Source organism: Gopherus flavomarginatus, chromosome 1, assembly GCF_025201925.1.
Source record: "Gopherus flavomarginatus isolate rGopFla2 chromosome 1, rGopFla2.mat.asm, whole genome shotgun sequence".
NCBI lineage: Eukaryota > Metazoa > Chordata > Testudines > Testudinidae > Gopherus > Gopherus flavomarginatus.
This window is the reverse complement of record NC_066617.1, coordinates 100,760,681-100,903,365: the sequence shown is the minus strand read 5'-3', so window position 1 is coordinate 100,903,365 and position 142,685 is coordinate 100,760,681. Positions and strand designations below refer to the sequence as shown.

Here is a 142,685-nt window from a genome sequence, read left to right as displayed (position 1 = left end):
GAGGACAATGGCACAGATTCAGAGTCTCATTCCACTCACTACTAGTTGCATTTTTGGATGATATGGCACTTGCCTGCTCATGTGCACTTGTGTGTCTGATCCATCTGTCATTTGGGTTAAACTCTTCAGTTGCCATCTTTCCAGTATCTAGCCCAAAGCTACAAGCCGCTCCTCTTTTACACAGACCACTGGGACTCTTGTCTGCAACTGACCTATATTAGTCTTAAGCTCCATTTGCTCTGGCCTGCACTCCCCTCTCTTCCCCCACCCAGCACCCCTCCCCCTCAAACACCTTTATACATCCAAGGACATTGCTAAAATAAAATGATCACAACCTGGCCCTCCGGGAACTTCAGTTTTACAGTTTGCCCTGCTCTGATGCTGACAGAATTCACAACCCAGTTCAAGAGAGACAGCCAGAGAGTGAGAGAAAGGAGGCAGACAGCCAGAGACAGAAAAGGATAGAGGAGCTAAGAAGAGAAAACGAGACTTGAAACAATCTGGGAGAGAGACAGAGTCTGGAACACAGAGGAGATGAAGGGACAGGGAAGATGAGAGACTCAGCGAAATCTACAAAGTAAGAAAGTCGCAGAGAAAGAAAGAGACTGAAAAAAGAACAGAAAAGAGGTGATGTAGCCAAAAGAACAAAGGGATAGTTAGAATCAGATGGAGAAAGACAGGAAGTATGGTGGCTAAAAGACAGGGAATAAAAAGGAAGGAGCACTAAGATGGTGGCCACGGGCTCAGACTTGGTTGAGAGAAGAGAGGGTGGATGTCCCGCCTGAGAACCCACACTGGAAGAACAGGGTGAGAAAAAACCAACACAACCAAACCTGTTCTGTCAGTTTAAACTCATTCAAACGACCCACCAGAAACAACTGGTCAACAGGTTGCAGTGTAATGCTCAAGGGAACCCTGAACCCTAACAAAGAGAAAGGGTTCTGTGCTGGTGCCCAGGGAATGTTTACTTTCTCTGCATTCTCAGGCCTGGGAACACCTTTCTCTGTGCTTTCACCATAACCTAGCGTGAGTGCTGTTTGCTAGTACCAGGGAGACATTGCCAGTCTTCGAACTCTGCCCTGCAGTCTCCTCTCCCAGTGTGTGGTAAGGGAACCTCAAACCCCCACGCATGGAAGGGCTCACACATCCCCCCACCCCCACTTTCTTCCACACAGCCTGTTGAAGATACCATCTGCCATTCAGATGAAGTTCTCCTTCTCTCTTGCCACCTCTCTCTCCTCGCTCACTTGTTCCTTCACACAGCCCCTCTCCCTTCCACTCACACAATCTCTCTGTCACACTGTGTATCCATCTCCATCCATCCAGTCATCTGTGGCCTTTCTAACGCACCCATTACTGTAGTCTCTGTCCCCACATTCTCTCCTTCACGTGGTCCATCTCTCTCCCTGCTCACAACTGCCAAATTTGCCTCTCTCTCCCTCCTTCACAGCTCTCTCTCTCTCTTCCTCCTCCAGCCAGTCCTTCTCTTTCTCACACGCAGTGCATCTGTCTGTCTCTCCCTCCATCAGTTAATTTCTCTTCCTCACTCCCACACACTGCCCATCTATCTGTCCCTCCTTCACATGGTTCATCTCTCTCACCCTCACACACACACCGGCCCATCTCTATCTCTCTCTTCCACCTCCGCACAGTCCATCTCTCTGTGTCTCCTACACACCCAGGCCCACGCTCTCTCTCTCCCCTACTGAGAGGAGGCAGCAGCAAAGAATTTGCTGCTGACCGCTGCATTGCTAGGAGGCAAACACATGGCTGGCCTTGTGCAGGCCAGTTTCCGCCTGAGTGCCCCAAGTCACATATCCCCAGCATCATCTCCAGCACTGAGAAAACAGATGGTATAATAAACGAGTTCAGTCTGATGCGGGGGGAGGGAGGGCAAAGGGGTGCCTGCCTGGGACACCCCCCTCCCACAGACAGATACACACCAAGCTCAGGCACTGTCCTGATACCAGCCCAATCTCCTGCCAGACTACAGAGCCAACCAATGCTTGTGCTCTGTGTGGGGCCCCTGGTGGACAGCGGCAGGCGTGAATGCCAAGGGATAGGATGTGAAGTGTTTCTTCCAGGCTGTGGCTTTAGCCTCCAGAAAGGTGGGTGTTAGGTAGGGCCCAGGCAGCTCCAAAGAGATAGGTAGGTGCAGGAGGTGCAGGGCACAGGCAGCACACTAAAGGTATGTAGGGACAGCTTCAGCAGCACAAAGGTGAGTGAGAGTTATGGGTAATGCTATAGAAGATGTTTGGAAGGCAGCTAGAGATTGAGGCATATATAACTGCCTGATGTCCAGCAGATTCCTCTTCAGCCACGTGCTCTGCCCCGTCTCTTCTCCAAGCTCGTCACTTCTGTTTAGCAGCGTCTCCTACCTCGGTGAATAATAAAAGCCACACCACTAGGCAGACTCAGGTGACAGGGTCGTCAGCAGTAGCAGTGACTCAATCCTTGCCCAAGAGAAACATCCTGAGGCTTTCAGTGGGTGGGCAGGCCACAGTGGATGAAAAGGGTTTATTTATTCCTCTAAGTTTAGGGGCTTTCCGGTGAGTCATAGCACCACTCTTTCATCCCCAGCCTTCTACCCCACTCAGCTCCATGCTCATTGCCAGACACAGTTCTCCCCGACTCCACACAGATCTGAGTCCAACCATTATGCTGGCCACAGTCCCCTGAATTCCACAGGTACCCAGCCCCAAGATCCCCACACCAACCCATGGCCAACCTTGTTTCAGCTCACACTCCTTCTGTCCCTACCACCCACACATTTTCCCCAAGCCCAGCAGAGTCACACTGACCCCAGCCTGAGTATCTTTGTGCGAACATCAGCTGCGAAACCCACCATTTCAACACCTCAAGGCTATCTCCTCCAGATCCCATGTTCTGACAGCTCCATCAGCTGGCTTTGAGCCTAATGCCTTCCAAACGGCCCTTGAGCCCCGTTACTCCCAGCTACAAAATGCTCAGGTTGAAACTCCATCTCCACAAAAACAAACCCTAGCAACTCTGCATCAAGTCCACATGAAACTGAGGAAATACAAAAAGAGCAGTCAGTGATGCTTCGCTTAGACTTAAAAGACCAAACAACTGAAGCACGCACAATAAAATAGGCCTTTCACATGAAGAGCTAGGTGAATTATTTATGGCAAGTAATTTGCTCATTTAACTTAGCCATTTTTTCTGTTCACAGAATGTCCATGTGTAGATTGCAATTGTCTTGAATTTGTCAATATTTGTTGTTGAGTTCCTTTGCTGTATGACTTGATCGTGAACAGTCTTTGCTGTGAGTATGCAACACAAAATTCAGGATGTCTTGGGTTAGTTGTGATTGATGACGAGTCATGTGGTTTTGTTTCTGCCCTCTGAATGGGTGAACGTAACTTCTATATTCAGGTTGCTGGGGCAAATAATTCACACATCAATTTACAATTTGTTTCATGCAAGTGTTTGCATGACTGGATAGCTGAAATCTTTGGGGAAAGCAAAATACAATAGGGCTGCAGATATGGCCAGAGATAACTGATGTTTTAATTCACACAAATATTTGTGGAAAATATTTGTAGATATTGGCCCAGCTCTATTCAGGGGCCTTACATACTGTGACAATGATTTCAATCCACCTCTCCAACACAGCTACACTGACTCTCACCACAGAGTCCTCAGCCCCTACCGGTGTACACTTTCCAGCTCCAGGTTCCCAGGCCCCAGCATCCTATCTTCTATGCTTTGCTCCCTGATCCTGGTACCACTGCCTGTAGCTCCAACTTCCCCATGTTGACCCTACTCTTGTTATTGGAGACCCACATTATTGGCCTTGATATGACTCAGGCCCACACCCTTGAGACTACATCCATCACCTCAGCCTCACATCACCACCACAGTCCCAACACCTCCACACTGACCCTTGCATGGCCACCCCTTGCTCTGACTCTCGCACTGACCATCTTGAGCCCAACCTGTCACTACCATATCCTTTGCAGCTATGACATCCCCACATAGACCCTGTTCCAGACATACCAATCTTGAGCGTACCCTTGTTGAGCCTGACTCCAACATCAAAACCCCAAACTGGAGCATTGGTCCCTTGTCCTGTTTCCTGAAGCTCTCCCTCTTGCCAGGACAGAGGTTGGTCATTCCTTCTTCCATTCTATTCTCCACAGTAAACTTCATGAACTGGGCCAAATATCAGTTTTTCCCCATGTATCTCCTTCCACTCAATTCCTCCGGTGCCCTCAGTGAGGTGGGAAAGAGATTCACTCCTTCCTGCATATTCTCTTTCCCCTTTGCTCTTGCAATTCCCCTGGTTGCCTGAGACATAGAAGTTGATCTCTCCTCTGCCTACTATCCCTTGCTCCTTCAATGTCTCTTACTGGTTGGGACAGGCATTGGGTATTTTTCCAGTACTCATGCAGAGTGATTACAGGCTCCACATTTCTCCAGTTGATGCATGTCTGGCTGGAGGGAACCTCATCAAACTGACCCTATCCCCGACCCCAGCCTGACATGCAAGGTCTGTCACATTTCCCCTATAAACATTGCCAGATTTGGATTTGATCTCAGAGACCAGGGAAAAGAGCAAATCCAGGCTTCACTGACAAACTGCTCCAGGGGAGGAGTTATGTGAGGCTGTGACAGAAGAATGAGAGAAACTCTCCCAAGGAGGAAAAAAAAACAACTCCAAGTCAGAATGAGAAGAGCCAGTGTCTGTGAATGTTACATTGCAGCAACCCCAGCAGAGCCAGGACTAAGCTGCCAGTGCTTAGCCAGGGGCCATACTGCAAGGGGAATACACCTTGGATGGAGCTACACCCTTGGACTTTCAGAGCAGCCTGGCTGGGAATCGGGACTCGATAACCCGCTCAAGAGCATTTCTTGGAAAGGACTGGGAAACCTTAACTGCGAGTGAGCAGCTTCCCTCCCACCCCCCTTGTTGTTCTGGGTCAAGTATCATGAGCCTGTGGCCAAGAGGACAGGATTCGCAAGGCAAGATGACAACAGTAGGAGGAAACAACGTTCGAACTGTGGAGGAAAGATGGGCCCTTAGGGTAAAGGGGAGGATGGGCTGTGAACACAGCCCTCTAACAGCTCCTCCTCAGCACTCCACCTCAGTTCTGAAAGTTCTGGCACTCCCTAAATACAAAACAGCACAGCCCCAGGACCCTGTACCTGATGAGCCTGGAGCACAGTCCACCAGATGGAAAAAACTACTTGATAAGAACAGGCATAGTTGACAGCTGTCCATTAAGGCAAGGAACTAGATATCTGCTCAGGTTGTGGGAGAGGTGACTGACAATGCAGGGGGAGCCAGGTCCTCAGGAATGACAGTGGGAAGAATGGAAATGTCTCTCTGCTGCCAGCAGGGGACTCATCACAGTGGAGTTCCAAGCACAGAGGGACAGGAAGGCAGGATAGCAACTGGAAGCAGTTCCCACCTGAATGTTTTAGGTGTGGTGCTGAAAGCAGAGTCCTCAGCCTTGAGCAAAGACAAAGTTAAAACTGCACAGAGACTAGAAATGAAAGTGTTTTCCCCTGTTGTCAGCACCTGCATCAGGCTTGGGGTTTCTTCTGAGAGGCAGTTCCTAATTGGGATAGATTACACATTTCTTGCTGGAGCCTGTCCAGCACCCAGTTTGATATTTTACAGCTTAACCCCTTTTGTATTCCCCAAACACAGTACCTTCTCCCTTTCCCTATTCCGTTCAACTTCAACAACATTGTGCCTTCTGCCATTCTTGTCTATAGGGTCAATCCTGCCCAAGATATGAATTGTACAAAGGAACCTTAGCCAAAGGAGTCAATGGACATAACAGACCAAATCCATCCCTTGATGTCAGTGAAATTATACTAGGACGAATTTGGCCAAATAGTATATTAATCTATCATCATTTATCTAAAAGATGTCTTCTCTGAATGTTTGAGACCCTCAGATTAATTAATGTCTTGAAGAATCTGCTCTGACCTCCCTGTCTCAGGGTGTTCAACCATTTATTACAGAGCAGCAGGGACGGTTCCATTGTTGAACTTGAAGGCAAACTTCTCATAGTAAGCTCAGTTTTTAAATTCCTACTAGCTTCTGCAAGAGAAGCTGATATTTCTGACATTTTACATGCTGCAGCTTATTCCAGGGTAGAATGTTTCTGGGAAGTGTGGTGAAAATCAGGAGTTTCAACATTTTTAAATTTTACTGGAAGCTCCCTTTTGAAAACGTCTGCAACCATTTTCAGCTCATCTCTCCGAAATGATTTGATCTAAAAACTCCAGATTTGTTTTTTTCTTTCATTAAGCTTGCTGAGAAGAAATGGCACTTGGTTTTCTGAGACAGTTAGTGGGGCAATGACAAAGACAGATAACATAAACAACCTGCGATATTTCATAATAAAGTGAGCAGCGAAAGAGCTTAACGAGGTGCTCAGTGAAACAGGGTTATGAAAATGAGCCACTGGAAAGCTGAGAGGGGAGCTTGGAGAAGAAAAAGAAGCACTTGCTCAGCCATGCAAGCAAATAGGAAAAAGGAGATTGAAGGATTATGTACTGTTGAAACGAACTTGGTATGTTCAGGACTATTTGATTTTTATCCTGAAGAATTTCTAGCTGTCCTGGTTTGGCTGGGACTGTCCTGGGTTTTAAAAATCCACTCTGGGAACTGAGAGTCCTGCACAGTTGGAGGAAGCGGTAGAGTTGCAGGGAGACAGCAAGGTTTCTTGCTCAGCAGGCAGCCCCTCTGCTGCCCTGCTCACTGCTCTCCCCTCTGAATGCAAGCCACAGAACTGCGACAGGAGTAGAGAACAAAACCCATGGGGAAGAGGTGATGGCAGATCAATCCTTCAAAGGGAGGAATGTAAGTTTGACTGTGATCACAGAAGGCACAGGGAACCCAATATGGGCCCCAGACTCTTCCCTCACACATCCCATGCCCCCAGCTGCTCCAGGCTCCCGCCCAGCCCACCTAGCTACCTCAAGCTCCCTCATGCACAGACATGCTGAGCATCCACAGCCTCCCTGCCACAACAAACCCTTAAGCCACCTAACTCTCAGGCACCCCTTCTCCATGCCACTACCAACCTCCCCAGCTGGGTCACGTTTACACTAGGAAAACAAGCTGACATGTTTTAAAATACTAAAGCAGATAGATAGAATGTCTCTGAAATGCATTAGCTGAATATAATCAAACCAAAGTTCCTCCAGCTAACAAACATTAAATCATGTCTACATTAGTGCTCAAAATGTGTGTTGAAACAGGTTAGCCATCATGTTTTAAACACAACCTGTTTTCTTACTCTAGGCCTGGCCTGTGGGAAGAGGAAAAAGGGCAGTAGATGAATCCCTATAGCTAGCTAGTTAGATTACACATTTCTACTCTCAGGCAATACATCTTTCCCTGAATGGGATGCATTTTTCTTCACTAACCCATAGGAAGCAGTTACCTTATAAATCACCAATCAGCACTGTAAGCATTCTTCTAATTAGATTCTCCAGCTTTCATTCAGTGACAAACAGTCACCCATCTCCATTTTATAGCCTGTTTATTAAGAACTACTTGCGGTGTTGTTGTAGCCGCATTGGTACCAGGATATTAGCGAGACAAGGTGGGTGAGGTAATATCTTTTATTGGACCAACTTGTGTTGGTGAGAGGGAGAAACTTTTGAGCTAACACAGAGCTCTTCTTCAGTCATTAAGAGCTATGGCAGGCTTTTCCTGGTGCAGACAGAAAGGCGTTCCCAGATAAAAATCACATGGGTTTCCCCTTATCTCCCATCCCCAAGGTATTAATCCTCCATAGATCATGCCACAGGTGGCAAAGACCCACTTGGAAAAATATTTCAAATATGAAAAGATCCATCATGTAACAGAAGCACATTACTAGTAAAACTGTAGGAGTAGCCATCGAATCACAGTGAGAGCCTTTAGTTCTAAAGTTCTTTAACTAACTCAACACAGTACTAAAAATAATTATATCTTATTCACAGCAGCTGGAGGTGGCTGGCTCCTGCCTCCACATCTCCTACTTAGATGTATTACATCCAACCCACTAAAAGCAGAGATTCCTGGAAAGCTTGTCTCAGAGAAATGACTCAGTGCACACCCCAGAAAAATCAGCACCCCTTAGCCAAGAGAAGATGTTGGGATCTTGGAAGCAGACAAGAATCTCTGCAATTGGCCCTCTTCTGGAATAAAAGAGCTACATCCTATCTTGAATTGCACAGATGTTTTGCCTAACTGCAGTGCATCTCCTTGCACCGGAGATCTGAAACGGTTCTCACACATGCTACATCAGTATTATGTTAGAGACAAGAATTCTACCTAGAGATGTTGCCCCTCCCCACACCAAACCTCAACAAGTCCCTCTGCTGACTCAATAGTTTAGAGCCAGGTGGCCTCTTTCTCCTTCTGAGTCCTGTATGCACTAGTGATACCAGAACCAAGTGATCAGCTAGGAAATGTGAGAATGGATGGTGAAAACTGAACAACTAAACAAGGTTCTCATTTGACCAAGAGACTGGAAAACTGGACCTAGCAAGGAGTTGTCACTACTGAATTTACTCAGCAACACCCCCCACATCCCAAATACACAAAACAAAGGCAAGCTGGGGGGGAGGGGAAGAGCAAGGGGAGAGAAAGCAGGAGAAATTACTTATTTGAAATCTTGAGGACCCCTCCTTGGAATAAAGGGCCGTCCATAGGGGAGGGGCAGGGTCCAGGGCAGAAGTGATGGATTTGTCTCTTCCGGGACCAACTGTGCTGGCCAATTGCACCTCCTATGGGGCCCCCTGAAGTGCGGGGCCTGGAGTGGTCGCCCCAATTCACCCTATCCAAAGGATGGCTCTGATCTGGGAGGTAGCGAAGGAAGATAGGAGCACAATTCTTGCTCACTACAACACAGTGGCATCTTCTTGAGCATGTTTGTGACCTGGGACCAGCAGAGGGCACTGCATTACCAAGTTATGAGAGGTACAGAGGAAAAGCTCCTGGCAGCCTGACAGCTTCTAACAGAGAGAGAAAATGAGCCAAGTCAGAGTAAGAACTGGACTCTGAGAAGTCAGAAACATAGATTAGGGTCGCAAACTATGTCAGTAGTGCAGAGGGCTCTAAGCTGATGAACCTGGGAACATCACGTAAGCCAAGCCCCAATCTGTAGGCACCTCTCAGAACCATTCCTGAGTCAAGAAGAATCCCTGCAGATGCCACAATTGCTGGGCACATTATCTCAACAGGCTCTGGGCCTAAAGTCTATTCCAGCCCTGATAGCCCTTTCTACATGTAAGGCCCTCCGCAGTCCTACCTCCTTCAGATATATGTCAGTGCTGGGCTGTCCAACATGAGAAATGTCCCATTAGCCTCCCTACGCCATACCCATCTCAAAAACTCCACCAAATCATCTGACCCTTGTTTCTAGCAGGAAAGCCATTCTGACGAAAGATGGGGCAATCTCAAAGCAGAAGGCTGGCAATTTACATTCTGTAGCCCCCAACTATCCAACAGATTTTCATGGAGAAGAAAACCAAGCCAGGAGACACGAAAGAAACACCAGGTCTCAACCTCAGAAAGGCTGCCTTTACCCATATTTATTTCCAGTTTAATCTGAATGGTCAGGAAATGGTCACAAGGGGGACAAAAAAAAAATCTCATCTCTCACTTTATCTCCATCTTCCAGTCTGCGGGATTCTAGGCATCAGGGTGTTTCCGAACTAAAAGAAACCCCACAGGGGATAAGCAAGTTGCCATACCCAAGGCCCTCACACTAATGAATGAAAGGTTTCCACCTTCTCTCTGTACAGTCGGTGGAAAGAGTTTGCCAGTATGTGGAAAGGGGCTTCGATGTTCTCCATCTCCTTCTGTAAAGAGAGAAGAGAGGATGTGAAAAACGGATGGAGGAAGCATTCACCTATTTCTACTCTTAACTGCTCGATAAAAAAACCCCACATTTATACTGGGAGTAGATTAAATGATAAAGGATTGTAACAGAGCCCCCAAAAGAGAATTCGCCCACTTCCACAGATGGAGAAGAGAGAAGACACTCACCACTGACGTCTCACAGTATTGCAGGCCATGGATGTCAGCCCACTCCTTTGCCCATTTCTGCTCCACAACTCGTCGACCAATCAAGTCTGTTTTATTCCCCACTAAAACACCTACAAAAATGTGAAACAAGGGAAAAGAAAAAAGAAATGCTGAATTGTTAGCAATAACTACTGGAAAACCTGGTGGGTGAGTTAGAAAACAGGGGAGGAAAAAAATTGGATTGCTAGACTATGGCTGCTTAAAGAAGGTGCCAGAAAGAACAGCAAGGAAATCACCTGGAATATGCAAAGGATATGCACTTCCCTGGTCTGTCTTACTAACAGACTGGGTGAGTTGGAGGAAGTCATGCCTGGCTTGGATTCAAGATAATTCTCTATGCCACAGCTCAATGGGAAGAGAGGCTGCCACAAAACATGAGAATGGGTGCGAAGAATCTCACCATCTCCTACCTGGAAGGTGTATTCCAAGTGTTTGTGCCCTCAGCTTCTCCAGCCACTTGGCACAGTTGTTGAAAGACTGTTCATTGGTGACATCATACACAATACACAGGACATTGGGCTGCTCCCACTGTACATCAAGAGGGAGATATTGTCAGCTCTAATTAAACTGATGTGGCCAATTGTCAACACATCCCCAGAGAAGAAGAGTCAGTACGGAAATACATTCCAGGACAAAAATAAAAGGAGTCTGATATAATGGGACCTCATGCTCAATTAGCTGACCCTATGCATAAAAATTAGATGACATAATGGAAAGGTCTCTAATGTAGGGGGACAGGGACACACTTGCTGGAGTATGAAAAGTCAAGGGCAGTTCTATGTTCCATCAGAAGGCAGAGTCTCCGTGGAACAGAAAGATCAGGCTGAAGGCAAAAATCTGTTCCATTTTGCCAATTCTAGTGTAAGTTCCTCTAAAAAAGCCCATAAAAAACCAAACACATCCACACAGTTATCTCAGTTTAGTATTCCCATTTCTTTTTAAGAGCCAAAGGAGCTTCCTCTGGGATCCCACCTCCCTTCTTTTGGAACAGATTCCCTACAGTATTGTTCCAAGTTTCAGAAAGTAAAGGAACAGGGGTCATAGGTAACCGAGAGGCGTTTCTCCCACTTCCACTCAGGCCAAGGCTTGCTACATCTGCCAGACTGGGTACTTCAGATCCTTTTCACAGCAAAAGCACCTCTTTAGGAACAAGAAGACTATTACATGATACTTGCCAGTTTCTCCATCATCTCAGAAAATAGTTCTTTGCCTGCTGAGTCAAAAAGGAAGAGTTCCTGAAAGCAGAAAGAAGGTTTTTACATGGAAGACCATGAAAAGGATCTGGGGGTTATAGTGGATCACAAACAGAACATGAGTCAGCAGTGTGATGCAGTTGAAAAAAAAAGGCTAATATCACTCAGGGGTGTATTAACAGGAATGCTGTTTGTAAGACATAGGAAGTAGCTGTCCCACTCTACTCGGTACAGTGAGGCCTCAGCTGGAGTATTGTGTCCAGAGAAGAGCAACAAAGATAACAACCGATTTAGAAAACCTGACTATGAAGAAAGGTTAAAGAAACTGGACATGTTTAGTCTTGAGAAAAGAAGACTGAGGGGGGACCTGATAACAGTCTTCCAATATATTAAGGGCTGTTATAAAGCAGATGGTGATCAATTGTTCACCATGTCCACTGAAGGTAGGACAAGAAGCAATGGGCTTAATCTGCAGCAAGGAAGATTTAGGTTAAATATTAAGAAAAACTTGCTTACCTACCCTTGTAATTAGAAGCAGAACAAGCTTCCAAGGGAGGCTGTAGAATCCTCATCATTGGAGGTTTTTAAGAACAGATTGGACCAACGCCTGTCAGGGATGGTCTAGACTCTAAATTAATGTGGTCCTGCCACAGCACAGAGAATTAACTTGACCTCTTGAGGTTCCTTCCAGTCCTACATTTCTATGATTCTATGTGGGGAAAGGTTTGGGAGGTATACACTAGAAGCTGTCACACTAGAAGCTGTCACACTTGCTTCTTGTACAACCACAGCAACATAGCCTCATGCCTCAGTGGCTAAGCTCACAGCCTCCACAGTGCGCCTAGCCCAGAGGGCAAGTGAAAAGCAGTAGCTGGATTTCCTGCATAAACAGTGAAAAGGTCTACTCCACAGTGCACCAGGCCTGGTCTCCACTCCGAGCACCAACTAGATCTGTGGAACAAGAGACTCGGATGCTAACCTGAGTATACCTATATCTTAATGGTAGTGCAGAGCATTAACACAGTCTGGATGGGGCCCAGTCTCCACTGTTCTATGGAATTGGAATTATACCTGAGTATCCTACATGGCAGTGCAGGGCCCTAACTGGATTGGTGAGAGCTTCAGTTTAAAAAGTCATGTTGTAGTTCAATATGTAAACATGTATGTTTTAAAAATAAGTTATCACTGGAAAAGTCAGCTATTGTGCATAATTATTTTAATTCCTTATGTAAGCACATGATCAGTGTATCAGGTTTCCAACTTAATATCCAAGTAAACCTCTGGTGAGTCCATCCAAGGGAATGAGACATATCAGACATCTACGTAATAGATGGAGTTTGTGCTCTGAAGAGCTCCTTCTGTTACTATTTGTGACACAGTAGGGCTCACCACACTATCACTTGTCTCGGGAACAGATATAGTCTTCACCAACAGTTCCACGCCCGTTGTCTGTCAAGCAGAACCAGGAAAACATTGATCAGCAGGGATTGTAGAGGCCTGTCCACTTACACAGTATGTTCTAGGGTGCAGCAATCACCTTAGATCACCAGAATACCATCAAACTGAGACTGTGGAGAACCAACTTCACAATAACACTTCCTAAAGTCCTAATACCAAACTTTCTTACATGTTGTATGCAGTATTTTTGTAGTTGTGTTGGTCCCAGGATATTAGACAGACAGGGTGGGTGAGGTAATATCTTCTATTGCACCAACTTCTGGTGGTGAGACAAACAAGCTCTTGAGCTTATACAGAGCTCTTCTTCAGGACCTTGTCTCTCTAAACTTTCTTACAATCAAAGATACTGTTAACCCCTAGAGACTTGCTCACATGAGGAAAGGCGATGGAAAAGAACTAGCCTCTGGAGATTTGCTCACATATCAGGATATTAGCTGACAACTTCAGCTCTAGAGCTGGATCAATACTCACTGATTTCTCTCTGCTTGGCTGTACCAAAACATCCCCCTGAATCCTCTGCACTGACCATGTGATCCTTCACAAGTGCTTTGCTGCAGCTGGCATATAGGATTCTGGGGCCTCTTTTTATGCCTCTTCCACTTTCTCTCTCCCTCCCCAAGACACTTTCCATTTTTGTCTCTATTTCTATTCTCCAGTTTTCCTTTTGGTCTTTATTTCAATGTATAACACAGATGACAGCACTTATTTTCCATCCTGCTTCTGTACACCTATCACCATTAATATTTTTTATATGGAAGGGCTGCAAATCGCACCCTCTTCCTCTTGGAATGGTTTCTTTAGATTTCAATAGCTTGGGGCTATGGAGCATATTTTTGTGTTTGTACAGTGAAGAGCATACATTCCACACTCAGATATTCTGCTCGGAGTAAGACGCTTCCTCCTGCAGCAAACCATTTTCCCTTGGAGCTCCCTGAAAATAGGAAATTGTCTAAGACCCCACTAGCTTGTGAAAATTCTAATACAGAAGGAAACTATTGTAATTAGTTTACTCTGTGTTAAACTTTGAAGCCAACACCACAGGTATATGGAAATCTACTATGATGCTAGTCAGCTTCTCTTTACAGCCTGATGTCTAAGTATTTTGAAAGAAAACCCTATTAGACACCCCCTTTAATGCATCAGTGTAAAGGTCTGTCAATAGCTAAAACCAGCCCTCAATAATTCATCCTGCTTGGAGTTTCCTATTCCTCATTCATGGAGTTTTAGAGAAGTCACTCGATGGCAGACTAAGCCTGGTGTCCTCCCTCAATCCCTGTCCTGGATGTTTCATCCCACAAAGCTTACCAGTGTGTAGTTTTTCTGGAAATGAGCTCCATCATTGCAGAACATCTGGGCCAGGGCACTCTTCCCTACTGCTGAGTCACCTGCATGACCAAAGCGCTTTGTTTAGTTTTGGATGGACAATCTCATTTCCCCTCCCCTCAATCCTGTTTCCACCAAATCCCCAAAAGAGCTTTTTGTTACCTTCATTTGCCATTTTACTCATACCAAGGCAAGAAAGCCAGAAAAATCAATAGGATAATTGTCTAAGGTCTGATCTACACTGGGGGTGGGGGGGTGAGACTCGATCTAAAATATGCAACTTCAGCTACGAGAATAGCGTAGCTGACGTTGATGTATCTTAGATCGACTTGGAATCACGTACTTCGCGTCCTTGCGGCACGGGATCGACGGCTGCCACTCCCCCGTCGACTCCGCTTTCGCCTCTCGCTCTGATGGAGTTCCAGAGTCAACAGGGAGCCCGTTCGCAGATCAATTTATTGCGTCTAGATGAGACGCGATACATCAATCCCCAATAGATCGATCACTACCCACCAGATCGGTGGGTAATGTAGACATACCCTAAGTGGTGAAATGACTGTTGCTATTACATGTACAGAACTGGCTTTAGACGTCTACAATATCCATGGCTGAGAGGTCCCTAAACATCAGGGCAGACTTGCCATTTGTTCTAAAATTCACAGGTCAGCCCTGTATCCTTTCTAGCATGGACAATTAAAGATTCCCAAACCTACTCAGGCATACCTCAATGTGAAGACAAAACACTGTGGAATAGGAGGGGAGAAGGGGCTGTGATAGGAGACCTTTCTCTCTCAAGATTACATATCTTCCAAAATCCAAATGTGTTTGTGGGATGATCAGGTCATTCATGCTACTGGAATAGCAAGAGGGTGGCAGTGTTCTCCTATGAACCCTCCCACATTTAGCAGGTGTTGCCCCTGCTGGGAGATGCTAAGCAACTCCTGCTGCAGGTGGCTTCTTAGCTCAATCCTGGACATAAGGGAAGTGAGTGTCAATCTCTAGAGCAAAAAGGCCTGCTTATTCATACCCATAAAAGCCAGATGCAGGGACAATAAGGGAGACGGCTTTTGCTGCTCCTATTTTGGGGATGCCACGTGCTGATTTGACCCCCAAGAGTAGGCTACTCCCCAGGGTTGCCCTAATTTAGGCTTCTGCTGCAATAGTCCCTATGCGCCATAGCAGTGGCACAGAATTGCTGGATCTTAAGAATGCACAGGCTACTCCCTGGAATACTCTCTACAACAGGACCTCCTGTGAAGCTGGCATAGAGCTGTCCTGATGTTTCCACAGGATATACTCATAATGCTTCTTCACACCCTGTCTCAAACTGCAGAAAGTTCTTTTGTTTCCACCTCTCAGTGCAAATTTTTGTCTAATTTGGTGTCTTATTTCAGACTGATTGCCCCATTAGTGAGACAAGGTAGGTGAGATAATAGCTTTTATTGTACCAGCTTCTGATGGTGAGAGACAAGCTTTCCAGCTTACATAGAAGTCTTCTTCAGGACCTGAAGAAGAGCTCTGTATATGCACCAAAGCTTGTCTCTTTCACCCTGGGCTCAGCTGACACAAGTCTTAGGAAAAATTAAGCCTGAATTTAATGCAACTGGAAAAGTAAACTATGTACATTGATTTGTTGCTCTGTCCTTTGAGTACTAATTCTATTTCATGTATTGAAGCAGGATTACAGGATCGTTTAGCAGCAGTGTTGGGAAAATAAATTGTTTTGTGAGGGTACAAAAGGAACAGAAGCTGGTCCAATAAGATATTACCTCACCCATCTTGTCTTGCTAATATCCTGAGACCAACAACAACACTGCATGCCCGCCAAAGGCTGGTTCTGGCAGAAGTCACCAAAGTCGGAGATCTCCTGGACTGCAACAGGGGAGATTGGCTGGATCCCCTGATGCTCGCTCAGCACATGAGGCCCTCCAGGCCTCGTACTCCCCAGCGTGTATTTCAGGAGGTGACGGCTGCTTTGCGCCAGCTACTCAGGCCTTCCTCGATTGGGTCCTATGAGGCGGCACGCCCCGCCCACCTTCCACCCCAGCCCCTGCCCCTGCCCCTTTACCGTGAGCCAGCTGCATGACTTGCAACCGGTTCGTTTCCAGACCACGCCAAGGAAACATTTATACGTACTCATGCTCCACACCCTTCACTTCCTCACCCTCATGTCCCGCTTCAACACAAAGTGGCGGGACCTCCTGCCACCTTTCGAGGGTGAGGCACCCCGGTGGGCCAGCCTATACTCTACCCTGGTCCCAAGGCCTGCCAGGGATATCAGTTGGCGACTCCTTCACGGGGCCGTGAGCACGGGCGTGTATTTGGCACAGTTTATCCCTGTCCCGGACATCTCCCCCTTCTGCGGTGTGAGGAAGACCCTGGCGCATGTTTACTTGGAGTGTGCCAGCTTGCAGCCCTTATTCCAACTCCTCAGAAATATTTTGTTACATTTCTGGCTGCACTTTTCCCCTCACCTCCCCATCCATGCACTCCCCATCTGTGGCCCCATAAAGCCATGGGACCTACTGGTCGACCTCCTCCTGACCTTGGCTGAAAAGGCCATATATAAAACCAGGGAGAGAAGGTTGGTTGATGGAGACTCCTGTAACTGCGGGGCCTATTTCCAATCCTCTGTCCATTCACGCTTCTGGTCAGAGTTCCTCTGGGTGGCGTCTGCTGGCTCCCTTGATGCCTCTGAGGAGCGGTGGGCACTGTCCGGGGTTCTCTGCTCAGTGTCCCTGTCAGGTTGCCTTCGTTTGACTCTTTGACTGCACTCCTGTCCCTGTTATTTCATTAGTTGTCCCCCGGAATCACTTGGTTTCCAGGTTCTGTGGATCCTCCCCTTAGGCTGCGGGGAGGTCCTTTAGCAGTGGGTGGGCTCTGCCTGCCCACTTCCTGGATCCCAATAGGATTAGTGACATTCTTCTCTTCCTCTGCTCCATTCTTTCCCCTCACTCCAATTCATATTTTTTATTACAGTAATTTAACATTCTCTGCCTTTTTCCATTAGTTTGGTCCTGATTTCCCGCCATTGCTCCCTATGCTATTCCTAATGTTACTAATTCCATTGCCCTCCAGTACTTTCCCTATTGCTCTAAAAAAAATAAAAAAAAATAAATCAAATACTGTTTACCACCTTCTTTAAATACACTCCCTTGTCTAACTACTGCCCTATCCTTAACCTTCCCCTTTTCTCAGAAATTAGCTCACAACAATATTCTTGACTGTAAATCTTCCCGGGAAATAACAAAGGAATCATTGTACATCGTATAGTTAATCTCCTTTCTGCTAATGAACACTCTTTCTCTTCTTGTTCTCCTTGACCTCTGTGCAACTCTCAGCAATGTGAGCCACTCTCTCCTTCGGATGAGTAGGTACATGTGAGTTTTTTGTTCCCTCCTCTGATGTTTATGCTCCCACCTAATTGTGTTCTTTCTCCTCCTTTAATTTGTTGTGGCTCCTCTTCTGTGTTAAGATTCTTCCTCTTTGGAGGTTCCTGAAGCCAGCAGGGAAGTGAGACTCTTTCATTTTACCTAGCCCCTTTCATAATGGGTATAAATTGAGGGATCATGGGGGGTGTTTCCCCTCCCCTCAAAAAAAAAATACAAAAAAACTGCAAGCCTCAGCAGGCATGGAATTTGCTCCCCATGCACAACCCTGTTGGCCTGGCTAGGGCTACCCTCCCTCCAAATAGAAGTGAAACTACACCTATGCCTTTCAGTCATCTTATCTCTACATTTGATGTCTTGCTTCTGTATGCTTGATAGCATTCAACTGTACATACATCTTAACATTCCACAGCCTGTCATGGCCAAACAAACTTGCAGCTTCACCTCAGCTTCTTTCAGGTTAACTTGTGCTTCTCTTGAGCAAGAGCAGCCTCCTCGGACACATCTGCCTTTCTTTTACTTTTAACCTGACTAACACCATACTTTTTTTCTTGTTTGAAATCATGGAATCATCCTTATTCCCAACTTAATTTTCATTTTCAGCACTAATGGGAATGCTCCTGCTTATTTCATGAAGCTAGTCTTGGCTCCCTGCTCCGCTTCTCTTGCCTTTCCTGTCACATCATCTTTCCATTGCTGTGAAGAGAGCTCTCTCTTTGATCCTGCATCTTCCCCCCCCTCCCCCACTGGCTCTCCATCATATTTCATCTGAAAACATCCTCTTCCTCATCTGTACCTCTTAGTTCGTTACCCGCTGCTTTTTATAGAATGTAGTTAAATACAGTTGTAACTGAAGTACAGTTGGTATGAAAGCTGCTGTACAAAATGAAGCAGTGTTGTTGAGGCACTCTGATCTAGTGGACAGGGCACTGGACAAGGAGTCAGGAAACCTGGGATCTGTTCATTGTTCTACTAGTGACCTGGCATGTGACCTTGGGCAAATCACTTCCCCTCTCTGCACCCCATTTCACCTTATGCCTTGTCTATTTAGACAGCAAGTTGTTTGGGCCAGGGACTGTCTCCATTTGCATGCACGGCACCTATGCAATGCAGCCCTGATCTCAGCTAATGGGCACTTGGGCTGCTACCATAATATAAATAACAGCTAACACTAACATGGCGAAAGATCAGTGTAGGCTTGTCAAGACGGTCAATTGACTGGTCAAATAACAGCAACTCACTGCTCAACTGATCTCCTAGCATTTGGCCACTGTCAACTACTGCAGCAGGAGGTGGTGGTCTATCTTTTTCATTTGAGTGCTGGGGCAATTTTTTCTTTGCATTGTTATTTTAACTCTGAACTCAGCTGAGTAACTTCATTTTTGTGAGTAGGTCTAAGTATGTAGGGCTCCTGGAGATAGCAAAGTCTTGCTGTCTTTCATTACCGTTCTCAAAAATCAGTGTTTTAAAACACTGGACCATTTTGGCCATTACTCAACCCCTCAGCTAACCCATTATTTTGGGTTAGGTAGAACAGCCAACCCCAGATGGACTTCAGCCATGCTTAATTTGTAATGAAAGAGGTGCTGTGGCTCAAGCAATTATTTTACATTTATGACTGATGTAGCAAACCGAGGGGTGCCAGGGCTCAATCCTGGCACAAATTAAGCACTGGACTACAGATGACAAGCTCACCTGTCAGGATGCACTTTGCAGCTAGTTTCACCATGCTCCGTGCTGCCACAAGGGGAACCGGGGACCGTTCCGGGGGGGGGGGTGTCACGGCGATGACGAGTGGAGCCCTGTGGGGGAAAAGAGCCTTAAACAATCACCAAAGGACTGAACATGGGCAAGTCAGCAGCTGAGACCTGGGTGAGGTCGGACTTGAAAGCCGCAGCTGGGGAGGGGGGCAGCGGGCCCTAAAGGGGCAGGGGGTGCAGAGAGGGGAAGGCAGGTCTCTGGGGGGTGCAGAGGTGGAGGGCAGGCGGGCTCCAAGGGGAGTGGAGTGTAGAGGGGGAGGGCAGGCTCTGAAAGGGAGGGGGTACAGAGGTGGAGGGGGGTGGGATGTAGAGGGGGAGGGCAGGCTCTGAAAGGGAGAGGGTGGGCTCCAAGGGGAGTGGGGCACATAGGAGGAGGCGGTCCCTGGCGGGGTGCGGGGGGGAGGGCAGGCTCTGAAGGGGAGGAGGCTGAAGGGGGGGCAGACTCCGAGGGAAGTGGGGTGCAGAGGGGGAGGCGGGGCGGTGCACAGGGGGGAGGGCAGTGGGATGAAGACGAGGAGTGCCGTGTGAGGGGGAGGGCGGGCATGCTCTGAGGGGAGTACGGTGCAGAGGGGGAGGCGGGGGGGTGCACAGGGGGGGAGGGCTGGCTCCGAGGGAAGTGGGGTGAAGAGGAGTGGGGTGTGGGGGAGAGGGCGGGCAGGCTCTGAGGGGAGTAGGGTGCAGAGGGGGAGGCGGTCCCTGGGGGGGTGCGGGGGGAGAGGGGACAGGGCCGGCAGGCTCTGAGGGGAGTACGGTGCAGAGGAGGAGGCGGAGGGGATGCAGGGGGGAAGGGCTGGCTCCGAGGGAAGTGGGGTGAAGAGGAGGAGTGGGGTGTGGGGGAGAGGGCGGGCGGGCTCTGAGGGGAGTAGGGTGCAGAGGAGGAGGCGGAGGGGAGGGCGGTGAAGAGGAGAAGTGGGGTGTGGGGGAGAGGGCGGGCGGGCTCTGAGGGGAGTAGGGTGCAGAGGAGGAGGCGGAGGGGAGGGCGGTGAAGAGGAGGAGTGGGGTGTGGGGGAGAGGGCGGGCAGGCTCTGAGGGGAGTAGGGTGCAGAGGGGGAGGCGGAGGGGAGGGCGGTGAAGAGGAGGAGTGGGGTGTGGGGGAGAGGGCGGGCAGGCTCCGAGGGGAGTGGGGTGCAGAGGGGGAGGCGGGTCCCTGGAGGGTGCGGGGGGGAGGGCAGGCTCTGATGGGGAGGAGGCTGAAGGAGGGGGGCAGGCTCCGAGGGGAGTGGGGTGCAGAGGGGGGCGCAGGCCCCACCGGCTATTCGAACTCGCGCAGCGTCGCAGGCTCCGCAGCCCTGTCCCACCACCGGCGCTTCCCTAGCAACGCTCCGTCTTCGCTCAGCCACCGCCCCCCTTCCCCTTCTGTGACACTCTATTGGCTGGTGGTGCTGTCCATCCACCGGCCTCTCGGGCTGCTATTGACTCCCTTCCTTTGGGCTGCACCTTTTGGGAACTCTGCGTCCTCGATACTCTGAGGCCATTGGTTCAGGAATATACTTGTCATTGGGTACGGGTCTGTCAATCAAAAGAAATGCCCCGCCCATTTCAAGGGAAAAGCGGCCTGAGGCAGGCGATGAAGTCATTCACGCTGCAGTTCTGGCTGTGTGCGCGTGCCCTCAAGCTGTTTTACCCAGCAACTAATTACATTTCTGGACCCTCTTTTTGATTGGGCAGACCACGGCGGCCCGTACTATCTAGGAGGAATTATTCTATAGGGAGGCTTAGGGAAAAGCGCGACACCCAGAAAGATACGGACTGGCAGTATTCGCCAAAATGAGGCGCAACTTCCTGGCAGCGTTCTGGGGGAAAGAACGGGGGAAAAAACTACTTTAACTGTCTACGCCCTTCGGTACATAATGGGCTCTTCCACGCAGCTCGTTCACTCACCTCCGGGTTAACTGAGTTAACCGCGCATGCGCACGATCCTCTTCCCTCTGACTTGGCCCTCTCCGGCCTTTGTTCCCCGCGCGAGGGGTTGCACGTGCTTTCCCCGGGTTCTTCAGGCTGCCTCGGCCTCGTGTGGGAGTGCAGCCCCGGGGGGCGGGGGAGGGGGCAGGCAGGGCTGTGCGAGCGGTACAGCCAGCCCCAGGGGGAAAGAGGAGAAGCGTGTGATTATATTGCTCTCCCTGGCTGGCTTCCTGCCCACCCCTGCACCCTCCAGTTCATGCCCTCCCATCGCTTTCACTGCCTGCCTAGCCAGTCTGTCTCTGTCTGTTGTCAGCTGCCCTGGCTTCCCTCTCTCCCTCACCTGTCTCCAGCTCCTCCCACCCGTGTGGTGTTGCCGCTCACTGGCTTTGTGATAGTAAACATTTAAAAACCAGATGATGATCATGTAGCCATACGATAGATCTCTTTCCATTCCACGGGTATTTCGTGAGGCTATTAAACACCAGCTATGAAAGTTACCTATTTTAAATCAGCAAGTCTGCATAACTTGCATCCAATGGTTTTAAAAACTGGCTGAGAAGCCTGCTTGACTGTTAATACTGATTTTCAATAGCTTTGGAAACACTGGGAAGTTCCAGAAGACTGGAAGGAAGCTAACGTTGTGCCAATATTTAAAAAAGATAAATTGTCCCAGATTATAGAGAACACCTTTAATGAAGCCAGGGAGGATCAGTAATGATGTCCATGAGATTTATTGATCATGTCTATAGTGCAGTAGAATCCACCCAGCGTTCATTGAAGTCTTGTATTGTCAATGGTAGTTTAAGACCTAGGTGGGCCCTATGATCCAAGCAGGTGCTCATGACTGTGCTTGCTGTTAGCTGTCCATAGTCTTCTCCTGAGTACAGCAGAGCACTAATAACTGCTTCCTACTCTGCAGTCTTCTAGCTCCCTCTTTCTCTTCCTGAACATGTGGAGGAGAAAGAGAAAAGGAACCCAAGGAAAAAAACAAGTGGGGGAAGACAGGATTCCTGCATCCTCCCATCAGCCAACAAGGAGGCTGGTTGGATTGAGTCCCCATACAGCAGCTGGGGAGAAGTAGAGCCCACCTTTGCCCCCATTTCCTCCTCATTTTCTTTCCGTCTTTTCTTCACCTATTAGGCAGGAACGGGGAGTGGCAGGCCCCCTCTTGAAAAATGAAAGAGGGAAAGAACACCCCACACAGCAGCTATAAGAGGCCCTGTTATCTGCAGTCATATAACTCCTCAACTCCTGTTTTGACATCAGGTAGGAAGGCGTGAGTAACTAAGGGAATTGGGACTGGCAATAGTCATGTCAACAGATAGCCTGTGCTCTGCCTGTGGAGCAGGAGGTAGGCCACACTTTGTCAGGCAGGGTGCAGAAAGCATGGATGACGGGACTGAAGGTGAGTAGGAGCAGTGGTAGTAAAGTAAGGTTTTTAATTCTGAAGACTGAGCCAAGGACATAGGTGGCCTAGTCTCAGAGATAAAGTGAAGTCTGTCTTGTGGACTGAAAGGAAGTTGGTATCATCCTAGGTATTCTTGTGAAGAAGGAGAGATCAAAGTGTGGTTGCAGGGAGTCTAATGGGGAGACAAGACTAAAGTAGGGTTCTGGGGACATTACTGAGTAGGAGGTGGAAGTCTTAAGTGACCTGATTCTGGAATGGATGGGAAAAATACAAGAACCTAGTGTTCCTGTGCAGAGGCCTTAACCAGGAAAGTGGGAGACTCTTGATTTAAAACAAAATTGTTTTATTACATTTATTCATATTACAGCAGCACCCAATGACCGTAATCAGATCAGGGCCCCAACATGCTGGGCACTGTACAAACATATAGTAAGAAGTGATCCTTGTCCCAAAGAGCTTAAGTTAAGCACGCACATAAATGTATGCATGTCCAAAATGACTTCAGCAATATCTGGATTACTTATACCTTTTTGACTCCAGTCAGTTTGGTCAGAGGCCTGGGTATAGTACAGAAGCTGCATTGGTGGTCTTGTTTAATGATCTCTTCTTGGTGATGGAGGAAGATCAAGTATCCCTGCTGTTTCTTTTAGATCTGTAGCTACCTTTGATGCCATTGACCATGAGAATTTACTGATTCACCTGTAGGCATTTGAAGTGGTGTACAGGGACTGGCATAGGTTTTATTGATGCAGCTACATGAATAAATGGGCTCACTTTAGCGTGGCACTTTCTCTTTCTTTTTATTTGATCTCAGAGGCTGTATTAGACAGCTGTTCATCTGCTCAGAGGGCTGTCTTGTGGACTTTTATGAGATTCCATTTTGTCACCCCTCTGGTGCAAACTATAGACAAGGCTGTTAGTAAGGAAGTACGAGTTACGATGCCTCAATATACTGATGATGCCTAGCTCCATATTTCTCTCTCTTCAAGTTTGAATCCTGCCTGAGCAGTAAGATTATTTACTCAGTATCTAATAGAGATTGAGGCATGGGTGAAAGCTAGCTGGCTGAGAACTAGTGGAAAGAGAGATGATTATAGGGTCGGGGAATCAGCCAGAGTATTAGTGGCAGTGATATCAGCACTTTTGATTGTCTTGACATATATGCCATGTGTTTCTATGATTTAAAAGTCGGATGGGTGGGTGGGATCCACAAAGGGAGTTAGGTGTCACCATGCTGTGTCTTGTGGCTCCTAATTCTGAGGCGCTTAGAAAATCCCAGGAGCAAAACTGCGATCCACAAAGCCTGAGTTAGACACTTGGGCTCCCTCTGCAATGAATGGGGAAAGGCAGGTGCCTAGAATGTGAGCCACAAAAGCCAGCACACTAGGCGGGGAGCAAGCCAATTGGAGATGCTGATGAGAAGGGTGTGTCCTAAACCCTGCCCCTCTCTCCAGGATAGATGCCTAAATCTGGGCTGCAAGGGGGTGACTGTCTCTGCTTAGTGATCCACGAACAAGAAGAACCTGCTGCCTGGCATCAGGTGGCTTTGGCACCCAAGCTGTTTCTTGCAGAAATGAATTAGGTGCCTACCTTGCTCCCTCCAAAGTGGTTGGAGGAGGAGCTGACCGTATAACTTTTAGCCCACTCAGTCACCTGGGATGTGAGAAATCCAGGTTCATTCCCTCTTCTCCTGCTAGAGGGAGAAAGCATTTGAACAGGGGTTTTCCAGGAGTGTGGTCTAAACGCTGAGCTATGGCATTGTCATGGGCGGTGGGTGAAGCTTCCAGCCGAGGCCATGCCCCTGCTCACTGCTCTCACCCACCCCTGTGGCGGGGGGGGGGGGCTGAGAGGTTGGTCGGGGGGAAGAGGGAGAGACCTGGGACTGCAGTGGAGCTCTTGGCCCTGACCAGGACTCCAAGCCTGGCGCCCCACCCCTTTATGTCCCCTTTGACCCATAGCCTTGCCCCTACTCCACCTCTTTCCTCCAGGCCCCACCCCCATTCACTCTTCCCCCCTCACCCACTGCCACCCCAAGACCAGAAAAGCTGCCATCAGAAGCTGTCTTCTCCACACTGTATCGGTTACTCAACAGGTGCCTGGACAATGGCGAATTGGCCTTCTACTACTTGGCTTTGTATCACTCACACGTTTATGAAATAGGCCCAGATTAGGAGATCTTTTTGATTGAGGCACACTCTGGGAAGCCTTTGAGAGCTTGTTGCCTAAGCCCATGGCTAAAGACACAAAGGAACTCCCTTCTCTCCCTCCTTTGGAGAAAAGTTGTTTAAAACCATTGGGGGGCTCACGACAGTTTAGTGCCTGTTGGAGGGCATTCTTAAAGTGCAGTTTTACTCTGAAAAGGTAATCTGTAAAAAAATTATATTGTCTCTGAATGATTGCCTTATCAATTGTGGATGGTTTACAAATAAAACAATGCATTCTCTAATTGCTGGCACTATAAACTTCACTGGGATCTGGGAGTTAAACTGGGTTCTTTTCTTTTTGCACGTTATCACCAGGTTCTGCATGTTGGCTTGTGTCCTTAGTGACCTTTCTGCAAGCTCATTGCCTTCAGCATTCAGTTACTTTCCCATGTCATCATCCTCATGGAGCAGAACCAGTAGCAAGCTGCACCCAGGACAGCAGAGGCAGATGGAGACATCACAGACTGCTACTGTTCTTGAGTCCAGTATCAGTTACAATCCTGGCCTAAGTGGAATCCTGTCAGGGCTTAGATTCCATCGTACAAAGGCCTTTATGAATACCTAAGATCGTTATAATCTACACATGGGGTAGGGAGAGGAGAGTAAAGCCTGCTCTCCCACCCTTTAAAGTGTCTTGTAGCCTGGGGGAAATCGGGAGAAGCACCCCCATCCCGGGCAAATTCCTTTCTGGCAGCATGTCAAACGAGCACAAATGGGTGGAGTCTTTCATAGTGTGGCTGAACATAATTTACATATCTTTAACCTCTTTAAGTCTAGGGACCAAAGCCTATTCTGATTATTCCCAGAGTGTCAATACCATGTCGTTTTGCAAACATGGCAAGCCACTGTCAAGGTGTATAATGGCTGTAGTGCTCATTTAAGGTTTATCCTCCAATATTATGACTTTCGTAGGCGTTTGATGATATCTTCTGCTTTACTATATATGGGGGAGAAGATTATAGAGGACTTAACATTCAGGACAGAGAGGGAGGTTTTATCTGCAAATCAGGACGCTCAGAGCAAATTTAACTCTGCTGCCTTGCATAGGCACATAATAGTTGTCAGGGATTTCAGTATGTGATCTTACACCACAGGGCTATGTAGATACTTTATGTAACAGGCATAGTATAATGTATATCCTGTATACTCTATTGCAGGCCTGCACAACTCGTAAAGCGTCGAGGGCCATATTACTCCAAAGAAAACAGCTGAGGGCTGAAACGCCCCCGGCCCCGCCAACCCCCCCCCAGCACTGCTGAAACACCCGCCCCAGCGCCGCTCAGCCCCCCGAAACACAACACCCGTCAGTGCCGCCGAGCCCCCCAAAACACACACCCCCAGCATTGCCCGCCCTGCAAAAACACCCCCCTCAGCACCACCCAGCCCCCCCGAAGCAATCCCCCCCAACTGCCACCTGCCCAGCAGAAACAAACTTTCCTTCCCCAGCACTGCCCCGCTGAAACAGCAGTATTGAACCTTGGTAATATGTTATAGCAAGCCCCTAAGGTAGTATAATTAAGGTAAAAGAAAAATGTCTTTTTGCTAGAAGTAGAATAAGATCTTCCCCCACTTTGTAATCAGTTGCCCTGTTGAATGAATGAGGTGTGACTGAGGAAGGCTGGAAGGCAGCACCTCCAGACAGCTGCAACCCTTGGAGAGGGGATGGGAGCCAGACCAGATCAGTAGAACAGGTCAGCCACTGACTTCTAGCTTATCTCCTCAGCTCCCCTCCCCTGCTGCCGGATCACCTGCCCCACCCGCCACTGCCCACCTGCTCGCCTCCTCAGCCCTCTTCCCCTGCCGCCAGCTCATCTGGCCCCCCGCCAATGCCCGCCCGCTCGCCTCCTCAAACTCCAATCAGCTGTTCGCGTGGGAAGCCTGGGAGGGCTGAGAAGCAAGTGGTGGCTTCGTGCTCAGGCCGGCGGAGGTGAGCTGGAGCAGGGAGCAGTTCCCCTGTGCACCCACGCTCCCACGGGTTACCTGCTGTGGCGCGGGCGGCCTCCCCGGCCCAGCCCTCTTCGCCCGCCGCCAGCTCACCTGCCCCTCCACTCCCCTCCTCAGACCCCAATCAGCTGTTCGCACGGGAAGCCTGAGAGGGCTAAGAAGCAAGTGGCGGCTTCGTGCTCAGGCCCGTGAAGGTGAGCTGAGGCGTGGTTACCTGCTGCGGCGCAGGTGGCCCCTCCGGCCCAGCTCACCTCGGCTCTGTCTCCGCCTCGCTGGGCCTAAGCATAAAGCTGCCGCACCGCTTCTCTGCCCTCCCAGGCTTGCCATGCGAACAGTTGATTCGCAGGAAGCGGGGGGGGGGGGAGGGGGAGAAATGGGGCAGCGGTGAGCTGGGGCCAGCCGCCGGCTCACCTGCCCCCTAGCCATTGCCCGCCCACTCGCTTCCTCAGCCCACCTCCCTCACCCGCTGCTTGCCTGCTCAGCCCCTTCCGGGGGCCGGAGCAGCCCGTGGGCCGCATGTTGTGCAGGCCTGCTCTAGTGCAACGCTGACCTAAAATCTGCCTGTGGTCTCCAGTCTACACAGTAAATTCTATGTCAGCATTAGGTACATTAAACAATTGAGGGTTTTATTGAATTAAATATGAAAATGGTTAATTCAGTCAGTACTGTATATCCCCTGTAACTTAATTTGAGATTCAGTTTATTTTGTTTACAGCATGTTTGTTACAAATGTTTGTTTACAGCATGCTGCAGACTTCTATATCAAAACTGTGTAACTGAATAATAGAAGTAGGCAAGAGGGTGCTGGGAGTTTCGTCACTTGACTAGCTAACAATTGGGGGTTTTGGCTCTCCCAAAAATGTGGATGCAGTTTGGGTTTATAGAGCAAGATCATTAGCTAAATGTTAAAAGATCAGCAGTGCAATAGTTAACAATACTTCGATAGTGACATTTGTAAACGATCACACTTTATTGTGTCAGGCTGTTCACACTCATGCAGATATTGATTTATACTTGATTCACATTTGGAACATTTTTCATCACAACCAGACAGGCTAGAAACTTTGCTTTAAATGAAACTTTGGATTTTAGAGCCCAAGTGAGCAACTAAAGGTTTATTCTGCAACAATTTTTTTAAAAAGTAATTTTCTAACCCTCATGGTTACAGAGAAAAGCTGGAAAATATGAATCCTAAAAGCTCAAAAACCAGAAGGCAAATATAAAGATTCCCAAATTCATTTTTACTTTTTAAAAATTGCATGGTTTTTAAGCTAATGGGATTTTTTGTGGGGGGTGGGAGGCAGTGCTGACCTGTGCTTTTTGAATGCTTGAGGTTGAAAATATTGCAGCTTTCCTGCTCTCTCTCAGTTCATGCAGTAGAGGCTCCTACCTGAAGCTCCAGAGGTGTCCCAGGTTTGATCCTGGCTAAGGATGACTAGGGTCTGTCTGTGTTAAACGCTTGCCTAGCACTCTCACACATGCCCCGTGACTACTCTCAGTGTAATTACATCTCATTGCCACTGGAGGTCAGCAGTTGCTGAGAAAAAGCCATTAAGTTAGCAAACACCATCTTGCTTTATTACTCCATTTTCATTTTCATTTACTTTAGACTACATGAAGATTAATGTGTTCTTCACACCCATCCATCATTAGCATTGTAATTCTGCAAAAGCAGAGGACTCCTTTTGTAGGAACACAGACTTCAGTAAGTATGCTTCCTTCTGAGTCAGCACTGAGCAGTGTCCTGGGGAATGGTGCTATGGAGCGCCGACTGGCTTCACAGAGCGGTGTTGATGCCTGAAGTACTAGAGAGTGGTGTTCTGTATGATATAATGGTGGTGACTCAGTACCTAGCAGTAGTAATATTTACATGATACTTTTCACAACAAGTAGGTGTTTTAACACTGGCATCGTGGCCAAATCTCAGCTCACGTATTTACTTTTTTCTCCTTTCTCTCCCATGGTTTCATCTGGTGAATCGTTTTTCATTTCCTGGCCTAAGTAGTTGTGTAGTGTTGCTAGTCAATACACACTGTGCTCCATCCCAGAAATGTCTGTGTTTCAGTAGTGTGAAATTATCCCCCTTCATGACTGATGCCAACCGATATTTCTGGAGAACCTTTCCTCCAAAGATCTCTAAGCACTGGACACACTTAACAAACAATATATTTGGGGAGCAGTGTCTTGATCACTGAAATGAATTAGGGAAAATATAGGTTAAACATTAGGAAATGCTTTATAGCTAGAAGAACAAACTGCCAAATGAAGTTGTGTAATTGCCATTGCTAGATATTTGTCAAGGCTTTACATACACAACCATCTATCAGAGATGGTTTAAGGATAGTGAAATCAGTCTTACCCCAATGCAGGGGTGTTGACCGAATGAGTCACTCTAGGTATATTTCACCCCCAAATAATTATTTTTATGCTTCCCACCTTACCCTAACCAGAGTTACAACAGCAGACATGGTTTCAGCACAAAATCGAAAGAAAATAGCCCCCTCCTCTCAAATATACCCCATACCTAAATGAAAAAAGAAACATGTGATTGAAAGTAAAGCCAAAATCGATGTGACCTTTATTATTTTAACAGCATCTTTCAGCACAATTACAGAGTTACAGGGTTGCAGAGAACAGAGTGGGAGTATAAAATAACAAAAATAAATAGAACAGGAGCCAAGGAGGACAGCAGGAATTGGCTGGAATCAGGTAGTGAAGGGCAGATGGAGGGTTCAGATTGGTCAAAGGCTTTATGCTTCAGCCACCAAAGTTATGAATTCTGTAGAAGAGCAAATTTGTTTAAAAATAGCAAGAAAAATGTAAATTAAGAAGCAGCATGTTACAGAGGTTCACAGCGTCACCAAGACAGCAGGGTCAACTTCATTAACAACCTTTCACAATTATTGAATGGCTCATAAACCTAAATGCATCAGAGGGTCAGATTGTGGGTCAGAAAACCTCACAGTGAAGCTAAAACATTTCTGAGAGGTCAAAGAGGGAATTCAGGATATGTCAATCCTCCACACAGACTGCCCGTTGCTGCCCGGTTGGCCAAGCTCTTTAGCTATGTAGCACTCCTTAGGCCACGTCTACACTACAGCATAAAATCGAAATTATTAAAACCGGTTTTATAAAACTGGTTTTATAAAATCGATTTTACGCGTCCACACTAGGGCACATTAATTCGGAGGTGTGCGTCCATGGTCCTAGGCTACCATCGATTTCTGGAGCGGTGCACTCTGGGTAGCTCAGTAAAAGAATGAGACCAATAACTTCGATTTCCGTCCACACTAACCCTAAATCGATATAGTAATATCGATTTTAGGGTTACTCTTCTCGTTGGGGAGGAGTACAGAAATCGATTTTAAGAGCCCTTAAAATCGATTTAAAGTGCCTTGTAGTGTGGACAGGTACAGCGTTAAATCGATTTAACGCTGTTTAAATCGATTTAATTCTGTAGTGTAGACCAGGCCTATGTCACAAAGTCAGTTTCCTTTGTGAACCCAACAGACATCAGTTAACAGGAAGAAAGCAAGCACTGGATATACATTTTGCAGTGAGGTGGATTCTGCTCTGTCAGTGGCTGGCAGTATGTCTGAAAGATTTTTCATAGCACTTGTGCCCCAGTATTACAAATATATTAACTATAATTCATAATAATGATTGGCAAACTGACAGAAGCCAGTACATTTTAAAAGTCTAAGGCTGAGATTCCATCTGCTTTAAAATCTAGGTGAAAACTTGTCTCCTTTGAAGTCAATGGCAGAACTCCCATTGACTCATAGGGCCAGGATTTCACCCTGTGGCTTTTATTACTGTGTATTTACAACTGTAACGGTTTTAAAAAAATGATATATTTTGCATTTAGTTTCCTTGTGTTTTGGTTAAACAATAAATCTTTCAGCAAAGATTATAAAGCACAGGAAAGGTATGTTTGCATCTCAGTAACTCCCCAGCACACTGAGCTTTGAATACTGTATTACCCAAGGAAGTCATAATCCCTCTTTCTATACAGACTTGGAATGGTGATGCGTGAGAAGACTAGGTAAAGTTTTGAGGACCTCAGTGTATTAAAAAAGATACTGATAAACTGAAGTGAATTTAAAGGAGGGCAACAAAGCTGATAAAGGGTGTAGGGGCATATTCTACAAAGGAGAGGCTTAGGGGATTTTAACATGTTCAACCTAGAGCAAATATGACAAATGGGGGATGTAACCAGCTGTAAATATGTGAGAAGAATTTACTGAAGGGCGAAATAAAGAGGGGCAATGCCTTGAAATATAGAAGTGTGGAAAATGGATCTTAGACATTAGGAAGCAATTACTAACAATGAGGTCAATAATGTAAGCGTAGAGAAATAGTAGAGGTGTTCCAGAATGGTTTTGATAAACCCTAATAGGTCGGCAGAGATGCCAATAGGAGTTATATTAAATCCACATGTATTAATTAATTATTCCGTAGGGTATAAATCCAAACTAGGATTAGTGATGCAGAGTATGTAACATAAACGAGGGGTAAAGCCCAGGGTGTGGGTATCTGAACTGGAACAGTTTGACTGATGAGTTAAATATTGCACAACCCAGCTTAAGAGGAAGCAAAAAACCACTTTGATAGGAACTCAGAGTATTCAGGGCAGAAAGAGAAAAACATGTGATTGCTCAAGACACCGCATGAAGAACATAAGAACGGCCATGCTGGGTCAGACCAAAGGTCCATCCAGCCCAGTATCCTGTCTACCGACAGTGCCCAATGCCAGGTGTCCCAGAGGAAGTGAACCTAACAGGTAGTGATCAAGTCATCTCTCTCCTGCCATCCATCTCCACTCTCTGACGAACAGAGGCTAGGGACACCCTTCCTTACCCATCCTGGCTAATAGCCACCATGAATTTATTGAGTTCTCTTTTAAATGCTGTTATAGTCCTAGGCTTCACAACCTCTTCAGGCAAGGAGTTCCATAGGTTGACTGTGCGCTGTGTGAAGAACTTCTTTTTATTTGTTTTAAACGTGCTGTCCATTAATTTCATTTGGTGGCCCCTAGTTCTTATATTATGAGAACAAGTCAATAACTTTTCCTTATTCACTTTCTCCACACCACTCATGATTTTATATACCTCTCTCATATCCTCCCTTAGACTCCTCTTTTCCAAGCTGAAAAGTCCTAGCCTCTTTAATCTCTCCTCATATGGGACCTGTTCCAAACCCCTAATCATTTTAGTTGCCCTTCTCTGAACCTTTTCTAATGCCAGTATATCTTTTTTCAGATGAGAAGACCACATCTGTACGCAGTATTCAAGATGTGGGCGTACCATGGATTTATATAAGGGCAATAAGATATTCTCCATCTTATTCTCTATCCCTTTTTGAATGATTCCTAACATCTTGTTGGCTTTTTTGATTGCCACTGCACACTGTGTGGACGTCTTCAGAGAACTATCCACAATGCCTCCAAGATCTCTTTCCTGATTAGTTGTAGCTAAATTAGCCCCTATCATTTTGTATGTAGAGTTGGGGGTATTTTTTCCAATGTGCATTACTTTACATTTATCCACATTAAATTTCATTTGCCATTTTGTTGCCCAATCACTTAGTTTTGTGAGATCTTTTTGAAATTCTCCAGTCTGCTTTGGTCTTAACTATCTTGAGCAATTTAGTATCGTACTGCAAACTTTGCCACCTCACTGTTTACCCCTTTCTCCAGATCATTTATGAATAAGTTGAATAGGACTGGTCCTAGGACTGACCCTTGGGGAACGCCACTAGTTACCCCTCTCCATTCTGAAAATTTACTATTTTTTCCTACCCTTTGTTCCCTGCCTTTTAAGCAGTTCTCAATCCATGAAAGGATCTTCCCTCTTATCCTATGACAACTTAATTTATGTAAGAGCCTTTGGTGAGGGACCTTATCAAAGGCTTTCTGGAAATCTAAGTACACTTGTTCACATGTTTGTTGACCCCCTTCAAAGAACTCTAATAGATCAGTAAGACACGATTTCCCTTTACAGAAACCATGTTGTCTTTTGCCCAACAATTTATGTTCTTCTATGCATCTGACAATTTTATTCTTTACTATTGTTTCAACTAATTTGCCCGGTACTGACGTTAGACTTACCAGTCTGTAATTGCTGGGATCACCTCTAGAGCCCTTTTTAAATATTGACGTTACATTAGCTATCTTCCAGTCATTGGGTACAGAAGCCGATTTAAAGGACAGGTTAAAAAACATAGTTAATAGTTCCGCAATTTCACATTTGAGTTCTTTCAGAACTCTTGGGTGAATGCCATCTGGTACTGGTGACTTGTTACTGTTAAGTTTATCAATTAGTTCCAAAATCACCTCTAGTGACACTTCAATCTGTGACAATTCCTCAGATTTGTCACCTCCAAAAGCGGCTCAGGTTTGGGAATCTCCCTAACATCCTCAGCTGTGAAGACTGAAGCAAAGAATTCATTTAGTTTCTCTGCAATGACTTTATCATCTTTAAGTGCTCCTTTTGTATCTTGATTATCCAGGGGCCCCACAGGTTGTTTAGCAGGCTTCCTGCTTCTGATGTATTTAAAAAACATTTTATTACCTTTCGAGTTTTTCGCTAGCTGTTCTTCAAACTCCTTTTTGGCTTTTCTTATTACATTTTTACATTTAATTTGGCAGTGTTTATGCTTCTTTCTATTTACCTCACTAGGATTTGACTTCCACTTTTTAAAAGATGCCTTTTTATCTCTCACTGCTTCTTTTACATGGTTGTTAGGCCACGGTGGCTCTTTTTTAGTTCTTTTACTTTGTTTTTTAATTTGGGATATACGTTTAAGTTGGGCCTCTATTATGATGTCTTTGAAAAGTGTCCATGCAGCTTGCAGGGATTTCACTCTAATTGCTGTACCTTTTAATTTCTGTTTAACTAGCCTCCTCATTTTTGCATAGTTCCCCTTTCTGAAATTAGATGCCACAGTGTTGGGCTGTTGAGATGTTCTTCCCACCACAGGAATGTTAAATGGTATTATGTCATGGTCACTATTTCCAAGCGGTCCTGTTATAGTTACCTATTGAACCAGATCCTGCACTCCAATCAGGACTAAATCAATAACTGCCTCTCCCCTTGTGGGTTCCTGTACCAGCTGCTCCAAGAATCAGTCATTTAAAGTATGGAGAAATTTTGTATCTGCATTTCATCCTGAGGTGACATGTACCCAGTTAATATGGAGATCATTGAAATCCCCCACTGTTATTGAGTTCTTTATTTTGATAGCCTTTCTAATCTCCCTTAGCATTTCATCATCACTATCACTGTCCCGGTCAGTTGATCGATAATAGTTCTCTACTGTTATATTCTTACCAGAGCATGGAATTACTGTCCATAGAGATTCTGTGGAACATGTGGATTCATTTCAGATTTTTACTTCATTTGATTCTACATTTTTTCACATATAGTACCACTTCCCCCCCCGACCCCGCATGACCTGTTCTGTCCTTCTGATATATTTTGTACCCCAGAATGATTGTGTCCCATTGATTGTCCCAACTCCATCAAGTTTCTGTGATGCCTAATATACCAATATCCTCCTTTAACACGAGGGCCTCAAGTTCATTCATCTTATTATTTAGACTTCTAGCATTTGTGTACAAGCACTTTAAAAACTTGTCAGTGTTTATTTGTCTGCCCTTTTTCTGATGTGTCATTCTTTTTTATGTGAATGTTTCTTGTCTGGTCTGGCCCATACTTTATCCTCTTCCATCCTCTCCTCCTGACTAAAACCTAGAGAATCTCTACCAATATGCTGTCCTCTAAGGCCTGGTCCATCCGATCCATGTGCTCCTCTGCAGCAATCAGCTTTCCCCCATCTCTTAGTTTAAAAACTCCTCTGCAACGTTTTTAATATTAGGAAGGAGCCCATGGTGGGAAATGCAGCCGTCATACGTACAGAACCTCTCATGTCTCCATAAGGGAATACAACCGGTGTTTAATGTATAAACATTCAGAATATTGGCAACATTAGAATTTAATCCTTTTTTTTAACATGTAGTATATATGGAATAAAATGCAAATAAATTAATCATGGTTATAGCCAGATATTTTCTAAAGCATATATTTATATTGTTACTGTTATTGTATATTGTCAACATAGTTCAAGTCTGTTTATTTAATAAAATACATTATGTATATGAATAACCTCTCTATATGTTACACAATGTCTATGAATGTTTCCTATATTTCCAATATATCATATTTAAGTATTATAAACAAATTCAAGATTTCTAATTATGTAAAACTTATTTTCACTTTATTCTGTAATGCTCTTTGGCCCATCAGCAGGATTTTCCTCAACATTGCAGAGGACCCGGCACAAACCCTGTGGTATTTCATTGAATTACCAGAGGTTATCTCTGTGAATTTATTATAGACTAATCACATCTCTCTCCAGACTGGTAATACATTATTTTGGAAGTGCAAAAGAGAGAAACTCATTAGAGCATTTTTTAACCTCCTTCTGATTTTTCTTCTTTTTTTTAAACGTGGGCCAACAAATAGTTGATTTGAATTCTGAACATCTTTCATGACAGAGTTCTGAGAAAATGACTGGTAGAATCAGAAGTATTCCCAGAACCTCAGCTGGAGTGGAGCTTGAATGCGTGTACGAGATAAAGGTTGTGATCTACAGATCTTTTCCCTGTAGCACATGGCTCCTGACATCACAGGCCTACCAGTGTCAGGCAGCTGGAGGAACCGAAGGGTATGATTTATATGTCCAATAGCTAACACACATAAAAGGTCAAAAAATGATCTCAAGTACAAACCTTCCTTTATTTTGTTTTCTCTTGCACCCTTGGAATCTGAGCATGAGATGATGATGTCTTCCAATAGAGGGACTGTGGAAGGCTAGACTCACCTCCCCTGAAACTGACTACGTTGCCTCAGTAGCATTCCCCCTTCAGTCTGGGAGCAGAGGTCTGGAAGATGGTTGCCTTCCTAGGTAACATGGACCTGGGCTTCCCAGACTGAAGGGGGAATGCTACTGAGTCCCTCAATTTTGACTGAATCCAATGAAAGATGAAGGGATTCAGTACCTCTCAAGAGACGGGTCAGCACCTTTCAGGAGTAGGCCCCATGTTTTCAACACTTCTAGATTGGCAGGCCAGCCCCAAAATACAAATCTTGATCCATTTAGCCAGAAGTATAGATACATTATTGGAATAATTCCTAAACTGTGTGTGGAAGCAGAGATGAGTTCTGAACAGCAGATCTGAGAGATCATTCCTAATCTGAGACGTGTTTCTGAAGGAGGCTCCATAGGACAGCTGAGATGGAAGTCTACAATGAAAGACCTGAGGAACTGGTGGACCTGGCATGCTCAAATCAATTTTCCGAAGGCACTGAATACCAATTCTTCATCTCTCAGAACTATTATGGGCTGCTGGGAACTACACTGAGGCGACTCAGGGGATATCCAATTAATTACCATCATCTGCAAAAGGCTGGATCACCATAGTCAGCTAGTAATTGATAAGTCTGGTGTTTGAAAACATGACCCAAGGGATGGACCCAGGGTGAAAGAGGACAATTCGTTTATTAGAAAAAAATCCAGTGTTTCTGTAGCAGAAAATATAGCATCAAAATTGAAAAATATCAAAGCTAAGAAATAGCTGTGGGAGTTCCAACTTGCCAAGGCTTTAAAATGGTTGGGGAATCAGGCATATTGTGAGACAGAGCAAAGTGTCTCAGACATGTTGCTTATCACCATTTCCCCTCACTCTTTTGCTCTGTCACCCACAACAAGTAACTTGCCACACACTCCATGCCTCACTGGTGCAGGAGTTTGCGAGTAGAGTAAGGCGTGGGAGGGAGAAGAGTTCTGGAATGTTGCTTGGTGATGGTGTGGCCAGAAATGTGCTAGGAAAAAGAATCAGGATCTTGATTCCCTTCACACTTACACTAGTGTAAATCCACAGTAACTCCACAGAATTCAGTAGACTTACACAGGTGTGAAACTGATGGGAGAGACTCAGGCTAAGGAGATACTCCAGATTGCTCTCATAGAATAGGTCTGCTCCCAGGCATCGCTTCACTTTTTTTTTTAAATGTTGGCCACATCATTAATTTAAGAGACGCCAACACCGTTCTCTTTCATATAAGCCAAGATGAGTCTGAAATATTTCATAAGTTGAGTTTTCTTTTAACTCAACTGAGATTGCTCCTGTTTCACAGCCATGGAGGTATCAAGTTGGTCAACCAACTATGAGCATCCTTACAAGGATCTTCAAATGACTTGATTACCGAAAATTGCACTCCTGTCCAGATCTCTGGGAATTGAGCCACTAATTTGAGTGGGACTAGAAAGGCTCTGTCAGTAATAAAGTGTGTGAAAGTATCTGAGATTTATGACATAGAACCCTGAGTTCAAGACTGCTGCTAGTAGTCAGCAACAGCTTGCTTTGCTCGCATGCCACCGTGACATAATCAGGGCCTGAGAACTTAAGAGGATTTAGCCAAGAAATAGGCTCATAGACATTCTTCTACTGGTGTGCCATGGTCAGGCACCTAAGCTTATCTTATTTGTCACCTCTCTCATTGGGTAATTTTGTATGCCATCCCTTCCGTTTCTATGCTATAAACTGTGAGATCATGTTGGGTAACCTCGCTTTGTCTTGTATTTTACACACCATTTGAAGACAACGCCTTTTTAAATCCAAGAGAATGGATAATACTAAGAGACAGGACTATCTGAAAGAAAAATTGTGATGTTTCTAGTTTTCACCCTATCAAAGGGACTGTCAGGATGATGGGAGGTTACAAAATGATTTTCTACTGCTGAGCTGACATAATGCTCTAGATAGAAACCCCCTCGTTCCACTTCCTCTCTTATAATGGAGGTTTCATTCGGACCTGGACATCTTCATATCTGTTCCAACGAGGCTCGACAATGTGGAGGAGAGAAAAGAAGAGGGAAAGGTAGAAATTCAATCTGTGGACTAGTTTGACAAGAAGTTGCCAGGAAAAGCAAAATATCAGTTTCCAAATTTCTTGTGCCCCTTTCTTGTAAGCCTGATGATATCATCTTGATAGTTAATGACATTAAATGACAGGTTTCCCCATCTTTCTTGTGAAGATTGTTGTTGTCACACATATTGTGGGAACTTGGATACACGGTGATAGCATGAAGGTTACACAATGGACCTACCCAACACTGAATGTTAATAATTTGCTTTGCTAAGCCATCAGAAGTCTTACATCACGTTCTCATTTAAATGAAACAGCATTTTTTTAATCAAGGAGAAATGCTGCTGTTCAGCTCCCTGCTCTCTTGCTCTCTCTCCCTTCCTCCAAATTCAGCTCCTGTAAACTCTAAGGGCCTGATCTTGAACCCATTGCAACCAATGGAAAGACCCCACTGACTTCAGTGAGGATTGGATGGGGCCCTTTAGCTCTCTGCCCTGTGAGTGCCTTTGCTGTCTCCCATCCTGTGCTAAATCTGGGTTTCTATGAACTCCTGCTCTCTCTAGCGTTGGGACTCAGCTTCTGCACCAAGGAAGGTACCACAAATTTAGCAAGCCCTGAAATGTAACTAAGTCCTAATCTGCCCTCCACAAGGTCACATCTGGCAACGAAGCCTCTGGTGCTTATACCTCTGTACTAGGAGCAGAATTTGATCCTCCCTGAAGCCACCTACCATCAATGCCGATTTTGCCATCTCCATCCTTATCTCCAGCGGCCAGGAGTGTCTTGGTTTCTTTATCAGATAGGTTTCTGCCATTAGGGGTGAAACCCTTCAGTATAAATCTGAAGAAAAGGCATGCAACAAAGAGGAGGCTGGGTCAGTAGAGTTTAACATTCCTGGTTTTTGAGATGACTAGCAGTGGTGTTGAGACATGCAATTGAATCCAAAGGCCTGGCCCCGGTTGGTGACTTTCTTCACCACACAGAAAGAATGAGAGCTCTCACTTGGAACTGTTTGAGATGGAGGAGTTGTAGTTAGACTACAGCTCACTCACATAAAAGGTATGGCTTGGCTACGCTCAAAACTTCAAAGTGCTGTTGCGGGAGCGCTTTGAAGTGTGAGTGGGGTCGCAGCGCCAGCGCTGGGAGAGAGCTCTCCCAGCGCTGCACATACTCCACCTCCCCAAGGGGATTAACTTGCAGCGCTGGGAGCCGCGCTCCCAGCACTGTGGCACTGCTTACCCTGGCACTTTACAGCGCTGTATCTTGCAGCGCTCAGGGGGGTGTTTTTTTCACACCCCTGAGCAAGAAAGTTGCAGCGCCGTAAAGCGCCAGTGTAGCCAAGGCCATAGATACCTTTCTCTTCACACACATTTGATCCTACTTTTAATTGTTTACTCCCCCTGCTGAACCATGCAAACAACTGGACACTGCCCAAGACAGGGCAGTCAGGACTCTGAATGGGACCGCGTGCTCGAGTGTGTTTTACTCAGATGAAAATATGAACACATCCTCTTAGTGTAAGGATATAGGGAGGACTCGTCCTGCTTACTTCAACTCGTTCTCCTCAATGAAGCCACTTTGATCTTTATCAAGAATGTGGAAAATCTTCTTTATATCTTCCTGGCTCTTCTTTTTCAGTCCCACCATTTCAAAGAACTTCTTGTGGCAGAAGGATTCAGCAGCTGCGGGAGAAGAAGAGTGAGGCTGGGTTAGTTGTAGGCTGGTTACTGATGCACATTGGTATATAGATGCTCCTGATTTTCTCCCTCTCTGCCACAAAGAGCCTTCCTTCTTAATCCTACCCGTGGTAAACCCAGGACAAACAGCTACAAAGGGGGGGGTAGTAATTAGTCCCAGGGGGTTAAAAGGCCTCTCCCAATCCACTGAGGAGAGAGAAGCACGGTGAAATAAGGTACAGCTGGAACAGGGGTTACTAGGGAACTAATTAAGTTCATCTGGCTCTAACTGCTTGTGACCTTTTTAAACCCTGCCCTGTGTGGGGGTGAGAGATGTAGGGAGCTGTCAGTAGGTTGGGTGCAGCAAGACCCTGAGCCCTCCTAGGAAGGAAGGCTGCACTCTCTCCCCAGGAGAGAAGGAAAACAAGCACAAGGAACAGACTGGGGAAAGGAATACCTGGACCCTGTGCTATCATTAAGGATTTGCCTTGCCCAAGCCTGTGTCTCCAAGGCTAAAAAGTACTGAGCCTGCTGAGGAGAGGAAGGTACTTTGCCACATGCCCCCTAGAGGCCACAAGGTCTGGGGTCCCATTGTGCTAGGCCTTGTACATATACAGAGCAATATGCAGTCACTGCCCCCAAAGAGCTTAAACTCTGAATAGACAAAGGGTGAGAGCCAGTGCCCCACTGTACAGAAGGGGAGAAGTGACTTACCCAAGGTCAGCCTGAGAGGCAGTGAAGAAGCTGGGAATTAAACCCAGGTCTCCTCCCTTCCCATCCAGTGCCTACAAGATCTCCTAAAGAGGAGTAAGAGCATTCACCTGAAACCTGAACTGAAGTCAGACTGTACCAAACATAGTTTTAAAACTTCCTCTTTTGGAAATCAGAGTTCTGCCTGGCTCAGCCGCGCAGGCTGACAGGGATAAGACCTCCCTCTAGTTTATGGTGACATCTCTCCTGTTTCCTCGTTTCCCCACAGGGCACTTCAGAACATCAAGTGGGGCATTCTAGGAGCCAAAGGGACATGCAGAAGTAGTTTGTATTCTGGGGCACAGTCCGATGGACTGCTGTGCTGCATGGCCCCTGCAAGACCGTGTCCTGCGCAAGTAGGGGGGGAAGCTGAGGTTATCTGGCCAACTTCGCCCTTCCCTCATCAGCACCTCCACCCATATGGAACCCTATAACAATGTGGGCTGGAGAGATGTTAGGAGAAATCAAAGTGCAGTGGGTTTCCCTGTTTGCACAGCATCCTTACCCCAGTAGCATCTCTGGGTTTACAGCAGCATAAGGGTCTCCTGGGAGCTGCTTGAGTCCTTAGCCGCAGCTAATTCCACCAGGGGCAAAGTGCCCTGGGATTTTGTGATGGTACTAGAACCGTGGAGGCAGCTGCCCCAGCGAAGAGAGCACGGCCCGATGTCCCTTCAGCTCCGGGCTACTGAGTTTCCTGGTTGTGCGCTCTGTGTCCGGGGTGGGGGGCAGGGAAGAGATCACCTCGCCAGTAAGAGGAAAGAGGGTTCTCTCTTTACAGGCTGGAAAGGGAGTTTTAATTGGGGGGGGATGAGGGGGGGAAGGCTTGGATCGCGTTCACCCGAGAACACGGTTCCTGACGCTTGCTTGGCAGAAGCCCGAGCTGGAGATGCAAGGGCATGTAGTTTATTTGGGGGGCACGAGTTGAACGCTGGCGGAGAGAAATGGGGAGAGTTTGAAACGGGAGGCATCGATCTGTGCCTGAAGTATGGAGCACTGCAGCCATCTATCCTGCGGGAAGCTTCTGCAACCCAGCAGGCTGATCTCTCTGTCACCTCATCTTCAGCCTGAAAAGCAAAACCCACATGGGGGTCCCCCTAACAGGACAGACCGCAGCAGTTGCGTCTGCCACTGAAACAAGAACCGAGAGCTTTGCAACGCTGGGGACTGGATTTGGGGAAGGCTGGGGGGAGCTGCGGGGTGTCCCCCAGGCTCTGTTCCCCACCCCAAGGCATGCCCTTCCCTAGTGTAGCTACAGCTTTGTTCCGTTTGTAAATATCTCGAGCCTAGGAACCGAGTCTGCTTTTGCTACCTACTTCTCCTTAGAATGAATGGAGCGTGGCACGTCTCCAGCGTCCAGGGGAAGTTCGCAGAGGACACATCCCTGGGTTTAGTAAGCCCGACGTGCTCAGGTTGCCCTTTTCTCCCCAGCCCCATCGGATGTTTTATCCAGCCGGCTCCTCTGACCTTCCCCGAGCGCAGCACAATTGCACCACAGCCCCGCGCTGGGAGAGAGGAAAAGCCACTCACCCGAAAAGGCTCCCACAGCCGCCTCGATCTCCTCCGCGCTGAGCAGGTCCCTCATCGCCATCCTGCCGCTGGGTGAAGGGAGAGGCGAGTGCGAAAAGATTAAAAAGTGCCCCTCTCATCATTCTTGCGCATATGACTCAAGCTGCAGTGCCGGCTGGGGACGCCACGCCGGGAAGGGCTGGACCCGTGCCAGCTAGCGCTGGGGGGTGCCGCTAGCCGTTTGCACCGCCCGAAGTGGGCCGCGGAAACAAGCAGGCTGGGGCACCGGGGTGGGTGGGAGGGGGGAGGCTAAGCCCCGCTGGAGCAGCGCCAGGGGCCGATCTAGGCTGGCAGAGGCGCTGTGTCAAGGGCAGGCTCCCGGGTGCAGTGGGAGCGAGCGAGTGGTGCAGCGCGGGCCCATCGGACGGGAGCTGTCCCAGTTCCACAGGGCGGCGAGGAGCGCGGCACTGCAGCGGATGCCCAGCGCCAACTGGGTCTGGGGACGGGGGGGTGGTGGAAAGTAGCTTTCCGGCACCTGCGTTAGCTGGAGACGCTTCTCGCTCCCCGCCCAGCGCCTTTCAGCCATCGGTTCTTTGGGAGCCCCCCCGTCTTAACCTGCCCCCGGGCCGAATTCTTCACCCCAGCCCTGAACGTGACACAGAGCCCGGGTTTGAGGCCCAGCGGGCCAGCCACGAGGATAGGGTGAAGCTAGAGGGGCTAGAGTAACTGTGCTGATGTGCGGTCCTGCGGGCGCAGCCTGCATGCTGCACTGCTCAGTCACCGCTGCGAGCACCCGCACAGCCGCCAGGGAAGTTTGTCTGGATTTCCTGGTAAGCGACCTGCCCACTGCTGTCACAGGGATGATCCACCGGACCTCCCTCCGCTGCAGGGAAGGGGGCCGGGGGCGCTGAAGGGCAGGGACAGCCCCTGTCAGAGCACTCTAGGGCAGATCCGCGCGGGACGGGCAGGGGGCGCAGAAGGGTGGGGACACCAGGGCAGATCCACGCGGGAGGTGCCGGGGGCACTGAAGGGTGGGGACACTAGGACAGATCCACGCGGGAGGTGCCGGTGGCACTGAAGAGTGGGGACACTAGGGCAGATCCACGCGGGAGGTGCCGGGGGCACTGAAGGGTGGGGACACCAGGGCAGATCCACGCGGGAGGTGCCGGCACCTTGGCTGCACATCGAGTAACTAAAACAAGGGCAGAGGCCTGCCAAGCATTCCAGCACAGGTGCTGGCCCGACCCCACCACTCCTTCCCATTGAAAGCAATGGGGTGGCTGCGCTGCGTAAGATTTTGAAGGGTCATCGGGCCCAGAGACAAAAGAGGCTTCGGGAGAAACTTTGTTCATTCTCTTAATGACTCCTCAGCTGCTTCGTAAGAGAACAAGCCCCTCCCCGCCCCAAGTCCAGGTGTAGGTCTCGTCCCGCATAAGGCCACTGAGCGCACGGAGGGGAGGTGTTAAGATATTGGGGTCCTTTTGTTTAACAACGGCGTCAGCTCACTGCAGGGCGGACCGTGGGTTGAATCTTTGGCACCGTCTTTCCCCCTTTGGCGTATTTGCTCGTGTCAGGAGCGAGTCACTCCTTTCTCTGCAGGTAAACCACAGCCCCGCACACAGAGGGCGCCTGGGGGTCTGGGTCAAGCCCCGAGCAGCTCTCCTCTAAGCAGCGGCTAAAGCGGACCCATAGAGAGCCGGGCTTGTGCCAAACCTAAAGTGCCGCCGCGCGAATCAGACTCAATGCAGTTTCCCTGTCCTGTGCTCCGACCCGAGCCAGTTGTCTCGCCTCCCCCATCGCCCCTTTGGGGAGCTGGGGCGCTACGAAGACATTTGCCAGGTCGATCCCAGCTTCATGTGGCCCTGACCAAAAATCAGGAGGGTGACAAAGCCCTCCCCGAAGCTGGCTTGCGGAGCTGGACCGTGCCCACCCCCATGGACCGCGCCAACTCTTAGCCCATGTCACGCGTCCCTCAGATTGCACCCCAGCCACCCCCAGCCATTTAGGAGAAACAGCAAAAAGCCCCTGACACGGAATCCAGCAGCTGCTCACGTCCTCTCCTCAGCATTTGCATACCAGAGAGAAGCTTCTGCTCGTGTCCCGTGGGAGAGGGCCCTAGTGGACGGACCCTGGAGGGTCTCTCTGCTGCGCTGCTCCCCACAAAGCAGCTGGGTGCTAAACAGCTGTTCCTCCTCCTGCCTTGCAACTGGAGCTTTCTCCCCCTCCGTGGCTGAGGCTCACTGGTTCCTGGAGTCACAGAGCCTTCTTTGGGGTCAGGGTGCACCCAGGGCTAGCGGCAGGCAGGCAGGCAACAGCCCACTATGTAAATATAAAGTAACAATAAAGCCAGCACCGCCAAGCAACGCAGACAGCCCCCTGGTAACAACAGCCAGCCCGCACCCTCGCTGCCCCAGGTACAGCAGCTGCTGGGCAGAAACGTGGGACTCCCGTGCCAGAAAGGATGGAGCACTCTGCAGAGCATCCAAACAGCTGCCTGAGAGGCAGAGGGAGCTGAGGTTTAAAGAGCCAATTTCCTTTCTGCAATAGGGGCTTTGATGTGTAAGGTTTGCTAGTGGGAGATGCTGTTGTTTGCATCACCCTTCCCTTTCCCACCTTGCTTTCCTTCCATTGCCCCCGACTATGTAGTCATTTCCCCCTCCACAAGGTCATGTCTCTCCTCTGGAGTCTTTCACTTGCAGGCACTTAGCTCGGAAGCGGGGCTCTCTGCTGTCTCCCATTGCTGTTATTTATGGGGGAGGGGTGGATTTCCCCTTGTTTTCCCTCTGGCTGAAGTCCTGCTCTCCCTCTCTGCCAGGGAGAATCAATCCTTGCTGTGGAAGTGGGTGAGTTGTTTGCTACTTACCTTCTGAATGCTCCTAAGTGCTGTGTTAGATTTGGAGGTGACCAAAGGAGGTGACAGCCAGCCCAGGCTGGGAACCCCACTTATATAGGCTCCTGGCCTTCTCTATTTTCGGCTGGTGATACCCCCTCCTCATCAGTGTCAGCTACCCAGGGACACACTCAGTATCACATTCACCTCCCCCCTAGCTAATCAAGGGGTGCTATTAATAATCCTTGGCACCCATCTTCCCTGAGCTCCCGAAACTCATTCCCTTGGCAGACTGGCAAGCAACACTTTTATTGCGGAGTTTGTAGCGCTAAAGGTTCAGTTTGACATCTGGGATGAATGGCTCCCTCAGTGATCTCTGAGAGCCCTGCTCAGAAGGGGAGACCCAGGTGAAAGGGGATCTGTGTAGCTGGGAAGAAAGGGGTGGGAAGATGCACCCTGCTCAAGGAGGCATCAGAGACTAAGGGGGAACAGGTTTAGGGATTGGGGATCCTGTCACTTCCTTGGCAAATGCCTTCTCCTTACAAGAGGCAATAAGGTCTTCCCCTCCCCAAAACCAGCCTACACTGAAAGTGTTACTGCTTGACCCTGATTTCCTTGCTAAGGTGGAATCCTGCTTATAGACAAGACTGAGCCACAGTGAATAATCTTTTTTAAAGAGACAAGGTGGGTGAAGTAATATCTTTTATTGGACCTACTTCTGTGGGGAGACAAGCTCATCTTCAGACCCCCTTTAACACAGAAGGGCCAGGAAATGGAGCTGTCTCATCTCGATCTGCTGCTATCTTCTGGCAGGTGCTCATTACTATGGATTTATTGATTGCTTTGTATAGTTGGTAAAATAAGAATAATAATTAAATGCCACTGAGCCCCATGTGCCCTTCAGTATTTTGGGGAGGGCACTTCGCTTTGCTATTTTCATTTCTCCTGGTGTTTTTACAGAGGCTCGCTAATCACACTGATCTATCTGCTGGATGTTTGTTGCTGAAAAAAAGGCCTCTCTTTTCTTTTCTTTTAGGGCTTGTTAGCCAACTGCTCTCAAGTGCAGAATCCACACAGGTTGCTGGGAAATGGTCAGACACATCAGTAACACATCTGGAGCTCTTCTCTTGGGAGTTATTTTCCTGGTGTGAGTGCTGGATTCCAGAGGAGAGAGAACATAACAGACGTATAGGCAAGGTAAATGGACCTAAATACTGCATCAAAGCCCTCTAGTTTCTGCATCACTCTGGTGCTGGATTTGGTGGCACACTGGAAGTTCTCCAGCAGCTTGTGGCAATTTCAAAAGCGGACATTATAAGGAGTCAGCTCTGAAGCTCAGTTGAGTGTCCCTTGGGTTATTTATCATGTTCACTTTCTTGTACATTCCCTTGAATTTCCAGTTCACCACAGAATTTAGTTCAGACAATGGTAGGATGGAGATGCTGTTACATTTTGGGGGTGATCCTGAACTCCTTGTTCCTCCTTCCAGCACCCAGCTGCCCCACTGCCCTGTCTCTGGGTGGAGGAGATGGTGTATCTAGTCATGTTATGATTTGGCTGATGTTTATGTTCTTGAATGTTTCCCTCAGGCCACTAAAGCAGCATGGACCCACAATGTGCCCTTTGCTGAAACCTGCAATGTGGAGTTTGTTGCTCATGTCACCAATTCCTACCTGACTGTGGTAACAAGAGAAAATGCTGATTTGGGGATGACACCATCTTCTTGGGTGTTTGCAGGAGGTTATATTCCCCCTCCTCTTGGCAGCTAGCAGGGCAGCCTTTCCCTCTTATTTTCGTCTTTTAACTGGTTTGAGGAGATGGGGACTATATGTCTTTCCTCCTGGCCTGTGGCTTACCTGCCTTTCTCCACCCTTCCAACTGGTCTAATGTGTCTTTGTCCACCAGTGGGGACCGAGAACCCAGCAGCTAATGCAGAGCAAGTGGAGTGCTAGTCAATGTGATTGCCTTGTTTAGTCCAGCAGTGTGAAAACCACATGAATTAGAGGAAGAGACTGAAATCCTTTCTTATCCATTGAGGTGGTTCCTACTGAAGCCTATTCACAAAAAGGGAAGATAATCCACACCCTGCTGTCAACAGACAGAAAGTGAGGACTCTGTCAGATGCTAATTTACCTGACAATAGTTCATTAGCTAATATTTTTTCCATTTGGTGAGATTGAGATACAGACCCAGACTCCTCTGGGTCACTGCTATGAATCCAGCCCAGGTCCAGAGTCACTGAATGTTGTGAGAACCTGACATTTGATCAATGAAAGTTTGCCTATATGAAATTTAGTTGGGTAGGGAGGGTGTCTCATCACACTAATCAATAGGCATGCAGCTGCCACCTCAGCCGGCGGTTTCAGGAGAGGTCAAGAACTGAGTAGGCCTTGGAAACTGAATTCGCTTTTCTCTTTTAGAGTATGTCTTCCTGTCATAAACAGATAGCTAAGGGTTAATATCTCTTTCACCTGAAGCACCTGACCAGAGGACCAATCAGGAAACTGGATTTTTTCAACTCTGGGTGGAGGGAAGTTTGTGTCTGAGTCTTTTGTCTGTCTGCCTGCTTTCTCTGAGCTTTGGAGAAGTAGTTTCTGCTTTCTAATCTTCTGTTTCCAAGTTGTGAGTACCAAAGAGTTTGTTTCTTTTGTATTTACATGAATATAGTGGCTGGAGTGCTTTGATTTGTATTCTTTTTGAATAAGGCTGTTTATTCATATTTCTTTTAAGCAATTGACCCTGTATTTGTCCCTTAATACAGAGAGACCATTTGTATGTATTTTTCTTTCTTTCTTATATAAAGCTTTCTTTTAAGACCTGTTGAAGTTTTCTTTACTGGGAAATTTCAGGGAAATTGAGTCTGTACTCACCAGGGAATTGGTGGGAGGAAGAAGTCAGAGGGAAGTGTTTTTTTTTGTTCCAGGACTGGAATTAGAGGGGGTGGAATCCCTCTGTTTAGATTCACGGAGGTTGCTTCTGTGTATCTCTCCAGGAGCACCTGGAGGGGGGAAGGGAAAAAGGATTATTTCCCTTTGTTGTAAGACTCAAGGGATTTGGGTCTTGGGGTCCCCAGGGAAGGTTTTTCAGGGGGACCAGAGTGCCCCAAAACACTCTAATCTTTTGGGTGGTGGCAGCAGTACCAAGTCCAAGCTGGTAACTAAGCTTGGAGGTTTTCATGCTAACCCCCATATTTTGGACGCTAAGGTCCAAATCTGGGACTAAAGTTATGACACTTCCTTGCAGAGTTAACTTGGGCTCTTACTTGGGTGTTTCCCCTGGGCTCCCTACCGTCCACACACACCAACCTCGGAGCTAGGTTTGGAGGTGCTTTAAACCGGAGTTAACTGACCCAGCTGAGAGAAACCCTCCAGGTCAGGCTTGGTGCACCTTGGTAGCTCATTAGAAAGGAAGCTTGCAGTGCTCCATGCTGTATCTGTTATGTAGATAAAAATAGACTTTAGTCTGCAGGGCTGCCAATCTGACACCTTTCACTAACACCAAATTCCGTGTGTTATCGTTTGTTGTGACTTACATGATCACTTTCTTTGGGAGAATATTCCCCAGTTTTATAGCTCTAACCGACAAGACGTTTCCTGCTGTTCAGCTTAAATTTTTGCTTTCTCATCTTTATCTCATTATTCCCACTTCTATCTCCTTGGACTATCCTGAACAATTCCTCTCTCTCCTGGACATATGTACCCTTCGGATATTTTTACAGGCAGTTATATTATCCCCCAGTCATCAGTTAGCCAAGCTCTGCATAATTAGTTCTTTTTAATCGTTCGTCATAAATCAATCCCTCTAGCCCCTTAATCATTTTTGTTTCTCATCTCTGAACTCCCTCTAGTTTTGTCGGCATCTTTCCAGCACTGAGGTGCCCAGAATAATGTAGGATTGCTTTGCTGTCTGAGCTCGTGGGCTATCACAAACCATCTGTGGCAGTTTCTATCCTGCTCCCAGGAAATAATCCAAGAATAATAACTCAGGTTGAAGCTGCTGGGGGTAAGGGCGTGCATAGGACGTAGTGACTGAGCACAGTGCCAATTCGATTAGAAAACAATCCCCGCAGGGATTGTAATACTTAAAAGAATATCTTGGATGTCTGTAACACATTTCAATTAAAAGGGTCTCAAAGCACTTTATAGGGCATATGCTGTCTATAGGGATCACTTCACCCATTATTGAAATGCAGCTTGGTGCTGATCTGACCTATTGTTAGAGGAAGGGCAAGAATCTCCTAGGTGGCACAATTTTCTTCTGTGTCCTCATTATGAGTCTTGAGCTGCATGTGTCCACTTCTCCCTGCTCATCGTGAGGCTGCAGACAAACTCACTCTTCTTTTGAGGCTCCAGCTGATTATGTTCCATCTTCTTCCTATTTAAAAAAGGGAAAAATATAGTGTTGCCACTCTTCCCAGCCTTAGTGAGCTGTGCCAAAAGGGTGCCCCAAGCAGCTACCCTGCCTGCATGTCCCTGGGACCAGCTCTGATGCAGCCACATCTGGGGTGCAATGTAACAGCTCTCTGAGCTAAGAAGTGAAAACATTATCTAAGAGTTGTATCTCTTCTGTGCCAGAAGTCCTCTACTAATACACTTTTTTGGGGAGAAGTGAAGAATAATTTTAACTAATTCAAGTGCAGTAAGAATTAAGTAGGTGGAAAGTATTTTCCCGAATTGGAATTTGGCCGGGGCTTTCGGGTAAACACCTTGCTCTTACAAAAAGTACTGTACCATGGAATCTTTAATGGGGTTTTGTATCTCATTCAAAATATACATTGCAGTACTAAAGGAGGCAATACCTACGAGATGTTAAGCTTTAGCCTAAAAAGAAGTAAGCAAAATGCCCCACGGATATTGGATGGAGTAGATGGGGAAAAGCCCACTCTGGTACGTGTGCATGAAATAGGGAAGGATCTGTTTGACAGACTGTGCATGAAATGTATCCCAATTAAAGGAAATCACCCATTTTTCAGAGCCTGCTGTTTGAAAGTACATACAGTGCAAAGCTCTTTTTCTCACCAGGAATAAACTCTCAAACTGGTTTCTGTATACCAATGTTCTTTGCTGATGTGTGATGATATATCTTCCCCTGTGTGTGGACACACACATATTTTTGCACCTCTGCTTTCTGACTGAAATATGTCAATCTTTTTGTGCATACCAATGATCTCTATGATTTGCTTGTATGCCTTGTTACCCGGTACTGGATGTCAGACCTGCTTAAGTATTTCTTAGTTTCTGTTACTTCTTGTCAGTCTGCGGAGCAGCTCCTTTATTTTACCTGCTAGAACTCTATAATCCTTGAATCAAAGTTAGTGAGTTCTAGTCTCTGAACTCGCTTCTGTGGAAATTGACTCAAAATCTAGCAACTGTAAATAGATACTTGATGCTGAAAGTAGGTCACCAGCAGGCTACTCCAGCGATGAGACTTGGGACCTTTGCTGCTCTTAACATACTGTAAATGATGTGGAAAAGAAAGTGAAAGGTCTTGAGAGGTATCAGCAGAAGGAGAGAATACAAACCCAAACCAGTGATAACAGTTTCTATATAAGCCACTGGTGAGAACGGGGCTCATCTCACTAAACAAGGAAAAAAAAATCAAGCTGAAGAAATAGATCTGTGTGTCATAAAACCTCCCAGCAACTCTCAAATGGATATCTACTAAAGGAAAAATAGCTGTTAGTCCCAGCGGGAAGCCCTGACCCCCAGGTTAGGAGAATGGAAGGAATGAGTTTTCTCTACAATAGATAGTTGTATCTATCAGGCAGTTGTTGTAATTGCCACTGTGGTGTTATTCACACTGGGGTGGATAAACCCATGTAATTATTTCCGCAGGGGTTTGTATACCGGTATAAACTAGCTCAGCGGAAAGGTGGCTACATTACTTATCCACACTTCTACTAGGCTGGGGAGATGGGAGAACTGAAAGGATTTAGATCAGGATAAATGGCCTTCAATGAGACTTGCCGTCAGTTTTAGCAGTCAGAGGTCTTGTGGTATCTGGATCCCCAGACAATGTCCCCCAAATTTGGATTGTTAGCATGCTTCCCAGTGGAAGGAATCTGGTTTTTGTAAAGATTTATCAGCTAATCAGATGGGTTATGTCTACTAACTCAAAGTGCAAAATGAAATGTCTTTTAATAGTCAGAAGTTTGTACAGGCCTCATGTAGCTCCAGCTGTCCTTGGGCCAGGCTGGGCCAGGGCAGAATGAGGGGAGGTAACATGGTGATGATCCCAGAACTTCATTCTGGAATTTTTCCTGCCAACATACCAGGGAAAAGTGCTGGCTAAGGAAGTCTGTAACTAGCTTCAGACAGGGAGTGAGATTCTGTCAGCTGCTAATTTACTTGACAATATTTCATTACCTAATGGTTTCCCCCCCCCCCCAAGGCATTGAGAATGGGATACAGACCCTGCTATCTTTAGGTCACTGGTTTGAATGCAGCCCAAAACGGTAGTAATAACTAAAAGTCATTACTCTGTGACATCTGTTCAGTTCAATGGGCTGTGTGAAATGAGCTGGATGGCCTCAGCCTGGTTACTTACGGACAAATGTCCACATCACAAAAACAGCCTCCTGATTTGACACGAATTGGGAATCTCAGTGGAGAGTTCATGAACAGGCCATTTACTGTGAACTTGCCTCACTTTTGTCTTTCCAGCTCAGATGGCCAAGGGCAACGAGCGAGGGAGGCTTGCACTGCTGCTGCCCATGCTGGACTGGTTGTAAATTACATCAAAGGACCTCACTCTCCACCCAAGGCTACCTGTCCAGCACCAATTTTCCCTTCTTCATCTGGGAATCCTCCAGGTGAATCTCAGGCTGGAGATTTGAAATCTTCAGCAGCATCCCTCTGAAATCTTCAGCAGCATCCCGTTCGTCTGAAGAGACGATTTGTCAAAGAGCGACTCCCTAGTTGTCTCAGTATATGCGCTCCTAGTCACCCAGTAACCACAATTCCCCCTTACAAAGCTTTGGTAAGCAACCCTCCCGATAATCCCCTCCCTACTCCACTCACACCTCAGTAGCTACATTTTTACCCCTCAAGACTCACAATATTATTTTCAAAAGATGACACAGCTTTCTCAGGTGAAGTTGCCCTACAGAGCTCTACACTGCCTTGCCTGGAGCCTGCACCTTGAAACCGCCCTGCCCTGTAGACCCACATTTGCCTCTGCCCAGTGGTGTCATCTCTCCTTTTTAAGGGAGTTTAGTCTCGAGTATTTCCCAACAGAAGTCAATGCATTGCCATGCCCACCAGAGACATCCCGCCTTTTAGTTCTCCTGCCAGAACCACCGTTTGTGAACCTGCCTGGTCTAGCTAAGGTACTTGTACAGCCACTCCTTTAGTAGGGCCTCAGTACCTTACAATCTTTAATGTATTTATCTTTCCAACACCACTATTATCCCCATTACAGAGAAAGACTGTGACTTGTGCAAGGTCACGCAGGGAGCTTTTAGCAGAGCAAGGAATTGACCTGGGCCTCCTGAGTCTCAGGCACCCTACCCAATGGATCATTCTTCCTTTCTCTTCTGGTGAGCTGAGTCATGGCTGTCACCATGTACAAAACTTAGAAAGATAGCACCTTTTATGGGGTTGCCCACACTGTTTTCACTCTGAGTGTGATGGAGGTCCTCTTCTGATTGGTTAACCACTTCAGTACCTGGTACATCACATGTGAAGTGTCCACCTTCTCTCTCTTGAGGTGGGCCTCTTTTGCCTTTCTCAGATGGAGTGGGATTTTATTCTCTCTAATTATTCATATTATTCATAAATCTGTATTTCATGGTAGCATCCGAAAGCCATAATGCTACACAGACACAGATACACACAGACACACATGGGATAGGGAGATAGCTCATTGCCTGCCTGCATTCTTTACATTGTGGGCATCCTTTATTACTCCTATGGGTGCAATGAGGTGACTTGCTAGCTGTTTGTCCTATTTCTTGAGTGACATACATTCCTGAGAGCGATATTTGACCCGATCACATGGCTTTGGCTAGACCCCTGCTGTTGATTTTTCTACTCAGCATGGTTAGGGGGTGATGCGGGGAGGAGGGCAGTGAACTAGCATCTGTTTCTCTGAACTGTTGTATCTGGGTCTGTTCACCTGCCTGTTTCTATGCTGTGTAGCCTGCGTTTTGTCTCAATTCCCTTCCTAGTTCTGTGTCTGGTAGCTATGGGGATACAGGGTGGCAGAATTTCAAATTCCTTCCCTTTTCCTTTTCTAGGAAAAAGTTAATACTATGCTGGAAAGAAGACTGATAGCCTCAGAGAGAGGAATCTTCCATTATCTGCAGAGCAGGAACTGTGTGGCCCCTGGCAGCCCAAGCTTCCCCATACTACTTCACCAATGTACCTCACCCTTGCCTTGCAGAGCCCACTTCTAGGTCATGGGATGGGAGTTCAGTCTCCATTGCCCTGTCAGGGGCTAATCCATCTCCCACTAAAATCAATGGGAGTCTATCCATAGTCTTTAATAGGAGTTGGATCAGGCCCTCAGTTACTGAGACTACCAACAAAGGGACTGATTAGCACCTACGAGTGTTTATTTTGTGATCAGAAGACCTGTTTGCTAGGAAGTTGACCATTTTACATGGCCACTGAGTAACTGTTAGATAGCAATGACTTTAGACATGGCTAGAATTTGAACAGATGACCTAGAGGTGAAAGGCCTGTATCCCATTCCACATCCTCTTAAATATCTGTATTTTTTTCTATGTATTTTTTACTGGCTAAGTCCTCTGTTGTACCTTGCCTGTTTTTGTGGCATATGCGGGTCAGTAGTTGTGCCTCTTCGGACACTGGGATAGCACAGAACTGTGCAGTTTTGGAAGGTGGGGAAACATGACAGAGTGTCACAAAACCCAACCAATTCTTTATGTGGCTTGTGTATGTAATATTTGTGTGAGACTCTTATGTCTCACTGTCTGGGCTGAGAGCAGCCATGGGGATTGCAGAGGTGACAACTGTGACAGATGCTGAGAGAGTGAAAGAAAGAGAATACCTGAAGATAAGTAATGGAGAGCGCACACACACACAGAGATGTATACCACATGTGTATGTATTGGCACAGACACCTCAAACTTACACACAGCCATAGCACGCATCCCCTCCATACATGCATACAACTACACACGCCTGCACGCATACTCACCCCTGCTGTGTAGTATGGGTTCAAGTGGCAGATTGCATCCTTGGATCGGTTTTCAGTGGCAAATGCTGCGTTGGTTTGGAATAGGTGAAAGCGCCTTGGGAAACCTCTCATTAGAAGGACGGGTCTCCTGGCATTTGGTAACTGGGACATTCAGTGGCTTGCAGCTCCACCGAACTTAAGTGCATCTGATACACTGTACATGGGATTCCAAAGTTTAATTTAGCTTAACTCTTGGCTGCAATCAACAGCTGATAAATTTAGTTGAGGGGTTAAGGAACCTTTAAGACTAATAGCTCCTTACAAGGATCCTAAAGATGGGAGAGCAAAACAGCAACATCTTCTCAAAACCTGCCTTGAAAAGTGATGCACAATCAGGGTTGGCTCTATGTTTTTAGCTGCCTCAAGCACAGCAGTCAGGGAGCCTTCGGCAGCAGTTCTGCGGGAGGTCTGCTGGTCGGCGGTGGTTCTGTGGGTGATCTGCCAGTCCCGCACCTTTGGCATACCAGCCGCCAAATTGCCACCGAAGCAGCGGGACCATCGGACCTCCCACAGAAATGCCATCCTCACAACGACTGGCATGCCGCCCCCCCAGCTTGCTGCCCCAGGCACGTGCTTGCTATGCTGGTGCCTGGAGCCACCCCTGTGCACAATGCAGTCTTATCTTCTCAAAGTAAAGGGATCATTTTGGGGGACTTTGTGGGAGACCAGCATTCTAACAGAAGGGCAGGGAAAGGAAGGTTTAGCAGTATGGATCTTTAAGCCAACTGTTTCCTTTGGAAATCCAGGCCAAGGACATTGTGAGTGGAATGGGCTGGATATAATAACCATCCTCCTCCCAAAGTTGCTCCAGATAGAAGTTTGCTAGTCAGCTCTTTCCTTCAGTGTCAGACTAACCATGACCGTGTTATGTCAGGGCTGATCTTACTTTTCCTGCCCATTGTAACACCTAAGCAGTCTGTCCTGTCTGGGGAATGTCTTTCTCCCCACTCCTTCAGGGGCAGCATGCAGCTAGGTGTACCTGTGTGAGTTCTCAGCAGAGCTGCTGTGTTCTCTGAACACTGCCTGTGTGTAGCAGTACCGAGAGGGTGGGGGTGAGGTGGTGATTAGTGCTGTGTGTATGCAATCAAATGTAAAGATACTCACTACGTCAGCGCTAGGGAGGTTCAGCCAGACATTTCGTTGGTAGAGGGACTTTAACTGATTTTGGAGGCCTCTTGTGTTGCTTTTTGCTATTTTTATTGTTTTACAGTAGTGCCTGGCGGTCGCAAGCAAGAATGAGGCCCTGTTATGCTAATCATTGGAGGCCCCAATCCTGCACAGACTTACACCCCTTCTTAACTTTACACACTGTGACTGGTCCCATTGAAGTAGGAGCCGGCGCCTAAGCTATAAATGAGTGATTGTTCCATGGTTCGATTTTGTTTGTTTGTTTGCTTGTGTTAACTCAGTTAAACTTTATCTTTCTGTATCACCCAGGGCCGGTGCTACCATTAAGGCGAACTAGGCAGTTGCCTAGGGCGCCAAGATTTGGGAGCACCAAAAAGACCCTAGGGTGCGAAACTTCCTTGCACCGGCCCTGGTTTCACCCAAAAGAATGAGGAAAGGAGCTGGGTGAGAGGAGAGATGTTAAAAGTTTATGAAATACGTAATGGGAGGGAGAAGACCAGCCAAACTCTTCCTGTTTATCCTTAGCCAAAATAAAGAAGGGACACTTGATAAAAAAAAAATTCAATGTGCATAAAAGGAAATGCTTTTTCACACAATGCTTAATTAGCTTGGGGAACTCACTGCTGGATGCTACTGTTGCAGCATATAACATAGTGGGATCTGAAAAAGGACTATACATTTCTGTAGTATAGATAATATTATATAGTATGCTATTCTGCCATGACACTAGCTGAAGGTATCAAACCTGTAGGGCATAAGCTGATCACCAGCAAGGGTAAGAAATTGCTGTATTGCAGAACTGTCCAGATGCATTTTGTTCTTAACCTTGCTCTGAAACATCTGGCCTAAACCACTGTGGCAAATGGGGTACCAGAGAAAGACAATAGGGTGTGCTTTGATGTGTCAAGAAGAGGGATCCTGGAATGCTTGCACCAGAAGCATGTTCTGATGTAATTAAACTATGGAATTAAACTAGCTGGCTGATTACATGGGTAACAAAGCTGCACTGGTCAGCCCTAGTTATGCTTTTCAACTGTGTGCGACAGTGACTTTTCTATAAGTGACCACAAAATGTCAAGAAACTCTCAGACAGTATCTCTGAAGTAGAAGTCCTACTCAACTGGACAGCTGGCCGTACTGATGTCCTTATGCTTCTTGTTATCTGATCAAAGTATGTTTGTGACCCTCTGCTGCTCTCCTGTGCTTCACTGGGCAAGAGAGTTCAAATCTCAAATCACACGGAATTTTCTCCACCTCTTTTTTGCTTTGCTGTCAGAACGGGCACACAATTTGACACAACCAGTCTCCATAGGAACAACTGGGGAGCAGTGTTTTCAAATGTGCCAGTTTCTTTCAGCGAGACCCTTTGAGGTCTGGGTGCAGTGGGGGAAAGGTGGGTCTGTGAGTGGCTGAGGTGGTGGCTAAGATCCTGAAACAAAAGGGAAAAGCCACATTCACTGCTGGTAAAAATGGAGCACTTCTATTGACTTCTCTGCTTGCACTAGCAGTAAGTTTGGTCCAAGTCTTCATGCTGGTGGTGTCTGTTCCCACTACTCTCTCCCCCATTTAGCAGCACTGAACATGTGCAATGTTGGACAGTATTTCAGGGGTGGGCGGCAAGATGCTTCAGATGCTAAACTCTGCTGCTTATTTTACAAGAATCATTAATGCAGACCTGGCTTTCCCTAGGATTACTAGGTCAGCCTGTGGATTTCCTGGTTCTCATTCCAAAAGCTTCCTCCCATGCTCGGCATGCCAGTTGACAAGAGAGAGCCATCAAGGCAGGACCTTGTCAAAAGCCAAGTCATTAGCTGCTATTTGGGAAGGTGCCTTGAGGAATTCCATTCTCTCTTTCAAGGTCAGAGATGTGGTACGGGGTGGAGAGATGAGTGGGATGGGGAGCAGAGGAGAGGATAGAAAGGAAGAAAGAGAGTGGGGGAAAGTAGGTTGGGAAGAGGATGATGTGGGATGGGAGGAGGATGAGGGGAAAGGGAAGATAGGAGGGAGAAGATTAGGCTGGAGGAAAGAGGAGAGACTTTCTGGAGGAAGAGAGGTGAGTGAGAGAAGAAGGATGGAGAGACAGTTTATTCCTTTTGACTGGCATCCGACTCCTAGAATCTCCATCATTATTTCCTGCTGGGGGGTTAGTAAAGGTAACTTTCCTGGAAGCTTAATTTCTTTAGGAGAATTCCCCCAATGTCTCCTCCCTTTTCCTTGAAGCCCTTCCCTGATACAGGAGACTAGATTCTCTACCTCCTCACTTGGCTGTGACCTCTTCATTTCCCAAAGGAATGTGTGACTTTTTAATTATAGGTCAGGGGACCATCCTGGATATTTCAGGATGGATGGGGTCTACTAGCCATATGCTCCAAGGGGACTTCAGCCAGTTAGGAAAGTCCTCCAGCCAGAGTCTGAACATACTGTCTGTCAGAGGCCTTGTCTGGACTAGAAAGATCAATCGACTGGCAGGTCCATGCACAAAGGCTTGTTTGTCAGCTAACTAGCCATTGAAGTTGCCCTGCTAACTTGTCAGGTGTGACGAACTAGGAATGTTCTTAATGTTTGCTCTGAATACTGTGTTGGTGCCTCAGTGTCCCCATGGCAGTTCTTAAGTATCTGGCAGAGCAAAGGGCCACTGCACCTAAATGCCTGGCACTCTGTCTCCTAGCAACTTATGGCCTGGGCCCCTCCTCTGCAAAGGTGCCAGCTGAAGGTGTTGGAGACAAAGGGATCAGGTGACCTCCTGGCCCGGGAAAGGAGTTGAGCAGAGAGGAGGGGCTGGAAGGGGTGGTTAGTCTGGAGCTGGCTGGGGACAAGGAGTGAAGTGCAGACGTAGGGGGTCTGGTTCACTGCCCCCCAGAATGGACCCGGCCGAGGGGTCCGGTTCGCTGTACCTACAAGCTCTGTTTTAGACACTGTTCCTGTCATCGAATAAACCTCTGTGTTACTGGCTGGCTGAGAGTCACGTCTGACTGTGAAGAGGGGGTGCAGGATCCAGTGGCTTCCCCAGGACCCCGCTGGGGCGGGCTCACTGTGGGAAGCGCACGGAGGGGCAGAGGATGCTGAATGCTCCAAGGAGAGACCCAGGAGGTGAAGACGTGGGAGCTTCTTGCCCTGAACAAGTCTGCTAAAAGGGAGAGGAGGCTCCCCAAAGTCCTGCCTGGCTTGGTGGGGAGCTGTTCCAGAGCATCGCCCGGTGACTCGGTGACATCAGGGTAAAGCCTCAATCAACTGCCGCTCAATCAACTAAGTGCCAGCATGGCCATGTCCCACTGATACAACCAGCATAGTCATCTCGGACAGCTCCCTCGGTTGGCGAGCCTCCTTCATCACTGACTGAGAGGTCCCTGTCTACCCACCCTTGTGGCCAGTGCTTAATTTGTAATGAAAGGGATGCCGGGGCTCAAGCAATTTTTTTTATATTCCTAACTGATGCAGCAAGCCCAGAGGTGCTAGGGCTATGAACTGCCAAGCCCAGAGGTGCTGGGGCTCAGCCCTGGCAAGCCCTGGCACAAATTTGGCACTGCTTTACCATCCCAAATATCCCTCCTTCCCCCAGAAATGCTCCCTCTTCCAAATGCCCTCTCCCAGCGAGGAAGGCACAGAAAGACAGGAAGGAAAGAGAGATGAAGAAAAGAAAGAAGGATGGTGACAAAAGATGAAGAAAGGGAAGGAGAGGGATCAGGTCATTTAGGATTGTTGTTTAGACTGTGAGCTCTTTGGGGCAGGGCCTGTGTTGCGCGATACATTTGTACAGTGCATGGGATGGCGAGGCCCTGATCCCTAACTGGGTCCTCTGGGTCCTATTGTCAGATATATGAAAAATAGTAGAGAAGTGGAAAGAGAGAAATGAAACAAGGGAGGAAAAAGGAGAGTGAGGGAGAGGAGGAGGAAGGTAGACAATGGAAAGGAGTGAAAGAAATGGAAAAATAGGCATTGGAGAGAGCGTCTGGAACAGCAGGATTGTTAGTATCATGGAGATAAAAGTGTGTTGAGGAGGGTGGGAGGGTGTAGCAGGGGGTCAGGCAGTGGAAAGATGCAAGGCTCCATTACTCCTGTATCAGAGAGAACTAGGGAATGACAAGTGTCATCTCAGGATACCTGTAGATCTTGGAAGCCTAGAGGACATATCCCAAGCAATGACTCAAAGAAGGGGAGGGTCTGGGTTCTGACTCACTCAGCCCTCTCCACCCCCCTCCCCCGCACATGTAGTTCAGCATGGCTTAGCCAAGAGGAGAGATTTACAGCCCAGCTGCTACTTGGTCCAATTTCATGCGTTTCATAAATTAGAAAACAGGACATAAGTAGTCAGGTTTGGAAATGCAACACATACCTTTGGAGAAGTGGCTGGATTCTCCCCTTCCTTCTCTTTCTTTATCTTCCCCCACATCCCTGTCTTTCTTCTCCATTCGTGTTCTTCTTTCCTGCTCCTCTTTTTCTTCCTTGTCCTTTCTCCCTATCTCTCTTCCCCCGTGCCCCTCTTTTTCTCCAGTTGAGAGGGTAGTAGGTCTCCCAGAAACCATGAGCATTTATCTGTCTACTCTATCTCAGATGTTTATTGATATCACACTCCAGAAGAGGAATGAGTGACCATGTTCTTCACTCTAACTTTTTCCTCCCTTGCCGCCCAGGTTCAAAGTTCACAATGAAGGGAGAAGGGAATTACAGTGATTGTGCTTTGAACATTAAAAACATTCTTTTCCTGTGATCCCCAAAGATGCTTGCGATCTTACTTAGAGAGTGGTCAGGGGAGAGTATGTTTGGTCTCAGTAAGGTCCCTGTACTCTAATTCCTCTTGCTGTGTGTCAAGGCCTGGGACCAGTTTTATAAGGCCTGGTGCTACAGGGTGGCATCGACTCTACGAGAGGAAAGAGGCCAGTACACCTGTGACTTGTCAGCTGCCTCCTGATTGGGTTTTAAGAGAGGGTACCTGGGCTGTATAAACGGGGGAATGCCCGAGGACAGATAGTGAGAGTAAGTCAGGAAAAGGGGCGAGTGAGAGCTGCCTGACAACAGCCTAGGAGAGTCAGAAGATTGGTAAGTGGAAGCTGCTAGAAACCAGGAGATTGTGGGAGGTCCCTGAAGGAAGCTGTGATGGGGTTCCTGTGGGGAAGCTGAAGGCAGGGGAATAGCAATAGGGATTTGCTGGCTGACCTCCTTAAGCCAGAGAGGCAGGGCTGGAGAGAGTTGAAGGCTGGAGAGCAGCACAGGGAGTTTCTGATGACTTCTAAGCTGGAGAGAGCTGAAGGCAGGGGAGCAGCAATGGGGTTTACCTGCTGACATCTCCAGGCTGGAGAGCTGGAGACAGACAACTTAGGGATGCTCTCCCGGTGAGGATGAACTCCCAGCAGCGAAGCTGTGGGGGTTCCCACTGGGATGAGCAGAGATGCATTCCAGCTGGAAGGGCTGGGTGGTTGTCCTGGCAAAAGGATAAAAGAGGAGAGTGTGGTGGAAAATGCTGAAGCATGGTATGTGCTATATTGATGGACAAGGATGTGGGATTTTAAGGACTACATGTACTGAGGGTGATAAATGGACTGAGTTTTGGGGAGTTTGTTATATATTATGTGGACTATGTTTTGGCAATTAACTGGCCTCAAAGAGGGGTATTACTGAGACAGAGAAAAAGTCTGGTGTGGAGTTACTGGGAACTCTGCAAGGGAAAACTGAGGCAGACAGGCCTGTTCAGAGGGTGCTCCAGGCAGGGGCCACCCTATCATAACTGGCCTATACTCAAAGGCTCTGCTGGCATAGCAATGTCAATCAAGACTGTGAAAAAGTCACCCTGCAACATAGCTATGTCAACAAAAGCCTCAGCGTAGCTGCAGTTATACTGGCAAAAAAGTTATTGTACTGGTATAAGCTGCATCTCCACTATGAGGGTTTGCCAGTATAGCTATACCGGCAAACCCTTTCTAGTGTAGACAAGGCCTAAGTGAGCACCACTTTCTCTGTGTTCCACCATGATGGTTGAGAACAGCTGGAGGAATTTTCCTGCCTGCTTCTTGGATATTATTTATTCATGGCCAGTGGCAGGAAATTGTCAATTGATGGTTCCTGCCTTTAGAGTTCACTTCCCCAACTATCTGCTTAGGATGATTTTCACATAAAACTGCAAAACACATTTGCTCAGCCTTTGTTGGGATTTCTTTCTTTCTGGTTGGATGTTTGTGGCGGACGAAGTCTTAGTAACTTGTGGGACACTGCTGGCTTATTGGGTCAGTGTCTGATGGTTTGTGCATTTTATGGAAAGCGCTTATCTACTGTTGTGTTAATCACTATCTAAGTCAATGAATAAATAACCCAAATATCTGATAGGATTTTCTCATAGACACTCACTAGTTTCATCCAGGGTATCTCTCACCATCTCTCCTCTTCCTTGAGCAAAATCATGAGTTTACCCTAAGTATTATTATTCATTTATTTCTATTACTGTAGCACCTAGGAGCCCAGTCATGGACCAGGACTTCATTATGATAGATGCTGGACAAACACAGAACAAACAACAATCCCGGCCCCAAAGTCCTTCTAATCTAAGCATAAGACAAGAGACAACAGATGGATACAGACATTTGGAGCAGTACAAGGAAAGAATGAGGAAGGATTGTTCAGCATGATAGGAAATGGTCTCAGTGCAACAGTGGCCTAACTGTTGTCAAGTTTTTTATAGGCCTCACAGCACAGGAGAGTTTTGAGGAGGGATTGGAAGGTGGATAATGAGATGGCTTTGCAAATGTTTATGGGGAGCGCCTCCCAAATGTGAAGCAGCATGGGAGAAAACTCAAAGGTGCTTGTTTGAAAACTTAACAAGTGGGTGATGGAGGCTGGTATTAGAGGTGGGAGTTGACATTTCCATAATGAATGAGAGATGGTAGGTAGGATGGGGAAAGGCCATGAAGGACCTTGAAAGTGAAGACAAGCAGCTTGTGTCTGATGCAATAGAGAAGTGTGATCCAGTAGAGGAATGCAACGAGAGGGGAGACATCGTCAAGGCAACAGGCTAGGAAAATGATCTTCACAGCAGGATTCTGAATGAATTTGAGCAATACAGGATTGCATTTGTGAAGGCTAGGGAGAAGGATATTGCAGTAATCAAGATGTAAGAGGATGAGAGTCTAGAGGGGAGTTTTAGCTGTGTCGATGGATAGGAAAAGCCATACTTTAGAGATGTTAGGGAATGAATGTGCAAGATTTAGCCATAGCCTAGGTGTGAAAACCTAAAGATAGGTCCAAGTTAAAGATGATTCCCAGGTTATAGGCCTGAGGACAGGCATGATGGAGGTGCTGTCCACAGCAATGGAGAAAGGAGGTTGGGGGAAGGGCTTGTGGGGAGGAATTGTCATCATGAAAACAGCACCTTATTATTGCAAAGGATTCACTGCACTGAAAAAGGCAGGAACAGGTTGGTGTTTTGCCTCAAATATATATAAATTTGATCTGATTTTTCTCCTGTGAAGGTGGGGGAAGGGAGAGACAGTGGGTGTGCCAGGGCATTACAGTATGCAGAAGGGGCTGGCTTAGAAAGAATAAGAGAAGAAAAGAGATGATCTCCTTCCACCATTGCTGGTGGCTTCACTGCAGGCCTCTTGTGTCTGTGCTGCTCAGATCAGTTCTTGGGCTGATAGGGCCTAAAAAGGCCACTGGCTGGCCTGCAGGTAGCATGTCAGAGACCTTGCAAAGTCCTGTAATCTGTTTAATACTTGGTTGACCAGCTTCTGAAAAGTGGTTCCTGCATTTATTAACCCAAATGGCATCACTTTCAATGCATATAGTCTCATATCAGTAATAAAAGCAGATTTTTTCTGTTCATCATCATTTAAAAGAATTTCCCAGTACTCCTTCACTAAATCAAAAGAGCCGAGATATTTAGCTTTGCTTAAGATATCCAGCATTTAATCAATTCTAGGCATAGGATAAGCATCTGGCACTATGACAGCATTGAGTTTCCTACAGTCAACACAAAACCTCATGGTGTTGTCGTTCTTAGGGATCAAGGCTGCAGGTGATGCCCAAGAGCTGGCAGACTCTTTAATTACTCATGGGCCGGCATGCTTTGTATTTCTGTGTGAATTTGCTCTTGCACATTGCTCTGCTGGGAGATGGCTATGGTCCTCCAGTAATGATTTTATGAATCAACAAGGGGGTCTTCCTTAGCTTGCTGGAAAACACTTCTCTGGGTTCTTGCAGCACAAGTAACGCCTCTGCCTTTTCAACTGGTCTTGACTCACCGCAGACATTGATGCTTTCCAGAGATGAGCCAGTTTGGCATTCAGGCATCAAATCATAGAATCATAGAAGATTAGGGTTGGAAGAGACCTCAGGAGGTCATCCAGTCCAACCCCCTGCTCAAAGCAGGACCAACCCCAACTAAATCAGCCCAGCCAGGGCTTTGTCAAGCTGGACAAATAATGAGGTGGTGTCCCTCAGTTTCCCATTCTGCACCACAGAGCATGTTTACCATGGCTTCTCTGCTGTGGTAAGCTTTAAGTTTGTTTACATATGCAAGGTGTGGGTCAGCATTACCATGAGGCATTTTAACATGGTATGTGTTTTCATTCACCTCTTCCATCACCTGTAAAGATCCTTCCCAAGAATTTTGCATTTTATATGTTTTCCACAGGGCTTAATACTAACACCAAGTCCCCTATTTCAAAAGACTGTTTAGAAGTAGGTAGGTCATGCCATTCCTTTTATTTGGACTGGCTATCCCTGAGGTTAGTCTCAGCTATACCCATAATATCTTTTAACTCTTTCCTGAACCTTTGTACATATTCAGCAAAAAGAACATGAGTACTTGTGGCACCTTAGAGAATAACAAATTTATTTGAGCATACGCTTTTGTGGGCTACAGCATCCGATGAAGTGGGCTGTAGCCCACGAAAGCTTATGATCAAATAAATTTGTTAGTCTCTAAGGTGCCACAAGTACTCCTGTTCTTCTTGCTGATACAGACTAACACAGCTGCTACTCTGAAACCTGTACATATTCAGTTACTGGTTCTCCCTTAGCCTCAGTGTCCCCTTCCCAGGAGTCTCTGAGGAGATCTAGGGGTCCCCTCACTTTCTATTCTGTATAGGAGATGAAATGGGGAGAACCTGGTTGATTCTTGGGTCACCTCCTGCAAGCGAATAGGGTAGCATTTCACCCGAGGCTTGAACTCTCTTATTTGCATACATTCCCAGCATAGATTTCAGAGTTCCACTTAATCTCTCCACTAGTGCATTTGTCTCTGGGTGATGTGGTGCAGCTTTTAGTTGATTCACCCCACACAACTTCCAGAACTCACTGAACAGCTGAGACATGAAATTTGACCCACGGTCAGATAAAATCTCTTTAGGGAAACCCACTAGGCTAAAAATAGGGAAAAGGGCTTTTTCCACAGAATCAGCCCCTGTGTTAGTTAGAGCAACTGCTTCAGGATAGCTAGTGGCAAAGTTAACTACCACGAGGATGCATTTCTTCCCCCTTTGGGTAGGATGCGGTTCCCAGTTGCCTGTGACACTTCACATAGCCTTTCTGCAATACAGTCTGTTTCTTTTTTATGCAGGGCACAATTTGTCCCAGCTAGGGGTTTCTTGGGTAGGACTGATCATTGCTTGAGGATTGTCCACCCCTAGTTCCCACATCTTGATTTCACACTGACATTTCTTTTTGTGGTCTTCTAGTTTGTTTTCATTCTCTTCCCATTCATATTGGATTCAAAGGGTTTCCAACTGCAGTTTCTCTCACTATAGCTGCATCCATTCGGGGCTCACTTGTAAGCTGGAGGATCTATTTCTTCCTGAAGCTGTAGACTCTGGGACCTCAGATGAGTCCAGGCAAGCTGCCTGCCCTCCCTTGGCTTTGTCATAATCCACGAGGAGGCTCTTAACTCCTCTGGCTTTTTTCCAGCATGGAATATGCAATGATCTGAACATAATTCTTCTATTTTTTGGTGCTTTTGCCATATGTTTCTTTGCTCATCTTGCCCTTGTTTCTGTTCTCTGTCTCTCATCTGAAATAAACAAACAGAAAACAACAAACTATAGCCTTTCTTTGACTGCTCCCAGCCACCACACTTGAGACTCACTTAAACTGTTACACTTTAAGCATGAGTGTAACTCTCAGTTCAAAGAGCAAGCTGTATATAAATCCTGTTTAGACTACACCACTATCACATTCTGGAGTGCAATCCAGACAAGCGAGAGATTGCCACCAAGTGCCCTGCAACCTGGGGGCCTCACAATTCTTTGGTGCAAGTCTCACCTGGGTTCCTCATAAACAGCCAGCCAGCATGCAGGTCACACCAAGTACCTGTGGATAGCTACAGCCTGCCAGGCAACACTGAGCCCAGCAACCTCGGTTACTACTTGCAGGGTAACCACAACACACTCCCAGTTCTGAATTTTCCTCAAAGACACGTGTTATGCAGTGCCGAGCCCTCTCCTGGACAGTTCAGATATCAGTCCATTGCCCCAGCAAGCGGTCAATATACAACGATTTGCCACTTTAATTGGAGTTCCCAACATTTCAGTTTAAACACAGCACTGGATTAGTTTGATTAAGACTAAAACAAGGATCTTTTTCTACAAAGAGAGATTTTAAGCAAGTACAAATTCAAGGCAGTAAATTCAGACATGGTTACAAAAGAAATAAAGATAAAATGCTTTCTAATGGTAAAACTTAACAAGCTAGACTTGGCTCAATATAAAATCCTTACCATGTGCTCCCAGCAACAGAGATGACCAAATTTCAGGTCAGGATCTCTCCCAAAGTGAAAGATACCCCATGATATTTCCCCCTATCTGTTTTTGCCCCTCACTTTTATAGTCCAGTCACCCTTTGAAATGCATTTGCCTAAGGGTTCCCCCTAGATAAAGTTAATTCCCACTATGAGGATGCAGACAAAGAGTCTCGTGGTGGAAGAGGTTCCGTGCTGTTGTTTGCTAAAATGCAGGCCGGTCTGTTCCTGCCCCCTGACTGTCTCAACCACTTTGTTTACTACTTATATGTAAATTGGGGTAAACACACATTCCATGGTTTAAGACAGAGCTGCTTAATGGGCCCTTCCTAATCAGAGCTCTATGAGTCTGGACATGTGCTACCAACATCATTCAGATGGAATTCATAACTTTACATATAATGTTGCTACATGTCACCATGATATTATTGACCTGTGAGTTATTAGTTTTCAAATACCTCATAGGGCATATTTTGGACAAAGATTATTACACTGGTGTGTAGGGTGTGAATACAGGTGTGCAATCGGTCACGAGGGCCTAGAATGGAGGATGCAGAGGGACGATTTGCTTCCTGCTACCTGAACAGTTCAAACCCATCATCTTTTTGGGAAGAAAAAGAGGCTAATGTGTACCATCCGACTGGGAGGGGGCTGGGGGTCCCCTCCATTTCTTCTGTTGTCATGGTCTGTTTCCTTCTCTTTAACATGCAGTTCCCCTCTTCCATCTGCTGGCTGGTGCATTAGAGGAAGGGAACTGGGAGCGGGAAGAGATCAGTGCTGAGTGGTCTCCGTTTTGCAGTGTCAGCTGCAGGAGAGGTGTAAGTGGTGTGGAATCTGGGTTTAATTCAGTGCTTCCTCCACTTTTCTAGAAAGTGTGGATCATGCGTGAGAGGATCAGCAGAGAATGGCAGGGCTGCTTGTCATGGAAAGAGGGGGACAAAGGCTCTTGTCAGTGATCAAATGGGTTCACAGCCACCCCTCACCCCGTCCTTCTCCCTGTGCCCAGGATGGAATCTGGAGCCCAGGTGGCTTCAGCCCAGCTAAAAAAGAAATCCCACTCATCTCCTAAATACTTCAAAATGCAGCTGATGAAGGTGGCTGAGTTGGGTGAAAGACTGAATATGAGGGTGTTAACTGCAAGTGAATTGATAGTCTAAGTGAGAAAGGGCTGTGGTCACCCCTTGAAGGAGACCTGCCCAACCCAGCTTGGTTACAGTCTGCTGGACACAGCATAGTGCGGGGGGGAGGGGCAAACTATGGCCCACGGGACGCATCTGGCCCATCAGACATTTTAATCCGAACCTTGAGCTTTTGCTGGGGAGTGGGGTCTGGGTCTTGCTCTGTTCTGCAGGTACCGTGGCTTCGCACGGCTCCTGGAAGCAGCGGCATGTCCCGCCTCCTATGCGTAGGGGCAGCCAGGGGTGCCCCCACCCCATGTGCTGCCCCCGCAGCTCCCATTGGCTGGGAACCATGGCCAATAGGAGTTGTGGAGGCGGTGCCTGCAGACAGGGCAACGCACAGAGCTGCCTAGCTGTGCCTCCATGTAGGAGCCAGAGGGTGGACATGCCGCTGCTTCCAGAAGCTGCTTGAGATAAGTGCCACACGGAGCCTGCACCCCTGAGCCTCCCCCCACACCCCAACCCCCTGCCCCAGCCCGGATCCCCCTCCCACCCTCTGAACCCCTCAATCCCACCATGGACTGCCCTCCTGCACCCCAAGCCCCTCATCCCCAGCCCCACCCCACAGCCCGCACCCCAGCCAAAGCCCTTACCCCCTCCTGCACCCCAATCCCAATTTCATGAGCATTCATGGCCTGCCATACAATTTCCATACCCGGATGTGGCCCTAAGGCCAAAAAGTTTGCCCACTCCTGGCATAGTGGTTCTTCAAGACTCTCTCTGGGGTGCTGAGAATCCTATTGGGGAAAGTGAAAAAGACCTACCCCTATGTGCAAAGCCATAGCTGCAATTTTATAGACACTGCTGCTTGCCAGTTGCTTCCATATGTCCTCCTCCTTGTACTGTGAAAAGGGCCTTGTGGCCATCATCCCAAGTCAGCATTACAGCAGCCTGACGGAATCTACCCTGCAAACAAAAGGTGCGGTGCATGGGGGATGCTTAGCTAGGCTGCTGCAGGATGACCGGGGCCAGATCCATTGAGCTAGCTGGACACAATCAGAGGAGGGGGAGGCAGAGCGAGGGCAAAGGAGGATCCCCAGGCAGAGGAGGGGGAGCAGGGGGACTCCCCAGGCAGACTATAGCCAGCCATACAACCCACACAAGTTTAGAGGCTTATCTCTTGTCTGGCTCCTTCCCCTTCCCCCCCCCACCCCACTCCTCAGCCACAGGAGTCGCTTTGGAAGTGGTGTGCACCCTGGCTGGCAGGCTGCTGGAGGAGTCTGTAGCCTCAAATTACACAGCAACAGAACCCTGGGCATAAAATTAGCAGCAGAGTTTTGTGTATGAGGCACTGGGCAAAAATGTCACATTCAGCAGAACTCTGGGCAGAGAGAGAGGGAGCTGAAGCTGGGGGGCATTACCCCTGTCCCCCAACTCTCTCCTCCCTGCACTAGATGTGTCCACTTCCCTGGACTCCGGAACCCACTGGCTTGAAATAAAGCACTTCTGGGGAGAAGAGTCATTTCAGTGTGTGGCTGAGAAACAGGATTATTTTGCCTTTTCCTTCTATCTCATTTTCCCTTCCCACTCCCATTCATTTCTCTCTTCTCATTCTGAAAATCCCTCTCTCTATTCTCAGCCCCTTGTAGGGGAATTCCCCTTGGCCCTGCAAAGGATACTCAGCACCCAGCATGGAAATGTGCTCCCCCCCTGCCCGCCCGCCCTCCTATGATTCTCAGGGAGTATTTTGTTGCAGTGGGCACTTGGACTCCACAAGCTGTTTGCCATGAAGTCTGGAAAACTAATTAAAGCACTGGCAAGAGGGGTGAGGGCACCCAGGCAGAGACTGGCAGCCACTCAGGGGCTGGGTTCTTCAGATACTATGCCAGCTGCAGATGTCTCATTCAGAAAATGTCATGGGTTGAGGGATTATTCTGGCTTCATCCTCACATCTTAAAAAGAGTAAAAGCCTTGGGATGCCAGTGTTGAATTGCCCCGAAATCTGTGTGTGTGAAAGAGAATTCTTCAGGGGCATCTGTATGCAGCTGTGGATTGTCCAGAGGCACAGATATACATGCGCTCCAGTTGCCCAGGGACCTGTGTGTGTGTGTATAGATTCACGCAATATTCAGAATCTTGCCACATTTCTGTCGGGTTCAAAGCACTGACACTACCCAGGTCCAGGCGACGAGTTGCTAGACTAGATATCTTTCAGGCACAGAGACCTGTTTTCATTTCTTCTCCCCACTTGCATTCTGCATTCCAGCAGATCTCATAGAATCATAGACTTTAAGGTCAGAAGGGACCATTATGATCGTCTAATCCAGGAGTAGGCAACCTATGGCACGCGTGCCAAAGGCGGCACGCGAGCTGATTTTCAGTGGCACTCACACTATCTGGGTTCTGGCCACCGGTCTGAGGGCTCTGCATTTTAGTTTAATTTTAAAGTAAGCTTCTTAAACACTTAAAAAATCTTATTTACTTTACATACAACAATAGTTTAGTTATATATTATAGACTTATGGAAAGAGACCTTCTAAAAATGTTAAAATGTATTACTGGCACGTGGAACCTTAAATCAGAGTGAATAAATGAAGACTTGGCATACCACTTCTGAAAGGTTGCCGACCCCTGGTCTAATCTGACCTCCTGCACAACACAGGCCACAGAATCTCACCCACTCCTGTAACAAACCCCTAACCTATGTCTGAGCCCCCGAAGTCCTCAAATCATAGTTTAAAGACTTCAAGGTGCAGAGAATCCTCCAGCAAGTGACCCATGCCCCACGCTACAGAGGAAGGCGAAAAATTCCCAGGGCCTCTGCCAATCTGTCCTGGAGGAAAATTCCTTCCCGACCCCAAATATGTCAATCAGCTAAACCCTAAGCATGTGGGCAAGACTCACCAGCCAGACACCCAGGAAAGAATTCTCTGTAGTAACTCAGATCCCACCTCATCTAACATCCTATCACAGGTCATTGGGCATATTTACCACTAACAGTCAAAGATCAATTAATTGCCAAAATTAGGCTATCCCATCATACCATCCCCTCCATAAACTTATCAAGCTTAGTCTTGAAGCCAGATATGTCTTTTGCCTCCACTGCTCCCCTTGGAAGGCTGTTCCAGAACTTCACTCCTCTGATGGTTAGAAACCTTCGTCTAATTTCAAGTCTAAACTTCCTGATGGCCAGCTTATATCCATTTGTTCTTGTGTCCACATTTTGTTACTTAGCTTAAATAATTCCTTTCCCTCCCTGGTATTTATCCCTCTGTTATATTTATAGAGGGCAATTGTATCTCCCCTCAGCCTTCTTTTGGTTAGGCTAAACAAGCCAAGCTCTTTGAGTCTCCTCTCATAAGACAGGTTTTCCATTTCTCAGATCATCCTAGTAGCCCTTCTCTGTACCTGTTTCAGTTTGAATTGACCATTCTTAAACATGGGAGACCAGAACTGCACACACTATTCCAGATGAGGTCTCATCAGTGCCTTGTATAAAGGTACTAACATCTCCTTATCTCTACTGGAAATATCTTGCCTGATGCATCCCAAGACCGAATTAGCTTTTTTCACGGCCATATCACATTGGCGACTCATAGTCATCCTGTGATCAACCAATACTCCGAGGTCCTTCTCCTCCTTTGTTACTTTCAACTGATGTGTCCCCAGCTTATAACAAAAATTCTTGTTATTAATCCCTAAATGCATGACCTTGCACTTTTCACTACTGAATTTCATCCTATTACTTTTACTCCAGTTTACAAGGTCATCCAGATCTTCCTGTATGATATCCCAGTCCTTCTCTGTATTGGCAATACTTCCCAGCTCTGTGTCATCCACAAACTTTATTAGGTTTCAGAGTGGTAGCCATGTTAGTCTGTATCAGCAAAAAGAATGAGGAGTACTTGTAGCACCTTAGAGACTAACAAATTTATTTAAGCATAAGCTTTCGTGGGCATCCGATGAAGTGGGATTTAGCCCATGAAAGCTTATGCTTAAATAAATTTGTTAGTCTCTAAACTTTATTAGCACATTCCCACTTTTTGTGCCAAGGTCAGTAATAAAAAGATTAAATAAGATTGGTCCGAAAACTGATCCCTGAGGAACTCCACTAGTACCCTCCCTCCAGCCTGACAGTTCACCTTTCAGTATGACCTGTTGTAGTCTCCCCTTTAACCAGTTCCTTATCCACCTTTCAATTTTCATATTGATCCCCATCTTTTCCAATTTAGCTAATAATTCCCCATGTGGAACAATATCAAATGCCTTACTGAAATTGAGGTAAATGAGATCCACTGCATTTCCTTTGTCTAAAAAAATCTTGTTACCTTCTCAAAGAAGGAGATCAGGTTGGTTTGGCATGATCTACCTTTTGTAAAATTATATTGTATTTTGGCCCAATTACCATTGATCTCAATATCCTTAACTACTTTCTCCTTCAAAATTTTTTCCAAGACCTTGCATACTACAGATGTCAAACTAACAGGCCTGTAGTTAACCAGATCACGTTTTTTTCCTTTCTTAAAAATAGAAACTGTGTTAGCAATTCTCCAGTCATACGGTACAACCCCTGAGTTTACGGATTCTTTAAAAATTCTTGCTAATGGGCTTGCAATTTTATGTGCCAGTTCCCTTAATATTCTTGGATGAAGATTATCTGGGCCCCCCGATTTAGCCCTATTAAGCTGTTCGAGTTTGTCTTCTACCTTGGATGTGATAATATCTACCTCCATATCCTCATTCCCATTTGTCATCATACCATTATCCTTAAGCTCCTCCTTAGCCTCATTAAAGACTGAGGCAAAGTATTTGTTTAGATATTGGGCCATGCCTAGATTATCCTTAACCTCCACTTCATCCTCAGTGTTTAGTGATCCCACTTCTTCTTTCTTTGTTTTCTTCTTATTTATATGGCTATAGAACCTTTTATATTGGTTTTAATTCCCTTTGCAAGATCCAACTCTACATGGTGTGACAAAGTTCCTCCTCTACCTTGGTAGGTCCTGCGCTTATTAACGGATTTGCTCACCTCAGTGATCTTCCCCTCTGGTGGAACCCACAGTCTGGGTCAACTCCTCCTATGTCTGATCAGGAGTTGGGAGCTTTGGGGGGAACCCAGGCCCACCTTCTACTCCAGGTTCCAGCCCAGGGCCCTGTGGATCGTAGCTGCATGACAGCTCAACTCCCTGGGCTACTGCCCCATGGCCTCCTCCAAACACCTTCTTTATCCTCACCACAGGACCTTCCTCCTGGTGTCTGATAATGCTTGTACTCCTCAATCCTCCAGCAGTTCACTCTCAGCTTCTTGCACCTCTTGCTCCCAGCTCCTCACACCCCAATCTCACTAACTAACTGGGAGGCTTTTAACTAGTTCCAGCCAGCCCTTGATTGGCTTCAGGAGGCCAAATCAACTGCCTTCTAGAAAGATCTTAATTGGCCCCAGGTGTCTTGATTAACCTGGAGCAACTTCCATTTGGTTACCATGGTCCTAGGGATTTGTTTAGCCTGGGGCTAGCATACCTGTTCCTTACTACTTTACTGTAGCCATCTGGCCTTGCCCCATCACAATGGCTTTTGGCCTTTCTCACTTTATCCCTACATGTTCTGACCTCAATAAGGTAACTTTCCTTGCTGATCCCTCCCATCTTACAGTCTTTGTAGGCTTTCTGCTTTTTTCTTAATCACCTCTCTGAGATGCTTGCTCATCCAGCTTGGTCTACAACTCCTGCCTATGAATTTTTTCCCCTTTCTTGGGATGCAGACTTCTGATAGTTTTTGCAACTTTGACTTGAAGTAATTCCACGCCTCCTCTGCCTTTAGATCTACAAGGTCTTCAGTCCAATCCACTTTCCTAACTAATTTCCTTAATTTTTTAAAGTTAGCCCTTTTGAAATAAAAAACCCTAGTCACAGATCTATTTTTGTTTATCTTTCCATTTAATCTGAACTGAATTAGCTCATGTTCGCTCGAACCAAGGTTGTCCTCTACAGTCATTTCTTCTATGAGTCCTCACTACTCACCACAACCAAATCTAAAATGGCATCCCCTCTTGTTGGTTCAAGATCTATAAGCTCCCTTCATCTACCATGGTCTATAACTCAAGAATAGCATTCTCCTTTGGGGGGAAGAGGAAACAGTTCTTCAGCTTTGTTGTCATTCACTTGCAAACACTGATATTTTAGAGCACACAGTAAGGGTATGTTTTTAAAGCGTTAAAGCTTTTCCATTTTTTTGAGCCTGAATATGTTGCTGTGGATGACTTCCACTGGCAGTTGAAGCCAAGCTGTTGATAATCACACTCCCCTATCACCTTTTACCTGACTCTCTCAAACAGCTTTCTCCAGATTCAGTAACTAACCCTCACTACATCCCTGGGAGGGAGGGATTATTATGTCCATTTTGCAGATGAGGAAGCTGAGACAGAGAGATCACACAGCAAATCAATAGCAAACTTGGAACAAAATCCACTCTGATTCCCAGTCCCCTGCTCTAACCAAAGCCCAGTCTAGGTTTTGGATAGTAAATCGACCTCTGGATAGTAAGCTATGGGAGCCGCAGGCAAACTTCCACCACCCACACTTGGAACAGAAGGTTTGGCAGCTGGGAGTGGGGTCACTGGGGTGAGTTCACTCACCAACTTTATTTTCTCTAGCAGAGAGGATGAATCCATGAGGCGGCAGCAGGTGAGGCAGGTCACAGGTGTATACTGGGCACAATGGTGATAGAGTAGGCCACAAGAGAAAATTAGCCATAAGGCTTTGTAAAATTAGTGAACTGGGGACTTTTCTGCACCAAAAAGTTGTACTGCTTTGTCTATATAGTGAGAGTGATTCAACATCCCCTCTCCCCAGTGCAGACAGAGTTATACTGGTATAAAAGTGTTTATACCAGGGGTCGGCAACCTTTCAGAAGTGCTGTGCCGAATCTTCATTTATTCACTCTCATTTAAGGTTTCGCATGCCAGTAATACATTTTAACATTTTTAGAAGGGCTCTTTCTATAAGTCTATAATACATAACTAAACTATTGTTGTATGTAAAGTCAATAAGGTTTTTAAAATGTTTAAGAAGCTTAATTTAAAATTAAATTAAAATGCAGAGCCCCCCGGACTGGTGGCCAGGACCCGGGCAGTGTGAGTGCCACTGAATATCGGCTTACGTGCCACCTTCGGCACACGTGCCATAGGTTGCCTACCCCTGCTTTATACGGAAAGGAGAATAAGGTATACCTATATAAGGCACCTTTGTACTTTGTATAACTGGCATTTACAAGATAGCTAAAGATAATCTAAATTAAGTGGTTAGGGACAGGGTGTTTTGATTTGAATAAAGTATCACCCAAACCTTGACCCCAAACCTTCTTGAAGAGTGGAAAAATTCAGTTTGCTCTTTTGTTGGTCTGTTGGGTTTCTTTCAGGTATGAGCCAGAAGTGTAGCTGTTTCTGCACTGAACAGCAGCTGTTTATACTGGGGTGGCTGGGGGGGGGGGTGTTCCCCTAGGTCCTTAGGTGTTTACAGATAAACAAATGAATCAGATGAAAGAAAAGTCTTCGGCTGATGAGGTCGCTGTTGCCAGTGTATACCAGTTTGTGCTGTTCCTTAGTGAGGAGCAGTTGCTGGTGCACAGCTCTCTCTTTCTGAAGAAGATTCCTGGAGAAAAATAAGAAGCTGTGTACCTATTGCTCTGTCTACAGTGGCCAGATTCTGAAGCTCCTATGTGCCTGGAGTGCATGGGCTCGGCTCTCCTGCTCATAACCCAGCCATCTCCAGAGCCTAATACAATAGGCAGGTCCCCTGCTAAATTTTGACAGGCCTAACTAAGGTGAACCTTTGGTGTTAGCAGTTCCTTGCTCTGCTGTCACCAAGGTTACCTCCGTAGCACACTCAGACATTCTCACTGGTACTGCTAGGCCCACTCAGCAACCTGCTGTGTCTCATGGCCTTCCCCTTTGCATCCTTTGCTCTGGAACTGGTAAGTTACCTCAACAAAGAAGCTAAATGTTCTGCAGCTGCTGCATGAACCCCCGCCTTTCCCGCTCAGCTTTACCTTGGGACTTCGTCCCCCTCTGAGTGCCATAAAAGCAACAAACTCATTCATCAAGCAAAACATCCTGCTGTCATGGTAAGAAGTCTTGCAGGCCTTCGTCACCAAAGAGACCTTAACAAGGTCAAAGAGGAATCCATATCTCCCTTGAGGTTTCACAGGAACAAAAGGAGCTGTTTTCCTCAGACAGGAGACCATATGATCCGGATGTCAGCACAGGGAAAGTAGTCAAACACTTTTATACCAGACGGCTATAAATGAAAGCCATTCACTCAGTGCTATTAGATTTCAGGATACAGATTCTGCAGAATCCAGTCCAAGTCAGTTCAGACAGTGCTGTGATGGTGGCTAACCTCAATAATTCAGGAGGGACAGAGTAGCCTTGCTAAGGGAAAGATTACTTCTCCTGAAATGGGGAAAAATGGCTCTCTTATTTCTCAAAGCAACCCAGGTATTTGGGGAACTCAGCCTCACAACAGATTATCTCCACTATTCTAGCATAAATCTTAGAAAGTGCAGCCTCAATCTATAAATATTTCACTGGGGCCTGATTCTCTGACTCTTATTCATTCTCAGTAGAGTCTTATTCCATGAATAGTGCCATTGATTTCTTTGTGACTATTGGTGAAGTAAGGTGAGCCATGGAGAAACTAGGGTGTGACAAATCTACAGCAAGAATCTATAATAGACAGGTTATACAGGTAAAATTGTCTCTGTTGCTACAAATCACAGCCTTCTCTAGGCCTTTCCTCCTTTTATCTGCATTCCCAAGGTGCTCAGAAGACTAATGGGAGAGAAAATAAACTGATTAGCATAGCCTCAGATTGCAAAGAAGCTGTTTTGCCTGTCTGGCTCTGTTGACCCTAGTTATGCTCTGGTTTCTTCCTCACATGGACAAACTGTTGTCTCATGGGCTGGTCTACTCCATTTCAGCAACCTGTCCCTGTAGGCACTGATTGTGAGAGGCTGAGCCTGAAGCCCCAAGTGTAATCTGCCTCGGTCAATATTCATTCAAGTCATTCATTCATTAAAAAATAACCGACCAGTGATGAGCATTACAGTGTGTGAAGAATCTTTTCATGGTATGCTGATAGGTGTATTTCCTCCTTCATGTGCCAGATAGCTGAATTTTTAAAAGTTCCCTAATGGTTACCTAAAGATATTCTAATTCTTAGGACCTTAAAGAGCCAAACTTCTGCATTTAGCATTATTAAAGGCTCTTCTGTTGGGGGTTTCTCTGTAGGACCTTTTGCCTCAGTCAATAGTTTTCCATGAGCAGTCATGCATCTAAAGCCCAGATTCCATGGTAGTGGCTCAGTCTGGTGCTCAAAAGACATTGCCACTCCTCCTTTTGAACTGAAGGTCACTACAATATTTCTTTAGGACATGGTTCTGCCGTCTTACTCATGTCAACTAGCGTGTCACTCTGGAAATAGCACCATCGAACTCAGTGTGAGAAATGGTGGCAGAACCAGGCCCTGAGATTTTCTTTTGTTCAAGGTAGTGTTTTTGGGTTGTGAATACCTTAGCCAGAAGCCTGAGAGAAACTGCAGGTCTTTTCTGCAAATTCCCATTAGCTGCATTGCACCCTGGCAAAGCAATCTTGAAAATGGTGCCCTGTATCAATTCAAAGCAAAATTCCATCTTTAGTATTATTCAATAGTCCCTCATGTTTCCTCTTCTCCCAGCATGAAATGTAACATGGAAAGGATCATGCACTCACTGCCTGATGCAAACGGAGCCATTAAACGTTACTTGACGAGGATAGAAACATTCAGCTCACTTGATTAACTCTTTGTCTCTTATGGAGCAGCATAAAAAGACAAAGCAGCTTCAAAAGCATGGAGTCACTGGAAAAATCTTTAAATCAAGATTGGACATTTTTCTAAAAGATATGCTGTAGTTCAAATGGGAGTTAACTCAGGGAAGGTGTTATACAGAAGGTCAGACTAGATGATCACAGTGGTCCCTTCTGGCTTTATGATTCTTGAATCTATGATTTCTTGATGGACTCCTTCAGGTAACCTTGAAGCATATCTCCAAGAAGGATAGCCTGATTCTGTAGCAGTGAAAGCCCATCAGACCAGCAGTCGTGGGCAGAATGTGGTGCAGCTTCTACTGAAGTAACTTTCAAAGCAGCCACCTGGTAATACATCAACTCATCTACTAAGTATCGTAAGGTAGACATTACCAGCTGGGCTGATGCAGCTTTTGACCAGCACATGCACAGAGGTATAATTCAGTCATCAAATAAAACAATAATTATAAAGATCTTCTATACCTAGCTGGATGTGAAAGATCTTAATATTATGTAGCACAGTGGCTTGGAGCTGGAGATATCAGTAGCTAGATAGTACAAGCATGGCAGATGAATCGCTAATGGGAACGTAGTTCCAAATCCCAGGAGAGAGGGAAAAAAAAAAGTAATTCAGGTAAATCAGACGTGGCTGATACGAAATGATTCATCTATGCATGTATCTTGCCAGCACAATGTACTATGTCTAATAGTGTGGTAGGTACGATGTTATTTTGGCCGAGCATGCTGGTGAGTGCTGGAATGCTGGCTTCTCTCTGCACATGGTGTTAGAAAAGCAGGTTATTGTTATATTCAGTCATCAGATAAAGAGGCAATACGTTCAGCAACAGAGTAAAATGAACAGGGATCATATTCAGAAAAGAAACTCGACCCATTCAGAGACCAATTTGTAAAGAAAACAGCGCTCCCACATTCAGTTCAATATACCTGAACAGCAAGTGGCATGTATCTCAATGAATACTGGTTCCTTGTCATCTGTATGGTCAGTATGATGTCAGTGTGACAAGGGAACCTTGGATTACATTAACCACCAATACATCCTGTAAATACCCAGAGTCTACCAAGAACTCCAGGCTAGCACTGATATTGGCCGCAGTGCCTTGGACAGCATAGTAAAGGTGCAGATTACAGTAGCCTTCAGCAGTCGTGACTTGCTTTTCTTTTTTTACACTGTGGCTGGAGGAGATTATATTGGGTAATCCCTCTTCTTGGAAGGCAACACCCTATTGCATAGGTGAAAAGTGAACAAGCCATGTGTACCACATCATGTCCTCTTTAGGCTCCTTTGTTCCCCTGGTCTATCTTACATGCCATTTGAGAGGACGAGATGTAACTTGTATGTGTTTTGTCGAACATCGTTCATGCAGATGAGACCCAATGATCTCAAAAATTCCCCACCAACCCACTTATCCCTATCCAATGGAGAATGCCCTCTACTGGTGTCACTCCCAATCCTTTGCACTCAACCCTGGGGTCTCCTTTCCCAATGTACTGCCAACTTAGGTTCCCCTTTAATTTTTCCTGAGCCAGCACAGGTTGGATCTTGTGAGTAAGGCTTCTTCTGTTCAAGGTGATCTGGCCTTATTTCCCTCTGGGTATCAGGAGGAAGCAAGAGGATAGCAGTTAGGAAGCTCCATTAACAGGTGCCCCAGGGGAAGGGAAGAGAATACTGTGTCTGCCTCCTCAGGTTACATGAGCACTGCACATGCAGCAGGGCTTGCAGAGAAAACAGAGCAAACAGCAGAGCACGAAGGTCCAGAGGGATACTTATGTGCAACATCTCTTCCCTGTAGCTGTTGTACTCTCTGCTCATGCAAGCTGCACAGGGGAGGGGACTGCAGGGACAACCAGCAAAGAACCCGGGGGTCTCTCTTTGCAATCCCCCGAGATCAGCAGCCATCAGCCTCTTCTTGCTAAAATACAAGTCCAGCTCAGACTCCTTGTAATGATGCTTCCCATTCATCTCTGGGAACTGCATCCAGGGGAGGGTCAGAGTTCTCTTTGCAAGGCAGATTCTAGCTTGACTGTAACAGTTTTAAGCAGGTTTCCACTCTGGAGTATGCTGGCTGGGTCCATGCAAGCCCCAAACTTTCTGTCAGCTGGCCCAACGAGGATTAAAAGGAGCCAAATTTGTACTGAATTTGGAGGCAGAGGAGAGACCAGGATTGAAACAGAAAGGAAAGCGCACAGGGAGGCAGAGAGGTTGTGTGAGGAAGCTATTCGATCGGAGAAGGGCCAGGTTATGTGCAACGCTGCTGGAGCATTAGCAGATGACACTGTCCTTCTCTTTTCCTCATTAAGGCTTTGCCAACCCACCCGCTACAGGTGGCGTGTCATCACCTTGTGTGCACAGTGGTAGGGGAGGCAGGGTCCTCTTTGGGTGACAGGAATCCTTGTGGCTAGGAGCCTCAGCAGCAATTGCTGCTTTAGGCCTATGCAGCTGTATTAATCCCTGGCCTTTCAATGGTCCCACTTCTCACTCCCATCGACCCATCATCCCGGGCCCCATCCCGGCTGGTTCCCTGTCCATGATCCCGTTTGAATCTGGAGCCCAAGGGCTGTGGCAGGGGGTGAATTTCGTAACAGCTCTGCCAACCCTTGCTTGGAAAGCTGCACTTTGGCTCCATCTCCTGGCCATATAAGGGAGAGTCCCCAGGAGCCACAGAGCCTCTCTCAGACATGAGGGATTTTCTATAGCCTAAGGGGGTCACAGGCAGGGAGGAGGAGTGCTGTGGATACAGGGATGTGTGGGAGTTTGGACATCAGTGGGAAGGGAGCTGGACAGACCCCTCATGGATTATTTCACACAGAGCCGCACAAAACCTAGGCCCAACTGTGTTCTCTGGGTGATACGTGTCATTATCTAGAGAGGCAAGTGGGGAGGTGGGGAGATGAACTGCTTTTTTGCCAGCCCCTGAGATCCAGATTTCTGCATGATGCCAGTCAGCCTTGCCCTGGTGTTTTTACTGGGCCTGATTCTCCATTGCTCTGCACTCTGCAGGCAGGGACACCAGTGCAAAGACAGTGTGAAACGCTACCAGCCTGGTAGCTTGTGACAGTCCCTTTGCACGGGGGCAGCAGTTTCTGTGTGGTACCTGGCAATAGGGAGTCAGGCTCATCGTTCCCATTTGACAGTCTGCCTTTCACTTCTCTAACATGGGGAGGCGGGGAGGGCAGTTTCGCCAAACATGCTGCAATCACAAAGCTGCCCTGCTTACAGGCTCTCTTTCGGTAGCACTTCCTCAATCTGGTGGGGGCGGGAAACGAGAGGCTAACACCGATGTATTCAGAGTGAGATCCCTGAGGCCCTGCAGAGGGTTCCCAGTACATCCAGACTAACAGAGCCAGAGGAGTGTGGTCCTGTTTGCTCCCAGTCCACTAGAGGAGAGAAAGGGCTGGTCCCTTTTGTGGCTCACCTGGACCCCAAGGAGCTGAAAGGATGTCTCTTCCCCGTCAGCTGCGAGACAAGAGGTGAGTTCCCCAGACACACTGCATTACCACTCTGCTCCTTCCCTTTTGCTTGAACACAGGCCTCTTTGAAGAGACACTGCCTGGGTGTGGCTGCAGCCACCAAAACATTGGGCTTCCGTTGTGCGTGTGGGAGCCCTCAGTTTTTAAATAGGAATAGCCCCCCTGGTGCTATCAGGGGCCCCATGGAAGGCTCCCCATCCAGGGAGGGCAGCGGGTATTTGCCTCTTTGTCCTCCCTGCAGTTCCACCAGGGGAGAGCAACTTTAAACTGCAGCTGGGGCTCCACAGCAAAGGCAGGCTGGGACAGCTTCGGCCAGGGCCGGTGCAAGGAAGTTTCGTGCCCTAGGCGAAACTTCCACCTTGCTGCCCCCTGCAGCCCTGCGGCAGCTCCCCACCCCCGCGCCCTGAAGTGTGCTGCCCGCCCCCATGGCAGCTCCCCACCCCCTGGCCTGAGGACCCCTGCGGTACCTCCCCACCCCAGCTCACCTCTGCTCCGCATCCTCTCCAAGCAGGACTGCACAGTGGAACCCCTGGGCTGGCAACTGCTGGCAGCAGCGTGCTGACCCAGGGGACCTCCCTGGGTTGCCAGTGGCGTGCCATGGCAGCCCAGAGGATTCCGGGGGCCTGGGGTCTTCGGCGGCAGGGGGCCCCCACTTTGGCAGTAATTCGGCGGCAGGGGGCCCTTCCGCTGCGGGACCTGCTGCCGAAGTGCCCCAGAGACCCGCCGTGGGGCCCCCCCACTGCCAAATTGCCACCGAAGCGGGACCAGCTGCCGAAGTGCAGCTGGGTCTTCAGCGGTAATTCTGTGGCGGAGGGCCCCCGCCGCCCTTTAGTGACTGGTCCCAGAGCGGAAGGGCCCCCCGCCGCCGATTTACCGCCGAAGACCGGGCTGCATGTCAGCAGCAGGTCCTGCTTCGGCGGTAATTCACCGGCAGGGGGTCCTTCCGCCCCTAGAGCAGAAGGATCTCCCGCCAGGGAGGACTGGGAGCAGAAGCTCCAGGGGCCTGGGCCCCGCGAGAGTTTTCCAGGGCTCCCAGAGCGAGTGAAGGACCCCGCTCCAGGGGCCTTGAAAAACTCTCGTGGGGGCCCCTGCGGGGCCTGGGGCAAATTGCTCCTCTTGCCCCCCTCTCTGGGTGGCCCTGCTGGCGCGCTGACCCAGAGGAAGCCCTGGGCTGCCAGCAATGGCACGCAGACCCAGGGGACTCCCTGGGCTGCCAGCTTCTGTGGCGGCGCCCTGACCGGGAGGACCCCCTGGGCTGCTGGCTGCCACGGCGGCGCCCTGACCCGGGGAACACCCTGGGCTGCCGGCTGCCGTGGCAGCGCCCTGACCGGGGGGACCCCCTGGTCTGCGGGCTGCCACGGGGGCGCCCTGACCCGGGGGACCCCTTGGTCTGCGGGCTGCCGCGGGGGTGCCCTGACCCGGGGAACACCCTGGGCTGCCTGCTGCCGCGGTGGCGCCCTGACCGGGGGGACCCCCTGGTCTGCGGGCTGCCGCGGGGGTGCCCTGACCCGGGGGACCCCCTGTGCTGCCGGCTGCCGCGGCGGCGCCCTGACCCGGGGGACCCCCTGGGCTGCCGATTGCCGCTGGCAGCTCAGACTCCCTCTCTGTCCCAGCAGCAGCGGCTGCTCAACCATTTAAAAAAAAATTGGGGGGCACTTTTTGGCACCTCCAAATCTCAGCGCCCTAGGCAACCGCCTAGTCCGCCTAAATGGTTGCACTGGCCCTGGCTTCGGCACATCCCGTGGCTGGTGTAACAGCAAGTGGTGGCGCCTCCCAAGTTTGAGTGGTGCTGAGTAACTCCAGCAGAGCAAGGGATTGTGGGCAACTTCCACCACTATAATGCCCTTCTGGGTGGACTCTCCACTGCCAGAGGCCCCTTGTTCTGGGGTCTGATGGCGGAAAGGTGAACTGATCCCCCTTCCATAGTCTTTGCGGAGTGGGAAAATATTCCATTTGCTAGAACTGGAAACCACCTTTTCCCCATTCCCACTGCTCCTCCACCTCCTTCTCCAGCACTTTTACTTCAGGATTAACACACAGAGAGCTCTCACGTTGTGGCATGTGACTGAGGCAAATGAATTTGCACTTCTCTGTTTTTATCAAGGGGGTTAGGCAGAGAAGGGCCTGAAAAGAAGGTGAAAATGGTCTGGTCAGACCTGTGAGCCCATTACTATTTGTGTATACAGACATAAGTGAGATAGGTGCCTGTGCTCACCTTAGGCCAAGGCAGACTGGTCTATAATTATTATCCTAATGTAAGTGGAGGAATGGTCCCGCTATTGTGAGGAACTTTCCTGGCTTATACATTACCCCGGTGGACTTAGCTAGCAGAAGGATCTGAGTCCTCGCTCCCACTCCCTTTACCCAGAGGCCTGCCTGACCTCAAGGGCTCCCCTTCCGCTCTCCCATGTGGCAGAGTCCTCGTAACCCCAACACGGCTGGGCCCAAGATTCATGGGGGGCTAGGGTGTCCCCACTCTGGGGTGCTCTTTCCGCTCTGGACGCTTCCCTGACCCACTGACCATTGCATATCGTTCAAAGCAAATACAATTTATTAAACAGCAATCAATTAAAAAAAATTAGTAAGAATTGGGAAAGGTTAAAGAAAAAACCTGTCACCCCCTCTGTGACATGAGGACATCACAAACACTGTCTCTGGAATGTAAGGGAAGTTCAGTCTGTTCCTCACACGTCCCAGGCTCCTCCTCAGGCTCTGGCTGTGCTGCAGGGATGCTGCGGGTTGGATACTTGCTCTGGTGGTGGCCACATGCACTCAGGCTCTAGGCAGCAGGACCCTTCTTCTCAGCATCAGCCCCCCTTGTCACGGTTATGATCCCTCTTCAAGTCTGGCCTGCAGAGCCTCTTGGCTGAGGGTTTCTCTCTGCACTGGGCCTGCAACCTAGGGTCCCCCTCACTCTTCCCCAGCTGCTCACTGCACCCGGCTCTGGACTGCTCCAGCCTCAGCTCCAGCTCCACCACTCTGCCTCAGCTCCAGCTCCAGCCCCAACCCCAGCTCTGCTACTGCTCTGCCTCCAGCTCAGCTCCCCGGGCTGCTCCTCTAGCCCCTCTCAGACTCTGGCTGCTGCTCTCTCCTTAGCTCTGCCCTTCTGGACAGGCAGCTCCAGCTCACACTGAGAAGGACAGGACCCCATGCTCCTGACTCTCTCATTGGCTTGCTTGCCTCATCAATCAGGCTGACCTGGAGCACTGGCCTCTCCCCATTGGTCCTGAGGACCGTGAATCTCAGGGTCTTGATTTCTCATTAGCCTTTCCCCTTTCTTTTGATCCTGGGAGAAGGCCAACCAAAAACCACCTAAGTTTCAAAAAGAGGCCAACAGTCCCCTTACAGCAAGTTTTCTAGACACTGTAGGATGGTCAAGAACGTGCCCCGGGACAATGTTATCTGCCAGCAAAAGTGTGCTAAGCCAGACCCTTTGGTGTGTAGACCTGCTGATGTGGCTGCACCTTAGAGCATGGGGGCTGATTTTCAGACTCACTGCGTACCCACAGCTCTCACTGATTTCTGTTGGAGTTGTACGTATTCAGTGCCCCTGAAAATCAGACCTCAGAGGTCTATATAGTCATCCTTGCCGTTTGTGGGGCCCCAGGCTTCCAGAAAGAGGGAAATCAGGGCATGAGTTGCCTTCTTCTTGCTTCTGTTGCTGTCTGGTGCCTGGCAGCAAGATGTTGCCTCCCCATCCTGGCTCTACTGCCTGCGAGGGAGATAGGACCAGCCCAGGAGTTGCAGAGGTTACATGGAGCCATTAGTTCGCTTGTGCCAAAGGCCAACACCAGCTGTAGTAACCCAGCTCTTTTTTTCTCTTGCCTTTCAGTGACTTTGACCAGCTTCCAAATGAGGTGCCTGTCTCCGCTAACATTGCAGATGCCCAAGAGAAGAGCGGCTTCACCAGTTACTATGTAAGAGAGAGACTCTCTCCTTGTACTCACAGGTGTGACTGGCTCAGCATTGGGTCAGGGAAATAGGATGCAACCTGCCTGGCCTGATGCCGCTAGGCATGGCCTGCTGCCTATACAGCCTTCCGGTCTCCATGTTGTTGGGTGGGGCCTGCCTTCCTCTGGAATGGAGAGGTGTCTGTCATGGGTGCACTCTGACAATCCAAGTACCTGTGGGTGTGGCCTGACATTGATGGGCTCTTTGACACTGCCTGTTTCCTAAGTCTTTCCATAGCCTTGTTCAGGAGATTCAATGGGGATGGGGGATAGAGAGTCTGACAGGGAATAGCCCATCTTGGCACATGCAAATTAGGAAGCTCCCTCCTCCACAGAAGAGGATGTCAGATCTGGACAGTGAATCACTGGAGCACCAGGGAGGAGAATGGGAGGGAAGGAGGAAGGAGGGGTGTGAGATGTGCGAAGAGTGAGCTCTGGATGAGGCCTGCTCAGTGTGCCCTCTGCAGGGTAGGCTCCTCTTGCCAGAGGTATTGACCACCGATCTCTCACTGAGGGACTGCAGGGTTTAGACTCAGCTGCAGTAAGTCTTGGCTGCTATCTGCTTAAGTCTGCTGGCAGTGTCTGGGTGCCACTTGGCACAGGGTTCAATGCTTGGAAATCAGGCCGTCCATTAATCACAGCAAATCAATCTGTTTGGGAAATCGGCGAGAGTACTGTCTGGTGGTTGGAGCAGGGGACCTGGAGTCAGGAAATCTGGGCACTGTTTCTAACTCTGCCACTGACTTGCTGCATGACCATGGACAAGGCTCCTAGGCCAGAATGTTCAAACTTGTGCATGTCAAGTCAGCGAGAGTTACGGGTGCTTGCGACATCTGAAAACCAGGACCTTAAATTAGGGGCCTAAATGTGGATTTAAGATATCCAAGGCACCCAAGCTTGAAAATATTATCTTTAATCTCCTGTGGCATTAATTTCCTCATCTGTCAAGTGGCAGTCATAAAGTGGTGTCCTGCTCTCTGATGGAAGGTGTTATAGGAGAGTAAAGTATTATTGTTAGCATTATCTAATGCCTCAAATCCTCCCAGGTTTGCTGTTCGCATGATGGTGTGGTAGGAAACAGTCACAGTGACGTGATCCATGGGAAACCTGGGGACACAGGCAAAATCAGCCTGGCGTGGTTATTATTTTATAGCACCCAAAATGCCAGGTTCTTAACAGAAGACTTACCTTCAACTTCAGCCTCTTGAGAAAACAGCCCAGACAGTGGACGGCGGGCTATATGCACCTGCTGTGTGCCTCACTTGCACTTTGTTGATCTTATTAGGTATGCATGTGACCCTCACTCCCTCTTCCCCTTCAGGTGTTTGTCATTGAGGTGAAGACAAAAGGAGGTGGCAGATACTTGATCTTCCGCCGCTACCGCCAGTTCTACGCCCTGCATAGCAAGCTAGAGGAGAGATATGGGGCAGAGAACAAAAGCAATACCTTTGCCTTCACCCTCCCCGTGTTGCCAGGTAGGCTGTTGTCGAACGCAGCCCCGTGTCTGCTCCCAGACATCCTTAGTAGATATTCCAATCCAAGCTTCTCCTAGTGGAGCTCATTGTAGGGAAGGATGCCGGAGTGCTGGCTGTGAGAACCAGTTCCCAGCAATGGGTGTTGTAGAGATCAGTGCACGTGCAGTGGCGGAGGGATCTCCTCCAGCAGGGGACACTGACATGTAGAAAGCTGGAAATCCTTTCCCCTGTATTTCTTGTCCTGGATGCTACTGGCATGTTGCTTCCTTCCTATTTTCTGTTTGGTAACTCTTCTGGTTTGTTGGTTTTGTGCTTTCCAGGAAAGGTTTATGTTGGTGCGAAAAAGGAGATTGCGGAGAGCCGGATCCCTATCCTCAATATTTACATGAAGGTAAAGCTTCAGCTTAGAGCTGAGGTTGCTGTGGGCATACAGAGTCAATGCTTTGGATAGATCCCATTTGAAACCATCTTGGATAGCTATGTCCACCCCAGCAGGGGGTACCTGGCTCTCTTTATGGCGTTCACCCTGGGACACCCTACTTTCCCGAGGCACCATAGCACTGGGGAGAGAACTCCTTTGTGTGCAGGTTGATTATGGGCCCTGTATTAAATGAGTGGCTGACTGGGGCCTGCAGCAGCTGATGGTCTGACAGGCAGTAATGGGGAGCCTTCCGCTGCCCAGCTCTGCCCTCTCCCCACAGGGATCTCTGTGATTCCCGGGTTTGGGGATGACAGGAAGAGGGTGAATGTCCCTGGAGTAAATAAGGCACACTGGCAACACATTGGCCAAGGCCAGCAGTGAATAGAGGCAAAACCAGAGGCTGCTCAACCCTGTCCCGCTTAGCAGGGAGATTTCTGACAGTGATGCACCTCCTCTGTGTGTCGATAGATTGGAGAGGTGTTTCTGTTACCCAGGTAACATACAGAGTGGATCTCTACCACTGCTGTTACTCTGCTCCCTTGCCTCCCCTGACACAGAAGCTGCTCTGTCTGCCCAGCTGGGTGCTGATGGATGAAGACCTACGACTGTTTTTCTACCAGTCGGAGTTTGACTGCGAGCAGGTGCCGAAGGGGCTGCGGCGGCTTCGCCCACGCACTCGCCGAGTGTAAGCCTCTGATGTGTTTCCTCCTGGGTCCCTGATCGAAGGGAGGGTGCCCAGCCCCTTGTCTCCACCGCACTTTGGGGAGAGGGAATTGGAGAGTCCCAGTGTGTCCCCCAAATAAGTCAGTCAAGTCCTGCCCTACTGCTTGTCTGTGCCATATAAACTGGACTGTTCCCACCCCCAGTAACTAAAAACCCTGCAGTATTCAGGCTGCATTCTGTCTAAGGCAAGGGAAATGCTGAAAGGCCATCGGCACTGTTTTAAAATGGTGCCCTACTCATTGCGCTAGTGACTCTGTACCAGTGATCTCTGTAGGGAGCTGTGTGTGGTGTGGGCAGGCCAGGGTTGGGAGCTTGATCCTGCACTGCTGAAGTCAATGGGAGTTTTGCCATTGACCTCAATAGCAGTTGGATCAGATCTTAAATGAATGTGGAGACTCAGTTGGTCCCCATGCCTCACCTGAGCAGGGGCCTATCCTCCAGAGCAGCACTGGGATCCCACAGGAGAGCTGTGCTGCATAGAACAAAGGAGAATGAATTCCCCTCTCAACCAGCAGCATGTGTGTGTGAAGGCCTGGATTGAATTAGCACAATCCTTAAGGCTGAGATTTTTCCAAGGGAACTAACTAGCCCCCCAGAGTCCCCAGGGCAAGTCTGACTTCCCCAGTCAGAGCAGCGGGAGGGAGGAATTCCTCCAGAGCGGGGTTGGTAAGGGAGGTCTAAGATTCTGAGTACACGGTTTGAATTCCCCTCTGTGCTCAGCAGAGGGCTTTGCCAGGGAGTGTTTGCTACTGCGACACACCAGAGCTGAGAACCCTGGGCTTAATGTAGTTGTGTCCGCATCTATTTGCTTGACTCGCACGTCGTGCACAGATACTCTGGTGCTTTGTAAAGTGACTTGTGACTTGGACCACCTGCCTCCTAGAGGGTGAGGAAGCAAAGACTGTGCTATTCAGCCGCTTTTCTTACCACTAGAAAGGGGTGTTTACCTTCCCGTTGTCTCCTTCCTTTGCAGCAAAAGCATTGCGCACCAGGCGCCTGGTTTTGACCGCATGGCAGCCCCACGGGCTGAGGTGGGTACCCTGTGCAGCAAGTAGCAGGTTGTAAACAAAGCTGTTTTTCCACTCAGGGATCTCTCTTATTACATCTGTGTCCTTCTTGGGAGAGGTTCATATGTTGGGGGAGGAGGGAAAATGGAATAAGCATAGATAGGAAATTCTTCTCAGTCCAGTGCGGGAGAGGGGAAGAGTAGAAGAGACCAGTATGAGGTGAAGCAGAGGACTGAAGATATATAGAGACTGAATCCCCCTCCCAGTTGAATAACAGGAGGGTCTTATTGAAGGATCAATATGAGCTGTATCTCAGAAATGACAGAACATAGAGAACTCACTGCCCACTTTTCCTCATTTAGAGGGGGTCACCCACAGACTCACTCTCAGGCTCCGATTCAGCAAAGCACTTAAGCATATGCTTAGCCTGAAGTATGTACTTAAGTCCCATTACTTTCTGTAAGATAAGCACGTGCTTAAATGCTCTGAATCAGGGCCTGCGGCATTCTCATCACCAGGACTAGAAGAGTGAGGAAAATCCAGTCCTCAAGTCCTAAGCTGAGAAGGGGAAGCTCTTACAAATGGAAATTGTGGGGGAGGGGGGGAGAACGTGAAAGAGTGGGGGAAAGGAGGGAGAGAGATGAAACACGGAAGGTAGAAGTAGATGGGACAAGGCTGAATAAGACAAGACATTTCATGGGGAGAGAGGAGGTTGGGAGAAAAGAGAGCCTTTCAATAAACTGAAACCTCATGAAAGGGGGAACACTTACAGAGTTCATAGTCCTAGGAAAAAGTTGGGCACTGGGAAAGATAAACTCAAAATCTAGGAAGATACATGGAAAATAGGAAGAGCAAAGGGAAAAGAAGGAGAAGAACAAAGGGGATGGCAAGTTCCTGCCCCCCCTCCCTTTTAATTGGATAAAAAACTTGTTTGATACAAGATTTGGCTCTGCCATTTGATGGCGATTTGGATGTTTCCGGCTGATTTAAAAAGAATCGTTCCTGGGTTTGGGAAAGAAGAGTTGACACTCCTTCCTCAGCCCCAGCTCCTGTTGGGTATTTGTAAGGCTGACTGCATTCCTTTCTGTCACTAACAGGAAGTGGGCTCTCTCCAGGGCATACGGCTAGAAGCCTGTACTTTCCTGTTTGAACAAGCAGAGGCGGCTCAGAGTTTTCCTGAGCTGAAGTGATTATTTCCCTCCATCAAGACACAAGATACTTGCACTCTGAAGCTGGTTTGGGAGGCCCTTCTTAAGAGAAACACTAAGCTTCTTTTTTGGGGCCCCAGGGTGGAATATGTTGGTATCCTCTTGCTTCTCTAAGACAAATGTCAGGGGACTATTGTCCCCTTACTAAAACTCAGCGGGGATGTTCTGGCTGGCTAGCTCCCAGTACCAAAAGGGGAAGGGGTGACGGGAAATCAGGACCCTGAGACTGACAGTCCCCAGGAACAATGGAGAGAGGCCAATGCTCCAGGTCAGCCTGATTGACAGAGCGGGCAGGTTAATCAGGGAGTGAAGAGGCCTGGGGAGCGGGTCTGGTCTTCCATGTGAGCTGGAATTGCCTGAGTCAGACAGAGTGGGGCCGAGCTAAGGAAAAAGCAGGGGCTCAAGCTGAGCTGCTGGGAGCAGAGCTGTGTCAGCCAGAGGGGCCAGAAAAGCAGCCCAGGAAGCAGGTCGGTGCTGGGAGCAGAGTCACAGAAACAGCCCACAGAGAAGACCTGTCCTGGGAGCAGAGCAGTAGCAACCAGAGCCAGAGGGGCCAGAGAAGCAGCCCAGGGAGCTGGAGCAGTCTGGAGCCGAGTGCAGTGAGCAGCTGGGGAGAGCAAGGAGGGACCCTGGGCAGCAGACCCAGTGCAGAGAGATGCCCACAGTCAAGAGGCCCTACATATTATGTAAGTGGGGGAATGGTCCTGCTATTGTGGGGAACTTTCCTGGCTTACACACTACGCTTGTGAAGTGGGCTAGTGAAAGGATCTGAGTCCTTGCTCCCTGCCTGACCTCGAGGGCTCCCCTTCCACTCTCCTGTGTGGCAGAGTCCTTGTAACCCCAGCAAGGCTGAGCCCAGGATTCCTGGGGGGCTCAACCCCCTACCTTGTCATAGTCACTTAGGGCAGGGGCTAGGGTGTCCCCACTCCAGGGTGTTCTCTCTGCACTGGACGCTTCCCTGACCCACTGATCATTACATACATTCAAAGCAAATACAATTGATTAAACAGCAATCAATTTAAAAAAATAAGGAAAAATGGGAAAGGTTAAAGGAAAACCCGTCACCCTGCTCTATGGCACGGGGACATCACAACCAGCGTCTCTGGATGTCAGGGAAGTTCAGTCTCTTCCTCACAAGTCCCAGGCCTCCTCAGGCCCTGGCTGTGCTGCAGGGATGCTGCAAGTCGGACACTTGCTCTGGTGGTGGCCACATGCACTCAGGCTCTAGTTGTCAGGACCTTTCTTCCCGGCATTGCTCCCACCCCGTCAATCCCCATCCAAGTCTGGCCTGCAGGGCCTCTTGGCTTCCTGACTCTCTGATTAGCTTCCTGCTCTGTCAATCAGGCTGACCTGGAGCACTGGCCTCTCTCCATTGTTCCTGAGCACTGTCAGTTTCAGGGTCCTGATTTCCCATCAGCCCTTCCCCTTTCTTTTGGTACTGGGAGCTAGCCAACAAAAACAACTCCACTGAGTTTTAGTAAGTCCCCTACACAAAGGAAAGGAGGCTGCAGCCAAGGGGAAATGCCATGGAAAGGTTTACCCAGAATGTATTCTGCAACAGAGGGGTTCTAGCGAGACTTTGCCTTTGAACTGCCCTGCTCTGGGAATGCACATTTCCATCCCTGGGCACTAGCAGCTCGGAATTGTCTCAAAAGCAGAAATTGTTTGGGCCACGGTTTTGCCCTCTGGAAGATCTGAATGTTCAGTGCAAGGCTATTAGAAACTATGGGCTTAGTTGCTCTGAGATCCTTTTCAACTGCTGAAGACAGCAGCTCTTGGATCAAACATTCTCCATTGCATCTGTACCCTTTTTTTCATTAATAGTTACTATAGTTTATGTAATTTATAAAAAGCCTGTTTAAAGAGCTATTTATATTGGTCACTAGTGAGAGGGGATTCCGGGGTCTATCCTTTATGAGAACCACCATCTTCTGACCTCTCAGTCTTTATTTGTTATTTGAATAGCAGAAAGGTTCTGAGAGGCTTGGGGCTCCAGTTCTCTATATGACCTTGCACAAACATTTGGATCTGTGATGGGAAGTGCATGCTGCTCCAACTCTCCCTGCTTTCCTGATTGCTCCAGCTCTCAGTGTGCATCTCAATAGCAGGGATCTATTAGGCAATATACTCCCAAGAATGTGAGTTACAGGGAAATAACCTTTTCCTGTGAATATGCCGGACAGGGAAAGCAGGAAAGCAGAGTTCTGTAACTCTGAATTTATCACTGAAATGGTGATCATTTCCCCCAGGCATTGTTTGACTTTCTTGGAACCAGTACACTGGAGCTGAACTTCAAGAAGGGAGACTTGATCTATCTACTCAGCAGGATCAACAAAGATTGGCTAGAGGTGAGACCGAGGTTACTGGGGCTATGAGAGTTTCTGAGCTGTCAGGGTACATCTAACGTTAGTCCATGAGAGACCAAGGCCCAGATCCTCAAAGGTATTTAGACTCCCAACTTCCAGTGATTTCAATGGAAATTAGTAGTCTAAATAATTTTGAGGATCTGGGATTAAGCTTCTATCTCTATATTCCAGGGTCCTTTCTTTCTAGGCTCTGTTTGAATTTTAGGTTTCCTCTCCTCTGGCACTTGTGTTTCACTTGTACTCTCTTTGCCTATAGTGCACACTAGAGTACGTAGAGGTGAGTAGAACACACACACACAGGCCACAGAAAAGAGAAGGAAACTCCTGTTCAGATGTGATCGCTTGTGTTTGCATTACTTGTGACACGCTGCCCTCCAGCCCCACCTGCACCGCCCTGTTTTGGGGTGACTTGGACACTATGGGGAGGTAATGAGAATGGGCTGCGGGAGCATGCAGGATATCTGCTGATACGGTATCTCTGCTTTCTATAAGAGGACAGCCTTCATGGGGAAGTATCTGATGTTTGTATATCATACACTGCCCCAGTCCATCTGTAGCCAACCACCCAATCCAATATTCCTGTTCCAGGTACAACATCAGGTCACTTCCACTGCACTCATCTCATTATGTTGATATAGTGTACTTGGACTCTCAGAAAGCCTTGGACATGGTCCTATATCAAAGGCTCTTAAGCAAAGTAAACAGCCATAGGATAATGAGGGAAAGTCCTCTCATGGATTAATAACTGGTTAAAAGATAGGAAACAAAGGATAGGAATAAATGGTCAGCTTTCACAGTGGAGAGAGGTAAATATCTAGGTCCTCCAAGGATCTCTGCTGTGACCAGTGCTATTCAACATATTCATAAATGATTTGGAAAAGTGGGTAAAACAGTGAGGTGGTAAAGTTTGCAGATGATACAAAACTACTCAAGATAGTTAAGTCCAAAGCTGACTGTGAAGTTACAAAGGGATTTCACAGAACTAAGTGACTGGGAGACAAGTTAGCAGATGAAATTCAGTGTTGATAAATGCAAAGCAAGGCACATCGGAAAATGTAATCCTAACTATACATACCAAAATGGTAAGGTCTAAATTAGCTGTTACCACTCAAGAAAGAGATCATAGGAGTCATTATTTATAGTTCTTCAAAAACATCTGCTCAGTGTGCAGCAGCAGTCAAAAAAGCTACCGAATGTTAGGAACCACTAGTAAAGAGACAGATAATAAGACAGAAAATATCATAATAATATTATATAAATCCATTATATGCCCACACCTGGAATACTGTCGGCAGTTCTGGTCAACCCATCTCAAAAAAGATGTATTAGAAATGGAAAGGGTACAGGGGAAGGCAACAAAAATGAAGAGAGATTAGACTAAAGCGATGTTTAAGGGATGGTATGGCTGAGGCCTATAAAATCTTAAAAGATGTGGAGAAAATGCATAGGGAAGTGTTAGTGACCCCTTCGCAGAACATAAGAACTGGGCGGGGGGTGGGGGGGTGTCATCCAATGAAATTAATAGGCAGCAGGTTTAAAACAAAAGGAAGTACTTCTTCACACAGCGTGCAGTCAACCCGTGGAACTCACTGCGAGGGCAAATGAAATGTAAATGTGGATAAATGTAAAGTGATGCACACTGGAAAAAAATAACCCAACTATACATACAATATGATGGGGGCTAATTTAGCTACAACGAGTCAGGAAAAAGATCTTGGAGTCATCGTGGATAGTTCTCTGAAGATGTCCACGCAGAGTGCAGAGGCAGTCAAAAAAGCAAACAGGATGTTAGGAATCATTAAAAAGGGGATAGAGAATAAGACTGAGAACATATTATTGCCCATATATAAATCCATGGTATGCCCACATCTTGAATACTGCATACAGATGTGGTCTCCTCACCTCAAAAAAGATATTCTACACTAGAAAAGGTTCAGAAAAGGGCAACTAAAATGGTTAGGGGTTTGGAGAGGGTCCCATACGAGAAAAGATTAAAGAGGCTAGGCCTCTTCAGCTTGGAAAAGAGGAGACTAAGGGGGGATATGATAGAGGTATATAAAATCATGAGTGATGTGGAGAAAGTGGATAAGGAAAAGTTATTTACTTATTCCCACAATACAAGAACTAGGGGTCACCAAATGAAATTAATAGGTAGCAGGTTTCAAACAAATAAAAGGAAGTTCTTCTTCACACAGCGCACAGTCAACTTGTGGAACTCCTTACCTGAGGAAGTTGTGAAGGCTAGGACTATAACAATGTTTAAAAGGGAACTGTAAAAGCAGCAAAGAATCCTGTGGCACCTTATAGACTAACAGACGTATTGGAGCATGAGCTTTCATGGGTGAATACCCACTTCCTCAGATGCATGTAATGGAAATATCCAGGGGCAGGTATATATATGTGTGCTAGCAAGCTAGATATTTCCATTACATGCATCTGAGGAAGTGGGTATTCACCCACGAAAGCTCATGCTCCAATACGTCTGTTAGTCTATAAGGTGCCACAGGATTCTTTGCTGTTTTTACAGATCCAGACTAACACGGCTACCCTCTGATAAAAGGGAACTGGATAAATTCACGGTGGCTAAGTCCATAAATGGCTATTAGCCAGAATGGGTAAAGAATGGTGTCCCTAGCCTCTGTTCATCAGAGCATGGAGATGGATGGCAGGAGAGAGATCACCTGATCATTGCCTGTTAGGTTCACTCCCTCTGGGACACCTGGCATTGGCTACTGTTGGTAGACAAACACTGGACTAGATGGACCTTTGGTCTGACCCGGTACGGCCGTTGTTATGTTCTTATGTTCTTATGTTGGGAAGGCCAAAAGTACAACTAGGTTCAGAAAAGAACTAGATAAGTTCATGGAGGATAGGTCCATCAAGGGCTGTTAGCCAAGATAGTCAGGGATGCAACCCTGTGCTCTGAGTCTCCCTAAACCTCTGACTGCCATAAGTTGACAGTCAATGACAGAGGATGAATCTCTCAATAATTACCCTGTTCTCTTCATGCCCTCTGAAAGATCTGTCGCTGGGCACTGTCAGAGACAGGATACTGGGCTAGATGGGCCATTAGTATGACTCAGTATGGCTGTTCTTACATGACCATATCTGGGGAATTCTGGTGGTCATCTCCATGGAAACGACTTACATTTCCACAGCAGATCACATGTAGCAAAAATAGTGCCCTCTTTGTCATTCTCTTCCTTCCACTTGTCCCAGGGAACCGTCCACGATTCCACCGGAATCTTCCCATGTGCTTTTGTGAAGATCATTCAAGACTTACCCCCGGAGGAGGGCACTATCAATTGGCTGCGCTGCTATTACCAGGATGACACTCTCAGCATCATCAGGTAATGAGACGATGCTTTCAGATGACTGCTGGAGAGATACCCAGACTCCTGCAGCCCAGTCAGGGATCTGCTCTGATCATGTGAGATGACGATGTCTTTTCCCTCTTCTAGGGACATATCAGTGGAAGAGGATCTGAGCAGCACCCCATTGTTCAAGGACCTCATGGCATTAATGAGGTACAACACAGGCAGATGGAGTTGCATGCACTATTGCATGCAGAGATTCACTCCCAGGCATATTTCCTGAGTTCCTCCCACTCCTGGCTGTGTTAAGGTCCAGCCATCCCAGTGTTCTGGGCCTGACATACTCTTCCCTATTACTCTGGAGAGTTGGCAGTTGTCACAACCTGGCCCAGTACCACTCTGTGTGGTTCCTAGTCTGTTGTGAATGGACCCAATGACTGGGTCCCACGTGCTTCCAAGCCAAGTGGGCCTGGGCAGAGTCTCGTCATTGCTTCTAGCTGTGGGACTCTAGGACACACTCCCAGCCTCAGTCCTCTTGTCTAACACCCTTAGGATGTGGGGCACCTCTGTCCAGCCACCTTAGACATTCATCTACACAGGAGAAAAAAGGCATTGCCACCACCCGTGGAGACATTTGCAATGCACACAAAATGTTGGGTCCAAGTGTTGCCAGCATCATTGAGTGTGCACCTTCTCTGAGCAAGTCTTGATAATGTCTCTGCCCACCCTGTTATTTATGATTTGTATTGTCGTAGTGCCTAGAACCCTATTTATAGACCAGGACCCCATTGGGCTTGGTACTGAACAAACAGAATCTACCCCAACATCCCTGCCCACTGTTGCTAGTCCAGTGTGTCTGGAACTCACAGGCATTGCAGTCACATAGACATGGCTGGTTCTCCCATCTCAGTCCACCAGTGCTTTTCCCCACACAACCCTAACCTTGCCAGCCCTAAGCTTATAGAAATAATGAGTCCAGGCCCTCAAGATCATGAGATTGGCTTGAGAATCCTGAGACTTTAATCATAAAAGTTGGAGAGTTTTTTTTATTTACCTCCTGGCATTTGGGAAGGGTCACATTTTCAGATTATTTTCTCAAGCATGAGGTCTGAGATCCTCGTGTAATCAAATGACTCCAGGAGCTGGGCTTTAAGAAAAACTGGCGATAAAATTGAGAGAGTTGACAACACTATTGAACAGTGACCTCTGTGCACTCTATCACCTCCCTTTGGCTCACCTTGTTCTCTCCAACCTGGTTTTTGGAGGCCTGCGAGCCACTGAGCCATCTATCAGCTGGCTTGTTGCGATGGACAGTACCACAAATAACACGCTGGACACATGGCAATAGGAGGAAATAGAACTTCACTGTAGTTTTAAAACTTGGAATATTAAAAATCAAACACAGGGGCCAGTTTTCTTCCACTCTTCTAAATAGGGTGACCAGATGAGAAGAAGAAAATATCGAGACCAAAAAAAAAAAAAAAAAGAGGAGTGCCACCAGTGGAGCAAAAAAACACCGGCGTGCGAAATTTCGGGACAAATTGCGTCCCGATCGATGGGGGCAAACGCCTAAATATCGTGACAGTCACGATTTTGTCGGGACATCTGGTCACCCTACTTGTAAAGGAAACAAACAAGGGGGAAAGGAATTGTTTATGAATTTACCAGTTTTAAATTGTTTTAATACACTATTAAACCAGTAGACCAACAGACCCGAGAGAGAACGCTGTGTGGCTTAACAGCTCATCTCTCTCACCAACAGAAGTTGGTCCAAAAAAAAATATTACCTCTCCCACCTTGTCTCTCTCATATCTTGAGACCAACGAGGCTACAACAACACTGCAAACAAATATTAAACCAATAAGCTGTTTTACTTATTGTAGAGCAGTTCTTTGTTGGGCCACTCATCTGGGAGCTGCTGGAGTGGCATCCCCCACATGTTTGTCCAACCTTTGAAAGGGATAGTAGAAGAAGCATTATAACTTCATTTTGAATGACAGTGGAATTACAGATATATTCAGCAGGCAATACTACTTCTGCCTCCTAACTGCTCCAGTTGCAAATTCACCTGTCTCTAGCAGTCTAGCTGGCTTTCTGTAATGGTGTTTGAAACACTGTTGTCTATTAGCAGCCAAATTCTATAGCATGTCCCTAGTGCAGGGGTGGGCAAATTACGGTCCGGGGACTGCTTCTGGCCCTTCAGACATTTTAATTCAGCCCTCAAGCTCCAGCCAGGGAGTAGGGTCTGGGGTTTGCCCTGCTCCAGCCAGGGAGTGGGGTTGGAGGCTTGCCCCACTCCACACATGCTGGGGCTCCGCACGGCTCCCGGAAGCAGTGGCATTTCCCCCCTCCGCTTCCTACGGGTAGGGGCAGCCAGGGAGCTCCACACACTGCCCCTGCAGCTCCCATTGGTTGGCAACTGTGGCCAATGGGAGCTGCAGGGGCAGGTGCAGCACCTGTGGATGGGGCAGTGCGCAGAGCCACCTGGTCGCGCCTCTGCATAGGAGCCGGAGAAAGGACATGCCGCTGCTTCCGGGAGGTGCTTGGGGTAAGCGCCGCCCAGCGCCTGAACCCCAGACCCTCTCCTGTGCCCCAACCCCTGCCTGGATCCCTCGCCCACCCTCCAAATCCCTCGGTCCCAGCCCAGCGCACCCTCCTGCACCCCCAACCCCTCATTCCCAGCCCCACCCCAGAACCCGCACCCCCCAGCTGAAGTTCTTACCCCCTTACTCCCTCTTGCACCCCAACCCCCAATTTGTGAGCGTTCATGGCCCACCATACAATTTCCATATCCAGATATGGCCCTTGGGCCAAAAAGTTTGCCCACCCCTGCGTTAGTGAGATGCATTGCTGGCAACCATTTTCAATAAGTAATGGCCTACTGCAGATGTACCCACAGAGGCCAGCATTCGAGTGAAGGGCAAAGAGACCCCGGCCCTCAGCTTCATATCTGTATAGTGTTAATACACAACGTGGTATGAGGACAGCTGATAGTGCAAAGTCTTGTTGTTAAGAATCTGACACCTCTCATTGGCTTGGGAAGGGTTAAATATCTTCAAAAAATTGGGTGTGCTGCCATTCTTTAGAGTTCTCCTTAGAGGGCTGCTGCCTCTCGTACACCAACATGCAATATCTTCCTGGCATTGTTTGAATCCATTTTTCCTCTCCTAGGAGAGAGTTTGACCGTGATGACATTGTTCTGAATTACCGGGACTCTGAGGGTGACCTGATCCGTCTGGTGTCTGACCAGGATGTCGAACTCATGGTGTCTCAGGGCAGAAGACGGCCCTCCGAGAAGCATTTTTTCCCCTGGAAGTTGCACATCACCCACCAGCATGATCTCAGTGTCTACAACACCAGCCCAGGAGGAGGCACTAGTCAGGCACTAGCAGTGAAAGGACAGTGACTGCCACAGGGAGCTGTTTCAACTGGTGGCTGCACCCCTCCATCCACTGTACTGACTGTTTCTTTTAACAAGGCTTGGGACAGGCAACAATCACAGCAGGTTAGATACTGGTGCCCTGGGACATGGAACAACCAGAACAAGTGGACCTACTGCCGCCTGAGAGCAGAAGTGCTGAGGTGTCAGGGGAGCCCTGCAAGCCCAGGCACCTCAAAGACTAATTGGACATTGTTAGTAAATGTAGCTAGTAAGCTGGATATAAATAATTGTAACTGTGTGTCAGTGTTGGGTTTGAAGTGTTGTTCTGGCTGGGAAGAGAAGATGTGCTATTGTGAGCTATGCCTTTACGGGCTGAGCGCCCCAGCATGAAATCTGGGTAGAGCGCAGCAGAAGCTCCAACTGTTGTCATGGGGCTGACTGGAACCGGTCACGGAATAAAGCAGAGCTCTATCTAATGCCTTTAGCACTGCGTGAGCACTGAGCACCACCAAAGGGAATGGGAAGGCTGCAGGGGGACCCCAAATGGCCCTTGGGATTCACCATGCTGCTGGGTCACCCTACAGTGAGGAGGATAATTTTAGGGGTTTTTATGACAACCTGTTCCTGCTTGTCTAAGCCCCATCTCCCATAGCAACGTCTCTCTGTGGGCATGAAGATGCCAACATCTCAGGGGTCGTGTTCTCTGATGTCCAGGTCCACTCCGCAGATAGTAAATCCAAGTGGGAATGAATCCCTCAGAAGGGAGGAGATGAACCATGGCTGGCGAGAGGGCATCACACAGTAACACTGTCCACTGCCTAGAGGGTGCAATGGTTGTTTATGATCTGCACATGGCTTTCCTGTCTGATGTGTCTCCTCAGGGAACCCAGGGGCTTCTAGTGTTTGTTTCTTCCTGCTTGCCCTACACAGATCACCTACTTGCCACAAAGTTTGCAAGGGGAGAGGGACTTTCTCTTTCCCCAGTTGCCCCAGCCCCACCCCCAGTCTTGGAACTATTGATTATTTTGCCCGCAGATGTGAACTGATTATGGGCATGAATTAGGGCTATTTCCCCACTATCTGTCAGTGGGATTAAGTCAGAATGAGCTGACTGCAGAGGAATGCCAGAGGTTTGCGAGTAGAAGACATTAAAATGTAATCAGTAGTAACTATGGGAGGATTATCTCCCACCCTCAATAATTAACTGTGACAGGTTCTGCTGTTCCAAGGTACATGGTATGGAGGAGAAAAAATTGCTCTGTGACTAAAAAGGGAGGCCAAAGTGCAGTTTACAGAGATCTCCTATTGGGCTTCCTCCTTCAGCACAGAGTGAACAGGTCTCAGTATGCAGCGTGCCATCGCCAGCCAAGTAGCAAGGCATTGTATGCGTATATACAGCACCAAGGCCAATGGGGCTCTCTTTAGGCGCTACCGCAATACAAAATAACAATGACAATATGAATAGCTCTGAGGAGCAAGGCTGCGTGTGGGGGTGTGTGTGCGGAACCACCCAAAGTTAGTGCTAGGGATCTTGGGCGGTTTCAAAGAATGGAAGATTTGGGCCCACTGGCCTGGCACTGGTTTGTTGCTGTGCCAAGATGACATGGTTCGGGGCTCCTGAAGAGATCTGTTTGCATCACTAATTGGGCCTCATGCAAAACACAAGGAACTTAGTAGAAAGACTCCTATTGACCTCATTGGGCACTGGGATCAGACTCACAGAGATTATATGGGATACAGAAAACAGGGCAGCTCGGGGGCACAGTGAGTTGATACACATCCAGGCATCTTGGTGCAGGGGCAGAGTTAATACATGGGGTTTTTAATGGTCTTGTCCTAATGCCTACATAGACACGTAACAAAACCACAGCACAGACTGGAATATGTGGCCTTCTCTATTCACGCAAGGCCTGGGACTGGATTAGCAAGTCAGGAATGAGTTGGGCTGGGAATGCTTGGATGGCACCTATCTCCACTCTGGTCAGCCTGAGGCAGTGCTGTCAGCCCCTTCCTTTCAAGAGCAACGAATTCACTTTTCACATGTCTAAAACTAATGAGTTTATCAGAACTTAAAATATCCAAAAGAAGAATTGCACTGCACAATGCAGGCCTGGCAATGTCCGATTAACATAGCAGAAAAAATAGAAATATACTCCCAGAACTGCCCTTTCTTTCCCTCATCAGCCATGTCACATGATACCCTAAACAAGTGAGATGCAAGAATCCCTCCTGGTAGGTGACACATCTAAATCAATCCGTAATGGAGCTGACCGATGGACTGAGAGCTGATTTTTGTCAAGTGTGATCACTGGTTACAGCTCTGAGCCAATATTTTTTCCTTGCAATAGAGGAACCGGAAAGAACAGGGTTCTCTTTGTTTGGCACAGTTCATACCTTACAGGAAACTGCTCAGATCTTCACCAAAGCACCAGCTTGATGTTAACATCTTCCACAAGCAGCAAATCATAGTATTTTAGCAGTTATAGATTCATAGATTCCAAGGCCAGAAGGGACCATTGTGATAATCTAATCTGACCTTCTGTATAGCACAGGCCAGAGAACTTCCCCAAAATGGTTCCTAGAATAGATTTTTGGAAAAAACATCCAATCCTGGTTGAAAAATTGTCAGTGATGGAGAATCTACCATGACCCTCAGTAAATTGTTTCAGTACTTAATTACCCTGATTGTCAAAAATGTATGCCTTATTTCCAGTTTGAATTTGTCTAGTTTCAACCTGCCATTGGATTATATTATCCCTTTCTCTGCTAGATTGAAGAGCCCATTATTAAATATCTGTTGTCCATGTAGGTACTTATAGACAAGTCACCCCTTAACCGTCTCTTCGATAAGCAAAAAAGTTTGAGCTCCTTAAGTCTGTCACGATCATGCATGTTTTCTAGTCCTTTAATCATTCTCATGGCTCTTCTCTGAACCCTCTCCAATTTATCAACATGCTTGAATTGTGGTCACCGGAACTGGATACAGTATTCCAGCAGTGGTCACAGCAGTGCCAAATACAGAGGTAAAAATAACCTCTCTACTTCTACCCAAGATTCCCCTGTCCCTGTTTATGCATCCAAGATTTGAATTAGCCCTTCTGGGCCCTGCATCACATTGGGAGTGCATGTTCAACTGATTAAGCAGCATGACCCTCCATGACAAATCTTTTTCAGAGTCACTGCTTCCCAGGAGAGAGTTGCCCATCCCGTAAGTATGGCTGCAGTCTTTGTTCCCAGATGTATACATTTACATTTAACTCTATTAAAGCACATATTGTTTGTTTGCTCCCAGTTTAACAAGTAATCCAGATTGCTCTGAATTAGAGATAGAACAGACCAATTAAATCATAGCTTGTCCATCTTAAGAGCCTCTTCCTCCCCCAGCTTTCCCTGCAATAATATATATTCTCCATTGTTTTCTCCGATCTAGTTTTATGTCTCGTATGATTGGTCTTCCACTGCTTCCCTAAGGACATTATTCCATAGGATAGTAGATGTCACAATTAGGAAAGGTTTCTTGATCCCCAGCCAAATTTCCCTGTTTCTGTTTCATCCTTTACTTCAAACCACTTTGTCCCATATGCAACAATTCCAATCCCTCTTTGGTATCTACACCCTTCCAACACCAATTCTTCTGGATGAGTATTATCTCTCTAAATAACCTAGATCTGTTTCAAGAATGTGAGGCATTTCATTCCAGGTACTTGTGACAGAGTCTTATCAGTGACATGCAGTTTGATCATTCATGCCATGAAGTTTGCATTGAACTCAACATTATGTTCTGCACCAGAACCATAGCAAGACTAATATGGTAATGGCAAGGGGATTAGAGTGTGTGTAATGAGCAGCCCTCTGCAATGGGGATATATTTCCTGGTTTCTGTATCCAAATATACTAATACAGCTGAGAGGGACATGGTGCTGACTGATGTCTTCCACTCCCTTTGGGAGTGGAGAGGGCTGGAAAGAAGAATTGCTATTTTTGTTTCCCAGTGTAAGAGGGTGAAGACCTGTGGGGAAAACAATAGAGGTGACATGCTTTGAAAGGTGGAATTTTCATCCTATCACCTGCTCTCTTGTCTTCACCAGTCCTCTCCAGAGTTAGCAGAGTTCCCTGGCCCTGACAGCTGATTCCTGTCCTTCCCATAGCGGCAATGCAAGGTAAGCGTCACACTTCAGAGTTCGGATGAGCTGAATGGCCTGCGTGTGGGTTTGAGGCTAGGAAAGAAGCAATATTCCTCCATCTCGGATAGAAAAACTGGCCCAGTGTCATTGGGGTTGAACATGACCATGTTACTCTCATTCACAGGCTCTGCTTTAGAAGTATCAACCCCTTCTGACAGGAAGGGTCAGGAAACACTGATGGGTTGTGAGGTACTATGTGGGGCCTGGAGAAACGTTACGTGACTCCCAAATATATGCTGGTGCGCTCCAGAGGGAATGGCTAATGCTGGAGATGGAAGTGGGACTGCGACATCAGTTGTCTTAGGGCCCAATGCAGGGCTGGAGGTGCCCTCTGTGGCCTGGGGTTGGATGTCAACACGGCAGCAGCAGTGAGCATCCCCTCTGGCAGGACCAGTGCAGGGGACAGATGGGCAGAGTCTCTTGCTGGCATCAGTGACAAATCTTCCATGATGACATATCCCACTAGCCATTTCTGACAGGAGTTGTTTAAGATGGCAGCAATCGGTGACCTTTGACTTCAATGTCCCCTTGTGCCACTTCCCCACCTGCTGGCTGGCCTTGTGGCCTTTCTTGCCCTCCAGCAAGGGGCTGCTTCATCTCTTTCTGAGCAGTAAGTGAGATGGGGTGGAGCTGAGCTGTTCCTCTCTCCTCCCACACCAGCAGGGTCTGGGAAGGGGACCTCTGGGGTAGGGACACGTACTCCAGGGACACTAGCCTCTCCCTGGTCCCCAGTGGGGCAGCTTCCCAGTCCTGATGAACGTCAGGCAGGGAGCATCCATGGGGGAGGCTCAAGTATGGACCATTAAAGTCAAAGCAGGACATGGGGACCTGAGAAGCAGTGACCTTAGTGGCTGGCGACAGGGACTGACTGGTGCCCCGACTTGAATGGCAGCCAGCCGGGGCTGCCGGATGTGGAGCTGGAGTTGTCATTTCGAGAGTCTGATACGGGTTCTCTGGGTCCAGTGCACCAAGGAAGCACATCCTCCTATCGGCCACGGCTGCAGGGAGCTCTGCTGAACTAACTTTCATCGGTCACCCTGCAGAGAACATCACATACAGACAGGTAGTGGAGCTAAGGGCCCCCTGGGAGAAAGGTCTCTTTGGGGTTAGAAGGAATCTTTCCCGAGGGGGAAGATTATCCCATAATTCCTTATAGCAGAGTTTCTTGCTCCTTCCTCTGAAGCAGCTGGCACCGGCATCTGTTCCTGGCAGGATACTGGACTAGATGGACCATTGGCTGGACCCAGTCTGGTAGTTTCGGTGTTTCTGGAGTATAGGGGGCCCAAGCAGCATATTACCCTACAGAGACCATCATCACCACCACCCATATTATATAGCACCAGACCTTTGCCTGGCACTTGGCAGAGATTGTAAAAAGACATGGCCCCTGCCCCCAGGAGCTTACAGCCACTGAGGTAGAAGATAGAGAAAGGGAGGAGGCAGGCAAGGAGAGATGGGGATTCAAACAAATACAAATAATGGCCTGCGCTTTCCAAAAGTGACCAGTGATGGCTGGGCACCAACCTCAAGACACTTTAAGGTACGTCTCCACTGCAATGTTTACGTTGGCCCCACACTTCTCTTGCACTGGAGGAATTATCCTTTGGCCTATTGTGGTTCCTACTGGCTCTTGTATGCTCCCAGAACCAGAATGAGCCCCAAAGGTGGTGAGGGCCTCACTTCCAGGTGACAGGAAGATAGGATGTGTGGGGGAGGGGGTGTGTATGCATCTGTGTGCTGAGGGTGCTTATTCACCTCCATGTCCAGATTGGGAAATCAAGGGCATTGAGGGAAGCCCATTTCCAGAAACCCCTGAGCTGAGTAGATCTCAGTTTCAGTGAACTGCAGAGGGGTGTGGCCCAACCTCTGGGTCTGTGCTGAAGCTGACTGGAGTGTCTAACTCAGCAAGACAGGAGTGAAGGGGCACCTATTCTGGCAGGAAGAGGTTCTCTGTGGTATCCCTGGTCATTGAGTAATGGTCTCAAGGGAAGACAAATGGAAATTGATGTGCAATTGCCTGGGAAAAGGCTGCCATGAAGGCAGAAGCAGCCAAACAAAGGGCTGCACACGAGCAAGCACTGGACTTAAAAGTCAAATTGATTGAAGCACAGAAAGATGCTCAGGAGCAGAAGAAAAGAGAACTGGGTAGCAAATGCACTGTCCAAAAAAAAAAAAGGTAATTTTAGATATACTGCCTCTGCCATGGACAGTGTCCATGTCTCTGGCAGTAAGTTCAGGAGAAGAGTGTGACGTTGCGCTCCATATGATTTTATATGTTACTATTTAAAATGCTAATGAGTGTGAATAAGATGTAACTAGAATACGCTTCATGCAAAAGGTCTCTTGTAAGGTATCATTACAAAGCTTATAATCTATTGAGTGTGGTCATCCTATCTGTATAAATGTATCACTCTTGTATCTGAAACTAGAAATATGAAATATAACTCTGAGGTCCTATTGCAATTATGCAAAGTTTGGGCCATTAATGGCGGTTTGGAATCTTGATGGCTCCCATCAACTAGGACAATTGGTTGTAAATGGCTCTGTTTACTTGCAAGCTTTCCTGTGAGTCAGGCCAGGAAGAATGAAAGCTTGGGGTCTCACAGGACATATGACCAAGTCACCTGGTACTGGAATCCTTCTTTAACTTGGTGCTTTTGCATTTAGAAGGAGGGGTGCGAACCCAGAGACAGACAAAGGATTCCCGCCTTGTGCCAAAGCTATAAAAGGGGATGGAACAGAACAAATGGGGCTGCAGTCATGAGAAGTCCCCTAGCTACCATCTGAGCTGGAACAAGGACTGTACCACGGGAGAGAACTGGGCCCAGACTAGAAAGGAGTCTAGTCTGTGAAAAAAGCTTATTGGAACATCTCTGAGGGTGAGATTTACCTATATTCAGTTTTTTAAATGTATTAGGCTTAGACTTGCATATTTTGTTTTATTTTGCTTGGTAACTGACTTTGTTCTGTCTGTTATTACTTGGAACCACTTAAATCCTACTTTTTATATTTAATAAAATCATTTTTACTTATTAATTAACCCAGAGTAAGCAATTAATACCTGGGGGAGCAAACAGCTGTGCATATCTTTCTATCAGGGTTACAGTTTATGAGTTTACCCTGTATAAGCTTTATACAGAGTAAAGTGGATTTATTAGGGGTTTGGATCCCACTGGGAGCTGGGTGTCTGGGTGCTAGAGACAGGAGCACTTGCTAAGCCGTTTTCAGTTAAGTCTGCAGTTTGGGGGGCAAGGGTTGGACCCTGGGTTTGTGTTGCAGCAGATTAGCGTATCTGGCTCAACAAGGCAGGGTTCTGGAGTCCCAAGCTGGCAGGGCAAATGGGCTCAGAGGTAGTGTCAGCACATCAGGTGACAGTCCCAAGGGGGTTTCTGTGACCCAACCCATCACGTACCTCCATTTCCAGATTGGGAAATCAAGGGCATTGAGGCAAGCCCATCTCCAGAAGGAGAGATCAGGGAGGAATGGCTCAGGGTTTGGGGCTGGTGTTTCCAGGGAGCCAGGGAGACCAGGGGCTGCAAGTCCACCATTGACGTTTCCAGATGGGCGTGTGGAGGATGTGTTAAGGTTTATCATTCACACCAGTTACATTTGCCACCTCTGCCTGATGGAATCAGCCACACACAGGAATTGAGATGCCACTATCACCGAGTAACGTCTCGGAGAGTATCACCAGTGAGCAGTGCACTGATCACTCACCCATCCAGCACTTGGATGAAGCTGACCAGGTCTGTCTTCTTGGAAGGGCTCTGCTTGCCCAAGTCCAGCTGGCTGCTCGGCAGCGGAATCCCGAGCAGTACTTTCTGAAAAGAGACAAGGGCAGATAGCACTCCTGGCAGACAGAGGGTGATTCCCTGAGGGCAGAGGGGAGCCAGAAGTCCCGTAGTGGAGATACGGCAGTGTGTGGTAGCAGTTTAACCCCTCCTGGGGGCAACATTGCTCCTGGGGACAACATTGCTCCTTGATGGAGGGAACAGGTCTGGAGGCCTCGTGGCCCTGTCTCACCACGCCCCAAAAAAGGGCAGAGGAGAAGTCCCCCAGGCAGTCTAGAGTGGCTGCAGGGGAGCAGCTAATCAGAGGGGCTGCTGGAGTGACCAATCAGGGGGCACAAGGGCCATATAAAAGAAACCAGCAGCGGCAGAGCAGTCAGCTGCTGCCTGGAGCTTGAAGAAGGAGAAGTGGGTGCATGGCTGGCTGGAAGAGCAGCAGGACCATTGACAGCTCACTGCAAGTGAGACTAAGCCCAGGAAATGCGGCTGAAGACCAGATGCCTGGCTGGCAGGAAAAGAAGAAGGGCCATGGGCAGCTTAGTTCGGGCAGGCTGAGCCCAGAACCTAGCGAGACCAGGTGAGAGTACCATGATGGGCCCTGCTGGTCTGGTTGAAGATTGAGCCCAGGGAGGGCTGCCAAAAAAGCATTAACTGAGCGTACCAAGATGGGCCCTTTTGGGCTGTTAAAGAAAGCAGTGCCTCTGGGGGAAGCCGTGGTGCTACAGTCCATACCAGGCCATGAGCAAGACCTAGAGACTGCATACACCAGAACCGGGGACAGTGTGTATGATTCGGCCGGAGGGCTGAGTCACTGAAGAACTGCCAAAAGAACCATTGGCTGGAGGCGTGCTCATGAGAGGCAGGTGCAACCCTGTTGTAAGAACTGAAAGAAAAAGGCTCCCACCTGACCACAAAGGGGACACTCGCAAGAGGTGGGTGCCGCCCTGTTCAAAACTGAGTGATTGCAGGCATGTATCGGCCAGAGAGGAGGTGCTCACAGGATACAGGTGTCAACATCATTACAGGCAGGGTTTATTTTGTTCTCCACGGGCCTTTCATTTTCCCCAGTGCTGATCTCTCTCATTTAACTCCGCCCTTCATCAAGTAATGCCAGGTATGTTGTGGCAGCTCTGCCCACGGAGCGCAGGGGAACAGTGTGGGCAGGTGCAGGAGGGCAGCAAATCAGCCACTGTGTGTAATGGCAGCCCTGCCCTGGGAGACTATGGGGATGCTGTAGGTAGGGCCAGGGCCCAGGAAATCAGCCTGTGTCTACAGCATAAGAGCTCTGCCATCCCAGGGTGAGCTGGGGCATCCCATTTCCTAGGATTTCTGAACACCTTTGGATCCGACACCTAATGAAATGTGACAGACACTTAAAACCACGGGGTAAAGAACAGAGTCCGACCATGGATTGAAAACCAGCTACACAACTGGGAACAAAGAACTATTGGGAATGGCTATTCGTCAGGGTGCAGAGAGCTCATTACTGAGCTGTTCTGGGGCCAGCCCTGGGAGCTGTGTGCATTATGGATTTGGAGAGAGAACTGGGCAGCAGATTGGTGACGTTTGCTGGTGACACAAGATTATTTCAGTTGCTAAGGGTAATTAGCATGAGCGACTCCATTTTGTAAGTTTCCCTATTTTGTATCCATCATTAACTAAAAGAGAGCACATCACGTACACAGCTCCCAAGGGCAGCATTAAAGAAAGATAAAGCCAGAGACAGGAAAGAGGATCGGAAAACAGCAGCAACAGCAAGATTGAGGAAAAATTCTAGTATGCAAAGTAACAGCTGGACTGTGCACTAGCCAGCACGAGGACAATGATTAGCTGTAATAGGCTGAAGATAAGAAAATGGCTTGTTTATTGGCTAAGGCTTCCAATCCATGAGGGTAGCATGCACTCCGAAAAGGTATATAACTTCTATGTAATCTGCAGCCTGGGTCTCTCCCTGACTAGCAGGGGGACACCATGTTCAAACATTGTTTGAACCTTGCGCAATAAAACTTTGTTTGGACACTCTGTAAATCTTTGGTTTTTGTGCCTCAGCCTAGAAACGAATGGTGCGTGGCCTACAGGTATAATTCGCAACACAGTTAGAACTAGAGAGACTTGACAGCATCTCTGGGTGGATGTGAACCCATGGAGGGAATGAGCAACACAATAGTAGGTGCAGTTCAGCTTGCCCAAGCATAAGGTAAAACACAGCGGCAAAAATACTATCACCTGGCCTTCTCCTATGCACTGCTGGGCAGGGTCCTCGAAGGACAATGTGTGACATTATCTGATTAAGTTATGAACATATAGATCATTGTTGCAACCTCTCTTATATATTTGCAACAAATCTCATACAAAATGTGGCATGTAAGATGTCTATTAAAAGGTTATGATTTGCTGGTTATGATTATGCTATCTATATGCATGTATCATTTTTGTATTTGAAGTTATAAGTATTGGCGCTATACCTGGATTTCTAATGCTTGCTCCTGAGGTAACGCCCACAAGGTAGTTAGCCAGCACAGCTTGGAGGCACTATTCAAATTAAGAGGCTCATCAAAAAACACGTACCAGACAATAGACCATGGGAGACGCCAATCTATACTGAATGAACTGTCCTGCACAGGTGCTGTTTGAGGTATAGGTAATGGCTTCTTGTAGCGGGGTGGTCACCCCGCTCAGGTTAAGAAGGGATTAAAAGCAGCCAAGGGATGCTGGTTGGGAAACAGCCACAGGTGTGGACACACCCAACTAGGGTCCAGCTGACCCTGATAAAAGGGCAGGCTGAGAGAGCAAGAGTCTCTCTTGCTCCAGCTGAAGAGCAGAGAGGACCAGGCTGCCTGGGTGAGCAAGCAGGGTACCTGAGGCAGAGCTCTGGCCTGGTAAGTCCCCAGACTGAGGCCTTGCTGAAGGCCAGAGGAGGTACTAGGGCTGCAGGGAGGCAGCTGGAGCTGGAAAGGCAGCTGGTCTAAACCCCCTTGCTGATGAGAAGTGGCCACTTCAGACTGCAGTTTGGCCCTGAGGGAAGGGACTAGATGAGGACTGGCAGTGGGTCATTGAGGTGAGGTGGGCTTAGGGGACTGGGGTTCCCCAGGGAGGGGAGACCCAGAGTGTGGGGCACTGTTGTCAGGCAACACCCCAAGGTAAGGGGCATTAGGGTCTGGGAAGGATGCGGGACCTGAAGTGCTATAAGTGGTGGTGATCAGGAGGAAGCAGGCACCGGTAGACAGACACTGGACAGCAGGAGGGACACTGAGGTTGGAACTGACCAGCAGGAGGTGCTGTGGCGGTGCCTGCTGTGCTACACTTCTTCTGTGTCCAAACCTTCATGCATGGACATGTGACTTGCCCATGTGACTCCAAACACTATCTTGTCACCTGTAACTTTCCACTAGATGTGCTGAGAGCTTTGTTTGAAAGAACAGGTTCCCTGCACATGGCAAAAGATATAAAAGGCCCTGGAAACCCCTCCATTTTGCCTGTATCCTGCTCTGGCCTCTTTCCTGCCCAAACCTCTGGACTATGAACTTATGTGAATGGAAGCAGTCTAATCAAGGAATTGAGGACCTTGGAAGCAGCCAGAAACTTGACTTAAGCCAGCAGCTTATTCCATCACTGCAACAAGCCTGAGTGTGGTCTTTGCAATTACTGTATGTATTTGATTCCTTTGAGCAATTTTAACTCACCTTCTTTTTATAAATAAATCTTTAGATTCTACATACTAAAGGATTGGCATCAGGATGATTTTTTGGGTAGGCTCTGAGTTGCATATTGATCTGGGTGTGTGGCTGGCCCTTTGGGATCAGAAGAAACTTATTTTTTTGAGACTGGTTTTAAAGAACCACTCATCTCTAAATCCAGTGGTTTTGGTGGTGATATAAGAACTGGAATGCCTAAGGAAACCGCTTTTATAACATCTTGTTCGCCAGTGTAGTGAAACAGAAGTTTTCTTCTGTTGCTGGTTTGGTGTATCTTATGGAAGAATAACCACCAGTTTTAGGTTGTGTTTGCCCTGTTTCTTAGCAGTTTGGCATTGAGGCACAGTTACACAATGTAATGGGGGTATTTACCCTACAGGTGCTGTGAAAGAGTAAAGGTTTGAGGAGCTTGCTTGAACCTGGAGGATGGGCCAGGCCTACTTAGAAATAAAGCCCAGGTGCAGATGAGAAGGGCTTGTGGCCATAAACAGCTGAGTGAGGCTCATGGGAGGAAAGAGACCTGGGGAGAGGACGTGAGAAGTAGCCTAAGAGAAGGCTGAGAGAGAGAGAGAGAGAGAGAGAGAGAGAGAGAGGAGGCAGAGCAGACAGCACACTCCAGGGGTGAGTGGGAAGTCTGACTGGAGACAGGGACACTGAAGAGCAGTAGCCTGCTGGAGCTCCTGAGTGAGGAGAGGAGCATGTCGGCTCCTGGATAGCAGGGCTGTTGAAAGCACAGGACCTGGAGACAAGCTGTGGGGATAAGTGGAACGAATGAGGCAGGCTTGTGAGGATGAGATGGCCAGCTGAGCTCAGCCAGGCTGAGGGGTTTTGTTTTGTTTATGGTTCTATTGGACATGGTAAAGGACTCTGTTGGCCAGAAGGGGCAGGACTCTGTCAAGTTGTCTGACCAAAGGGCCAGGGTACTCTTGCAGCTGGAGTAGGCCAAAGATTTTTAGGGAAAAACTAAGGCAAAAGTTGCTGCACTGCCACACCCAGCAAGGAGGAGTGTGCTGGGGTGGCTACTTGCTACAGTCAAGCCTTCAGGAACAGCAATGGAGGTGTCTGCCCAGAGCGGGACAAAGATCTAAAAGCTGATGGGTTGCTTGGGAGCATTTAAAAAGGGAATGGAAATAGTCCCCTTCTGTCAAACAGGGGTGCTCTCCTTGGAGCACTACATTTCTGATCACCTCCCAGGACAGAGGATGTAGCTGAGATTGAAGAGCTTCCAAGAGGGCCAGTGGAGGTGGGTTGAGGTCTGGACAGCAGCTACAGGACAGAAAGAGTGACAGGTTTATTGCATGTGCAAAGGACAAAAGTGGAGGGGGGATGGTGTCTAGTGTCAGGTGTGGAAGACCTGGGTTTAAGTTCCTGTTCCTCTACAGACTTTGTTCATGACCTTGGGTGAGTCATTTAATCTCCTTGCCTCAGTTCTCTAGCTGTAAAATGGGATAATAGTGCTGCCCTGTCTCACAAGGGCATTGTAAGGAGAAATACACTAGAGGTTATGAGGTACCCAATACTGTGCTGATGGGAGTCATGGAGGCACCTGGCATAGATCTGGCTGAGGTCTTGAGGAATTGTGCTGGTGGGGAGCACCACCACTTCAGGGTGAGTGGGGGAGGGACTGTGTCTCTGAGGTGGACCTAGGCAGATGCCACCATCCTGTAGGGTGATTATACCAACTGCACTCTGGCAAGCAGGTACAGAGGTAGGGCAGGACCATGACTCAGCCTCCTGCCTTCACCTTCCCCAGTCCTTTGGGGGCACAAGGAGGGAACAGTCCCTGTGCTTCTGCAAATCAAACACTGTGACTGGCCCTTGCATGGAAATGCATGTGGTTGGAGCTTGCCCTAGAAGATCATTACTAAGGGGATTTGGCAGACTGAGTGACTCATTTCCCCTTGTCCCATATCATGAGAGGGTCACTCAATAAAAGTAACATTCAGGGGAGGGGAGAGAAGAAATAGATCTTCCCACACTTTATTGGAAACCTCCCTACCTCCGAAGGGCGGAGGACTGTGACTTTATAAAGAACCAGCTATCGCCCTGGCTCATAATAACATGGGTAATAGTGTACAAGCAGCAAAGAGTCCTGTGGCACCTTATAGACTAACAGACGTTTTGGAGCATGAACTTTCGTGGGTGAATACCCACTTCGTCAGATGCATGCATCTGACAAAGTGGGTATTCACCCACGAAAGCTCATGCTCCAAAACATCTGTTAGTCTATAAGGTGCCACAGGACTCTTAGACTGGATCTGTAAAAGCAGCAAACACGGCTACCCCTCTGATAATGGGTAATAGTGGTGCAAGTTACACTAGTAGTAACTGAATCTTGTGCACATAGGGCCAGGAAGTAATTTCCCTATGCAGTGTTGCACTCTTGGGCAGGTGCATTGTGGGCAGGAGTTTGTTTACCTCTGAAGCAGGATAATGGATGTGAGAGACCAATGGCCTAATCTGCTGTTTCCACTTTGTCCACAGTGCTCCCATCATCCCCCAGTCAGGGGCAGTGGTTTGATCAGCATGTTCAGGTTCCACCTGGGCAGCTACACACTCAGCAATAAACCCCAGGGCAGCATTTCCCCTTTCTCTGACCCATGCAGAGCTTCTACTTCCACTTCTCCAGGGTCAGCAGTTCTTTTACCTGGAGGTAGCTCTGGAGCAGCTGACTCCTGCCAGGATTTGGAATCTTTTCCTCCCATTTTTTCTTCTTGCTGTAACAAGACAGAGTTTGCAAGGTCACTTCTCCTAGGGGCAGGCTACACTAGACACACAGCCGTACCTGGGCCCCCTTGTCAACCCAGAGGCCTGAAACTCCATGGCCCAGCACTCAAGCTGCAGCCCCGGCATATCCCCAGCTCGACTAAGCCCTAGATCAAGGATAGGGGTGTGCCCATACAGCACCTCACCCTTGTTTCTCTGCCCCTCCCTGCACTCACTCTACCAATGTGTCTGGTGAATCTCCCACTCCCAGTGCAAACTTACCTGAGTAAGCCTCTATAACTGCACCAGCCAAATGCTATCAGCATGATGGTGAAGACTGGAACCAGCACTGGGAGAATCAGTGGTGACCAGACTGAGACAGATAAATGAGAGATAGCAAGAGAAAATAGCTTCATTCTATATCAAACTTGATGCTCTGGATGGATGATATTGAGGTCAGGAAAATGTAGGTTACCTATCAAGTCACATGTCCTAACTGACAGGTCTGTTAGACCATGGAATAGTTGTGCATGTGTGACAGACTAGATTTGAACTAATCAGGGCAATGAATCCGTGAACACGTTTGCTAAAACCAACTCGTGATTTGATCTGTCTGTGCCTGAGCCCTTTCTGTTGGGTTTTCCATGAACATCTGGATAACCAGTTGACATTTGTGCAAACATCTGGGGACGAGTTTGTATTTGTGAGAGTCCTCATATGCCCACAGACCTCAGATGTTCCCAAGAAAAAATTCCCTCTCCTGCACAACCCCAAGGCACAGGGTCTCCCAGGAGGTGCTGTGGAAGTGGGGTTAGTCTCTACAGATCTCTTTAGGTCAGCCCTAAAGGGGCTATGGTCCTCAAACCCCTACTCTCCTAATCCCATGTTAGGAATATTTAAAAAAAAAACTGAAGAAATTCCCAGAGCATAGAACTTTGTTAAGTGAAGTTCAGACTGAGAGAACAGATCAGTAACTTCAGGATGAAGATCCCTACGAGAACATTGCAGGTATCAACAAAAAAGAAAAACACCCAGTCATTTGAAATGCCAGGAGACTTGCAGTTAAGTGTGAATTTACAAGAAACACAAACATTTGAGTCTGTACATTCACAACTTAAGGCCTATTCAGTCACCTCTCCTGTTTGTACAGGTTCAGGAAGCCAACCGGAGTCCATGAACTGTACCATAAGACCTAGTGACCAATCACACAGCCTGAATTCCAAATGCTGAACAACACATCCATGAAGAAATGCTTCTCTGGATGACCAGAGAAACCCCTGTAGGCTCCAATAGATTTGCTTAAAATCAGTTTCAAAGAGTCCATCTTTTTCTTATTTTTCAGACATGAAAATGTGGTTCAGAATGAACAGTTCAACCAGCTCCACTGATTGATCCCTTTCTACCTTCTAGCATGGATCATTCCTTCCCTTCTCCAGCCCTCCACTTAGATCCATGAACTTCTCTTACTGGCCTCCAGCCCAATTTTCAACCTGACCACATCCTGTGGGATCCAGTCTGCCTGGTTCCTCTTAAAGGTAGTAACCTGACCACTTCAAAGGCTGCAGTGCAGAGATACAATGTGTAGGGGAAGGTTACAGTCATGTGGCCCTGCTCCCTGATTTTCCTGGGACTCACGGAACTAAAACCTCTGTACAACACTCTGACAGTGTAGGCAGTTCATGCTTCTAAACCTCCTTGTGGAGGCCGCTTCTCTCCTCACCTAGTGCATCCACATCCAGCCCCTGATTTTCATAGTGTTTTCTTGTTCCCATGGGAAATGGCAGCCCTGGGTTCCCATTCAGATAAGCCAATTATACTCCTTCTCTGTGATCTGAAGCATGCAGCCAGGTACCAAGGGGACCCTGGTCAGTCTCTTTGCTCAATTAACTGTAAGAAACCCTGGTTCCCCATAAACCCCAGCTAAGGGACCCATTTCTCTAGGGAGGGAACTGATCCCCTCCCCCAAGCCCGTGGCCCAGCTGGGATGTACCACTCTCAGTTTTCCAGGTGTACTCCTCACTCCACTCGCTCCAGTGCCCCTGGTAGGGGAGCATGTTCACTCTTGCCCGCATTTTCCCCCTATAGTGTGTGGAGGGCTCCAGCATCTGCAGGGTGAAGATGAAGGGAGGCTTGTCATTGCTGATGTTTACAAGCTGGGCATTCTGGGAAGAGAAGAGATGGAGGAGGGGTGAGGAACTCTCTGTCCCATCCACTCACCTACCTGGCAGAGTCCTGGGCTCCCAGCAGTACCATCACCTACCTCCAAGGAGTCACCAATCTTCCAATACAAAAATTCATATCTCTGGCCTATATAGCCATACTTAGGATCTGTTTTGTCCACCTCAACTCATACTCCTGGTCTTTTGTCTTTGTCATTGTCACGTTGACAGGCGCAAGCAGCTTGACTAGAACACAAACAACACATTAGGAACATGTATCCATCTCCCAGCTTCGGGGCTGCCTAGAGGATTCAGGGGGCCTAGGGCAAAGCAATTTCAGGGGCCCCTTCCATAAAAAAAATTACAATACTATATTCTTGTGGCGTCCTCTGTGGGGCCTTGGGCAAACTGCCCCACTTGCCTCCTCCCACCCCCCCCCCCCCCACAGGCGGCCCTGGGAAAAATAAATCTTCCGCATCAAGGCACAAATCCAGTTTTGAGAAAACTTCTTTACAAGGTATCACTGGTTCTCAGCATCAGCTAGCACTAAGAGGTACTAAAGCTCATTAAAAGGGTTGGACAAATATTTTCCATCAAAACATTTTTTGGATTGAAAACTAGGGGTTTTTAAAAAGCAGAAAAAAAAAATCACAGACAATGTCTGCTTTCCTTCAAAATTTGTTGTGGTTTTTTAATTGAAAAGCTGAAATTAGTCTGTCAAAACCTGAATATGGTTTGGGGTTTCAGAAGTGAGTGGCCAAATATTTGCTGCTTGCTGTGTTTGATTATTTAAAGAAACAATAAAAAAAATTCTGCTTAAAAAAAATCCAAAACTTTTGAATCACCTCAGCTTGTGACCAAACGCTTGAGCCCATCCAGCCAGAGATTTTTCCAGGTTTCTGATACTCTGCTGGCTTCCTTGACTCATATCTGTCTCCATAGCTTTGGGTTCATTTAGGTTAGAACATAAGAACAGCCATACTGGGTCAAACCAAAGGCCCATCCAGCCCAGTATCCTGTCTACCGACAATGGCCAATGCCAAGTGCCCCAGAGGGAGTAAACCTACAGGTAATGATCAAGTGATCTCTCTCCTGCCATCCATCTCCACCCTCTGACAAGCAGAGGCTAGGGACACCATTCCTTACCTATCCTGGCTAATAGCCATTAATGGACTTAACCTCCATGCATTTATCTATTTCCTAGAGACTGGCTCCATGGGGTCCCTAATAAACTGGAGATGGTTACTGTGGGTTTGTCTTTTGTATAGCTTATGTACATACTCCACGAACTGAGCATTTGAACTTTTTCCAGAATCTGGGATAAGCCTATGTTGTGAAAACTGAAATGCTCAAAATAGCACATGAATGTGAATGGACACAAGGTGCTAAAATTAAATTAACCCAGGGGTTCTCACACTGGGGGTCGGGACCCCTCAGGGGGTCATGAAGTTATTACTGGGGGTCACAAGCTGTCAGCCTCCACCTCAAATCGCGCTTTCCCTGATATTACTCTTCTCATGTGATCCCTCCCCCAGTGGCTAATTTTAAATGAAGCTACCCTCCCCTGACATGAATCTCCCTATGGCACTGAAATTAAATATAGACTATAATTTGGCATTTGAGAAGTGAAAGGGATGCTAGCCCTAATGGAAAAGCTTACAGCTTGGCTCTTCTGCAAGCCTCAAACTGCTGAATGAGCTTTAGGGTAGGGAAGGCTGTGCCTCTCAAACAGCCTGGCTCTGCCCCCTATCCAACCCCCACCCAATTCCTGCCCCCTGACTGCCCGCCCCCCTCAGAATCCCCGATCCATCCTGCTCCTTGTCCCCTCCCCCAGAGACCCACCACCACCACCCCGGGACCCCACCCCTGCTCCCTCTCACTTGACTGCCCCAACCCCTATCTGCCCCCTCGTTGTGTCCTGACAGACCCCAGAACACCGACGATCCAACCCCCCATTCCCTGTCCCTGACCGCCCCCCGTCTGCCCTCTCCCTGTCCCCTGACTGTCCCCTGGACTCTCTGCCCCTTATCCAACCCCCCACAGTCCCAGCCCCTTACCAACGGCTCTCCCCTCACCTGGAGCCTCAGCGCATCCAGGAGTGTTGCTGGCCAGCTGCAGAGTGGCTTCAGCGAGGCCTGAGCTCCCTCCACTTGGCCTGTAGCTTGCAGCTCTTCCCCCTTACCATGCGGCTCTGAGTGGGGAGGGGCTCAGGCCCCACTGGAGCCACGCTGCAGCTGTCCAGGGACGCTCCTGGATGCGCTGAGGGTCTGGGAGAGGGGCAGAGGCAGGATCGGGCAGGGGAGGGAGCCTCCCCCATTCTTGTGGGGGCCCCTGCAGAGCCCGGGGCCTGAGGCAAATTGCCCCACTTGCCCCCCCCTTTGGGCAGCCCTGCCCAGCTTCTCTTTCTGCCCATTCCCTTTCCCACTGTGAGTTGTGGGCAGGACTAAGGATACACTTGTGCAAAACTTGTTGCCTGAGTAGACTAGCACCAACGACTACTAATAGCAGTGCCCCTATCTGACTCATCTCATCTCCACACGCCCATTCTGTACCTCCTCATGGCAGTGCTCTGTCGGTGCCAGTCAGGAGCTCCAGTGCTGGGAGCTTCCTTTACCAGCCCTCTGCCCCACCCACACATCATTGTCTAGCTCTTTTGTTCACCATTCCACCTCTCTGCCAACCCAAGTGTTTCCTAAGCTGGAGGAGAAACCACCAGATAACCCTGGGTTGAGTAACCAAATGGGCTCTCACTGTTTTTGTAGGTTTCAATCAGTTTCTCCTCCTTCTTGGGCCGGACAGTTATGAGGTACTGGCTCAGCCTGCTGGGATTGGTGACATGGATTTCACAGCTGTGGAACAGGTAGTGGCTGCCAGGCAATTCCTCCTCATGGACTGGAGAGCATTCTGTCTCTCTGGGGGAGAGAGCAGCCAGGTCTGAGTGATCAGGAGGGATAGTCAGATCCAGGAGGACAGGCATACGCTGCCATGGCTAGGTCACTTACTCTGATGCCGGTGGGGTTCTGTAGAAGAGTGTGAACAAGACAGAGCTGGTGACCTCTCTCCTCACTTCCCAGCTGCACATTAGCTGATCAACCCCATTGAAGAGGCAGCGAAGGTTCTTGGGCTGAGCCTCATCCCCTAGTGAGGAACCAGTGGTTAGTGTAGCTCTGGGAGGGGGAGGGTTGGGAGGGATGGAGAGGACAGTGGAGCAGGGACTGATTGTGACCGTTGAGGGAGGAAGGGAAAACTTTTACTTTCAGGGTTCTCTAGGGCAGTCCAGAGCATTATGCTGGTCCACTCATCCACTGGATACAGTCCACATATTGCCAGAGACACAGACTGGCCTCTGCTGAGCCCATATCCCCAAACCCACCATCTACACTGGCACTCACTGGCCGCTTTGCTGAGAGGCCAGATACTGAGCACACCTAGAAGGGTCCCATCAAAGCGAGGGGTTTCAGGTGCAGTGGCAGGGGAAATGTGTATAAGGAGCATGTACTGCCCCTGCCAGTGCTGCATTATGACTGGTGCCGTGCTCCTGTGCTGGGCAACTAACCAAAGTGCTGCAGTCTCTGTGGCTACTGCTCTGCTACCTGTCAGTGACACCAAATTCACTTCAGATAAGAGAACACCAGTGAAATTGGACCATTTTCATCAAATTCTCAGCCCCCAAATCCTCTGGAAGCAAAGCACAATATCCCTCTGCTGCCAGCATCTCATTACATCACCCCTTCCTCCCCCCCCCCCCCCCCCAGTCCCTTGACCTCCAGAATTACCTTCCTGAGACTTCCAGGACATGGCAGTGCTCCATTCGCTGGACTGCCCAGACCAACCAGCACCCTGGCTTGGCTTATATGGGGCACGAGCTACATAGTTGCTGCTCTGCATAAGGGCATCACACCTAAGCAAGCAGTGGCAGGAGCTTGTGACTGACACCAAGGAAGATTTCTGTCAGTGAGGATGAGATAGTGAGAGATGAGAGCAGGTGGAGAGAGAGAGAGAGACTTGTGAGAGAGGTGGGGGGAGGACCCTTTTCTTGGGTAATTCAGCTCAGCCAAGCACAGCCAGCGCTGTGATCCCTGGGTAAGGTGGAGCCAGATGCTCCTTGTACAGGGCTCATTGCTCTTTTATTTGCTAGATCTCTAGTCTTAACCAGCCAAGGCCATGGCTGGATGGCACAGGATTTGTAAGATGTACACACAGCTAGCTGCAGCGTGCACGGACCCGCTGTCTGGGCAATTCAGGTTTCAGAGAATCGCCTGGGTTCAGCAGCCAAGCAGGTTTCAGAGGATTGCAAAGGTTTGTCTTCTGCCCTCTAAAAGGTGCAACCAAGAACAACATATGCCAATGCCTAAGCACATCTCATGCCTACCTCCCAGGATTCCCACTCCCACTTGTAGGGCATGTCAAGCTCCAGTGCATTGGGCAGCCGGAGTCTTCCCTTTCGCCCTCCAGCTGCTTCCCAGGCTGCTTCTGTGACATTGATCCAACCCTTCTGAGGTGGGAGGGTCTGGACTGGAAATAGTAAGGGACAACATGGGCTGGGGTTATTAGTAGATAGGGAGAGAGTCTTTCTAAAAGTCTTATTTCCATAAGGAAAGACCCAGATCTGCCTAACATCAGGCTTTTGTGGGATTTCTCAGGACTGTAAAAAATCAAACAAACAAAAAAAACCATCTAAGGCCTGTTGGCACTTGGCAGTGGAAGACATGAAGTTGCCAAGGCCTTATGCAGGGCTGGCCTTAAAATGAGGCGAACTGACGTGCCAGACTGTGGGGGGGAGGACACCACTAGGACCCAGAATTTGGACCTTTCAAAGTTTTGGCCCAAACAAGGGGGAATGTGGATGTCATTTGAGCTCCCTGCCTCAGGTACTAAAATGTTGTGCCTTATGGAAAATAGCGATCAACAGAACAGAAGAAGAACAGGGAACTGAGTGTCAGGTAGACCCATAGCAGACAGCATTCATTTTAAGGTGGAGACATATCACTGTGTATTTTTCTGAGTGAAAAGGTTTGTTTGACATCAGTTTTTTCCTAATAGCAGAGAAACCCAGCTAGAGCATGGATGTGGGTTAGGTGGGCGGAATATGTCTGACTTTTCCATTGTAGGCAGGTAAGGAAGGAATCTATTTATCTTTCTGGAATCTTGTAAGTGAGAAGCTGTTAAACAGGTGTCACAATGAAAATGAAACTCAGTTCCTAGCATAATTATAGCTGACATGCAGAAGTAAGTTGAAGGGTTAGGGATAGGGTGGATACAAATCATTTTTTAATTTATAATTATTTTTTATTTAAATAACTTTTTTAGTTTTAATTAAATACAGCCTATTTTTTAAAAAAGCCTATTTAAAATTAAATTGGGAAATTATGACAACTATCTTAAAGCCTAAATTTACCATAATCTATTATAATAATTTAAATCAATTAAAATAATAATATTAAGCAACACATATTTGCTGCCAAGTTTTAAAGACTGTGAGACTGTGAACTGGTGGAAGTCTCTGGCTAAGCACCTGGATTCAGAACTTGATACGGTGCTAAAAGCAGCTTTTGACAGCAGTAACCTCTTCTGTTGGTGCTTAGAGAATATTTTCTTCATTTCTGTTTATTCAACTAGTTCATTCCACATTAAGAAACCAATTGGAGTTGAAAAAGTAGGAAAGCTTGTTTTTCTCTTCCAATCTCTGTATAAAAACTAGGTGTGAGAGGACGAGATCTACTAGTTTTAAAATCTTGAAGAATGTGGTGATCCGAAACAATGAATTAAAGTCAATTACTACTTCCTTCTTAATTTTAAATGCAAAACATGTTTTGACAAACATTTTTTCTTGTGTATCCAGTGCACATAAAGTAGTTTTATTTAACTAATTATAGTAATCATAATACAAATTAAAATTCTGGTTTTGTGCCTTTTTAATTGAATCTGAATTTCTATCCTAATTGAGCTTGATACTAATCACAAGTAGAATTTAAACATAACCTAGTAAATAAGAAATGTGTCATTTGCCTTTTTGTAACATAGTACAAAAAATAAGTAAGAATCTGAATAAATGTATGTTAGACTATATACATGCTTTTAATAAGTGTATAGATATTATGATGCTGGTAAACCAGGTGCCAGCTCCTGCAAGGTCTGTAAGCATCAGCTGAGCACTGAAAAATTCATAGCTGGAAACTAGATCAGCTCACTTATATGTTAGTAGTGTTCAAGATAGGTGTTAGACTTGTAAGGATGTGTTTAATGTTTAGACTATAAAATGCTTGTAAGTTGCTGCATGCATTAATCTTACTTGTAATATCTGTATTCCATGCTACAAGGAATAATGATCAGAATGCCCATTCTCAACTAGTGCACACAGATGAGAAGGGCGGGTCCCCCCATCTATCCAGGTGCAAAATTAAAGAATCCTGTGGCACCTTATAGACTAACAGATGTTTTGGAGCATGGGCTTTCGTGGGTAAATACCCACTTCGTCAGATGCATGTCATGCATCTGACGAAGTGGGTATTCACCCACGAAAGCCCATGCTCCAAAACGTCTGTTAGTCTATAAGGTGCCACAGGATTCTTTGCTGCTTTTACAGATCCAGACTAACACGGCTACCCCTCTGATACTTATCAAAATTAAGTGGACTGTTGTAGGACACAATTTGTTGACTGCTCTGTCCACTCATGGAGAAGAACCTGCAGAAGGCCTTGTGCCATCGGTTTGAATGCTGGAAAAGGGAAATCAAGATAGCGGACATGAAGATTTTTCATCTCTGCTGTTTGGACTTTGACAAGGGCTGGAGCTAAGAAACAAAGGCAGAGGTCCCTAGGGTCAACCTGGGATTAACCCTAAAAGATATTCGGCACTGATAGATTACTACATCTCTGTCAGCTTTCGAAAGGCTATATTTAGTTGCAAAGCAACATGTGTTAATGGTTATCAACCAATGAAAATCAACATCTCTTTAGAAAAATAAAGAAAAAAGGACAAATACAAAACAAAATTAAAATTGAGGATTTAAATCAAGATTTGCGGCCTGCTGATTTCAATCATGATTAAAATTTAAATGGTTTTGATTTAAACGAATCCACTCTGATTGGGGATCAGAATTCTTGCTTAGGGTTGGGGGACCTTCACACAGGAAGAAGTATTCATTTCAGCAAATCAAAAATATTCCTGGAGGGAAGAGAGTGGTGGTGTCTTGCCCTTACCATTCTGGGAGAGGTTGACGTTCAGCTTGGCCTGCAGCAACTGATCAGATTTGAAACTGTAATTGTCGTGCACCCCAATTGCAAAAAGGGTGCTGTTCCTGTGGCAGCTCCAGCAGACACAGAAGTCCTGGCAGATCGGCAACTCTTTGGCTTCCAGAGGCTCACATGGGATCTGTGTGCTTTTCCCACGTGCAGAGAAAGAGGGTGAGGAGGAGCTGATTTAGATACAGATAGCTAATCCAAAATTAGGCTCCAGAAATCTTCCCCACATTTATTCTAGTCTACTCAGTATAAGTTCTTATACTGCACTCATTGCTGTAGTATCTGAGTACCTTCCAGTAAATCTTTAAGAAATGTGAATATGTGTTTGCTACAGTTATTGTCTTGTCCTAGCATAAGGGGCAGAACATATACACATGTTGCTCTGTATTTATATTAGAGAAGGCTGGTCAAAGAAATGAGCCTTGCAGTTATTACGGAAGGTAGTGAGCCAGAGGCAATGCATAGGGGCACATGTGGGGTCATGTGTCCCCCACCATTGCTGGGTCATATGGTGCAGACAGGCCCTCTCCCTGCAGGGCAGCTGAGCCAGGGAGCTGGGAGATGTACCTGTCTGGGAGAGGCAGAGGCAGGAGGAACAGCTTTGAACTGCAGGAAGAGGCCACTGTTTTCCAGGAGGAGCTGCTGCGGGGGGAGGATGACTTGAGCTGTTCTGGGGTTGTGCTGCCCCATTATCAGCAGGTGTGGGGTGTCTCTGTGGTGATGTCAGCAATACTGGCTTAGGTAAACACATCAGACCTCTCCTCTGCTCACTACACTAGCTTCCCATAGAATGTCAAATAAAGTTCAAGGTGTCGGTCCCTATCTTCATGGCACTCCCTTGGCCTGAGCTCAGGCTGTCTAACAGATCATCTAAAACTCCAGGATGAAGACCATAGTCAACAAATCTACTCCTCTGGCACACAGGAACTCCTACAGGAAGGGTAAAGCTGACCTGGGCAAAGGACACAACTTTCTCTGGCACTACTCTGAGATTGTGGAATGAACTTCCCTGAGAACTAAGGACCATCCCAAACCTCATCACCTTCTGCTCCAAGTGCAAGGTGCATTTCTTTGACCTGCCTTCTTTAATGCAACTACAGAGCAACATTTGTATATTAACACTCCTCCTACTCCAAACAAAAAACTACTCAAACTGCACTGCAGCTGCTTCTCCCACTGGGGGAAAGGATCAGAGAGCTAAGCCCATCTTACAGCTGTGTAGTCATGTTGTTTAAATGCACTACTGGAAGGCACTCAGAAAAGACAGTGATCAGGGCAGTGGAAAACCCCACATAGAACAGAGTGTTCCCATTGACCCTGCTGCAAAGAAGGGAGGTGTGGAAAGTCTGTGAGAGCAGAGCCAGCGCTCTCTCCTCTGCTGATGAATGAGCATTACTCCAGCAGTACTCTGATACCTCTTTTTCCACTCCAGGTGCAGTAAGCTAACAGGCCCTGCCATCACTCATGGCTGGGATCCCTCAGAAAAACCAAGATAGAGTGATAGAAAAAGTAATGAAAATAAACTGATCAGTGCACCTTCCTGTATCTCCCCATCCTCCCAATGCAGAGCTAAAAGTGTATCCAACTTCCACCTCCCAAGCAGGGCCAGCTCAGGTGTCCATGTGCTCCTCAAAGCCTGGTTGTCAGCTTGGATCCTTTTCCCTCCTCCCATTCCACTCTTCTTGAATCCTTCTGCAGCAGAGCTGGGGTCAGACACTTACTTGCCTCCAGTGTCCTCATGGTGAAGAGTCACACTGAGGAAGCGACGTGCCGCTGTGCATTCCTGCCACGTGCAGGTCATCTGGGAGGTGAAGTCATTGTAGCAGCGCAGGCTCTGCATCGGGAGGCTCTCTGCAGGGGGAAGGAAAGCACAACGCTGCTGGTGGATCATAGAGATGGGCAGTGAGGAATAATGGGATGTGCACGCCGGTGCTATGGTGGAAAGGGCAAACATGGGGAAATGAGGAACAAATGGGTAAACTTTCCCAGGAGTCCCTTGCATGTCAGTTAGCTCCTGGGTCAGGGATGTCATGAACAAAAACCTCCCACTCCCCGATGCTCACAATCCAGAGGCTGGAAAAGAGAGGTTTACTTACCAGAAGCCATGGTAATTGGAGAATCATCCCTGTGCATTCACAGTCTGGCCAACTCATGTAAGTCTATCATGAGTCTCGAGCTACTGAGTGTTTTTCTTAAAGCCCCAACTTCTGCATTGAGGTTATTACCCGAGACTCTCACTTTTCATGTAAAAAAAGTAAGTGTCTGACCTACACAGCTGGGAAGGGAAGCTTGAAGGATGAGCCCTAAATACAACAACACCAAATGACAAATCAACCCCCTCCAGCTGTATTCTCATTCAAATCTCATGATATTTAAGTCACTCTCAGGATTTTTTAGGTCTGACCCTTGATTTCTGAATGCTGGGGGTTGGCAGTTCTGATTTGCATTGTGGGAGTCGCCCTGGTGGTGAGCATACAGAACCCTCGTTTAAAGCTATGTCCGTGGGGGGTGCATGAACATCCTCACAGTGTCATGGGTCAGACGACCCCTGCATACAGGAGTGTGCCCACCAACCACCTCTATTCCTTCTCCTGAACCACAGTCCTGATGCCCAAGGCCAGCTATGGTGCTGCAGGTGCTCTAGTGGAGTAAGATCTTATCCATGCAGTTTCCCGAAGGCGTAACATAGCCCGGTGCACCTCTTAACCCATGGAGAATGTGTCTGTTTGAGGTTTTACTTGACGTCTTTCCCAGAGAGCTACAAATGTCTGTTTGGCTTTTTAACACAATGTCTAAGGTGTAGATACACGTTTCCTTGGGAGGGGAGTGGGATCTAGGGAAGAATATAATGTAGAAGATAGACTGTTTGTGATGAAATTCAACTGGGGCCTCACAATGATTTTGTCTTTATGGATTGTTGGATAGGGTGGAGTGGAGATTATTGCTTGTACTTCACTGCCCCTCCCAGAAGAAACCATGGCAAATGGAAAGGCAGTTTTAAGAGACTTCCGTTAAGAGGGAGGCATTTATCAGTAACGCCGAGGAAAGGCCAATCAGTTTTGTTAGAATGAGGTTTAAGTCCCGGGAAAGGTAGGTTCCCTACCGGGAATGTGGGGGTTGAGAAAAACATTGAAAAGGCCTCTTAAAAATCTAGCAAATGGAATGGGAAAATATAGTTCTCCCTTCCTGGTGCTGATAGGGAACAGAGATAGGTGCTTGGTTCATTTTCTGAGAAGGTGCAGACAGTTTGGGGACATCACATGCAGCAGATAATCTAGAACTGCTGGAATTTCAGTTTGAGATGCAATCGGTTCCTTATTAGTGGCCCAGGAGGGAAATCTTGTCCCTTCTGGTGTGTAAAATTTCCAGGTAGACGCCACGCTTGATTGAAGTAGAATTGTCTGTGCCGTCTGTGAGCAGGGCTAAAGCTGGGCCACACACGGAATTCCCATTGCATGGGACAGTTCAACATTACAAAATTGGTTTTCCTTCTAAACTGAAACGAAACCAAAGGCTGTTAAATTACTCAGACAATGGAAATTCTGAAGAGTTTGTTTTGCATGTGGAGCAAAAAGATTTCAAAAATTCATTTCAAAACAAACTTACTTATTTTGTTTTGTCACTGTTTTATTGTTTTTATTATTGTTACATTATTTCAGGAGGTGTCACTAGCAGTAATACACTGTGACGTCATGATATCAAGCCTTGCCACAAAATGCCTCTAAGGCCCAAGTGAAGGACTCGGCAATGAAGAGGGTTGTCCTTGTGTGAGCATGGGATTTGGACCTGTGAATGGATCACATAGCTTAATGGCCTTGGAGGTCAGTTGGCTCGGAGACTTGGGTGTCTTTCGCAAGGGCATGATGGATGAAAGCCCTGCCAATAGCACATTGGGCTGGGGAGTGTGATTGCCCCAGCACAGCAGACATCAGACATGCACATCTACCTCTGGAAAGAGAGATGTGCATGAGGCACCTTCTCTGAAACCCATTTTAGGGTCTGTACGGGGTCAGGGCTTGATGGAGAGCTGGGGCAGCAGAGGCTCAGAGAGAACATTGTGGAATTTGGAGAAATTCCTCCCTCTCTTAGGTTCACTGAACTAGAACAAAGCAACAAACAACTAGATCTAACTATGCACAGATTAAACCTAGAAACAGGAGCAGTCAATGGACATGACAGAAGCAGGGCTGACTCTAGGTTTTTTTGCCACCCCAAGCAAAAAATATTTGGCTGCCCCTCGTCCCAGCCCTGGGCTTCTCGCCACACCCCCCTGCTGCCCCAGTCCTGGGCTCTCCTCACCACCCACACCCCCTGCCAGCCCAGCTCTGGGCTCTCCTTTTCACCCTCCCCCCAACTTTGCCCCTCCCCACACCACCTGCCACTCCACCCCTGGGCTCTCCCGCACCCCCCCCCAGCACCCTCCTTCCGCCGCAGCCCTGGGTCACTGGTAACTCGCTCCCAGGGCAGGTCATTCAGCAGGAATTTTGGACATACACAAAACAAAGACAGGATTGGTTCCCATATGGTTACAGAGCTGCAGTAAAGTGGAATACATTTCAGCTTGTGTGATTGGAGGATATCTGGATGCATTTTATAAGACTGTCCTACATATATGAGGAAAAGTTGAGGTGCCTTTATTATTCTTTTGTTCCACTCTTTCTTCCTATGGGGAATTTGCCAAAGCAATATCACTGTCTTCCTTTTAAACAAACAAACAAACAAACAAACAAACAAACAAAAGCCAATGGCTGTTGAAAATAGCAATCCCAGTCCTAATAACCACTGGGAAGCATTTCTTGCTCAATTTTATCCTACTTTTTCTACAGCAAGTTACAGTAGATTAGTATATTTGATTTGGGAGAAATGAAGTAACAGCTGCCCAAACTGAGCTTGAGCACGCCTGCATTTTGAGGTGTTCAAATCTGGAAGGCAGGTGCTGGGGGTGGGGGGAGGGGGAGTTGTGGCTCCACAGGGGAGCACGGCAGCATGTACGCAGCAGCGTGTCTGGCGCTGCCTGGAGCCAGACACGCTGGTCTGAGTGGCATGGTAAGGGGGCTGGGGGGTTGGAGAAGGGGTAGGAGGTTCTGGGGGGGCAGTTAAGGGACAGGGAGCAGGGGGGGTTGGATGGGGCAGAGGTTCAGGGGGCAGTCAGGGGCAGGGGGGGTTGGATGGGGCAGAGGTTCAGGGGGCAGTCAGGGGCAGGGGGGTTGGATGGGGCAGAGGTTCAGGGGGCAGTCAGGGGCAGGGGGGGTTGGATGGGGCAGAGGTTCAGGGGGCAGTCAGGGGCAGGGGGGGTTGGATGGGGCAGAGGTTCAGGGGGCAGTCAGGGGCAGGGGGGATTGGATGGGGCAGAGGTTCAGGAGGCAGTCAGGGGCAGGGGGGGTTGGATGGGGCAGAGGTTCAGGGGGCAGTCAGGGGCAAGGGGGGTTGGATGGGGCAGAGGTTCAGGGGGCAGTCAGGGGCAGGGGGGTTGGATGGGGCAGAGGTTCAGGGGGCAGTCGGGGCAGGGGGGTTGGATGGGGCAGAGGTTCAGGGGGCAGTCAGGGGCGGGGGGATTGGATGGGGCAGAGGTTCAGGGGGCAGTCAGGGGCAGGGGGGGTTAGATGAGTCAGGGGTTCGGGGGGCAGTCAGGGGACAGGCAGCAGTTGGATAGGCATGGGAGTCCCAAGGGTTTGTCAGGAGACAGGGGTGGGGTCCTAGGGAGGAAGTTGGGGGGGTCTCAGGAGGGGGCAGTTGGGGACAAGGAGAAAGGAGGCTTAGATAGGGGGTGGGGTCCCAACGGGCAGCTAGAGGAGGGGTCCTGGGAGGGGGCAATCAGGGGACAAGGACCAGAGGCACTTAGATAGGGCATCGGGTCCTGGGGGGTAGTTAGGGGCAGGGGTCCTGGGAGGGGGCAATCGGGGACAGGGAGCAGTGGGGTTGGGTGGGTTGGAGTTTCTGTGAGGTGCAATCAGAGGGAGTGGATGGTAGCAGGGTGTGGCTACCCTCCCTCCCTGTAGAGTGTCCTATTTTTTGAACGTTAAAATATGGTATCCCTACCATTCCCAGTGCAGCTCTCCAGTCACAGCAGGCTGCAGCATGAGGCCTTAGCTTCCTCCCTCCCTCCCCCTTCCTTTCCTGTTGGTAGTGGCCGAGGGAATGCTGGGAAATGTAGTTCTTCCCTGCTCCAGGGCTGCTCTATAGGCAGGGAGCTAACCAAGGAACTATAGCTTCCAGGACCCTCTGTTGGTTCTCTGCTTCTATGCTGGATCCCTGCCGCCCCTGTAACTGGGCTGCCCCAAGCATGTGCTTGCTTTGCTGGTGCCTAGAGCTGCCCCTGGACAGAGGGTCCTGTTTGTTCTCTGCAGCGGTAAAGAAGGAACTAAGGCGGTTCAGAGGGATGGACACCCATAGAGGTGAGCCATTGACACTGGTGATTTGCTCTGTCTCCGTGCCCCTCATATATTCCCCCCTCCTCTCTGTCTCTCTCTCACACACACCTCACAGAGTCATCCTCCCATTTGTCCACACCTCCAAATGGATATTCATTCACTTACACTCTCACCTGAATCTACGTGTCGTTCTAGCCCTTCACTCTCCTTCAAGGCTCTGCCTATCCCTGCACTACACCTCCAGTTTCTCCACATACTCACCAGCCAGCTTGTTCACACATTTGCCCAATAGCCCACTTGTCCCTCCATCCATCTACTCACTCTTCTCCTCTTCCATCCATCCATTTCTCCATTCAACCATGCACCCTCCCATCTATAAGTCCATCCACATTTCCATCCACTTACCATACCATCCATTCACATAAACAATCACCCTCTTGCCTGTCAGTCTAGTCACCAACATACACATCTGGAATGGCAGAGGGAGCAGTCGAGCAGAGGAAAGGGGGAAAAGAAGGAAAGGGAATGGAGAAGAGTAAAGGGACTGGAAGGAGGGGAGGGAAGATGATAAAAAGGATAGGAAAGAAAAAGAAGAGGAAAAGAAACTGAAACTCACCTCAAGATTCTCCAAACCTGAAAGCCCAGCACAGAGCCAGTAGAGCCCTGCAGAAGGCCTTCATGTTCACGCCAGCCTGAGCCCACCAGCTCAGTCCTTCTCCCTGTGCTCTGGGTTGGTTGCTGGCCTGGGGTTCTTGCACTCACACTTGTTAACTCCTTCTTTGTCACCTGTTGAATGTGGAAGCGAAGCTCTGATGGTCAGGTGGGAGAGAATGGGACCTTCTGTGAGATACAAAACCTCCCCTCCCTGCACTGATGGGACCTTTCACCTATCCATCAAGGCCACAAGGGACCATTAGGTCACCTAGTCAGACCTCCTGTAGGACACAGGATGGAAAATAACATTTACTTTGCAGGACCAATACATTGCAGAGCAAGGTCCTCATCTCCTTACCGGGGCGTTGCTGAATGCCCAGAGAACTGATAGCCAATTGTGCTCTATTTGACTAACATAAGCATTGTCCCCATTAACCTCATCAGCAAGAAACAGTCCTAGGCTGTGGAGAGAGGAGAATTCAGTCTCCATGTTCATTTGTTCCCCGGGCTTCCCTCAAACACACAGAAACGCACCCACACTTCCCCCATTGGTTCTCAAGCCTAACCTGGAGACACACCATCCTACCCTAGCTTACCCCATCTCCACCACTCAAATACACCTCTCTCCTCTTGGAGGGAGATGGGGATTCAGTCTTCATGTTCCTTCAGTTCTCCTCCATTTGCCTCTCCTCCAGCGGGACCACAGATGAGAATTGCTTGGAAGTAATTCCAACTGGCAGTTTGCAGCCAGTGCCCCGGGAATTGCTTTGGGACCCAATCCACAGGCATAATCCCAAAGGAGATTTACTGTCTCTTTTTGCAGGATCTAGCATTAAATTCAGTGATGCAAAGCCCATGGGCCAAATTCTCCACTGGTGTAACTCAACTGAAGTTAAAGGAATTGCACCACTGGATAATGTGCCCTCATATTACTGCTCTCTAAAGAGCATAACAGACCCACCCCACCTTGGGCACAGCCACAGAGCCAAGCCTCTGTGCTCTGGGGATGTCTGGTCTGTGGCTTTTCCCCACTTTGGGGGAGCATGGAGAAGGAGATCCACCTAGAAAGACCCCCAGCTTCCTAAATGCCATTTCTTTTGATAGAATATGGCCTGCTAGACAAGTGAACATTCACCACAAAGAAGAAGTTCCACTGTGACTAATGGCTCCAGAGCTCATGAGCCCTTGTCTGTCTGAGGACAGACTCTCTCTGCCACGTACCCTTCCCCCAGTAAAGGCAGAGTTTCCTAACCTGAGCCAAGAGCTGCTGGTGGGACAGCCGCCTCACAGCAGGTGGATTGCTGACCCCCTCAGTTCTCACTCCCTGGCAGCTGGAGCATCTTTACACATACAGGAATCAGCATTGATCATGGCTGTCCAAAACTGGAATGGATCCCCATGGGAAATAATGAAGCTGGGGTATCCCTGCACCTGTTGCCCTCTGAAAGCTTCCACACCCCTATATGCCTCCTTTCAAGGAGCACATACAGCCCTGAACACCGTGGAGCTGAAGTGTGAGACTCTGACACTGAACTTCCTATTGTTGGTGTTTTTCACACCCCCCAGGTCCCTGCCGCAGATGCAGTTCTTAAAAGCTGGGAGGGGGAGGAAATATCTCATTTCTTTGTGACCTTCCACTGATTCTTCTTAATCGGTTTGGAGGAATCAGGACACGCTGTTTTCTAGGAATCAAGAGTAACATGCTGCTAACAGACGCTGGCCTTTGCTTCCCGTCTCCTTGCCCCCATGCCCAGTCAGACACTTGCGAAGAAGAGCAAAGGAAAAGGGAAGTAGCGCTAGCAACAGGAGTTCTGTATTTATCTCCCCCTGCCCCGCTGTAGCTTACCATAACCTAGGCTGTATGATTTTGGGGGCAGTGACTGCTTTTCACTGCATGTGCGTGCAGCACCTTGCCCCCTGGGCTCTCAGTGACTTCAATCAGCTTTGGGTCATGCTTCCAATAGTAACTCACTACTACTTATTTTCCTCCCTTCTAAAATGTGCAGACAGTGTCACCGACTCCTCTTTAGTGTGTGTCCATCTGGGGTGACAATGTCACTGCTGCCTGTGACCATTGTCTTCTATCACAGATAGGCACAGCACCATTTTCACAAAGCAGTTACAGCTCCCAGGCCCCCAAATTATACTGATTTTTTTCATTTTGCCTTATTTGTCTGTATACTTCCTCAATCCCCAGTGATTTTGACATCAATTTCCAGCAGTGGAGGGATTCTTGTTTTTAGTTTCCTGTTTAACAAACTAGCAGCTGGTGACAGCCTATGTTCAGTGGTGCCATTCTGTGATTAAACAGTTCTAAGCAGGATCAGAGTCTGACTCTGCAGCCTTTTTCTATAGGCACTTTATTATTTTGACTCAGTTTGCCACCGGCCCATTGGATTGGGGATAATAAGGAGGCAGTCACCTGCCAAATCCCCCTACTTTATTGCAAACTACTTAAACTCAGGCTGTCATAAACAGATAGTAGGAGTTAATAGAACAAAAGTACTTTATATCTCTTTTGACTGTAAAGGGTTAATAAGTTCAGTGAGTCTGGCTGCCACCTGACCAGAGGACCAATCAGGGGACAGGATACTTTCAAATCTTGAGGGAGGGAAGTTTTTGTGTGTGCTGTTAGTTTTTGGTGGTTGTTCTCTCTGGGTTCTGAGAGTGACCAGACGTGCAACCACGTTTCTCTCCAATATCCCTGATACAGGTTCTTATAAATTCAGAATAGTAAGTACTAGGTAGATAAGGCGAGTTAGGCTTATGTTTGTTTTCTTTATTTGCAAATGTGTATTTGGCTGGGAGGAGTTCAAATTTGTATTTTGCTGAAAGGATTTTAATTTATACTTGAATACTTAGGCTGGGAGGGTATTCCCAGTGTCTATAGCTGAAAGACCCTGTAACATATTCCATCTTAAATTTACAAAGATAATTTTTATTGTTTTTTCTTTCTTTAATTAAAAGCTTTTCTTGTTTAAGAACCTGATTGTTCTTCATCTGGTGAGACCCCAGGGGACTGGGTCTGGATCCACCAGGGAATTGGTGGGGAGAAAGGAGGGAAGGATGAGAGAAAGGTTAATTTTCTCTCTGTGTTAGGATTACTTTCTCTCTCAGGGAGAGTCTGGGGGGGGGAGAGAGAAGGAGGGGGGAGGGTGGATTTTCCTCTCTGTTTCAAGATTCAAGGAGTTTGAATCACAGTGATCTTCCAGTGTAACCCAGGGAGGGGAAGCCTGGGAGAGGCAACAGTGAGGGAAAGGGTTTACTTTCCTTGTGTTAAGATCCAGAGGGCCTGGGTCTTGGGGGTCCCTGGGCAAGGTTTTGGGGGGACCAGAGTGTACCAGGCACTGGAATTCCTGGTTGGTGGCAGCGCTACAAGTACTAAGCTGGTAATTGAGCTTAGAGGAATTCATGCTGGTACCCAATCTTTTGGATGCTAAGGTTCAGAGTGGGGATTATACCATGACACAGGCCCACTAAATTTGGCACATGGCTGTATAATACTGTCAGATACATCCACGTCGAGCAAAAATGGAGTTGACATGCACAATCCCCTCTTTAGCTGCGGTATCTTCTTGTAAGACTGTCTCAGGGATATGATAATAATAGTTTAGGACCAGGTCTGGCGCAACCCATCAGGCGACCTAGGCGGTCGCCTAGGGCGCTAACTTTTGGGGAGTGATGGTATTTCGGAGGCGGGACCTTCCACCGCCGCCGTCGGGGGTGCCATTTCGGGGGCGGACCTTCTGCCAGCTAGGGCACCAAAAAGGCTGCTGGCGCTCCTGTCTAGGACAAGTGGATAGTTTTTTGCCCTGCCTATAGAAACGTGTCTATGCTTTCCTGATGGGTCCAGCTCTCAGTGTGCATCTCAGTAGCAGGGATCTGTACGGGCATTATACTCCAAGAGCGTGAGCTACAGGTAAGTAACCTCTTTTTTGTGTGGAAGCAAGAAGGACTTCAAGAAGGGAAACTTGATCTATCTATGCAGCAGAATCATCAAAGGCTAGAGGTGAGACTGAATTTGGATCACAAAGTATTGGGGTACATAAGACATTAGCCTGCTAGGGACTAAGCCTCCCCAAATTCCAGGATTCTTACTTTCTGGGCTGTGTTTGGATTTCAGGTTCTCTCTTCTCTGGTGTTTGGGTTTCACTTGTACTCCTTCCCTGTAATACTATCTGGATTCTGTAGAAATGAGTAGCATGCTCAAGTGCTACAGAAAACAGAAGGAAACTCCTGTTTAGATGTGATTAGATTGCTTCTGTTTATGTGGCTTGGTATGTGCTATACTTCATCCACTCACACCACTCTATCTGAAAGGGGACTTGGGCAATACCCAAGATTGTGAGAACAGGCTGGGGGTGCATGCAAGCTGATTGCTGATATGGTATCTCTGCTTTGTGAAAGAGAACAGCCTCTGAGGGGAGGTGTCTGATTTGTGTATATGAGAGACACTGCCCCAGTCCTTCTGCAGCTGACTACCCCATCCAGCACTCCTGTTACAGGAATGGCATGAGGTCACTTCCATTGAACTCATCTCCTTGTGTGATCATCGTCACAGATCCAGTCAAGCACCTCCTCTTAGCTGCCCTCCAGCTTGGTGTGAGGGGAATCCAAGCATTTGAATCTCTGGCTGTTAAGCCTTCCTGAGACTGAATGGAGTTCAGGCACCATCCCTGTCTTGGGGCCCTGTGATAGCGACTCATCCAGGCTGGCTGAGCACAGGGTTTTCCCTCCTTTTATTGCCCTGCCAGCAAGCCATTCAGGCTGGCTGCTGGTGGTCCCCTCTGTCTTGCAACTCAGCCTCCTCCAGCCAGGTCACATTCTGACTTACCCCCAAAGGGAAGGGACTGAGTCCAGTCCAAACAGTATGACAGCCTTGCGTCAGATCTCTGGCTCAACTCTAGGTCTACTAGGACTTGTGACTTTTGTCCAGAGCCTTCACCAGGCCTTTCCTTGGGGGCCCATAGGGGAACTCAACCTCCTTCTATCCTGGGTTCTAACCCAGGGTCCCTGTAGCAGGTGACTAAGATCTGCTTCTTCAGACCATCTGCTTCTTTCCTGGGCTTCTTGCTACTACAGCCAGCCTCTAGCCCTTCCTGCCCAGCTGTCCTCGGGCATCCAAGGAAAGGTAACAAAGGAAAGCATGACACAAAAATAGTTCAAGTATGCCCCTGGCTTCCCTCCTTTTAGGAGCTACCTGATGAGCCTGGTTCAGCATCCTCAGGGCTTTTGTGCATTGTTTGCAGGAAACCTCTACTAGCTTCATCCACCATGATGCTCATTTCTGGGAACTAGTGGGGAGAGGTCTATGTACCTTCTGAACTGGGCACCTCCCTTTTTAAGACTTCTCCTCTAAGAATGGCATGCCTAACAGGTGTGGTGGGGTGGGGCTGCCAAAGCACCAAACTGCTCTTAACTCCTTCAGGTCCATAGGCGCTCCCTTTGGGGTGCAGGCTCTGTTATCCCTTCCTGAGAGCTTAGATTCCCACCTCCCATCCATGTCTAGCTATCTACCCCCTGGGGTCATGCTGACCCTTCAGACTCTGCTGTAGCTTAAATGCATCCGGTGCTGCTAATACCAGGATGACACTATCAGCATCATCAGGTAAAGAGATGATGCTTTCAGGTGACTGCTGGAGAGATGCCCAGACTCCTGCAGCCCAGTCAGGGATCTACTCTGATCATGTGAGATGACGATGTCTTTTCCCTCTTCTAGGGACATATCTGTGGAAAAGGACCTGAGCAGCACCCCATTGTTCAAGGACCTCATGGCATTAATGAGATACAGCACAGGGAGATGGAGGTACAGCCACTATTGGATGCAGAGATTCACTCCCAGGCATATTTCCTGAGTTTCTCCCGCTCCTGGCTGTGTTAAGGTCCAGCCATCCCAGTGTTCTGGGCCTGACAAACACTTCCCTATTATCCTGGAGACTTGGCAGTTGTCACAACCTGACCCAGTACCACTCTGTGTGGTCCCTAGTCTGTTGTGAATGGACCCAATGACTGGTCCCATGTGCTTCCAAGCCAAGTGGGCCTGGGCAGAGTCTTGTCATTGCTTCTAGCTGTGGGACTCTAGCACACACTCCCAGGCTTAGGCCTTTTGTCTGATACCCTTGCGATGTGGGGAATCACTGTCCAGCCACCCTAGACCCTTAAACTGATGTCTGAGACCTGCTGAGCACCCTAGTCATTATTCCGTTTAACCCCTTAGGGGATAATATGGCAGGAAAGCAAGGAACGCAGACTTAGCAGAGGAATTTCTTAACCACAGAGACTTTACTCTTTAAGGACTCAAGAGTTATAGCTCTCTGAAAACAAAAGTCCTGAGACGCCCCCTCCCCTGGTGTGAGCTCACCTCTGCTGGGAGTCTAAGGTTCATCAGCGTTTCAGGTGGACCAGAGACCTACCTGCTTTCTCCTCCTGCAAGTCCTTTGGTTGTGTGTATGCAGCGATGATTGGCCCTCTTGTACAGAGCAGAATCCTGCTCTTAAATAGATCTCTGTCTCTTTGCCATGTGCTCCACTGGGAAGCTCCAGTCCCCCTACATTCTTAATCACAAGACTCAGCTTTTGAAGGAAATCTTTGTTTATGCTGGGAGTCCAAACCACTTTATTTAGGAGCCTCTTGCAGATAGAGACCTTCTCAGTGCCCAGCTACAAGCTAGCCTCTTCTTGTAGCAGCAGCATATACTTCCTCTGCACACCCCAGCCCCCAGAAGAGTTAAGGTAATTCACTATGCTCTCACATTAGGCTTAAAGGGACAGCTGCTATGTTGCTTATTATGTATGCCTTGATTACAATCCCTTGGGGTGGGGGTGGGGGTGTAACTATTTGTGTAACTGGGGGCCATGCTGGGAACTCAGAGCTACTCCTGGAAGCATTGAGGGAAATGTATTGTTCCAGTGCAGAGACTGCAAAGTCACTTTCCTTCCTCCTCTCTCCAGGCCAAAATGTTTTAAGTTCCCTATCATAAAACCAGAGACCGTCAGGGTTCCTCCTTGAACACGTTGAATCCCATGGCTTTCTGTAACTCTTACCACTTTTAGGAAATGGGACCCATGATGACAGATGATAATTTCCATGACGTAATTGCTCGGTCAAATTTCACTCCTTCTCTGGCTTCCTCCTTTTTTTAATCAACTTTTGCAGCCTTACATAACAGAGTACCAGCAAACTGCTATTATTTCAAACCCTGCTATATTTAGAGTGGAAGCTAGTATGAACTTTTAACTCCCTTTTCTCTGTCACTTATAAATTTCTGAAACTTTTACTTATGGTGCTGAAATCTCCCCAGCTTGGTCTTTGCCTGAAAGTGAAATTTTTTTGAAAGCTTCAGCAAAATCTGTTTAGCCATTTTTAACATGAGGAATTTGGATGAAAGAAAACACTTTTATAAAAATTTTCTTGCAATAATTGGTTTTCAGTTGCAGGGCTGTTCAAATAAAAAAATCCTCCAAGAAAGTCATATATTGCTCCTAACAAGGGCTACTTATGTTTCTTAGATTATACAAAAATTATGATATATTTGAAAAATACTGTGCAGTCGTATAATGGAAGATGGTACTGTAATGTACTTGCACCAATAGCCAGTATGCAGCTTACGTGTGCAATTTTAAAGGGATGCCATTAACTTGAAATCTATTCCATTTGTAAAAAACCAACCAACCAAACAATTAAAAGTGGTTTCAGGGTTAGGTTAGGATTAGGGTTGAATCCCCCCGCAAATTTCGTGTTTTTTACAATCACATTTTCCTTGTTTTTTTTTAAATGTTTTTTTCTCTTGTTGCTAGGTGTAAAACCCACACAAACAGGAGAAACTGATTCACTGACTAAAAGCTGGATGAAAATGTTCACATTTTTCTGGCAAAAAAAAATGCAGACTCTGTGGCACCAAAACATTTGACACATTTATGTCAATTTCACTGAATTATTTCAGTGTGTGGGTGGGTGGGGGTGGGGGTGGGTTAAGAAGGAGAACTTTTTAAAAAATCCCCCCAAATCAAAATAAAATGTTTTGACAGTTTTGAAACTAAATGCTTTGGGTTTTGTTTGAAACAACTGTTTCCAAATTCCCTCTAATTTTATTTTTAAGAGGGTAGATCAAAATGAAATATTTCAGTCTTGTCAAAATGCTTCATTTGACCCCAAAACAATTCATTTTTTTCAGCATTACCATTGTACCAAAATATGCCTTACTCACCCAGCTCTTCTGGTTATACCGGGGACACAGTAAAACAGACCATGACAAACTGGAAAAAAAATAGACTAGCTGTTGCTTTCTTTAGTCTCTTTGTTATCTTAGGTGTTAATTGTAACAATGGGACATGTCCTTTCAACTAGAGAATTTCCTGACTTGTGCAAATAACTTTGGAGCTTGAATGTTCCATTAGGCCCTGGTCCAGCAACGCACTTCAGCATGTGCTTAACTGCAAGCATGTGAGTAGTCCCATGGAAATCAGAGGGCTAACTCGTGTGCTTAAAGTTAAGCATGTGCTGAAGTGCTTTGCTCGATCAGGGCCTATATGTAGCTTTTTGTATGGGATTTTTATATATTAACTATACAGTGCCATCAGTGTGCTAGGTGCTGCTGGACGGACAATATAATCATAGAAATGCAGAGCTGGAAGGGACCCTGATATGTCATTTAGTTCAGTCCTTTGCCCTGGGGCAGTATGAAATATTATCTAGACCAGTGGTTCCCAAACTTGTTCCACCCCTTGTGCAGGGAAAGTCCCTGATGGGCCGGGCCGGTTTGTTTACCTGCTCGTCCGCAGGTTCGGCCGATCATGGCTGCCAGTGGTTTGGGAACCACGGATCTAGACCAGTGTTCTTCCTTGCAAGACTCGCAAGCCAGTGGCAGCTCCCATCGACCCTAAGTGCAGCTCCCTGTTGATCGCAATCTCCGGTGATTTCTGGTGGTGCAGTGGGGCTGCTGCTAAGGGAGGCTCCCTGCCTGCCTTGGCTTGGGGGGTGGGGAGGGGAGCAGAGGTCTCTGTGCGCTGCTCCTGCCTGCAAGCACCACCCCTGCAGCTCCCATTGGCCGGAAATGGGGAACTGTGGTGAATGGGACTTGTAGGGGTGGTGCTTGCAGAGAGGAGAGCAGAGCCGCATATGCCCCCAAGAGTAGCATGAGTACAGCAGGCCCAGTTATACTGGACAAGCATTTCTCTTCCACCACCAAACCTGCCATAGGCGCCGACTCTGTAGGTGCTCTGGGGAAAAATTAGTGGGTGCTCTGAACCCACCGGCTGCCAAGCTCCCCCCTCCTCACCTCCTTTCTCCCTCCAGTGCACCACATCCCCACTCCTCCCCAGTGCTCCCCCCCCACACTGCCTAATAGCTGTTTGGTGGTGCTTAGAACTTTCCAGAAGGGAGTGGGAGGAACGGGGACCCGGCGCGCTCAGGGGAGGAGGCAGAGAAGAGGTGGGGCAGGGGCGGGGACTTGGGGGAAGAGGTGGAATGGGGGCAGGAAGGGGGCGAGGACTTTGAGGAAGGGGTGGGATGGGGGCAGGGCAAGGGCGGGGCCAGGGGCTGGCACCACAGCAGCTTCTGGTGGGCCAAAGGTGTAATTGTAGCATCTCCCCTGAATAATCTATTATTTGGCAGGAGGGAATCTGCAGGTGACATGAATTCTGTGCTTATGTTTCTTTTATTAAAAAGTGTGTGTGGGGGGAAGCTGTGGCACCTTGGTCCCCCTCAGTTCTGGCACTGGTGCCTGCCGGACCCCACTTTGTATGCCTGTCCAGCTAAACTGTGAACCATTGGTAACTACTTACTGGGTATACTTTTCCAACCAGTTGTGCACTCACCTTAAAGTAAGTTTGTCTAGGTTATATTTCTCTAATTTGTTTATGAGAAGATCATGTGAGACAGTATCATAAGCCTTAATAAAGCTGAGCATCCCTGCCCAAGAGGCTTGTTGCTGTGAATAATAAACACTTATTTCTCTTTGAAGTTGGTCCATTGTGCAGCAGGGAAAGGGAAGGGAACTTCTGCTAATTAGAACAGCCTGGGGAGGGGCCATGGCAGACTGTACTGGCAGTCTCCTCTTTGTTCCTACTTGCCAGGTGTGGAGACGTTCGACTGAAGGATCCAGACACATCTGACTCCACAACCGATTAGCATACACCCTGCCTGGACGCAGGTGATGGCTTGTATTTTTCATGAACTGAAAGCTTGATGGAGATTGTGTCTTTTACAAAACTAAATACAACTTCCACTTTCAAGGCCTCGCAGGGTTGGAGCGAGGAGGGGAAAGAAGAGGACTGAAATAACATGGGATGCGGTAATTGATTGGCTCACAATCTGTCCTCTAAGTGAGACAAGGGACCTGCCAGGCATCTGAAAGCTGATTGACATGCCCAGGTTACAAAGCCTCCTAGAGGCTTAGGAGCTGTGTGCTGGATCACCTGTCACTTAGCCCTGGGGTTTACTCAAGCAAAGAAAACCTGAAGGTTTGTTTTGACTGGCAGAGACACATCTCTCCACCACCAATCTTGCAAGCCAGTTCTGTGAATGAGGGGTTGTTCTGCAGGGGAAGGAAAGGGAGGGAGAATGACCTCTGGCAAACAGAAACCTGTATCTGGGAAAAATCACCCTGGACTCTGGAGAATCATTTGATTCTACAGAGTGATGCAAAGCAAACCCTTTTTCCCCTGCATACACAGGGCCGGTGCAACCATGTAGGCAAACTAGGCGGCCGCCTAGGATGCCTAGTGATTGGGAGCACCTAAAAGTCCCCTCAGGTGAGGAGGTGGAGTGGAGGTGAGCTGGGTGGGGGGGGCGCGCGTGGAGGGCTGCCAGCAGTAACGGGGGGCAGGGAGGCGCACGGGGAACAGCTCCCTGCCCCAGCTCACCTCCACTCTGCCTCCTCCGCTGAGCACACAGCCCAGCTCTAAGTCTCCTCCAATCAGTGCCGCAAGCCTGGGCGGGGAGGAGAATTAGAGCGGCACCAGCGTGCTCAGTGGAGGAGGCGGAGCCGAGGTGAGCTGGATGGGGGAAAACCCAGGCAGGGTTAGCTTCTGTGGGGGGAGTCTCCCCAGGCAGGGTTAGCTGCCATGCTAGGAGAGAGCGGGGAAGTCTCCCCAGGGAGGGTTAGCTGCGGGGGCGAGGGAGGTCTCCCCAGGCAGGGTTAGCTGCTGTGGGGATGAGGGAGAGTCTCCCCAGGTGGGGTTAGCTGAAGTGGGGGAACAGGGGGAGTCTCTCCAGGCGGGGTTAGTTGCCGTGGGGGGACGAGGTGGAGAGGGATTAGCGGTCGTGGTGGGAAGGTAGCTGCTGCGGGGGGGGGGGCACCCCGGATGGGGGGCTGAGTTAGCTGCCATGGAAGGGCGGGGTTAGCTGGGTGGGAGGTGCAAGGTGGAAGTTTCGCCTAGGGTGCGAAACTTCCTTGCACCGGCTGTGTGCATACACACACTTTCACAGGCCTTGGGTGGCAGGCCAATCCTTGCCCACAGACAACCTGCCAACCTGAAACATATTCTCACCAGTAACTGCACACCACACCATAATAACTCTAGCTCAGGAACCAATCCATGCAACAAACCTCGATGCCAACTCTGCCCACATATCTACACCAGCGACACCATCACAGGACCTAACCAGATCAGCCACACCATCACTGGTTCATTCACCTGCACATCCACCAATGTAATATACGCCATCATATGCCAGCAATGCCCCTCTGCTATGTACATCGGCCAAACTGGACAGTCTCTACGGAAAAGGATAAATGGACACAAATCAGACATTAGGAATGGCAATATACAAAAACCTGTAGGAGAGCACTTCAACCTCCCTGGCCACACTATAGCAGACCTTAAGGTGGCCATCCTGCAGCAAAAAAACTTCAGGACCAGACTTCAAAGAGAAACTGCTGAGCTTCAGTTCATCTGCAAATTTGACACCATCAGCTCAGGATTGAACAAAGACTGTGAATGGCTTGCCAATTACAGAACCAGTTTCTCCTCTCTTGGTTTTCACACCTCAACTGCTAGAACAGGGCCTCATCCTCCCTGATTGAACTGACCTCGTTATCTCTAGCTTGCTTGCTAGCACACATATATATACCTGCCCCTGATATTTCCATTACATGCATCTGAGGAAGTGGGTATTCACCCACGAAAGCTCATGCTCCAAAACGTCTGTTAGTCTATAAGGTGCCACAGGATTCTTTGCTGCTTTTACAGATCCAGACTAACACGGCTACCCTCTGATACTTGACACTTCCACTCAGTTCCTTGATGGCATGCTTTCCTATATAGGTGCTAACAGCCACACTTCCACACACTCTCACTGCCTGCTCACAGACCCTTCTCCCGTCCCCTGTTCTCTCCACAGTGAGGAAATCCCGTGAAAACTTTGCTACAGTACTGAAATTCCATGAAAAGAAGTCCCAACAATGGTATGGGTCTATTACTAGACAGAAATGGTAGAATTGTCAGGAGTACAGAAATGGCAGATGTTTTCTATGACTACGGCCCTACCAAATTCACGATCCATTTTGGTCAGTTTTACAGTCATAGATTTAAAAAATTGTGAATTTCATGATTTCAGCTATTTAAATCTGAAATTTCACAGTGTTGTAATTGTAAGGGTCCTGACCGAAAAAGGAGTTGTGGGACGTCACAAGGTTATAGCAGAGGGGATTGCAGTACTGCTACCTTACCTATGTGCTGTTCTGCTGACGGCGCTTCCCTCAGATCTGGGCATCTGGAGAGTGGCAGTTGCTGGCCAGGAGCCCAGCTCTGAAGGCAGAGCCACCGCCAACAGCAGCACAGAAGTAAGGATGGCAACACCATACCAAGCCACTCTTACTTCTGCGCTGCTGCCTTCAGAGCTGGGCCTTCAGTCAGCAGCCACCACACTCTGGCTGGCGGCTGCTCAGCTCTGAATGCAGCAGCACAGAAGTAGGGGTGGCCTGGTATAGTATTGCCATCCTTACTTTTGTGCTCCTGCTAGTGGGGTGCTGCCTTCAGAGCTGGGTGCCCAGCCCACAGCTGCCTCTCTCCAGCCACCCAGCTCTGAAGGCAGCACAGAAGTAAAGGTGGTAATACCGTGACCCCCCTAAAAATAACCTTGCAACCCCCCTACAACGCCCTTTTGAGTCAGAACTCCCAATTTGAGCAACGCTGGTCTCCCCCGTGAACTCTGTATAGCACAGGGTAAAAGCACTCAAGAGTCCAGATTTCACGAGGTGAGACCAGATTTTGTGGTCTGTGATGTGTTTTTCATGGCCGTGAATTTGGTAGGGCCCTATCTATGACCATTTCTGTTCTGTATTTGGGGGTGGGTGGGAAGCAGGGTGATGTGTTCATATTGTATGATGAAGATGAAAGACTCTGTATTCTAATAGTAACTCAGAAGGATGTTAAACAGCAGCTACTGTACCATAGGTGCCGGCTTCCTCTGGGCCCGGGGAGTTCTTAACCCCCCACTCTGCCCCAGGCCCCGCTCCCACCCGACCCCTTCCCCCAAGTTCCCACCCCTGCCCTGCCTCTTCCCACTCCACCTCTTTCCCACCCAGTTCTTCCCCTCCCCACAGCATACCCCATCCGCACTCCTCCCCCTCCCTCCCAGAGCCTCCTGCACGCTGCAAAACAGCTGAATGCGGCAGGCAGGAGGCGCTGGGAGGGACGGGGAGGCCCTGGGACAGGAGGGGGGAGCTGGCTGCCAGTGGGTGCTGAGCACCCACTAATTTTTGTCCATGGGTGCTCCAGCCCTGGAACACCCACAGAGTCGGTGCCTATGAGTTAGACGTCTTTAAATCAGCAGGTCCAGGAATTTAAAAGAGCTGATTGAGGATGTCTGGGCTGTGAATGTTGGATTTCAATAAGTCTTAGAACACTGGAAAAGTTCTAGAGGACTGGAAGTAACCTAATGTTGTGCCAATACTTTAAAAAGTAAACAGGATGACCTGGATATTATAGGACTGTTGATTCCAGGTAAATTAATGGAACAGCTGAGATGGAACTCAATTAGTAAAGAATTACAGTTAACACCAATCAACTTGGGTTTATGGCAAATCGATCTTATCAGTTTTGATATTTTTTATGACATTACTAGTTTGGTTGATGAAGGTATAGTGTAGATGTAATATACTTGGGTTTCTATAAGGCATTTGAATTGGTACTGCCGGGTATTTTGATTAGGAAACTAGACTGATTCAAAATCAACATGTCACATTAAATGAATTAAAAACT

General features: G+C 47.9%; 3 protein-coding genes and 1 pseudogene across 4 annotated transcripts; 1 reads left to right on the top strand and 3 right to left on the bottom strand.

Moving 5' to 3' along the window:
- Window positions 1-9,536: 9,536 nt before the first annotated feature.
- IFT27 (intraflagellar transport 27) lies at window positions 9,537-19,385 on the bottom strand. Of its 2 annotated transcripts, XM_050927404.1 has the most exons (7): window positions 19,122-19,385; window positions 14,020-14,099; window positions 12,646-12,705; window positions 11,239-11,298; window positions 10,474-10,591; window positions 10,025-10,134; window positions 9,537-9,837 (listed from the first exon to the last, which is right to left on the bottom strand). In XM_050927404.1, exons 1-7 carry the CDS (start codon window positions 19,153-19,155, stop codon window positions 9,739-9,741), a joined length of 561 nt encoding a protein of 186 aa, XP_050783361.1. In that variant the 5' UTR covers window positions 19,156-19,385; the 3' UTR covers window positions 9,537-9,738. The 2 variants fall into 2 exon arrangements, with proteins under 2 accessions (XP_050783361.1, XP_050783369.1); XM_050927412.1 differs by lacking the exon at window positions 12,646-12,705.
- Window positions 19,386-29,210: 9,825 nt separating this feature from the next.
- On the bottom strand, window positions 29,211-41,649 carry PVALB (parvalbumin). The gene is made up of 4 exons (XM_050927512.1): window positions 41,529-41,649; window positions 39,125-39,257; window positions 38,306-38,415; window positions 29,211-29,423 (listed from the first exon to the last, which is right to left on the bottom strand). Exons 1-4 carry the CDS (start codon window positions 41,587-41,589, stop codon window positions 29,395-29,397), a joined length of 333 nt encoding a protein of 110 aa, XP_050783469.1. The 5' UTR covers window positions 41,590-41,649; the 3' UTR covers window positions 29,211-29,394.
- A 37,940-nt stretch (window positions 41,650-79,589) lies between these two features.
- NCF4 (neutrophil cytosolic factor 4) lies at window positions 79,590-98,164 on the top strand. The gene is made up of 10 exons (XM_050927086.1): window positions 79,590-79,834; window positions 83,667-83,751; window positions 85,106-85,259; window positions 85,580-85,650; window positions 86,238-86,365; window positions 87,377-87,434; window positions 90,868-90,966; window positions 94,204-94,334; window positions 94,446-94,511; window positions 97,470-98,164. Exons 1-10 carry the CDS (start codon window positions 79,803-79,805, stop codon window positions 97,702-97,704), a joined length of 1,059 nt encoding a protein of 352 aa, XP_050783043.1. The 5' UTR covers window positions 79,590-79,802; the 3' UTR covers window positions 97,705-98,164.
- A 1,425-nt stretch (window positions 98,165-99,589) lies between these two features.
- LOC127036522 (cytokine receptor common subunit beta-like) lies at window positions 99,590-128,560 on the bottom strand (annotated as a pseudogene).
- Window positions 128,561-142,685: the final 14,125 nt, after the last annotated feature.

Excerpts from the sequence above, each read along its gene's own strand:
- IFT27 (XM_050927404.1), bottom strand. The coding sequence starts at position 19,155 with ATGGTGAAACTAGCTGCAAAGTGCATCCTGACAG. Across the intron at positions 12,706-14,019 it reads TCCAGAAAAACTACACACTG|ACAACGGGCGTGGAACTGTT; the intron begins GTAAGCTTTGTG and ends TCTGCTTGACAG. Across the intron at positions 10,592-11,238 it reads CTGAGATGATGGAGAAACTG|TGGGAGCAGCCCAATGTCCT; the intron begins GCAAGTATCATG and ends CTTGATGTACAG.
- PVALB (XM_050927512.1), bottom strand. The coding sequence starts at position 41,589 with ATGGCGATGAGGGACCTGCTCAGCGCGGAGGAGATCGAGGCGGCTGTG. Across the intron at positions 38,416-39,124 it reads ATTGAGGAGAACGAGTTGAA|ATTTATACTGAAGGGTTTCA; the intron begins GTAAGCAGGACG and ends CCTTTTCTTCAG. Across the intron at positions 29,424-38,305 it reads TGGCAAAATCGGCATTGATG|AATTCATAACTTTGGTGGCT; the intron begins GTAGGTGGCTTC and ends GCTCTTCTACAG.
- NCF4 (XM_050927086.1), top strand. The coding sequence starts at position 79,803 with ATGTCTCTTCCCCGTCAGCTGCGAGACAAGAG. Across the intron at positions 79,835-83,666 it reads CGTCAGCTGCGAGACAAGAG|TGACTTTGACCAGCTTCCAA; the intron begins GTGAGTTCCCCA and ends CTTGCCTTTCAG. Across the intron at positions 94,335-94,445 it reads GACACTCTCAGCATCATCAG|GGACATATCAGTGGAAGAGG; the intron begins GTAATGAGACGA and ends TCCCTCTTCTAG.